General features: G+C 40.9%; 1 protein-coding gene across 4 annotated transcripts; it reads left to right on the top strand.

Annotated features, from left to right (window-relative positions):
- The first annotated feature begins 34,029 nt into the window (after positions 1–34,029).
- Wapl (WAPL cohesin release factor) lies at positions 34,030–96,636 on the top strand. 4 transcript variants are annotated; one of them, XM_051206792.1, is made up of 19 exons: positions 34,030–34,859; positions 37,456–37,976; positions 54,911–55,954; positions 58,996–59,096; positions 70,675–70,770; positions 72,704–72,856; positions 73,125–73,261; positions 73,950–74,061; positions 76,312–76,539; positions 80,639–80,750; positions 81,403–81,500; positions 83,348–83,424; positions 86,244–86,419; positions 86,869–86,984; positions 87,780–87,944; positions 89,431–89,638; positions 91,702–91,790; positions 95,323–95,418; positions 96,044–96,636. In XM_051206792.1, exons 2-19 carry the CDS (start codon positions 37,478–37,480, stop codon positions 96,107–96,109), a joined length of 3,573 nt encoding a protein of 1,190 aa, XP_051062749.1. In that variant the 5' UTR covers positions 34,030–34,859; positions 37,456–37,477; the 3' UTR covers positions 96,110–96,636. The 4 variants fall into 4 exon arrangements, with proteins under 4 accessions (XP_051062749.1, XP_051062746.1, XP_051062750.1 ...); XM_051206789.1 differs by having other exon boundaries at positions 34,031–34,859; positions 58,978–59,096; XM_051206791.1 differs by lacking the exon at positions 34,030–34,859 and adding an exon at positions 34,891–35,292 and having other exon boundaries at positions 58,978–59,096.
- The last annotated feature ends 47,543 nt before the right edge of the window (positions 96,637–144,179 follow it).

The following is a 144,179-nucleotide window of genomic DNA, read 5'->3' as shown; positions in this document are numbered from 1 at the left end:
TTATGAATAATGCTGCTATGAGCTTGTCTGTACAAACATTTGTTTTATGTGAATATCCAAAGGGAGTTTTTTTTTTTTTTTTTTTTTTTTTTTTTTTTTTTTTTTTTTTGGTTTTTCGAGACAGGGTTTCTTAGTGGCTTTGGAGGCTGTCCTAGAACTCGCTCTGTAGACCAGCCTGGCTTCGAACTCACAGAGATCTGCCTGCCTCTGCCTCCCGTGTGCTGGGACTAAAGGTGTGCTCTGTCACCAGCGCCCTGCTCAGAAGGGAGATTTCTAATCATATGGTAAACCTCTGTTTAACATTTTAAGCAACCACTTTCCACAGGAGCTCACCGTTTTATACTCCCACCCTCAGTGTTCAAGGCTCCAATTTCTCCATATCTTCCCCAGAACTTATGATTTTTCACGACAGCTTTTTGAATGGGTATGAAGCAGTATCTCACTGTGGTTTAATCACAAAATGATTTGGAACTTCACGAGGTAAGGGATGACCACACACCCCTCTCACTCTAAGCTTCCTACACCTTGCCCACCCCATTCCCAACAGGCCCCAGCAAATTTAACAAAGGACAATCTTTCTCCAACACTGTAGAGTGAGGTTTGGATAGGTGATCTTTGGTGTTTGAGTGCCACGATTTTTTTTCCTGAGGATTGTCTAATTGTGTTCTCTCCCTCAAGAAATACACATCTCTGAACCACTTCAACAACTGGCAAATAGGACCTCATGAAATTTTAAAGCTCCTGTACACAGGCAGCAATCAACTGAGTGAAAAAATGAACTGTGGAGTGGAAAAATATCTTTGCCAATTTTACATCTGATAGAGCATTAATACCTATAATTCATAAAGAGCTAAAAATTTTAAAACCCAGGCATCAAGAAACTCATATTATTCAATGAATAGATAGGCAAATGAATATGACAAACATTCTCAAAGAAAAAATAGGAACCCAATAAATACATGTAAAAGTGTTCAATAGTGCTAACCATGAGGGAAATAAAAGCAAAAACAACAACAACAAAATACAATTAAGGAGGAGAAAGAGTAGGAGGAGGAGAAGGAGGAGGAGAAGGAGGAGGAGAAGAAACAGTTGTTCTAAGCCAGGCATTTTAGTGCATGCCTTTAATCCCAACACTCAGGAGGCAAAGGCAGGCAGATCTTTGTTGAGTTCTAGGCCAGGCTTGTCCACACAATAAGTTCCAGGACAGTCAGGGCTACACAGAGAAACCCTGTCTCAGAAAAACAAAACAAAACAACAAAAAGAACCAAACACCACCATCACCACCAACAACAACAAAAACAATCTCACCCTAGCCATGTGGCTGTTAAGAAAACAATTGATAACAAATTCAGGTGTAGCCCAGGTATGGTGGCACACACTTTTAGTCCCAGCACTCAGTAGGCAGAGGCAGGCAGATCTCTGTGAGTTTGAGCCCAGCCTGGTCTACAGAGTGAGTTACAGGACAGACAGCATCCAAAGCTACTGTCTGGAAAAGCAAAAACAGAAAAGATATGAATATGTAAAGAGAGCCGTGTGAGGAGAAGGGGCATAAAAGTGGATGGGAGGGATGAACAAGGAAAGATAAGGGGAGAGGGAAAAGGGAAGCAAATGCTGAATGCTCTCACAGGCAGAAGCTAGAGTCCTGTGTGTGTGTTAATAAGACAACACAAACAAAATAGAATAAATATAAAATAGTGACTTTCCTAATAAACGATGGCTGTTTCCTCAATGCGTGTTAGGCAGTGAATAAAGACAGGTAATTCTGCAGTCTTTCTTGAACTGTCATGGTTTAGAAAATGGTTCTCCAAAGTTCGGTCCTTGAGAGCACCCTAAGGAACAAAGTCCTTCTCTCTGACCTTCTGCTGTCCTCCTCTCTTTCATCCCTTATTCTGGCTCTCCCTGAGGCCAGCCACTGAAACTAAAATACTATTTCCTCAAGGCAGGGCATAGAAATCAGAAGTCAAAGCCAACCATGAAACCTAAAAATATTATTTTAACTTCCCCCCAACCTGTCTGTATTAAAGCTTGTCATAAAGACATTGTCTGACCCACTTTGTTTGATAGTAGATCATGAGACAACCCCCCCCCCCCACCTCCAGGCACGCACACACACTCCATTCCTGAAAGGCTCTTGCCCCATAGGCAGAAGAAAGAAGAAAGAGCTGCACAAAAAGGCCAGGAGAATCTGAACAGACAGGCCTTGCTGGATTCCCACTCCTTCCCCAAACTCTATTACAATGAGGGTATATCTTTTGTTGTTGTTGCTCAGTCATATTTCTACTCTGCTGTCCCTACACCACCAAGCCTATGCATAAAAGTGGATAGTTCACCTTGGGTGTTTGCAGTGAGTGCATAAGTAGATACATTTGTGTCATGGTGTCACAGTGTCAGAATTTACTTAATTCACAAACCATAACAATGTCATTAACTCTAACCAAGTTCATTTGCTGGACATGGCCATTGGCAATCACCATTTCTTTTGTTCCACTTTTTCATCACCAGCATTAACTCCAGTTTGCACATTACATGCCATATATTAATAGAGTACATGCCATATACTAATAGATACACATAATGGTGATTGGTGAACAGGTTAAAATGGCAACAAGGTTCAAAGATGCCTTATTGAGGGGAAGAGCAGAAATTAGAAATAGATGCAAAGGGAGTCACCGCAGGTAGATGAGGTGCTGGTGAGCCCTCTCTCAGAACTGTTTTGAGACATAGAACTGGTTTCAAGCCCTAAATGGGTAGAGAGATTCAAACTGGCTGGGCAGGGTCTGGACAAATGGCCAAGCAGGGAGATCTTGCTGAACTGAACCCCACTCTGTGTGTGTGTGTGTGTGTGTGTGTGTGTGTGCTACAGAGTCAGAAGCACAGATCTCAAGATGCAAGCATGAATGGTCAGATGACAGATTGTTGGGGGCTACCGTGCCCCAGTGTGATGTCTCTGTCTCCTCCTACAGTCCAGGTGAGGACTGCATTATTTTATAAGTCCATGGGCTGGTTTTCTGACACAATTTTGATACCACCGTGTGTCCATGTCTTCTTGAGTGAATTTGGTAAGTTCATAGGTCAGAAGATTTTATTTGTGTGGATAAGTTACCTATCAGTTTGTACCATGGTCTGTGCTGTACCACTTACATATGCAAGATGTGAAGTCATTCTGCCTTATCATTTGTGCTTAAAATGAGGCAAATTGCTCTTTTACAAAGTAAAGTCACTCAGGGCAAGGCGCAGCTACTGTTCTACAGGACATGGAGGAACTAAGAGCCAGATCCAGCTTCAAGTACATAGTCTTTGAGTCCTCAATCTGAAGGCTACCTTGTCACATAAAATCATAACCCATAAAACAAACGAAGTATAGTTTTCTCTCGTTAACTCATCTGTTGCTATAGGAATCTAAGCTGCCACCCTGTAAAATGAGCAAACCAGCCAGCAGGCAGTGGTTGCACATGCGTTTAATCTCAGCACTCTGGGAGGCAGAGACAGGGAGAGCTCTGTGAGTTTGAGACCAGCCTGGTCTACAGAGTGAGTTCCAGGACATCCAGGGCTACACAGAGAAACCCTGTCTCAAAAAACAAACAAACAAACAAACAAAATAAATAAATAAATAAATAAATCATAAAACATCCCCCTCCAAAAGTGGCTGTTTTGGGATATAAGATTGTAGATGACTTTCTTCATAAAAAGTCCATTTGTGCCTTTATATTTCTAATACCCAAAGGAAAGGACAAAAGTGAAGCCCACACTTGAGGTTGGCTGATGGGTGACAGTCAAATATCAGTTCTCATTTCTATCAGTCAGAATGTCTTAGTATTTCTGAAATTTCTTCCAATTCCTCAGATGGAGCCAGGCATTGGTGGTGCATAAACCTCAGTACTTGGGAGGCAGAGGCAGGCCGATCTCTACGAGTTCGAGGCCAGCCTAGTCTAAAGAGCTAGTTCCAGCATGGGCTCCAAAGCTACACAGAGAAACTAGGAAGTACCAGGCAGCATTTTGTATGCTAATGAATTTACTCTGGTCCACAGCCCCTAGGAAATCTAGCTTCTGAATGGATATTGGTTACCAGAAACCAAGGCAGGATTAGCAGGTTGGGGTTTTTCAAAGCTCTATGCCAGCAGTCTCCAGAAGGGGAGGGACTGAAGGTTAAATCGATTGCCAGTGGCCAGTGATTTAACAAATGGTGTCTGTGCAATGATGCTTCCATAGCAAATCTAAAGGACGGCTTCAGAGACTTCGGGTGGTGATCCTTGGAGGGTGGGGCACCTGGAGAGGGTTTGCAAGCTTCCCACCCCCACCTCACTCCATGCACAGCTTCATCTGTTTCCTTTGTAACATTCTTTATGATTGACAGTAAATGTGTTTCTCTGCCTTCTGTTACCTGCTCTAGCAAATTAATCAAACCCAAGGAATGGCTCCTGGGAACCCTGTTTTATGGACAATCAGTCAGAAGTTCTGGGGTTAGGACTTGTTCTTGCCTTTTGAAGTTTGAGGACAGGCTTAGAGACTTGACTCACAAGCTATGGCTGAATTAAACTGAATGAGGGACAGAAACTCAGCTGGTGTCCATGGAAGATTTTAAACTGTATCGTGTGTGTGTGTGTGTGTGTGTGTGTGTGTGTGTGTGTGTGTGTGTGTGTGTGCTCGTGCGCATTTATGTATGATGTATGTGTTGGCACAAATGCAGTGTTCTCTGTGTATTTATTTCACTCTTACCTTCCACCTTTACATGGGTGTAACATAAGTAATAAAAAGACCCAGTACAGATACTGGGGCTCAAGCTGAAGATCAGAGAAGCAAAGCAGCCAAGCCAGTAGCTTTTACCTCTACCTCAGGCTGTTGGCTCTCATCAAGCTTCAGACTGCTGCCTCTCCTCAGCATGGCTGTAGAATCTATGCCTTCCTATCCTTAATGTGGCTGGAGAATGAATGCCAGCTCTGAGACCCTGTTCTGGTCTTAAATACCTCTCATGAGTCCTGGGGGTGTGATCCCAAGTACTGAGATCATCTTTGTGTGAGCTGTTTCTCTTTAGGACTGAATATATTCATGTAGCTCGCTGTGGCCTTGAACTAACAGAGATCTGTCTACCTCTGCCTCCCAAGTGTGGGATTAAAGGTATGTACCACCACTACCTAATAGCTAACTAGTATGTCTGGCTTTGCTATTTTGAGCTCCAATGGCTTTAATAAATCAAACAATATATCTATCCTAGCAAAAGCTATTTGGGCTTTTTTTGGCTTGCATACTCCATCAAAGTGGAGAGGTCATGGTGCCTGGAGCTGGAGGTAATGGCTGGTCATGTCACAGCCACAGACAGCAATCAGAAAGTAAGGACTGTTGTGCTTAGCTAGTTTTCTTTTTTGTGCAGTCCAGGACCCAAGACCATGGAATGGTTCCACCTATATTTATGGTGGGAGTTATCACTTTGATTAACCTACTCAAGATTTAGCTGTGTGTTAGATTTCTTAAAGCTCTGGGTTCAGTCCTCAGCTCTGGAAAAAAAAAAAAAAAAAAAAACAACCAAACCAAACCAAAAGTAAGACCAAAAAAGCTGGGCAATTGGTGGGGCACTCCTTTAATCCCAGAATTTTGGAGGAAGAAGCAGGTGGAGTTGGAGGCTAGCCTGGTCTACAAGTTCCAAGACAGCCAAAGGAACTCTGTCTCAAAAAAAAAAAGAAAAAAGAAAAAGAAAAAGAAAAAAAAAAAAAACAAGAAAGAAAGAAAAAACAAACATATCAGCACACATGGGTTGTGTGGAAAGAATTCGGGTCATCATGTTTACAGTGCCTTTACCAGCTGAGACAGCTTACTTGCCCCAGAACTGATTTCTATTTGGTGTGTAGCAAAAATCCCTCATACATTTGATGTTTGTCTTGTGAGAGGGTAACAGAACCAGATTTTAGTTTCTCCTATATTTTCAGAGATGAGTTACAAGAAAGGGTAATTAAAAGCCGGTGTCCTCGGGCAGGAGAGGTGGCTCAGTGGTTAAGAGCATGTACGTTCTTCCAGAGGAGCCAAGTTCAATTCCCAGCACCCATGTCAGGTGTCTCACAACCAACTCAAACTCCATGGCTATTCAACACCTTTGGCCTCTGCAGGCACCTGTACTTATGTAGATATAGTCCTACACAGATACACATAATTTAAAAGATAATACAACCAAATCTTAAAAAAAAAAAAAATCAGTCTTTAAAAGCAGGTGCCTCATAGCTGGGCTATCACTTAGTGGTATAACACCTGTCTCACATGTGCAAGGCCCTGGGTTTGAACCCAGGGCTGGAGAAGACAATGTGCTGTTCGGGGATTCAGTCTCTAGCACCATAAAACTGTCGGTGTTTGACTTTCTTCTTCTCTCCTGTAGGTAGATGACAGGTTCCCTAAAAGGCATTTGCATAAACTCAAGCTATACTGTATGTGGTGGTCCATGCTTTTAATTGTACCACTTGGGAGGCATAGGCCGGCCTGGTCTACCTATCTAATTTCAGGCCAGCCAAGGCTACACAGGAAGACTGTATTTCAAAGACAAAACAAAACAGACAGAACATGTGGATATTTTTTCTCCTCTGCTGCAAATTGAACCCAAGTTTTTGTAGCATTTCTGTTTGTTTTTGTTTGTTTGTTTGTTTTGAGAGAGGGTTTTTCTGGGTAGCCTTGGCTGTCCTGGTACTAGCTCTGTAGACCAGGCTGGCCTCAAACTCACAGAGATCCGTCTGCCTCTGCTTTGCAAGTACTGGGGGGATTAAAGGCATGTGCTACCACTGCCTGGCCTGTATCCTGTTGGTTAAATGATCTGTTTTGGAAGCATTTGTTTTTCCTTCCCTTTGCATCATTTTAAGAAAGGAGTTAGAACTAAGGTTTATTGAGTTTACTAAAGTTTACGAAGGTTTACTCTGAGCCAAGCAGTTTTTTTTTTATGAACCTTACACAAGTGTGTGCACTTGTGTGTAGGTGTGTGTGTGCGAGGATGCACGAAAGCGAGTATATGTGTGTGAGTGTGTGTGTGCTATATAATCTTTTGAGAGTGTCTTCTCTGCTCCTAGATGGATTGGCCTTCATTCCCTGCTACCCTGGAGGCTGAGTTATTGAAACAGCTTCAGAACGCTCCCTCTGTGACCTTCCCTGGAGTCTTGCCAATGAGGGAGCCTTAGAATGAGGTGACAGGTGGAAAACAGTGTGAGCTCCAAAGCTGTCCCTGCAGACTTCCCTCACCCAACTGCTGTGAGCACCACCGGGATGTTCTGTCACCACACGGTGGGTCCTCACACAGCCTCTCTGTCTCCAGGCTCTGAAAGCCACTCTTCTTTTTGGCTCCCATGGGCCCAGGGGAGACGGCAGTGCTTTTGTCCTTAGTTCTGAGATGCACAGCCCTGCGTTCTCCCTGGTGGTTATTCTACACCTTCCCTTCACCTTTGTGAATAGTACCTTTATTACACATTACACTCTCCTCAAATTACCCCATCGAGTGTGTCATCTGTTCTCTGCCAAGTCCCTGACAGATAGGATCCCTCAAGAGATAGGGAGTAACTCATCCAAGCTTAAGTATTGGTAGGTGGTATAACCAGGCTTGGAAACAGCTCTGTCCACATTTAATTCCCTCCCTGCATCTGTTAGGTCAGACAGCACCATCTGAGGAGGAGTCTCCCAAGGCAGCCAGTGAGTTGAGCATTTGGGAGACATCCAGCCTGTGGTTTACGAAATAAGCCTTTCTGTTTCAGGCCTTGGACCACACCATGCCCAGAGGCCATTCTCATGCCTGGCTCTTCAAGAGTTGGTGTGTGTCCTCCTCTTTATGCATATTTCAGATATATGGTGGGTTTGACCCCCACAGCACTGGATTAAAATGAATAAGCCTAGTTACATGGCTCTTTTTGCTTTCCTAATGCTCCTAAAAGTTTTGTTTACATTATACTACAGTGTATTACTTGTGGGGGAAAAAAAATGTCTTAATCACTTGACCTGTTGGGAAAATGGCATCATAGACTTGCTCAATACACAGTTGCCACAATCTTCAATTTGTAAATACCACGATATTTGCCAAGTGCAATAAAACAAAGTCTGCCCGTTTACAGCTGCCATTGCATTTGCCCAGAAGACTTTGCTTGCATAAAACAACCAAATCAACACTACTGTGATGGTAAAAAAAAAAAAAAAACAAAAAACAAAAAAACAATGAAACGTGCCCATATATTCTCGAGGATTCCACCTACAAGGAGTGGCATCCAAGCCTGGTACGGTGATGTACATCTATAATTTTAGCACTTGGGAGACTGACAGAGGAGGATTGCCTGTCCTAGACTAAATTGGAGAGACAGAGACTAGACAGAGAGACCGGGGGGTGGGGGGAGATTTAGCTCCCACTTTCTTGCACACAGGCTGTTCCTTATAATTTGTTCCTAGCCAAATGCAGAGGAGTGTGCTGCAGTGAGATTCCTGAGACTGAGTCCTAAAGTTGGAACTGCTTCTGCTCGATTCTTCCCCTCCTGGGAAACTGATTCATGGAATGTAACTGTCATGTGGTGGCCACATGGGCTCAGCTGAATCTCTGGCTGTGGATCCAGCTGCAGAGTGAGCCTTAGGGGGTTTGACAGCTGCCTAGGAGATTCCAACAAGAACTGCCAAGCAGAGCTCAATCATCTTCAGGAACAAAGAATAACGAGGTTGCTCTTCTCAGAAGTTACCAAGCTTTGCACTGATGTTTGCACAGTATTAAACTTGACGAGTTCTCAACTTTATAGGATTGGCAGAGCCAGTACTTGTATTCAGTGTGTCCAGTGCCTTCTAGGAAACTTTTCTTCTCTGATTCTCTTTTTAAAAAATTTCATCTTTGCCAGGCGTTGGTGGCACACACCTTTGATCCCAGCATTTGGGAGGCAGAGGCAGGCCGATCTCTGTGAGTTTGAGACTAGCCTGGTCTACAAGAGCTAGTTCCAGGACAGCCTCTAAAACCACAGAGAAACCCTGTCTCAAAAAAAAAAAAAAAAATCGTTTTTAAATCTTCAGTTGATTAACACCCTGTTTATGTGGGTGCATGCAGATGATAATTGGGGTGTGTGCATGCATGCGCGCACATGTTTGCATGAGCATGTGAAGGGCAGAGGACAACTTCATGTGTTGTTCCCCAGGAGTCGCCTAGTTCTTGTATGTTTGTTGAGACAAGGTCTCTCTGGCATAGAGCTTGTCAATTAGGCTGGCTGGCCAGCAAGACCAGAATTATCTGCCTATCTCTCTTTCCCCAGCTTGGGATCAAAAATATGCCAATATGCCTAGCTTTTTTGTTTGGTTTAAAACAATCAACCAACCAAATAAACAAAAAACATGGGTTTGGGGATCAAAGTTGGGACCTCATGCTTGCAAGGTAAGTATTTTATTATCTTTGCTGTCTCCCTATCCCTAATGTCCTTTTTTTTTTTTTTTTTTAAAGCCAAGACTTTTTTTTCCAGATTTATCTTATTTATTATGTATACAGTATTCTGCCTGCAAGTATGCTTGCACACCAGAAGAGGGTATCAGATCTCATTATATATGGTTGTGAACCACCATGTGGTTGCTGGGAATTGGACTCAGGGCCTCTGAGAGAGCAGTCAATGCTCTTAACCACTGAGCCATCTCTCTAGCCCCTAATGTCCTTTTTTTTTTTTAAAACCAACTTCATATCAATGTGCTCCAGCATTTAAAGGTTTCTAAAACTGAATATGCTACCAGATAACTGACTAGAGATCTAGTTCATTAATTTATGCATTTATCCACTGGTTCACTCATTCAAAGCATTCATATATATACTTAGTGGCTGTTTTGAGAATGTCAAGAACTTTTAAAGAAGTATTTAGAACTTTCAGGGTGTTTAAGAAATGGTTCAGTGGTTAAAAACATTTACTGTCCTTCCAGAGGGTTTGGTTCCCAGCACCCATGCCAGGCAGCTACAGACTCCTGTAACTTCAGCTTCATCTGACACTATCTACCGGCTTCCTACATACATGTGGTGCACCTACACACACTCATACACACAAATAAAAATAACAAAAACTTTTTTGTTGTTGTTGTTGTTGTTTTGAGACAAGTTTCCTCCATGTATATAGCCCTAGCTGTCCTAGAACTCACTCTGTAGACCAGGATGGTTTCAAACTCACAGAGATCTGCCTGCATCTGTCTCCCGAGTGCTGGGATTAAAGGCTTGTGCCATTACTACCCAGTTACAAAAACAAATCTTAAAAAAGAACTTTTAGAACTCCAAGCCTTATGTTATAGACCATATTGTATTGCATTAACCAGAACTAGTCTTCAATTTTGCAATCAAGAATTTTGAATATAACAGCAGTACTGATGGAGAAATCAGCTTGTCCAGGGAGGGTGGAGAGTAATGTGGTGGGTAGCTTTCGTTGTGTGCTCTTAAGATCTCTGCCTCTTGGTCTTCATGTTCTGTAACGTGGACCTGGTGACTGGCTTCTAACAGCTACTGAATAGGACAGAAGTGACAAAATATCACTTCCAGGTCAGGTTACAAAATACTGTGACTTTTGTCTTCCTCTTTTGCTTTCTATGTTTGTATAATCTTGTTTCTCTCCCCCCCCCCTTTTTGAGATGGGGTCTCATATCGCTCAGGTTGGCCTTGAACTGATTCTACCGCCTCCACTACTCACGTGCTGGGATTATAACCCTGAGCCATCACTCCTGGCTGTTTGTACACATTGACGAAACAAGGTGGCACACGGAAATGTCCCAGATTTCAAGGGACTGGGAGTGATTATGAGTTTTTATTAAAAATAGAGTATTGGGAGGCAGAGGCGGAGGCAGGCAGATCTCTGAGTTCGTGGGCCAACCTGGTCTACAGAGCTAGTTCCAGGACAGGCTCCAAAGCAATACAGAGAAACCCTGTCTCGAAAAACCAAATAAATAAATATTCTTTTCCCATACAACATATCCTGGTTGTAGTTTCCCTCCCTCCACTCCTCTCAGGGCCTCCCTACTTCTCCTCCCCCATCCCCATCCACTCCCTTTCTGTCTCTCATTAGAAAACAACAGCCTTCTAAGAGATAACAGGCAAATATGACAAGAAAAATTTTAGATGGAGCAAAAACTTTCATATCGAAGTTGGGCACAGCAAATCAACAGGAGGAAGAGTCCTAAGAGCAGGCACAAGAGCCAGAGACCCACTCATTCTCGTAGTCAGGAGTCCCATAAAAAATACTAAGATAATAGTGCTAACATACACACAGAGGTCCTCGTGTAGACCCATGTAGACCCTGTGCTTGCCGCTTCAGTCTCTGTGAGTACTTATGTGCCTTGCTTAGCTGATTCAGAGAGCCTGATGTCCTCCATCCTCTCTGGCTCTTACAGGCTTTCTGCTTCCTCTTCCATGGGATTCCCTGAGCTTTGAGGGAAGGGATTTGATGGAGACCTCCAAATTAGACTCTCTGTCCTTATGTCAGGTTGTGGTCTCTGCATCTGTTCCCATCTGCTGCTGGAGGAAGCCTCTCTGATGATGACTGGATAAGGCACTCATGTATGAGTATAGTAGAATATCATTAGGAATCATCTCTTTGTTTTTGTTTTTTGTTGTTGTTGTTGTTGTTTGTTTTATGTTGTTTTTCAAGACAGAGTTTCTCTGTGTAGCCCTGGTTGTCCTGGAACTCACTCTGCAGATCAGACTGGTCTCCAACTCAGAGATCTGCCTCCCAAGTGCTGAAATTAAAGGCGAGTACCACCATAGCCCAGCTGCCCCCATCCCTTGGGCTACCTAATCTCTGGTTCTTAGTTACTCAAGCGGTGTCATGTATGGATTCCTTCTTGTGGAGTGGGCCTTAAGTCAAATTAGACTTAAGTCCCACAAGTTCCTAGCATATTTTGCAAACAGGACAGATTGTAGGTCAAAGGTTTTGTGGCTGGGTTGGTGTCCAAATTTCTCTTTTGATTGTAAAGTATCTTCCTGCAACAAAGACACTACACGTAAGGCATAGGGGTGAAGGCTCCATGTACCATATAAGCACCAGCTCACCTTCTCCTTGTTCCATGAATTGTGTGGGTGTTGTTCTTGGCAATGGGGCCCTGATGTCAATTTGCAGAGAGCAACCCTTTGTTTTAGCATCAGTCCCAGTTGTTTGGGGGATTTTCATGGGGCCTCCTTAGCTAACAATTCAACTGAATGCAACCTAGACATGCCACTGAGGCCTTGCCTGGCTACAAGAGGTGGCTAGTTGAATCTCTATAACTTCCATTACTAGGAGTCCTTGTTACCATCACTTTCATAGATTCCAGAAAATTTCCACTGTACCAGGTTTCCACACCACTCTTCAAATGCCCCCCAATTCCCTGCACTGTCTCCCTTGGTCCCTTCCCCCTAACCTGATCACTCATGCTTCTGTCCCCTGCCACCCGAGTCTCCTCTATTTTATTTTCCCTTCCCAGAGATATCCATGTATTCCCCCTAGATAATATCTCTGGGTCTACCAATCATAGCTAATGTCCACTTGTAGGTGAATACATACCATGCTTGTCATTCAGGGTTTGGGTTACCTCACTCAGGATGATTTCCCCCCCTAATTCCATTCATTTGCTTGTGAATTTCATGATGTCATTTTTTTTTTTAAGAGCTGAGTAATACTGCATTGTGTAAATGTACCACATTTTGTTTATACATTCTTCTGTGGAGGGACATCTAGTTTCTAGGTTGTTTGTACTTTTTGGCTATTATGAATAAAGTTGCAATGAACATGGTTGAGCAAGAGTGTCCTCCTGGTAGGATGGGATGCCCATTGGGTATATGCCCAAGAGCAGTATAACTGGGTCTTGAGGCAGATTGATTCCTAGTTTGCTAAGGGACGGCCATATTCATTTATTTTCTTAGTGGCTGTACAAGTTTGCACTCTCACCATTAATGGAGGAGTGTTGCACTTGCTCCACAGCCCTGACAGTGATTGTTGACCAATACTTCATCAGCAGGTGAATTGTGTCAAGCACCCTGCTTGAATATGGCCAGTCCCCCAGGCAAGTGCTCAGATGCTGCGATTACTGTCACAGTTGATACCCTGACTGTCACCTTCTAAAAGAGCCTGGCATGGATGACACAAACTGTTCTCACATTCGCAAACCACCCATACTGGGAGATAACAAAGTATGTATTCCTCCAAGTCCCCAAGGGGTAGGAAATTTGCTATGCGCCAATATATGACTAACTTGATAATTATTTTGGTATGGAAGCTTGCAAATTTTAGCAAGTGGCAATGAAAGAAGCAACTTTACCATTGCTTGCAACTGCCTTTAATGTGTCGCCTGAGGGAAAGTTCTGGGAGACAAGGTGACTGTCACAAGAAAACAGCTTTAGGGATGAGCAATTCCAGCATGTGGATGATGGCTTTGCTCTGAACTTCCCTGGATGGCTTCAGGGATGAGTGGGATAAGCAAGAGCCGTACATTCTTTTTCTTTTTCTGTTTTCATTTACTGCTGCCATGTGTACCTCTTTCTCTCTTATCTCTTCTTTTTCCATGCAAATCTTGAAGGTAGGTGTCAGCTAGAACAGAGAAAAGAAGGCTTGTGTGACCAGAGGGAGGGGACAGTGAGGCATGGGGTGGAATACTGAAGGCTGGCTGGGCTAAAAGGAGCATTTAGGTTAGTAGGGCATCCTGCCTGGGAGAGCTGAATGAGAAGGGCATCTACATAGATTGTGACCTGGCTTAGGGTGAACAGAGCGGGGAAGGGCTAGATGGGTATTGTTCAAAGAAGTAGGCAAGTGAAGTCTGGCCTAGTCTATTCTGCTGAGGCAGAGGTTAAGTATAGAAATGTGTTTCTCATGTTTCTGAATTCCAGAAAGTACGAGATGAAGGTGATAGCATCGGGAGGGGCCCCTTCCTGAGCCCTCACATGGCATGGAGATAAGGAACCCACTCCCCAAATGCTTTTGTTAAGTTGCCTTAATTCTCTCGAGAGGGAGGAGATGCACAACCTAAACACTTCCCAGAAGCCTCTACTTTCCAACCTGTTTCACTGTGTTAAGTCTCCATATACCAATCTTTGGGAAACACCGAGAAACTAATAAATTGAGTGACAAAGTGAAAGTATGCTCATTATTTCACTTTATTATCTGAAAATGTAACAGGTTCAAACTATAATCTTTTAGTTATCTTTGTTGTTGTTTTGTTTCTTTTTTTCAAGACAGGGTTTCTCTGTGTAACAGCTCTAGCTGTCCTGGAACTTGCTCTGTAGGTCAGGCTCACCTCAAACTCACAGAGATCCTCCTGCCTCTGCCTCCTGAGTGCTGGAATTAAAGGTGTGCATCAGCACTGTCCCACTTACAATAATCTTTTTTTTTCTTTTGAATTTTTGTTAAATATTTTGATATTTATGACTTTTATTATATATTGACTTTTAGTGGCTAGGGTTAACTCCTGCCTCTTTGGAACTACCCCAGCCGTGAAAGCCAGTCAGGAAGGAAATCTTTTTGCTCCATTACTGTGCTGAGCAACCACCAAAGCAAACTCACCCGGTTAGTCTCAAAGTTTACCAATAAGTAATCTTTTAGTATCTCACATGTCTGTGAATCAAAATTCAGAAAAGGGAACTACAGGGATGACACATCAGGTGAGAACATTTCCACATATAGACAGACACACGTATAATCAAAAATTAAATAAATCTTTTAAAAATTATATGTTAAAAAAAGAAAAGAAAATTGAGATGGCCTTGCATGAATGGCTTGTTCTGTTCTACAATGCCTAGGCCTTGAGGACTGCAGTTACCTGAAGTAATGATTCAGGTTGTAGATCAGCTTCCAAGGTGACTCTTTCTTTGTTATTATTATTATTTTTTTCACTCATACCTGGGAATCTGGACCTAGCAAGCTGACTTCTTCTAACATGGACTTCTCCACCCATGGTCTTCAAAAGATAGCTGAGTGTTCTCATAGCACCGTGAGTGGTAACTCCTGGAGTGAGTGATCCCAGAGGGTGAGCCAAGAAGAGGTTATCTCCTTTGCAATCTAGCTAGAAGTTCAGATAGCATCATTTCCATCATATTTTATTCATTGGAAGCGAGTCACTAAATCCAGCCCAGGGTGAATAGGGGGAGCGGGATTAGATTGCATCTTTTGAAGGGAGAACTATCTTTGAATTTGTGAACTATTTCAAGACCAATGCAGAGTGCATCAAGTGGAGAGGTGGCCTACTTATGCGCATTCGGAGCCCAAGGCTAATGAGGAAAGCATCCATGTGGGACAGACAGGCTGACATGGGATCTGGATCTCAACTGTATTTGATGAGGACATCTAAGCTCTCACCAGAGTGACAGCAGTGCTGGATGGTGGATTATATACAGGGGACTGAACTTATGAGTAGACATATTAAGAATAATTTGGGTAGGGTAGTTGGTAAGAGCTTAATTAGTAATGTGCTTGCCTTGAAAGAATGAGGACCTGAATTCAACCTCCAGAATCTACTCTTAAAGCGGGAAAAAGCCAGGCATGGTTAGTAATGTCAGTATTAGAGAAATAGCAACAGGAATGTCTCTGGACTTGCTGCCAGCCAGGCTAGTCTATTTGGCAAATGAGCTTCAGGTCAAGAAGAGACCCTGTCTAAAAAAGGAGATGGAGGCTCCTATGGGATGACAATACCTCCTGTCTTCTACATGCACAGACACAGGCATATGTACACACAAGCACTACCCCCATAGTGGACACACACACATCACAATAAAACAAACAAACTGAGAGCTGGAGACCTAGCTGAGTGGTAGAATGGATGCTTAGCATGGTATGGTAGGAGCCTGGGTTCAATCTCCAGAACACATAAAAAGATATTCAAACAACAACAAGAAGAACTGAAGCCAGGTTTCGAACCATCTCACCAGAAGAGTGAGATGAATATTCAAAAGGAGAAATTTAACAATTCCTGTGATAGGGGTGTAAACTCGTGGTTAATAAGATATGGAAATAGAAAGATTCAGGTGTGTGTGTGTATGTGTGCATGTATGCGCGCACGTTTTCCAGCATACTCTGGGTGTTGTAAGCTATTGACTATTGCAGTTCACTAAGAGGGTCTGAGAAGAGCAGAATCCTAATAACAGTGAGTGCTGGCTTGAGTATACTTATCACCCACAACAACATTTCCCCCCAAAGAACAAAAGCTACTTAGAGGAATGATGGGTTCCTGGGTTGGAGCTGGGAATATATAATAGGAGCCCCCAAATATCTCTTTGCATTAGGAAGGCAAGTGCTTTCTCTAACAATGTAAAGGATGCATCCTAAGGACTTTTTGAGACAGGCACAAAGGTGTGCCTGTAATCCCAGTGACTTGGGTCACTGAAGCTGGAGGACTGCTTAAGTTTGAGTGCTTGGAGCCAGTGTGATGAGACTCTACTTACTGGAAGAAAGGAAAGAAACCCACCTTATGTGCCAGCATGAAGGTACGTACTTCCATTTGCCAAATCTGAGGCAATTTGAGTCAGCCAGAATAAATTGTGAAGGGCTGGCTGGGCATGTGGCTCAGTGGGTAGGGAAATTGTATAGCATTCATAAAGCCCTGGATTTGATCCCCAGCACCAAATAAACCAGGGAAAGTGGTGCACCCCTGCAATCCTAATACTTAGGAAGTAGAGAAAGGAGTATCAGAGGTTCAAGGGCATCCTCAACTATATAGTAAGTTTGAGGTCAGCCCGGGCTATGTGAAACTCTAGTTTCAATACTCCTTCTTGCCTCCATGAGGGAAACCTGCACACTTGGTATACATAAACTCACAAAAGGCATTCATGCATACACATGAAATGAGTAAATAGAGAGTGAGAGATCCAGAGCCAGAGGGGGCCCCATCTCAAGCAAAGTGAAAGGTAAGGCCTGACACCTAACGTTTTCCTCTAAACTCCATACATGCATGCGTGCGCGCGTGCGCGCACGCACGCACGCACGCACACACACACACACACACACACACACACCCTGAAAACTAAATGCAATATGCTATTCTGAGCTAGATCCTCTTTCAATAAAGGGCTCATTGGACATTTGCCAAAAGTTGAATGGTGTTTGAGGATTAGACATTGATGTTCATTTCCTGACTCTGGTATGGGTTGATTCTTCATAGAAAATACAAACAAACTTATGCTTCATGATAGAATTAAGCCCTAATAGCCTAAGACACTCATAGTAATAAAAATGAACTTCCTTCTGTGCATAATGATGCTACTTATGGGATACGAGAATAGTAATCGCTCAAGTTTCTCTCTCCCTTCCTCTTTCCCTCTATCCCTCTCTCTGTGTCTCTCTCTCTGAGGTGGGGTTCTATTATGCAATGCAGACTGTCCTTGAACTCACAACTTTCCTGTCTCAAGTCTCTAGGTGCTGGGATTTCAGGTTCACATTACTACATCCAGCTTTGTTCTTTCTTCATTTGTTATTTACATGAAGAGCACCAGTAAATATCTGGGCTCAGTTAATTTGCTATAAAATGTCCATAGGCACACAGGCCTATCCCAGAGTAGTGTGCATTGGAGAAAGAAGGTCATTTTAGCTGAGATTGTTGGATACTGAGTTCTAAGTAATAAATCTGCTCACTTTTCTTTGATCTATCATTTTCTTTGATCTATCATTAGGAAACAGGCATGGTACTCAGGCAATAAATGATAGTTTAGCTTGATACTGACCCACTTTGTCATGCCTGCTTTAGTGACGTTCATCCAGGACATAGGCCAACAATCAGAAACCAGAAGGCCAATTGGGCTATACTATGTTACTATCCTGTGAAGGGAGGGCTTGTCCCTTCCCTTTAGGAGTTACTTATTTTGGGCAGTGCAATGTATGCATGATCCACATCAATTTGGGGTAGGAATTTTAAGAGTCAAGATACTTTGCCTTGCCTATTTACCCAGCAACATCTAGATAGATTTGCTTAGTCTGCCTGGGTAAACCCTCCCTCTCCCCGAGAAGTTCTGAAATCACCCAGGAGAGATAAAAGAAAGAAACCCTGACTGTTACAAGCCACTGAAATCTGGGGTTATTTGTATAGTTCTACCTAAGCTAAGTGAAACATTACCCAAATTTGTCCTGTAGCTAGTCCCCCTGCTCTTAAAGAGCTATTTTTAGCCACTGGGCAAATTCTCACAATAGCTCCTTGATCCATGGAGTGCAGACATCCAGCTAGCGCTAATTCCCCACCCCAAAGCCCTGAACAAAAATCAGTTTTCCTGTTCCATCACAGCTTTCCTCCCCAGCTCAAAGGCCATCAACTTTTAATTTGTGTTGTGTTCCTAACTGTATTGTCTTTTTCATGTATTCGTATATATTTTAGAGTACCAATTACATATATAAACATGTATTACATAAAACACACACACACACACACATATATATATATATATATATATATATATATATACAGATATATATAAACCAAGATTATCCTGGCCTTGAGTAAATCAGATTAGAATAACTCATTCTAGATATGGCCCAGATATGTATTTTATATAGATATGTATTTTATATAGTAAGCTGCATGTGTAGTGTTTTAGACAGACAGATCAACATTTCAAAGAAGTTAGAATTAGTTGGTAGCACTTTAAAACCAGATGTCACATGAAAATCTAGATGAATTGTTTCTTTGAAATATGGCGAGATGGGAGTCCTGGGTCCTTTCTCCCCATGGCTATAGTCAGCTGAACAAGATCATCTGCTCTCTCTCTCTCTCTCTCTCTCTCTCTCTCTCTCTCACACACACACACACAATGATGATACAGTGTCAGTACTTCAGAGTTCCTTAATTTTTACTTACTCTCTTTTTTCTGTTGCAGGATCCCATCCAGGATATCATCTCTCTGCCTCCTTCCTTCCTTCCTTCCTTCCTTCCTTCCTTCCTTCCTTCCTTCCTCCTTCCTTTCTTTCTTTTTTGTTGTGGTTTGATTAGGTTTGGATTTTTCATTTCAGCCGTGGTTTCACTATGTAACCAAGGCTGGCCTAAACTCACTACATGGCCCAGGTTGACTTTAAATTCAAACTTGGAATATCTCTGCCTCAAAGCCTCTTATGGGCTGAGATTATAGGTGTGCCCCATCCATCTCCAGGATAGCATTTTACACTAGTCACTACACCTCCTGTGATCATTAATCTTCCTCCTCATATCGACTGGGTTAAATTACCTGGAAGACACACCTTTGGGTATTGTCTGTGCAGGTGTTTCTTGAGGAATGTTAACTGAGTTAGGAAGCCCTACTTTGAATGGGAGTGAACCATTTTGTGGACTGAGGATCTGGAGTCAATAGGAAGGAAAGAGGGGAGAATGAGCTGACTGCCAGCAGACAGCCTTCTTTGATCTCTTACTGCAAACACAGTGGCACCAACTACCTGTGTTCCTGCCACCACGCCTTCTCTGCTGCAGCGGGCTGTACCCTCAGATGGCAACCCCAAATAAACAAACCTTGTTTTTTTTTTGTTTTTGTCAATGTCTGCCCATGGTAGTGAGAGAAGAAGTCCTATATCACTTTAGGCTCCTCTTAGTTTCTCTGACTTGCCTTGTTTTGATGACCACAGCAATCTTAAGGAGTACTTAAAATTGCTGTGGTCATCAAAAAGGGTAGGTATTCTGCTGAATGCTCCTCTGTTGAAATTCACTTTTTTCCATGGGTAGGAAGGGCCTGTGGATTCTTAGGAAAAGGATCACTGAGATAAGCCCCCTTTTTCATCACATGACATCAAGGGTATATAGCTCTCAGTGTGACTTTCATCCTGTCATCACCTGGCCTGAGTGTGAGCACAGGGTTTCATTGCTGTGCTTACTATGTGTAGTCTCAGAAGGATGTCGTCACTAAGGACACTCTATTGGGTGGCGGGGGGGGGGGGGGATTTTCTATGTCAATTATTTGGAATTCTTCAGCATGGGAAATTTGTCTTTAATTTCCCATTTATTGTTCAGTCATTTCTTGATATCAGTATGTACTCTTGGGTGTTAACTTTTAGTCAATAGTGCTTTATTGTGTTGTTCAGACTGACCTAGCTCTGACTCTTGGGAGATCTTTTATGGTGGATTTCTGTGTCTTTTTTTTTTTTTTTTTTTTTTTTTTTTTTGACATGCCTCCATTGCTGTTGTTTCTCTTTTGTTTTGTCTAAATGGTGCCTTGTTTTCTAGTACCTTCAGATGCTTCAGGTTTATTTAATCTATTTCATGCCAGGCCTGCCATCAATGTCCTAGTAATAGTTTGCCCATTTACTGCACACTGTGCTTTGAAACTGAAACATCCCCCAAAGATTCATGTTTTGTTTTGTTTGCTTTTTTTGGGACAGGATTATTATTGCTCTGCATATCCCTAGTTGTCCTGGAATTTGCTCTGTAGACCAGGCTGGCCTCTAACTCACATCGATCCACCTGCTTCTGCCTCGATAGTGCTGGGGTTAAAGGTATGCACCACCACCACCTGGCCCAAGGTTTATATATTTTAACTACTGGTTCCGGGTTAGTAGAAATGTTTAGGTAGGTTGTAGGCCTTTTGAGAGGTGGCACCTGGTTGGCAGGGATGGATTACTGGGGCTGGATGGTAAAGGGTTATAACCCTGTCTGTTTCTGGTGTAGCTTCCTGGTCCTGATAACTATTCCCACCCATGGAACTATTCTACCTGAGCTTCCCTGTCATGATCTGTGCCCTCTGAAACTTTGACTCAGAATAAACTCTTCGTTCTTCAAATGGCTTTTGTCAGGAGTTTTGTTACAACCAGGAGAAGAGTTAGCAATACCCTTAGTATGAAAAACTAAGATCCAGAGCTGAATAAAACATTTAAACTTTGGTAAAATTAATGGGGACTGGACATGTTGCTCAATGGTAGAGTGATGCCAGGCATGTGTAAAGCCCTGGATTTGATTCCCAGCACCAGAGACAATTATACAAACCCATAATCAGGCTATGGAGGCTCACACCTGTAATGTCTGCATTTGGCTCAGGAGGCTGAGCAGGAAGATTGCCAAGCTCAAGGCAAACCTGAGCTACATTGCAAGACTCCATCACCAGAACACCTGGCAAACCCTCTCGTCCTTTTCTTCCTGTTCTTTGGAGGTGGTCACACTGACTACCAGACTGACTAGCAGGTTGGGTCAGGTAGAAACTGATGAAACAATAGGTTAAATGCTCAAATACACACACCCTTGCAGCCAGCTGAGAGTGTCACTCAGTTGCTGTGGAGCAGCTATGAACTGAAGATTCTGGGCATGGGGGAGATGAGGGGAAGCCATGCTTTTGTTAACAATACTTCAAGACTGACTGATTAGGACTTCCAAGATCATGGAGAGTTGGAATGTTGGAGATCTGGAATTGAGTTTTTTTGGGCTTTCTTTGCTTACCCTGGTGTGTGACCAAACATCCCTGTGACTCTCAAGTTGAAACTCTGGGGAATGTCTTAACAGACTATTAGCTTCCAATAACCCTCAGATTAAGAATATTATCAGATAACTTCGAAAACTGATGCAGAGATTTCTCGAGTTTGTTGTTACCTGTCTACTTGATGTACCCACCAACATATTTGAAAAGTACCCCGGTTTATGACTTAAATTTTTCAAATTTGTTTGGAGCAAAGGGTGCCTACCTGGGAGTATTTTGTAAGTTAATTCTTTCTTTCCATCAAAGATAAAGTAAAGGATCACTCCTGTGCACAAGCTCACTTCTACTGTAAAATGCATCCGGACAGCCTAGGTAGTGCTTGCTAAGGGACAGCCAAGAGGCCAACTTCACAGTAGCAAGAAGAATAGGCCAGGAAGTCGTCCGTTCCGTGAGCCAGCCCCTTTTAAACTGGGCCTGGATAGAGTTCTTGGTGGAGTCTAAAACAGTGTAGAATTGGAAGGCTCTGAACATTTTTCCAGACACAGAGAGTTAATAGAGCCACGCATGTTTGCTTAAGGTTGGGATTGTCAGAGAACCACTTTGGCTTCTGGCTGCCCTAGATAATACAGAGAGGTGCCTGGGTTCAGACCTTGTAGTTTATCAACTCTGCCATAAGTCAGGCCCTTAACTCATTTGTGCTCCAAAAGCCCTTGTGGAGAGATCTGTTATAATTGTCTTTACCACCTAGCATGACACCCCACTTTTTTTTTTTTTTTTTTTTTTTTTGCACACTATCCAGGGCTTTGTGGAAGAAACTAAATACAAACAAATAAAGGGGTGCATAGCCTGAGTTCGGCTGGGGGAAGGCCCTGAATGAAAATGTTCATCCATTCAATTAAATTATCTTGGGCTCTGGAGCCAACCGGAAGCACTGGATATTGCCCCCAAGAAAATGCAAACTCGGAGAAGCCCGGGTCCTACTATGTAACAGCGATTACCATAACTTTGCACTTGAGTGTTTTCCGGGATCATTGAAAGAGAGGAGGTAGAGACCACTGGCTCAAGGGCAAGGGGCCAGCTGGGTGGGTCAGCTTCATTGGGAGCACAGAGGCCACCACCTACCGCTCGCCGCAGGGCTGAGCTGACGCCCATTTCCCCCCAAGTGGAGCGATTCCCACCTCTGCTAAGCCCTCAAAGGTCTCAGATCAGGCGATCAAAGTCCAGGTGGGGCTGGAGGGGCTAATCTTGCCACAGCTTGCTGGACTCTGGCGGCTCAGGACCCTAACTGGTTGGCAAAGACGGAATACTAGATCGACGCGCCTGCCTTTGCTCACGACTCTCCACTTTCGCAGCTCTGGCCAGGGCCAGGACAGCCCAGCAAAGCAGCTAGGCCTCTGATCTGACCAGGAAGTGTCCTTGAGGTCATCGGCACTACAAAGGAAGCCCTTCCTGACATATTTCTCTTGTAAATTCTAGGTTAGTCGTCCCCTTGTGCAAAGCTGATTCCCCGGAGAGAAGCAACCAAGCACCCGGCTCCCACCCCGCCCACCCTGGCATCCTGGTGTGCATTCATTTGAAATGCTAATATTTTTAATCATCTCTCTTCTCCCGGACCGGGTGCTTCTTCTAGAAGGCAGGCTAAAGCCTTGGTGAGATTAAAGAACACACCGCCTTTGCCTTGGACAGGAAGCGGTAAACATTTGTTGACCTAAAGAAGCTAGGCAGGTGTTGCAGACAAACGAGGTTAAATTATTGCAGAGCCCATAACCTAGGCCACTCACTTTAATGTCTCCTTTGTGCACTGATTTAAAAGTTGAAGTTTTCCGAGTCCACTGACCCTTATTTGCACCAGTCTCTGCCACCGCCCCGACCGAGACAGGCGGCCGTTTGGTCTCCCGCCTATGCGCAGCAGGATAGAAAGCAGGTCGCCGGCCTAGGGTGGATGGGGTGATCCAAATTCAAGTCCCGCCCAGGTAGCCGGTCTATTCTAGGTGCTGATAGGCGGGGTCCCGCCTCCCAGCCCTGAGCTGGGTTGAAGCCACAGTGCCTTGGAGAACAGAAAAGTGACACAGAGGCATCCTCTCTCTCTCTCTCTCTCTCTCTCTCTCTCTCTCTCTGTCTGTCTGTCTCTCTCTCTCTTCCCTCCCCTCCTCTCTCTCTTTCCAGTTTTGGCATGTGTTTCTTTGTCCACATTCGATAGTTTGTCGAGTTATTGCCAAAAATTATCAAGTCGGATTCCTTTGCCCAGCCCAGCTGTTAGTGATGGTAACAGTATCCGCGAACACCTTGGCGGCGCTGACACTCTGCCAGGCCCTGTCCCAAGCCTTTCAAAGAGATTAACTCTGTAGGAGAAGACTAAAGCCGTGTCTGGTTCTTTCTATAAGCGGCCTAACACTTGTTCCTCACTTGCCTCATGGGATGAGAGTAAATTGGGGCAGACTTCCTGGTTGGGTATGGGATGGGAATTTCGCAGATGGATTGCCAAGGGACCTGAATCTCTGGGTGCTGGAGAGGGCTGCATAGGACCAGGCTTCACCCTGGCTCTTGAGCGTTTCCAGGTTCCCCACAATCCCCCGACTTCTGTGTTTTCTAATTCACTCAGTTCTCCAAGCAAAAGCACACCATAATCTTCCAAAAGTTTTTGCCTCAAGCTGGAAAAACCCAACAGAGGTGTGATCATTTTTCACCTTGGGCAGCCAACCCCCATACACGATGAAGTAAGTAATAGAAAGGGTGGAATTCTTTTCCACTCTCCCGGGAGCGGCGCTGAGGCCCAGGAACTTCATAGGGCAGCTTGAGCTGGGGGGGGGGGGTACACACAGTGGAATGGGGACCTATAGAGGTTTTTTTTTTTTTTTTTTTTTTTTTTTGTACTCAAAGCCTGGAGTTGCTCACTGGAAGAAACCCGAAACTGGGATATTCATAAGCCTGTAAGAACTGGCAAGGGTGGGAAGCCAGTGGCACTCATTTGTCTGGGCGCTGTTGGGGGTCTCAATAAGACAGGTGGGGCGGCTGTATTCACTTCTGACGAAGACAAAGGGCTATGGCCTCTAACTCAAAAGCCTGGCTTTGTAGGGCAGTGGTTCTCAACCTTCCTAATGTTTCTGCCCTTTAATACAGTTCCTCATGCTGCTGTGACCCCCCCCAACATATAATTACTTTCATTGCTACTTCAGAACTGCAACTTTTGCCACTGTTATGATCATAATGTAAATAACTGATATGCTGTATGTCTGATATGTGACACACTTGAAGAGAGGTTGTTTGTTCACCAAAGGGTCGTGACCCACGGGTTGAGAAACATGCTGTAGATTGTTTCCCTATCCTTGTTACAGATAAGCTGACCTCCAAGGCAGACTGAACTTGACCTCTTCAATCTTTACTGTGTGTGTGTGTGTGGAGGTCAGAGGACAACTTGTGCTAGTTGGTTATCTCCTTCCACCACGTGGATCCAGGGTTTGGCCAGGCTCTGACCTCTTTGTTTAAACAAACAGGTAAAGTCTCAATCCTGATCTTTGTTTCTCTGTGCAAACCCAAGCCTGCAGCTTGGAACGGGTAAACAGAAGGATGGGTTCCTTCTCCTGGCTTAAACTACAGGGCTTGGGACAACAGACTTCGTGCTTCTGACCTCTGGAGACAGATATGGTTTAAAACTTGGGCTCTATTGCCTAGTTGTTAGCTTGCTGGGTGGCCTTGGGAAAGTCAGTTACCCTGTGCAGTGTTCTTTAGGTCTCTCCTTAGTGAAATGGGATGATGATGAGATGCTGGGATTGAACTGTGATTGGTACAGAGAACTCAACAAGCAGGGGTCTTCTCTGTCAGAACAATGCAAGAAAAGTGGCTGGCCTCCTCACAGGCTCTCAAGTTCCACTGTGGCTTGGGGGAAACTGTGATGTCTCTGCCACTGCCAAACTGTCAGGTCCTGGCCTCCTAGCTTAGGTGGGCAGCAGGCAGAGGCAGATTTGCTTCCTGAGTGGGTGGAACCCCAGAGGCCTCTGTCTGGAGTCAGCAAATGCACCCTCACTGCTGGAATCTTGCCCCAGGCCATTAGCAGCTGTGGGGAACCCAACCAGAGCTTGGATGGAGGTATTCAGTTGCCTTGTGCTGTTTCTGATACTGTTACCTCGTTTATTAATCCCTTCTTCAACATTTCCAAGATTTATGTGTATACATAATCTATCATATCCATTTTCCCAGGCTCTTTCTAGAAAGAGCCATACGTGACTGTAATGCCATGTGCTTGGGTTTTAAAATAGAGACCATATGGGAGCAAGACTCCAGGATGATTGATTCCCATACAGTAGGCTCTGTGATTTAGGAAAAGGCATCGTCGTAAATGCAGAGGGAGAATGATGTTCCAGGCAGGGAGGACTGTAGGAATCCAAGCATGAAGTCTTGATACCTGAGTTCTACTTACAGTCTGGAGGCTGGTGCGGGGAAATGAAGGTGTTTACGGTAACAAGCAACCATATGGAGTTCTTCCTGGGCACAGCCAAAAGTCATTAAAGTTTTGGAAGCAGAGGGAAGTGATTTATCAAATGTATGACTTTCAAGTATCATTCTGGGGGCTAAGGAAGGGTGAATTTTTTTTTTTTAAACTAAGCTATTTTTAGTCCTGCTGGAGGCACACACCTGTAATCCCAGCAGAATCAGAAGGATTAGTGCAAAATTGAAGGCAGTCAGGGCTATATAGCAGGACCCTCTTGAGGCAAAAGGAAAAAAAAAAAAAAGGCTTTTTTTCAGAAGAGTTTGTTTTACTTTATTATTATTTTTTCCATTCACAATTTTTCCATTCTTTTTGGGTCAATGATCATCAATAACATGAGAAGATAGGAAGGTTATATATTTATTCACAGATTTGTTTTACCTTTTGACACAATAATCTGACAAATTTATAGAGCACAGGGTGATAATTTGATACATGTATGAAATATCTAATGATCAAACCAAAGTAACTAATGCCAACACTCCTCAAATATTTAACATTTACCTATGCTGGGAAATTTCAATCTTCTCTCTTCTAGTTCTTTCTATAAAAAATTACTGTAAGCAATGGCTACCCATTGTTTTTCACAGCACAAGGCTAATTTTTGTTGTTGTTGTTGTTGCTATTTTTTGAGACAGGGTTTCTCTATGCAGTCTTGACTGTTCTAGAACTCATTCTGTAGACCAGGCTGGCCTTTAACTTGAAGAGATCAACCTTCCTCTGCCTCCCAAGTACTGGGACTAGAGGTGTATACCACCAATGTGTGACTACAAGGCTTATTTTATCTAATTAAGTATCAACTGGGATCCAATCTTCTTTTACCCCATTACCCCCAGCTAGGATGACCACTTTTCTAGGAAATCAATGGGATTTCAAGAAATGTTTATGCTTATTATTTTTTAAGTGTGTGTGTGTGTGTGTGTGTGTGTGTGTGTGTGTGTGTGTACATGAGTGCATGTCTGAGTGCAGGTGCCAGCAAAGGTCAGATACCTTGGATTCCCAGGAGCTGGAGTTACAGATGCTTGTGAGCCACCCAACATGGATGCTGGGAACTGAACTTCGCAAGTGCAATATGAAGTGCAATCTGTGCTCTTACTATTGAGCCTGGTCTCTGGCCCCATGAAAACAACTTTTATTATTATTACTATTATTACATTGATTTATTTATGTACCAGGACACATGTGGAGGTTGGAGGACAACTGTGAGGGATCCAGGTATTGAACTCAGGCGGAAAGACTTGGCAGCAGGCACTTTTACCTGCTCAGCCACCTCAGTAACACTGATGTGCTTTACTAATTAAAGATCTTTGACTAGATTTTATCTATAGAGCTTATCATTTGGGGTCATTTCTCTGAATCTCTGATGTCCCCAATGACAGCAGTTTTAGACTCACAGAAAAATTAAGCACATAGTATGGAGTCCCCAGAAACCTCCCTCTCCGAATCCCATCCCAAACACTCCTATTATTAATATACCAGTGTGGGATGCTTGTTTTTAATGAAGCAATATTAACTAAATATATAGCGAACACTAGAGTCACTCTGTGTGGCACAGAGTCCTTCAGTTTTGATACCTTATACCTGTTACAGCACTATAGAAAAATGTTACCCTCCTCAGTCTCCTAGGTAACATACACTCACCTGCCTCTGCTCTAACTTCCAGCTCCTGACTTTTGAAAAATTCTGTCTCTGTAGTTTTGCCTTTTCCACACATCATACTGATAGATTCATAAACCACTCAGCCTTTAGACTGGTTCTTACACTTAGCTGGTTGCATTTGTGATTCTGCTCTATCTTTTCATAGATTTCCTATATAGCCAGAGCTTTTCTATATAGCCCAGGCTGCCTCAGATTGATGACAGCATACCTCAAAAAACCCAAATAAATGAATAAATATGAAATTAACTTTAACAACATACTCTATTTTTCCCAATGCATAAAGTATCTCATTTTGCTTTTTGAGACTGGGTTTTTCTGTGTAGCTCGGGCTGTTCTGGAACTCACTCTGTAGACCAGGCTGGCCTCCAACTCACAGAGATCTACCCGTGTCTGCCTCCTGAATGATGATGGGATTAAAGGCGTGCACCACCACTGCCCACCTTAAAATATCATTTTAACATTTAATCTGGGAGCAAATTTACACAATTATATGTCATTTTTCAACCAAGCCCTTGAAATCTAACAAACCTCAGGGTAGACTAGATTAGACATATGTCTCATACTCAGTAGATATAGTTTGTGGCTGCCACAGTGGACAATGAGGATGCAGCTTTGTGCTGGGTGCTAAGGTCATGGCAGAGATCAAAATGGACAGGAATCTCTACTCATATAGTGATATTCTAGTGTGGGAGATGGGGAAGAAAAAAGCAAGCAAATACTTTTGGAAAGCTTTATTAAGAAAAGAATATGGCAGGCTAGAGAGAAGGCTCAGCAATTAAGAGAACTGGCTGCTCTTCCAGAAGACCAGGGTTCAATTTCCAGCACCTACATGGCAGCTCATGTTACCTGTCTGTAACCACAGTTTTAGAGCCTTTGACACCTTCACACAGGCTGGCAAAACACCAATGAACATAAAAATAAATTAAAAAAGAAAAGAACATGTGAATACTACCACAGAGATCTGAAGGCTGCTTGAGACTGCTGAGTAATCCAGAAAGCCCTGTGGATGCAGAGACTTCAAATTAAATATAGGGAAATTACTGCTGGATCGCAATAATGCTAGGTAACAAGCCACTCCAAGATTCAGCTTAGCACAAATAGTCATTATTGCTCCTGAGAGTACAGGTCAGTGGGGCAGCTCCTGGTCCCAGGTGGGCTCCCGCATGTACTGGGATAGCTGCAGGTCAGACCAGTGGCTCTGTAGGTCAGCTCTGGGGCCTGCTGTCTGTTGATTGGAAGAAGATGACATCAGCTCTTTTCCATGTGGCTTCTCACCATCTAACAAGCAAGCCTGGACCTGTTCTCTGGGCAGAGGCAGCAGATCCACAGTGTGAAAGCTTTAGGTTTCTGAAGCCTCCAGTGTGAAATGCGTCCCTTCTGCCCCTTTCTTTTGACTAAGGGAACTTACAGGGCCCACCTCAACTCTCAGAGGAACTGTAGAGTCACACTGCGACAAATGGGACGATATTTGTTATTGTTTCAATTATATAAAAACCTTACAACTCCCTTAGCTGTGCCAATCCTAAACCAGGGCTGGGTATGTCAGCTCAGTGGTGGAGTGCTTGCCTGGCATACAAAAGGCTGGAGCTCTAGTACCTCACACACAAGAAAATGCCAAACTTCTATGTGTCCAACAAGATAACCTCAGAAAATAAAAGCAAAACTGGAATTAACAGAATGGTTTGAAAAAAATTCTAAGCCAAAGATTTTAACGTGTCCTTTGCAATTATTGATTGCCCAGATGGGCAAAACAAAACACAAACAAACAAAAAATTAGTCAAGCTATAGAAGCCTAACAGAATTTAAAGTGATTAGATGCTAGCATCTAATATTTACAGCCCATTTTCTGTGTGTGTGGCACTGTGTGTGTCCCTTCATACGGTTTATGTTGTAGTGGGAGAAAACATACTAAGTTAATATGTAAGAAAAACACAATGACAACTATGGAGAAAAACAACAGGAAAGGAATTACAGAATGTTGGTGGAAGGTGGGGGGGGGGGCTAGAAGAGTTGAAGGAGCGAGTCTTATACACGTCTGGAAGAGCTACACAGGTTCCAGCCAGCACAAAGGCCTGAGGCAAGAGCTGGTGTCACAGCACACAGAAGGTAGGCTTGGCAGTAGTCAGGGGCCCATCATGCAGGGGCTTTGGGCAATGATAGGGAGGGTTTCATCTTAGTGATGGGGAAGCATCTAGACTTTTTGACAAGGTATCATGCAGCTTTAGTGGTGAGGAGCCCAGGGAAAGACTTTCCAGAGACAAAAGCCAGAAATCAAAACCTCTTAGAGGGTGCCAGGTACCAACCCTTGTTAGACAACACAGCCCAGGCAACTCCCCTTGCTTTGTCTCCTAACTACCTAGAGGGGAGTTTACTCCCCACGGGACATCACTGTCTCCAGAGAACCTCTTCCAATTATCTTGGAAAACAAGGTAATTGGAATTATGACAGTATTCATCTTCTCAGTCCTCAGTGAAAAACCACAAGGACAAAGGTAACTCCAGACAGCCCAGTCTCCTGTCCATGGAGGAGCCTTAACAATTTATGGAGCCACTAGGAAATCTGAAACTACTGTTAGTGTCTGGTCACTTTCCTTTCAAGGTACACTCCTACACGAAGGAAGGAAACATGGAGTAGCTTTAGTCACCCGCTATTTAAGGAGTATCTATTATGTGTATGCACTCTTCTACAGGGATAGAGCAGAAACAAGATTTGCAAAACAAGAGCCAAACTAAGATTTCCTGCCCTCTCTTCCTAAAGAAGAAAAATATGCAAGATAAATATTTCAAAAATAGGATATGTTAGATGGGGAGAGATACATCCTTGAAAAATAAAATAAAATGGGGCAGTGAGTATTTGAGAGTGGAAGTAAACAACAGCTTAAAACAGGCTAGTCAGGGTTGGGGATCCAAGCTCAATGATAGAGAACATGCCTAGCATTTGTTGGACCTTGAATCAATCCCAAGCAACTCTCTCACCTCTCTCTGGGAGACAGTCATTGAACAGCTAAAGGAAACAGATGGAAACAGCCAGGCATCTGCGAGGAGCCAGAAGTAGGGGGCGGGAGGGAGAAGGAGGAACAGCAGAGTGGGATGGAGGCTGGAAAGAGGAGCTGTTTGGTCAACAGGTAAGGGCAGGGTAAAGCATCTTGTAGTGCGTTGTAACCTAACCACTACAATATGCAAATGCACAATCTATAATTTGTTCCCCATATCCTACTACAAAGGAAAAAATGCTGCTCATGTGGCTGCTTCTGGTTTCAAGGTACTATACTCTTTTGTTTGGTTTTGTTTGGTTTTGGTTTTCAAAACAGGGTTTCTCTAATGTATCAGCTCTTGTTGCACTGGAACTCTATTTGTTGACCAGGCTGGCCTCGAACTCACAGAGATCTACCTGCCTGTGCCTCCCGACTGTTTGAACTGGACTCTTTAAGTTATGTTTTATGACACTTTTTCCAGAAAAAGAACTGAGGGACTATTTTGTAAACCTAGTTCTGCTACTCCCATGCCTGGGCTAGAACAGTACAAGAAATGTGGCCTGCTAGTTTTCTTTACAGGAGAGAATATAAGCCCATTCCAGGTAGTGGGGTCTTGCCTTCCCTAGAGAGCACAAAGAAGGGCAGCCTGTAGCATCAGAGGGCACAGACTAGGTTTGAACCCAGGGTTCTGCTTTGTTACATAACTATAACAGTGGTGGGAAACCCTTACATGAGGGGAGACTGAGCATTAGATGCTACTTTTTTGGTCAGGTGAGTACCACATGGCATCAGGGGTGAGGACTGAGGGGGTGAAAATGTCTGTCTCTGAGACAAACATTAGTAGGATATAGCAGTACACATCTGCAATTCCAGAACTTGGGAGTGGAGGCAGAAGATCCAAGAGTTCAGGGCCGTACTGAATTCTGTGTGACCCTGTCTCAAAAGCAACCAGCCAAAGGAATCAAGAAGTATGTCAGCAACCAAGCAAATTCAATGAAAGCTTCTGGCCTGTATTATCCCTGGTATGGCAGGACCATGGCAAGGGCCCCTGTAAAGCACCTGCCTTCCACAGAATTAAAGAGGTAAAGGGTTAAGGTTGTGGTGGTACAGTCTTCAGGCCAGAAGAGTCTCAACTCTCAAGAAAGCCCTGGAGGTGGCACAATCTGTAATCGTCATGAAGCAGGATCTAGTAAGGTAAGTGAGCCCTAGCACATTACAGCTGTGTATTAGCGTGTCTAACCTCCACAGAGCCAGGCTCACTATTTCATCTTACAAATCATTTACAACTGCTGGGCACATGCTTTTAACCCCAGCACTCGGGAGGCAGAGGCAAACAGATCTCTGAGTTTGAGTCCAGCCTGGTCTACAAAGTGAGTTCCAGGACAGTTTTTCTACTCTTTTGTGCTGAGAATAGAACCCAGGGCTTGCAATATGAAAGGAAGTGCTCTATCACCAAGCTATATACCAATCCCCATTTTCCCTTCAGTGTCTCTGTCCGGACTGGCCTGGGCCTCAGGATTGGAATTATAGGTACACAACCTTGCTCTTTCCTTCCTCACCCAAACTCCGTGGATTATATTGTCAAATGTTGTGGCTATATTATAAACCAGTGCTTGTCAAACTTTGATGTGTGAACCAACTGCCTGGGGGAATCCCACTAAGAGGCAGATTCTGATGCCTGGAATGGGTTAGGACAGGCGTTATCCCTTCCTAACAAGGTCAAGGGTTATGCCTAGATATTATGGATCACTCTTTCAATTGCAGGAATTCACAATTACGTTCCATCATTTAATTCAAGGACACACAAAACCCCATGAAAGAGTGCCAAAGACTATTTCTTTAAATAACTAACCTTCCCACTTTAGCTCCAGTTAGCATCAAAGCCTGCCAAATGCCCAATACCAGCAGGGCTAGGCTAGGGTATTCCCTTGGTCTCAGAAACTCCTCCAGGAAGATCTTACAATTGCCTCTTGCTACCTCTTTTGGCTTTTTGATCTTACCTTTTGCCTCTGATGATAATTACCCTTTAATTAGCACCCACCACCATGTCATCTAAATAATTAAACTAAATGCAGTCTGCACTACTGCCAGTCATCTTCAAACAAATGATAAAACAAGATCCCAAGCTGCTGATTAAAAAAAAAAATGAAATTGACCCAAAAAAGTTATTCGAGCGCGCGCGCGCACACACACACACACACACACACACACACACACACACACACACACACAGTGAAAGACTCTCTACTCTCTAACAGGTTCCTTAGGGCAAGTTAAGGAACAGGTGGCTTACTTTGAAACCATTATGAGAAAAGAAATAAATACACAGTATTAAGGCAATTGTAAACACAAGAATGTAAATTACAAGACTTTGCATCAAAAGGGAAACAATTTAAGTGTGTTTAAAACCCACCTTAAATTCCTCCTGGGGAGGGGTTAAGTTTGTTTTGTCCCCCCCCCCCACTCCAGGGGTGGCAGAAGAGAGTGCTAGGAGTTTATTCAAGGCCATGTTGGAGAAGCACTCTACTGTTTATACCCACAGTCTGAAACTTTTTCTCTTTAGAATTTTCCTTCCGTGGGGGGGGGGGCAAAAACAAAAGCAAGGGGGCTGGAGAGATGATTCAGTGGTTAAGAGCAATGACTGGTCTTCCAGCAGAGGACCCAGGTTCAAATTCCAGAAATCCCAGCACCCATAGGGGATCTGACGCCTTCACACCAATGCACAGAAAACGAAGTTAAATAAATTGGAGAGAAAAAAAAAAAAAAAAAAAAGGATTTTCCTGACTGTACTGGACTGGGGGCTTGAAACGTGAGGGTACTTTAAAGTAAATCTGGCAGAAGAGGTGGTCTTCTCATTAAAAGCATTGAGTAGTTTTCTAATTTCTCAGGTGAGTCTCCATTAACTGACCACCAAACACTCTGAAGACTCATGCACACACCTGTCCTGACTGTGCTTGTCTTTAGAAAGCTATTTTTCCCATTGAAGGCTTAAAGTAAAACCTCTCCAAATTTCTCAGTTAGGTAATACACTGACACGGAAAAACGTCTCTGTAGAAAGGAAAATTTCAAATACTACTTCCGTCCATCATCCACTACCTTCCTGCTCCAACTGGTTAGTTAAAAACAACAAATGACCCCCCCGCCAAAAGAAAAAACCCAACCAAACAAAAGAACAACTTTATTATGAACACTGGAGTTCCAACAACGAAGAATATCCTCAGTTTATTTATTCCCCTCTTTTCCAGTTTTCACAGGTGTGGTCTAAACCAAAATAAATACAGCGGATCATTTTACCTGTCAACACGTCAGCATGCCATTTTATTTAAAGCACATTCAATAAAGATGACGATAATTCCTTAGTAACATACAATACTCTGGAGGGGGCAGGTCACTGCTAACAGGTGGGGGACAGGAGCCAGTCCCCGGAGTGGGGACTGACGGGGGTGAGGGTGGGGGTGGGGGATGAAGGGCCGGGCTGAAGCGGATCGCGGCCGTGAGGAGACCGGCACCGGAGTCCTCCTGGTTTCGGTCCTCGTTACCTGCGTTGGCCCGCTCGCTCCGTCAGACCAGGCCAAGGGCGGCCCCAACCAAGCTCCCCGCCTCCAAGGTCCGGGCGGTGGCCCAGCAGGCTCGGCGCAGCTGCACAAGCCACTGTCCCCAGACACCCGAGGGTCCCTGGAGGGGAAGCGATTGACACAGCTGCCTGCACTGTGCCCCGTGCCTTTCCGCGTCGCACCTGCGTCCCGTCGCGTGGCCAGGAACTAGAACTGGCTCCCGAGACGGTGTGGTCCAGCAGGCCCGCAGCCAGAACTCAGGCCGTCCGTTCCTCGTCTCCGGAACCCGGCTTTAGACACCCGGACCTCGCAGAAGAGAACTACAACTCCCGTCGGGCTTCGCGGCCCGACCAATGGTGGTAGCCGGCGCGTGCGGGGCGCGGCGCCTGCGCGGCGATTTGAGTAAGCGCCCGTCCGATTGGCTGCGGGGTCAGGCGGCCGCGCGGGGCCTGTGGGAAGCGGAGTGACGGAGCGAGCGGCTGTTGGAGGAAGGAGGTGGGGGCCGGGAGCGCAAATGGCGTTGAGATGGTTCAGGGCCCTGTTCAAACTCCAGCGCTGACCATTCACCGGCGGAGGCGGCGGCGCAGAAGGCGGCGGCGGCCCAGTGGGGGCACGTAGCAGGCTCGGCACCGGCGGCGGCCGCCAGGGAGGCCTAGGCACTGCCCGGCCGGCGCGCCCGAGGTGGGGAGGGAAGTTGCGGAGCCGCCGCTCCTCCCCCCCCCCTCTCGACCGGGCTTCCTATTTACCGAAGCGGAGCGGCGGGCTGTGACGGCAGCAGAGCCCCTCGCCTCTCTCGGAGCACCGGGCGGCACTGTTCTCCCGCGCGGGGCTCCCGCGCCCGCCCGTGGGCCGTTGGGAGCGGGAGAGGCGGAGGCGGCCCGAGGCCAGAGCACCCGCCAGGCGCCGAGGGTAAGTGAGGTCTCGGGCGGCTGCCTAGGCCCGGAGCGAGCCGGGGTGGGTGGAGGAGGCAGGGGCGGTGCGAGTCTGGTTGCTCACCTGGCTTCTGAGGAAGTTAGGCACCGAGAGATCTGAAGGGCTCCTTCCCTCCCCACCTCTTTATTTTCCTGTTTTGAGTTCTTCTGCGGGCGGCTTAGCTGATTGACTTCTCTCTTCCAAACCCGGTCCGGTTGGTTTCAGCCCTGAATTCTCTGCCCCGGAGTTTCCCTCCGCCTTTAGCCGTCACCGAGGCCTTGCTTCGGGGACTCGGTGGCCAGAAGCTTCCGGGGCTTCCGAAGCGACATCCCTTTCCTGGGCGGTGGGGGTTGGGAGCAGAAAAGTTGCCTGAGCGTCCAGCCCGAAGGGTGTCTCTGCTCCAGCCTCCAGGCGCTACTCGCAGCCCCAGGTGAGAATTTCTGCTTGCGCCCGTTTGCCCCTTCCACGTTCCTCTCTTAATTGAAGCCCCTAATGTACCTTGGGGGCTTGGAAGAGGCTAAGTTTCTGTGCAGTGTAAGCGTGAGGACTCCCCTTCCCTAATTTAAATCCCCGTGCACTTCCCTCAAAAGTCGGCTGGGCTTTGGGTTGAGCCAAAGGCCCAAAGATCGACAACCACTTAGTTGTGAACCCTCCTTTCCTTTTTAGTTAGGACTGGTGGTGAAGTTTGAAGCCTGAACCAAGGCAGTGTGCCTGAAATGTATGTAAAATGTCATGTCAAATATATATGTCTACTTTTGAATTTGTACGTAGGCTGTGCTTAGAAAGTGCCATTGCAGTAGTCCTGACTTTTTTTTTTTTAAACGGACGTTATGGAAAACAATAAAAACAGCCATACAATGAACTCTCTTGTATTCATATCTACTGGATTCAGTAGATGATAACTCGACAACATTTGTTTCATCTGCAATTTTCCCATTAATATTTAAAGTCACTTATGTTATTTCATCAGTATTTAGTGATGTTATTGATACATCAGTTGTGCACTTATGAGACACAATCTCTTAAAAAAATAGAATTGTCTTATCACTTGACTCAATATCAAGTATTCATTTGAACTTTTTTACGGATAATTTTTCAGATGTTGGCATAAAGGAGATTAAGTCTAGATTTTTGGTTTGGCCTTTAGTCAGCATTTTTAGGTGATTGCCCTTTATGTGTGTCCAAAACATTCTGGCTTTGTTGGAATATATAGAAATGTAGGTCTGCAGATCACAACTTAAAAGACTTTATTTTCTTGTCTTTGGTAGCTGTCCAATTATTACACTTTGTTTTGTTTAATAGGCTTACTTAACAAGAAAGACAATAAAGCTTATCAGCGTTCAAAACTACAAAATGGAAACTCTGAGGAAAGCTAAATTTCCTCTTAGCACAGATATGAATGATGATTAAATTATTATTTTGTCCAATCAGAATTGGTTTCCTTTCAAATATTAGTTGGGGAATGAGTCCTCTACTGAATATTTGCTGAATTGGATAGTGATGCATTAAGTTTGTATGAAATGGATAAGGATTGATTGCTATAAAAGTACTGTAACTTGTAGTTTTTAAATATTTGAATATTTAACTTCCCTTGGAAATGTTTTTCCAGTATATTTTTAGGTGAATTAGGTAGATTGGGTTGTTTGTAAATTGAAGAGGAAAATAAAGGCTATGTATTTCTATTTTTATTTTTACTCATTTTGTTTATTTATTTTGGCTTTTTTGAGACAGGATCCCTCTGTGTAGCCCTGGCTAACTTGTAACTCACATTGTAGATCAGGCTAGTCTCAAATTTAGAGATTTGCCTGCCTCCCAAGAGCTGGGATTAAAGGGATGTGCCACCACGTGGCTTATTTCTATTTTTATAATAATAAATCACGTACCTTTGTAAAATGGAGTTCTTCGACTTCAGAAAAAAACATCACTTAATAAATGAGCATTGCTCAATTGAGATGAGGAAGATTAGAGGAATGATTTCTTGAATTTAGGGAGATGACCACTGCAGGAATGTTTTTTAAAGTCAATTCAAATTACTTTAGTTCAAAAATCACAATCTTTCAGGTTATGTAGAAGCTACAAGTTGTAGTATATGAGAAAATAACAGTTTTCCTGACACTTTGTATACTTTATATAAAGAACAGTAAAATTTCAAAGAACTAAATTTAGTCAACTGACATCGTTTAGATCATGGAAAATTTAATATAGTCTGGTTAAGATTTTGCATTTGGGTATTTACTCTTTTTTTTTCTGGTTAAATTGTAAATGAGAATAGTTCATTTGGAACTGAGAAATGTCTTAAGCTATATTTATTTGTGGGTACTGCATTGTAAGTTGGTTAGTAGTAAGTTTCATATGAGTATGCAGTTATTGTAAAACAAACCAAAACACCACCAAACCTGATGTTAGGAAGTATAGGATGGAGAACAAGGCTCTTCAACTCATTTATTTAAACTAGTCTAAAAGTGTGTATGCTGAATGTTGACAACTATATAAGAAGTCCTAGGGTTAAAAAAAAAAAAAGTCCTATTTTTATAGAATGCCCAAAACTTGTTACAAGATTGGTGATTATATTTTCTTAAATTTCTTTCCACAGGGAATATGAAACAGGTGTCAAAATGACATCCAGATTTGGAAAAACTTACAGTAGGAAAGGAGGAAATGGCAGTTCAAAATTTGATGAAGTTTTTTCCAACAAACGGACTACTCTTAGTACAAAATGGGGAGAGACCACGTTTATGGCTAAATTAGGGCAGAAGAGGCCTAATTTCAAACCAGATATCCAAGAAATTCCGAAGAAACCTAAAGTAGAAGAAGAAGATACTGGAGATCCTTTTGGTTTTGATAGTGATGATGAGTCTTTACCTGTTTCTTCAAAAAATTTAGCTCAGGGTAAGGGTTCATCTTACTCAGAATCTAGTGAAGCTGCTCAGCTGGAAGAAGTCACTTCTGTACTTGAAGCTAATAGCAAATTTAGTCATGTGGTGGGTGAAGACAGTTTTGCTTCTGATAGATGCTTACTTACGGAGGATACTTTGATTGGGAAAGAAAAGAACACAAATCGAATCTCAGAAGACAATACAAATAAAAGTAGTTGTGCAAAATTAATAACTTCAGGTAAGTTTTGATGTTCTTTATAATAAGCTATGAGAGCTTTTTGTAAAACCATTTATGTGATGTGAAATTTTCATTTATTATTTGTGTGTGTATGTATGTGTTTGGAAATTAGAGGACAACTTTGTATAGTTGTGTCTTTCTTTGCACATTTACATGGGATCCAGAGATCCCACCCCTGCTGGAACATCTCACTGGCACCTTAAAAGGTGTATGTGTGTCCATGTTAGTGTGTAACTTGTTTTTCCCCTCCATTTATGATTAGTAGGTGGCTGTTGATAAGTTTTTTTTTAATATATTTACTTTTATATGTATGGATGTTTTGCCTGAATGTATGTATGTACTGTGCATGCCTGGTGTCCTCAGAGGTTAGAAGAGGAGCAGTTGGTGCTGGGAATTGAATCCGAGTCTGGAAGAGCAGCCAGTGCTCTTAGCTACTGAACCATCTCTCCAGCCCCCTTATAAAGATTTTAAAACTTCAATCCAGTTGAATTTTTAATTCAGACAACTTCTTGTTACTTGGTATATTTTGGGAACAGTTTTCATAACTTGTATTTGTTAGGCAGTATTTTATATTACTGTAGATTGGTTGGCTACTGATAACGACAAGATGGGTAATTTACATTGAGTATTAACTAGAGTTTTCTCTAAAAATAGTTCAGAAAATACTGAGTAGAGATATGGAGTGTTATGTAAACTGAGATTAGCTTAAGGTATTTGGGCCAATGTTACATCAGTTGTATGTGAGATGTTGGAGACTCAGTGATATAGATGGAGTTAACAGAATGAGTAAGATCTGGAGAAAGTTTGGATATGGTTTGAATTGTGCAGGCATCCTGTCAACAATAGGTGAAGGATGGCTATTACAGTTAAAAATTGTCTTCAGGTCTCTACTGTTTTGACAAATTTTAGACATGGCCACATAGATCTCATATTTTGAAAGGAAATGAATAGAAAGCCTAGTACTGTGATCTACAAGGAATTTGTTGTAGACTTATGTAAGGCACATCAAGTGGTATAATGGAGGGTGGCTTGCATAGTTATGCTAGAAATGCTTACCAGTTTTTCCACATTTTCTCACCTTTGGTGAGCCAGATGTTGTCATTTCCTTGATCTCTGGGTTAATACTCATTTGGTTGTTGCTTTGTTCTTATTTCTCCTGAAGCATTGTTCTTAAGCTTAGATTTTCTTTTAAAAAAATTACAAAAGCAGCCTAAAACTGTTTCCAGGTCAGCCTCTAAATTTTTTCTAAGATAAGCTAGTTGCAAAATTGGAATGAGAGTTTTAAAAAAATTATTTTTTTTAAATTTAGTGTTTTATATAGTTTTGCCTGCATGTATGTATGCATATCACATGCATTTGTGTTGCTCACCAATGTCAGAAGGAGGGCATCTGATCCCCTCCATAGGCCTGGAGTTCAGAAGTTGGGAGCCACCATGTGGGTGCTAGAAATTGAAGCCAAGTCCTCTTCAAGAGCAGCCAGTGCTCTTAACCATTGAATGAGACTTGATTGTTCAGAGGTTGTTGAGCTTACTATTTGTTCAGCTTTGGCCTGGGCTCTGCCATACTGTTCACATTGAATTTCATAGTATTCTTACTGTCATTTCTAGGAGATTTCTGATAGTTGTTTTACATATGAGGCAGGTTGTGTGGAGAAGGAAGAGTAGAGATGGCAAGTTGTTAAAGATGTCATGGAGAACCAAGGATAGTGGCTTGGAACACCATTGGGACACCATTGGCAGGAAGAGGCCTTGGTGGCAGAGGGTTGAGAAAAAGATAAGTGTTTAGTAAGGGGGATAGAATCATTTATTTGTAGGAGGTAATTAATTGCTTATGTCCCTTTGATGATGTGTCTTTACATGTGTCCAAGTTGCTGTTGCAAGTTGCTAGAAAATAAAGAGTACAATTTTTTATGGATTGAGATAGTTTCCTGCTCTAATGTAGCTATGATGTAGTTCTGGTGCCAGTATTTGGATTGACCCTGAATTCACATTCCATTAAAGTGAATTTTGAGGAGAAAATACATACTAAAATACAGGTAAACAGGTATCCAAGAAAAAAAAAAACATTGTTTCTTTTGTTATAAAGGCATACTTAGTGGGAAGTGAATATAACATTGAATTTTCTCTTTTTCATTGACTTTTTAAAGCTGCATCCTCTTGACAATAACTATTGGGTAGGAAGCAAACTTTGAGGAAGTGTTTTTAGTTTTTGTAGTATTCTTAATCTATCCTACATGTGTAAATCAGTTTTTTTTTCAAACCACATAGCAGTCATATATTTATAAGTTGGTTTTGAGCTTTATATATTTTCTTTTCATTGTCTCTTTGTCTAAACTTTTAGGATTTCCTGGTTTTTGCATCTACTTGTCATTTGTCAGTGCCTTTTCACTCAGAAAACTAGTAAACATTTTGTCAATAACTTGTTCAAAGTGTGAAGATTTAAGCTCCATAGTATTTTCCACAGAGATTGCTGTTCAGTCACACTTAATTTCTGCTGTGGAATTATTTCACACCAATGAGAAAGAAAAGCTTATCCACACTTACAGTTTTAGTATTTTTTTCTAATAGAATATGTTAAGTACATCTTTTTGTAGAAAACTAAAAAACTATGTGATTAAGGTTTTTATGATATTCTTTGTCTTAAATGCTTTTTCATGAGTAGTACTTTTGAAAATAATGGTTAATTTGGAGAGGAAATTCAAGATGAAGTCATGATAAAACAGAATGGTTGGTCTAGTGAGATAGCTTAGTGGGTGAAGCCTAAAAACCTGAGTTTGATCTCTGGGAGCCACATAGAAGGAGAGGAGAGGAACCGAATCCTGCAAGATGTCTTCTGGCCTCTATACACCATGGCTTGTGTGCCCCCACACATGTGCACATTCTCATACACATAAATAAAAATGAGTAAATATGTATATAGGTTTTTTCGAGACAGGATGTTTCTGTAGTTTTAGAGGCTGTCCTGGAACTTGCTCTGTAGACCAGGCTGGCCTCGAAATCACAGAGATTGGCCTGCCTGTGCCTCCTCAGTGCTGGAATTAAAGGCTTGAAGCACTACTGTCTGGCTAATTAATAATTTTTAAAAACATAAATGGTTGCCATTGGGTAAACAGATACCCAATAGATAAGGAAAAGAGCAGAAAGAATTACAGACTGTGCCTAAGAACTCAGTTATCCTATCTTTAATTGAAAAGAAGACATCACAAAATTTCCAGTTACAGGTTAGTGAAAGAACTTTGGATATTCAATAGTTGGTATATGGCAAGGCATCTTTTCACCCCCGTGAACCTAGGGCAAAGCTAGGCAGCCATCTACCACTAAACACACCTTACATCAATGTATGGGAAATTGGGGGTCATTTTACCTACATACTATTCTTCCTGCCTTCCATTGTGTGTGTATTTTCAAATAAATTCAGTAGTTCTGTTTTCATTTACAAATTTTATAAACAAAACATTCTGGTTTTATTTGGCTTTTAAAACTAGTCAATTCTGAGACAGGTGTGACACTAAAATGACTTTGAGCAGGAGCTAAGAGTTCATCTTTTTATAGTAGTCTATTAATATTTTACTTGACCTTTGACTCAATATGTAGCATTAGCTGTCCTAGAACTCACTGTCTAGACCAAGGATGGCCCCTGCCTTCTGGATGTTGGACTTAAAGGCATGCACCTCCATGTCCAGTTTAAGATTTATCTTTAAGCTGGGCAGTGGTGGCACTTTCCTTTAATCTCAGGCAGGAGGATCTCAGATATTGAGGCCAGCCTGGTTTATCTACAGAGTGAGTTTTAGGACAGTCAGGGCTACGCAGTGAAACCTTTTCTCAAGAGAAAAAGATTTCTCTTTAATATGTGTGTATATGTGTGTTTGTTACGTGCATATGAGTGCAGGTGCCCGAGGCATTGGTTCCATTGGAGCTTGAGTTACAGAGTTATCTGACATGGATACTGGGAATTGAAGTCAGGTCCTCTGGGGGAGTAGTATTCACTCTTAACCAATGAGCCACCTCTCCAGACCCCTCTCCCTTTTTTTAATTAAAGAAACTTATTGTGTATATTTGTGTGCATATACATGCTTGGAATGTGAAGATCAGACAATATTTTGGTTGTTCTGTTTTCTTAACCATGGGTTCCAGCAAATGAAGTCACTGTCAGGCTTGTATAACAAGCATTTTTACCAGCTAACCCATCTCACCTCACCCGGTGGGGCTTTTGTTGAGACTTCATCTTGTGTATCCTAGGCTGGTTGTGAGCTCACTATGTGGACAAAGATGACCTTGAACATCGAATCCCCCAGCCTCCACTTCCTGAGTGCAAGGATTCTAGGCATTTGATATTATACCTGGTTTATTTGGTGTTGGAGATTGAATCCATGGCCTTTTACAGGCTGGGCAAGCTCTCTACCAATACCTGTCCAGTAGTCTTCAAAGTTTGAAATCCATGACTGTGCATTAAAAGAGGTGGCTCACGTCTTTAGACTGGAGGCAGTCAGGCAGATCTCTGATTTTGAGGCTAGCCTGGCCTACAGAGCCAGGACATCGAGGGCTATACAAAGAAACCCTGTTTCAAGACAAACAAAAACAACAAAAAAACTTCAAAACAAAGAAAAAAATGTTTTTTGTATGTGTAGGTGTTTGACCTGTATGTGTGCAACCTATGTTCCATGTGGCGCAGTATCTGTAGGTGCCAGAATAGGGTGTTGGATCCCCTGGGACTAGAGTTGGTCAGTTGGGTCCTGTGGACCCCATCTCTCTAATCTCAGGACTTTTTCCCATTCCTCCCTCCCCTTCCTCCTCCCTCCCTCCTGTGTGTGCATCACATGATATGGTGTACTTGTAGAAATCAGAAGACAACTCTGTGGAGTGGGTTCTCTCCTTCCACTTTAAATCTGTATGTATGTCTGTGTGAGAGTGTTGGATCTCCTAGAACTGGAATTATAGACAGTTGTAAATTGCCATGTAGATCCTGGGGATTTAACCCGGATCCTTTGGAAGAGAAGCTAGTGCTCTTAACCACTGAGCCATCTCTCCAGTCCCCTTTCCTGCCCCACCTCCAACTTTTAAAAATGGTTGCTTTTGCTTTTCATGTGGGGTTACTTCCATCTTCCCTCTTTGTTAGTCTGGACTCTTGAAAAAAAAAAAAAAAAGTATGCAGAGACTTAATTTCTGTTTGGCACATTTTCCATGCCAGCCAGCTGGGATAGTCTACATATTCTGCCAAATATTGAGATAACTATAGCATAGGCTCTTAATTTGCATGGCTGGTTTCATAGCCAATAAATTTTTCCCATTTGTTTAAAGCTGTATTGAGTGTGTGAGCTTGTTAAGGGGTATTATTAGGACATTATGAGCTTTGATTTTAGAACCAAAGGTGATTTTCAGAAAGGGAAATGCGTAGTTCTACTCTTGTCAGTTTAAAGTGGGCTACAAACCGGGTGGGGAGGGTGAGGGGTGGTGGTGGAGAGGTGGCTCATTGGTTAAGAATGCCTATGGCTCTTGGAGAAGACCTGAGTAGTTCCCATCACCCACCAGTGACTACAGTTCTAGGGAGTCTAAAATTGACCACTAAGACCACTTGCTCTTGTGCATATATGGACACACAGGCATCTACACACATGAACATATTTAAAAATAAAATAGCTCTTTAAAAAAGTAGGCTAGAAACTTAATCTGAGATGATATTGTTGTATATTTATTGGATAAAGAATAAATTATGAGGATTGTTAGACAATTCTAACTTAATCAGTATTGGGAAGTTATTTGCCTTTATATAGTGAATGTGTTTTTTTTTTTTTATTTTATTTTTTTATCTCAAGTTCCAAGAAAAGTAGATAAGAAATTATTTTTTTTTCAGTTCCAGTTTTGAGCTAAGCCTTTTACATATCAGCTATAACCTTTTAAAACTGACTGAATTCCCATTATATAAAGGATAAAGCACCATTCAGAAGTTAGATAACAGCTGGGTGATGGCACACACCTTTAACCCCAGCACTCTGGAGGCAAAGGTAGGTATATCTCTTGAGTTTGAGGCCAGCCTGGTCTACAGAACAAGTTCTTGGATAACTTGAGTTAAGTGGAATAGCGGTTAAACGTTCAAAGTTTTCTTTTCATATGATATTGTTGTATTCTGGAAGGAATGAACTTAATAATGATTAATATGGTCTTAGAATTACAACAGCTGTCACAAGATTAGTTTTATTTTGATGTTGAAGCAAGTTGCAAATTCCCTTTTGTTTCTGTTTAAATAATTTTCTGACAAAAATATGGCAAGAGTATTTAATATTATTGAGTAAAGTGGACCTTAGTGTAGGTAGTAAATATCTATATTTTTTTGTGTTGTGTACAAAAACTCAATGTACAAAAACTCAACAATATATAAATTTTGAGACACAGATTTTTAAAATTTATTTTTATTTTATACACATTGGCATTTTGCCATGGGTCTTGGGTCCCCTGGAACTGGAGTTATAGATAGTTGTGAGCTACCATAGGGGTACTGGGGATTGAACCTGGGATCCTGTAGAAGAGCAGCCAGTGCTCTTAATCCCTCTGAGTGAGCCATCTCTCCAGACCCAAGATATATTTTTATAGTACTTCACAGAACATTTTTCCCCACATACATTCTCTACCCTTAGAACTTAGTTAGAGTCATTTTAAAGGCATAAGTCACCATACCTGGTTATATTGGGTTTTGAGAGGTAGATACAGGATTGAATAAGTAACCTTTAGAGATAGTAAATGTGTGATTAAGTATGTAAATATTTGGATATGCAGAATTACATGAAGTCATTAAGTATTTGAATTGAACTGTGAAGAAATTCCTATACCTAAAGGGTGGAGAGAAAAAGGAAGAAACTAAAAAAGAAAGAAAGCTAATATGAAACAGCCAGAGCTACTGAAGGGAATGTAGCAAATAATGTGCTGCAGAAGGTTGCATGAAAGACTCAGTTGATTGAATTGGATTGCTGATAAAAAAGTTAACTAAATGAGGGTTTCACAGAGTGGTTGTAGTGGCCTGAGGATTGAGAAAATTCACATGTTTTCAAGAGAAGAACTAGGACAGCTGGAAACAGATGCCATGCTCAAATTAGGTAATGTGAAGAGGGGTTATTTTAAAACTATAGGAGGGATGTATGAAAATCGTAGGGGTGGGGCCCCAACCTTGGTTCTTGACAGTGAAGCTATCCTCACCTTGACCCAAATGGATTAGGAGTTACCTGAGCCACGTAGAAGAGGCCTACTTTAAGAGGAACTGTATCCTTCTGTTTAGGGTATGTACACATGAAGAAGCTCAGCTTTAATGTAATTCCGTTGTCTTCCTGGGGGCAGCAGCTCCTTAGGGATGGAATCCCATGTAAACTTAAGGATAAGGGCTGTTTTGATGATGGGGGGAATGATAGAGAGTTGATTTAACTTTTGCTGTCTTGTGTAGTGGGCCTAAGTAGTAGCAGTGATGCTGGTGCTGGTGTTTCTTTTGCTTCTCATTGTTACACAAGCTCTTGCTGATCAGCCTAAGTGCTGTGATATTAGATATGCCACAGTGCTCTCTTGACATTGAAAAAGTTGCTTTCCTTCACTGAATTAGATTCCAGGGATACTTTTTGGGTGCTAGAACCCAAGACTTTGAGTGTGTGAACATGCATTCTATCATTGAGCAGTAACCCAATTTGCCTTTCCCCTAACCAGTTTATATACTGTATGTGACCCTAAAAACTCAAACATACTTGCTGAGTGTAGTAGCATGATTATAATCCCAGTATTTAGGACAGCAAGGCAGGGTAATCTCTTATTTGAAAGTAGTCCAGGTTACATAGTTCCAGCCTTGGTTACACTGAGCTTTTGTTTCAAAACAGCAAATACATGGAATGTGAGATATGAAATATTGGGGTATATGTGCATGTACTATGCCTCTAGTACATTTAAGGGGCAACTTTTTTTTTTAAGATTTATTTATCATATACACAGTATTCTGTCTGCATGTATGCCCTCAGGCCAGAAGAGCGCACCAGATCTCATTATAGATGGTTGTGAGCCACCATGTGGTTGCTGGGAATTGAACTCAGGACCTCTGGAAGAGCAGCCAGTGCTCTTAACCTCTGAGCCATCTCTCCAGCCCTAAGGGGTAACTTTTTTAAAGATTTATATTGATCGGTGTTTGTAGGAATCATCTTGTTCTTTTAGTAGCCTCACACCTCCCCATTATGTATGTGTACTTAAGCTGCCTTTTCAGCTTCTGGTTTTTTGTTGTAAGTAAATGTTAAGTTGAACATCTTTCTGTGTAAGACTTTGAGCACCACCTTACCTGTTAGTATAGTTGTGGGAACTGTTTTTAAAAGTTTTGAAAGGGCACATGCATTGTAAAGATTTATTATTGTTTTAAACTATGTGTAGGTATGTGTGCCTATATTTGGGTATGTGCATGCTAGTGCAGGTGCTGAGGACGCAAAAAGCATTGATCCCCTAGAGCTGAAGTTACAGGTGCTTGTGAGCCACCTGAGTGCTCTTAATACTGCACCATTTCTCTAGCCCTGGGTATATATACACTAAATGTAAATTGATGCCAGATTCCCTCCTAATAGTATATACCCTCCCTCTCCCAAACTGGTGTCATCCTCCTACTGTGTCAAACTTTGTACCTAGGTGAAAGGAGTGAAATAGCTGCTTATTTTTTATGTTGAGATTGAAATCTGTAGTATCTTTTGTACATTTTTACTTGCACTTGGTTTATAATGGTATTGGTAGAATCTTGCTTAGTCCCTTACTTGGCCAGCTACCACAGTTCTCCCTAGAGTGACAGTTAATTGTAGCTTTTTAGGTATATACACTGCACTTAAATTCTGAAGTATGTATTTAACTAGTGTCATCTTGTAATGAGCTCATGGTTGACAGTTTTAAGGGAGCTTTTGGATGAATAGTGTTTGTTCACTAGGTAGATGAAACCGGACTTAGAGGTTTGAAACTTAAAGAGGTACCACTACCCAAAACCTCTTAAGGAGGGTGAGGGAGGCCAAAGGTTGATTACTTGTAGCAAAAGAGTCATCATTAAAATCTTCCAGATAACTGACCACTCCCTCGAAGGTGTTGTATATTTTCCCCCTCATGCCTTGTTCATCTTTTTATCTGATTCTGTTTAATCTATTTACTTAACTTATTTTATGGTTTAAGGGACAGGGTCTCATGTAGCCAAGAATGCTTTGGAGTTCAATATGTAGCCAGGGATGACCATAAACTCCCAATCTTCCTGCCTTTACCTTTTCAACTGTTTGAGTGCCACTGTGCCCAGCAACTATTTTCTTCTGATGTATGATTTGTTTAGAGACAGGGTCTCCTGTAGCTTAAGCTAACATTAAGTTTTATGTAGTTAATTTGAAGAAATCTTCTGCCTCCACCTTTCAAGTGCTGGGATTCCATACAGGTGGGTCGTTCCTTGCCAGACTTCTTTTCCTTTGGTGTTTGGCAGTGCTCGAATTTGAACCAAGGATTCAATAAGCAAAGCTCTATTATTGAGCTGTGTTCCCAGCCCAGATAAAGTCTTGATAAATGTAAATTTGTTTTTCTTACAGGTAGTGCTTTTTGTATTTTTAAGAAATCCTCCTCAGGTGTGTAGAGTGGCATATGTCTGTAATTCCCAGTGCTGGGGAAGCTGAGGTGAGAGGAGCAGAGTTGGAAGCCATTCTAGAGCCCTTAATGAACTCTAGGCCAGTTGTGGTTGTGAAAGCAAGATCTCATCTCAATGGCAATAACAAAAAGCAACAAAAATGAAATTCTTCACTGTTTGAAGCATACAGATTGCTATACTTTAATAGTTGTACACTTTGCATCTTCATCTCCTTTGAATGTTCTTTTTTGCTTGTCTGTTTTGACTTTATTTTTTGAGATAAGGTCTGATTTTGTTGTTCAGCCAGTCCTCCTACCTAAGTATTTAGAGAGCTGGACATGTCCCTCCATGCCCTACACAAGCTCTTTTCAAATGCAGAAAATTAGCCTTTTTCTCTATAACGGACTTTTCACCTTTCATTAATTCTTTATACTTTATACAATAACATTGTCATACTTAATCTCTATTTTATGTAGATGACTATGGATAGTGAATTTTAAATCTGAGCAAAGTCATGTCCATTCTGGAATGAAATGTTTTTTAAAATTCTGCTTTATATTACGTATCTCTTCTGTATTTAGTTCTTTAAAAGAAAACCCACTTATTTATGTGTGTAGATACATGTGCCATAACAGTTGTGTATAAAGTCAGAACAACTTAGTGGGAGTTGATTTTCTTTTGCTGCCACATGGTTTTTGGGGGCCAAACTCAGGTTGTCAGGCTTGGCAACACATGATTTTACCTGCTGGGTCATTTTGCAGGCCCCGTATACAGAGTATATTCTTGATTTTCCCCTCCCCCTACAACACACCCTTGTGTTTTAGTACGCATTATGGGATTAATTACCTGGGGGAAAAATTGAAGTCCCAGTTTGTATATACATTGGTGTGTGTGTGTGTGTAGTTTATTCCCTTATTCTTTTTTCACCTTTTTTTGGGGGGGGAGGGGTTAGTTTGATGCAAGGCTTCTCTGTGTATCCCTGGCTGTCCTGGAACTCACAGATTCTCCAGACTGCTGGGATCAAAGGCATGCTAATTTTTTTTTTTTTAAAGTTTTTGGCAACTTCCTAGAATCACCTCCTACCTCCTGTATATGTACATGTTTTAAATTATAATTTTATAAAATTTACATAACCATGAAACCCCTCTGCTAATTTTTAAATTTTATTGAGGAATTTTACTTTACTTAAACATTAAATCACTTACATTTACAATCTGTTCTTTTATAGAGCTACAGGTTAATGAATACTGATACTCTTATTTTTACGCTATTTTTTTTCCAAGACACAGTTTCTCTGGCTATCCTGGAATTTGCTTTAGACCAGGTTGGCCTCGAACTCACAGATATCTGTCTGTTCTGTCTGCCTTATGAGTGCTGGGATAAAGTTGTAGGCTACTACAGCCAGTTTCTTACTTCAATTTTTAAGAATTTCATCTCCCCCCCCCCAACATTAAGAATTCTTCAAGAAAATGTTATCATTTAGTCTTTCTTGAGGATGTGAGTTGATGCAGTCTATGTAACATGCTGGCTTTGAATTCACAATCCTGGTATTAGTAGGCTTGTGCCCTCACACGTGATGTCATTTAACTGACCTTTTGAAAAGGCAAAAGGATTTAAAAGTTGTGTGTGTACTTGTGTATCTGTGTATACTTGTTCATACGTGGAGGTCAAAGGATAACTTGTGGCAAGTTCTCTTTCTACCATGTAGGTCCAAGGGATCAAACTTAAGTCTTCAGGCTTGGCAACAAGTTCTCTTAACCACTGAGCTATCTTGCTGGCCTGTGTCTTCTATTTAAGGCTGCTTGCTGCTTTATTTGTGGGACAGGTCTGGGAATTGAACCCAGGTTCTTATGAATACTAAGCATTACTTTATCATTCTAGTGGCAATCTGAGATGCTGAAAAATGAAAAGACATTAAATACAATATCTGATGTAGATGATTGGGGCCTATGTGGGTTTTTTGTTGTTGCTGTTATGGTGCTATTTGTTTCCTTGCATTTGATTTTGACTAATTTTACTATGCTAGGTTTTGGGAACTTATTTTAAATAACTTCCCATAGATTAAAAAAGAGTTATGTTAAAGGGAGAAACTACTTGAAAAAAGATGTCAGAAATGGACTCTCTACACTAAATTAACTGCCCCTAAAACTAATGACTTTAGCAAAAATTATCTCAGCTAAAAATTCTGCTTTCTTTAGGTTTTTCTGTTTTTTACGTAATTATAAAAGGGCACAAGCCCTAAAATGTTATATTTTACTGAATACTAATTTTCCTCTAAACTTGCTGGCCAGTGGAACTTTTTATGCAATATGATTGGTTAAATGAAAGGCTTGGAGTTGAAAAAGTAAAAGATAATCTGGGCTGGGGAACTGTAATTCTCTTACTTTTGGGCAAGACCTTCAGGAGCTAAAGGCCAATCTGAGCTACATGGAATCTTATCTCAAAATATAAAATAAGGGTATTGATAATGCTCAGAGCAAACAATGATGTCAAAATGGTTCCAGTCACTGGTTATACATTACTCCAGAGCTGCCATATACTGGAAGAATTCTACACACACAGTCTTCATTCTTCAGCTTCCAAGAATAGCAGATCCTAGATTGTGGTTTTGTATTCCTTGCATGAAACTCTGCTATATAGGATAGAGAGAGAATTGATGAACTTACAGTTTAATATTCTGCTAAGAATTTTATTAAAAGGTAAAAGAGGGATGTAGTTCACTGATAGAACATCTGCTCAGTATTCACAAGGCCCTAGGTTTACTCCTTGGGATCATACTTGTATATGAAAGGTAATTACCGAGGACATAGTTTTTAATAGCTGTAGTAATTTGTGATGTATACATTATCCTTAAGATATGACTGCCTCCAGAGGTCCTGAGTTCAATTCCCATTAACCATGTGGTAACTCACAACCATCTATAATGAGTCTGGTGTCCTTTTCTGGCATGCAGGTGTATATGCAAACAGAACACTATATGTAATAAAAATAAATAAGCTTAAAAAAAAATACTGTCTTGCTGTAAAGGCGGCACATGGCCTTTAATCCCACCACTTAGGAGGTAGAGGCAGACAGATCTCTGAGTTTGAGGCCAGTCTGATCTATAGAGAAGAGTAGAGCGGAGTTCTAGGACAGCCAGGAATAGAAAAACACTGTTTTGAGAAACAAAAAAAAAACAAAAACAAAAAAAAAAAAAAAAAAAAATCTTTTATCCATTTATCTTCACTTTGAGGCAGGTTTAATTCATTTTCTTAGGAGAAATTGTCCTTAAGGTGATTTGCTTAAAGGCATTTATTCAATAAGTGACTGTTGCTGTGTTTGTTATATATTTAAATTATTTATAAAAACAGTAGTACCTAGCCTTTCTGTGAAAATTCATCTTTATTTCTTTCTTTTTATCTTACCAGTTCAAACTGGCCTAAAATTTTCTGTCTTCCAGCTTCAGTGTCTGGGGTGCTGTGTTTATAAGTGGGCACATCTTTCTTGTTTCAGTTTTCATGCTATGTTGAAACATCATGACCTTGAGCAACTTGGGAAGGAAAGGATTTGTTTCAATTATACTTTCAATCTCAGTTCATCAGGAAGTTAGGGCAAGAACCTGGAGATAGAGGCCATAGAGAAATGCTGCTTATTAGCTAATAAGCTCCTTAGGCTTGCTCAGCCTGCTTTCTTATAGAACCCAGGACTATCAGGCTGGACTCTCCCATATCAGTCACCAATTAAGAAATGTTCGGTCTTACAGCCCAATCTTAGGGAATTATTTTCTCAATTAAGGTTCCTTCCTTTCAGATGACTTTAGCTTGTATCAAGTTGACATAAAAGTAGTCAACCAGAGAGAAAACCCAGGTTGGAGATCTCCATTGGGTTCCTCCCCTTGGAGTTCAGGGAACCCTATGGAAGAAGGTGGAGGAGGTATTGGGGAGCCAGAGAGGTTGAGGATACTGGGAGGGCACAACACATGGATTCAACTAATTAGGACTCATGGGGGCTCACAGAGTGAAGCTGGAATTGTGGAGCTTGCATGTGTTTGTGTTAGTCCCTTTGCCTTTATGTTACAGCTGTTGGCTTAGTGTTTTGGGGGTACCCCTGACATTGGGATTTGGGTGTCTCTGATTCTCTTGCCTGCTTTTGGGATCCCTTCTTTAGGGTTTGTGCTTGGTCTTATTGTATCTTATTGTGCTATGTTCAGTTGATGTCCCTGGGAGGCCTTCTTTTTTCTGGGGGGGTGGCTGGGAGGAATAGGGGAAGGGAGCTACTGTGGAGATGTATTATATGAGAGAATTAAAAAAAAAAAACCAAACAAAACAGCAACTAGCCAGCATCTCTTCCCCCCCCCCCCCATTTGGTACTTGGTAGTCTACAAATGAGTTTATCTGTTAGGAAGCTGGTTTTGACATGGGAGGCCAGTTGCAATCTGCAGGTTTGGATACGATGGTTGGTAACCTTTCAAAAACAAGTTAAGATTTTGTTGTTGAGAAGTTAAATGATGGGACACATTTTATGTGCTAAAATACTGCTGTGGAGAACTTGGCAGGTTTTTTTTTTTTTTTTAAATGTAGAACTCTGGTTAAATTAGCTTTTGCCTACTATATAATGTTTTAGAAGTTAAAATCATGTACTAGAATAATACTTCACTGTTGCTTTTGCTATAGTATGTGGATTGTTTGCTGCTAACTGGTACTAAATACTAGTTCCTTTTTGAATACTGAAACTATTTCCTTACAGAACTCCTTATCACTCTTCCTTCTTACAAATTTACAAGGATAGGCTAGCAGTAGTTACTTTTTAAATCAACATAAAAGGCACACAACACAGTCTTGAGTATAGGAAAAATGAAGGCAATAAACTTAAAATAGTAATCTTTTAAAAACTAATAAAACACACCAGGGCAATGGTGGAGAACACCATTAATCCCAGCACTTGGGAAGCAGAGACCTATGTATCTCTGAGTTCAAGGTCCAAAGCTATAGAGAAACCCTGCCTCAGAAAACAAAACAAACAAACAAACAAACAAACCCTTTATTTTTTTTATATTTTCTTATCTGTCTTTAAGTCAAAGGACGCTTACACCTAAAGCAGAAAGTCTTCATTTTTAAGATAATAAGATAGTAGAAGCCAGGTAGTGCATGCTAGATCACTAGTTTGAGGCCATCTTGGGATTCAAAGGGGAGAGCCTTTTTCAAAAACAAAAACAAACTGAGTGTGGTAGTACATGTCTTTAATCCTAGCAGAGGCAGGTGGATCTGTGTGATTTTTGAGGCCAGTCTGATCTGACCTACATAGTAGCAAGTTCTAGGCCAGCCAGTGCTACGTGGTAAGAGCCTGTCTCAAAATCAAAACCAAAACATAATACAGCACCCTTAAACACCCCCACAAAGTGTTTGTGGTTGAATACTATACAGTTATAAAAATGAGATGAGGGCTGGAGAGATGGTTCACTGAATCATGGCACGTGTGTACCCACACATACACAAATCAATTAAAAGAGGTATTTTAACTTAGTTACATCTTAGAGATTTACTAACAGAAACATCCTATTACTACTAATTATTTGGATATTCTGAAGTAAATAAGCCAAGTGGTTCTCTGCTGAACACAGGAGGAAGTTGAAGCTCTCAGGATACTCTAGAAGATAGGACTCTTGTAGGAGATCTAAAGAACCAGCTTGACCTTGGTGTTATTCCTAGACTCAGTTACCAGTGCTCTTTTTATTTATAGAAACAGGTTTACTTTTAGACTTGATTTCATTTACAACTACCCTCCCAAAGTCTTAGGTATCAACTTTTGGTTTTTAACTTGTTTTTTAGAATTACTGGTGGTATTTCTGGCACTTAAGAAAACTAATTCATTGCCCCTAGTGAGGAAAGTATGTAAAAATAAAACAGGTACCTTTTTTTATATATTAGATGTCTCCTAAAGGTAAACAAATGCAAATCTTAGCTAAGTGATTGATTGTTGGCCTCATGGATGTTAGGCAGGTACTCTATCACTGAGTCAAATCAGTACACTTCCTCTTTTTACTTACAGTGTCGTAAGTTTCCCAGGTGTGACATGAACTTGGAATTCTTGCTGGGATTACAGGCCTGTGACAGTTAAATTATGTTTAATCTCATTATGTGGATCAAAATTATATAGTGACTTCATCCATATAAAGCATTCCTTTTGACTTTTTGAAAGTGTGTTTATTAAGATTTGTAAATAAGCGGGTGCATGCCTGTAATCCCAGCACTTGTTTGGGAGGCAGAGGCAGGTAGATTTCTGTGAGTTTGAGGACAGCCTGGCTTATGTCCTGAGTTCCAGGACAGCCATAGTTACCACACATTAAGACCCTGTTGAAGCAAAACAAAACAAAACAAAAGATTGTAAATAGCTTTTCTTAAATGTAGATTTATTTTTCCTGAGGCAATTTTATTGTTTGGCATAAAGTAATATTTGCTAGCATTTACCCATGAATAAGTGCTCAGGGAAGCATGATAATTAGTTTGGGTAATATTGCCATCTCTTAACTGGAAGGTGAAATTATTTGCTTCTGATGATTAAAAATTTAAGGCAACAAAAATTAATTCCCCATACATAAAATAGTCATATTAAGGGCTGGAGAGATGGTTCAGTGGTTAAGAGCACTGGCTACTCTTCCAGAAGTCCTGAGTTCAATTCCCAGCAAGCATATGGTGACTGAACCATCTATAGTGGGATCTGATACCCTCTTCTGGCATGTAGGCATACATGCTGATAAAGCACTCATACACAAAATAAGTAAATCTTTAAAAAAAAATCATGTTAAGCTTGCAATGCTGGTTGATATGAATAGTTAATATAACCACATAGATACCAGAGCCATTGTTAAAAATTACATGATGTTGTGTGGCTTTTTAGGATTAGAAGAAATATAGAAATGTAGAGATGCTTCCTGCAATCAGGTTTCTAAGCAAAACTAATATACCATATATTCAGTCCTGTTGCGGGTAAGTACAAATGTCTCTGAAAGGCTTTCATTCATTGTTACTGAGTTTAGTTCTACTAAATATTTTTTAAGTTAAACATAGTTACTTGAAAGCTTAAATGTCATCCTCACTTGGTTCAGTTTCTTAATGCCTAATTTCTTCTGAGTTCAGCACAGCAGTTTTAAGAGCCTTGGATGTTCAGGGACAGGTTACTGGAAGACATGCAGCTGTACATACTGAGTAGGAGAGCAAGTATCAAATGTGTAAACTTTTTTTTTTATAAATTTGAAATTATTGCAGCTATTCACAAGATTATTCAGAGAGCCCTGTTATTTGTTAATTTGCATACTGATGACATTTCATGTTTTTGACCTGACATGTTTTTTATTTTTATAGATAAAGTGGAGAATTTCAGTGAAGAACATGAAAAAAATAGTCACCATTTTCACAAAAATGCTGAAGATAGTACTAAGAAACCCAACACAGAAACCACAGTAGCTTCTGAATATAAAGCTGATGAAATTAAGGAAACAAATGATACTTGGAACTCCCAGTCTGGGAAGAGATCAGAGTCTCCATCTGAAAGTTGTCCAGTCAAAGGACCTGTAAGAACTGGTTTATATGAGTGGGATAATGATTTTGAAGATATCAGATCAGAAGACTGTATTCTGAGTTTGGATAGTGATTCTCTTTTGGAGATGAAGGATGAGGATTTAAAAAACCGATTGGAAAATCTAAATGAAGCCATTGAAGAAGATATTATACAAAGTGTTCTTAGGCCAAGCAACTGTAGGACGTACTGTAGGGCCAATAAAGCGAAATCCTCACAGGGAGCATTAAATTTCGATAAGCTAATGGATGGCACCAGTCAGGCCTTAGCCAAAGCAAACAGTGACTCAAGTAAAGATGGCCTGAATCAGGCAAAGAAAGGTGGTGCAACTTGTGGGACCAGTTTTAGAGGAACAGTTGGACGGACTAGAGATTACACTGTTTTACATCCATCCTGCTTGTCAGTTTGTAATGTGACCATCCAGGATACAATGGAACGGAGTATGGATGAGTTCACGGCATCCACTCCTGCAGATTTAGGAGAGGCTGGCCGGCTCAGGAAAAAGGCAGATATTGCAACCTCCAAGACCACTACTAGATTTCGACCTAGTAATACTAAATCCAAAAAGGATGTTAAACTTGAATTTTTTGGTTTTGAAGATCATGATGAGACAGGAGGTGATGAAGGGGGTTCTGGAAGTTCTAATTACAAAATTAAATATTTTGGCTTTGACGATCTCAGTGAAAGTGAAGATGATGATGATGATGACTGTCAAGTGGAAAGAAAGACAAACAAAAAGAGAACTAAAACAGCTCCATCACCTTCCCTGCAGCCTCCCCCTGAAAGCAGCAATAATTCCCAGGATAGTCAGCCTAGTACTAATAATGCAGGTAAGAATTACAAGAAGTATATATAAAATATAATATACTTAATATATGACTTGTTTTTCAGGTTTTGATTAATCAAAGGCGAGACTCTTTCCTAGATACTTTGTTTTATATATATGAGATTTATTTTTAGTAATATGTAGGTATGTGTGCCTGTATGTGAGTATGTGTGTGTGAATGCAGGTACCCTCTGAGGCCAGAGACAGTAGGTCCCCTAGAGCTGGAATTATAGTTGTAAGCTATCTGACCTGGGTGCTGAAAACAGCTCAGATCCTTTGGGAGAGCAGCAAACCACTGAGACATCTCTTAGTTTGTTATAATATTAGTAGAAGCATCTATTTAGAACCCATCTATTGCCTTATACAAAGGTGTAGTATTTTACATGTAAATTTTTTAGGTCTTAAATTATGAAAGACTTACATGCTTTAACTCTGTGACTAGCATTTAAGGTATTTGGTTTCAGATTGGATTCCAAACCCAGGCCTCACACATAATAAGCAAGTTTTCCTACTGAAATACAACCTTAGGCCAGCACCTATGAATTTATGTGAGAATTTTAAACTATTGAGTCTTTGGGACAGAGATACCAAACATCCTATTTTAGCTTTGAAAATCCAAATGCAATGGAGACATAAGGATTTTGGACATTTAGAACTGTACTGATAACAGATGGTTTTAATGAGGGAAATACTAAAATTAATTAAACATTTTGAAAGTAGCACAAATTTAAAAAAAAATTGTTTTTTGAATATTCTCAAACCCTTTTAAATTGTGGTTTCGTAAGATCAAAAAGTATGCTGGGTAGGTGGATCTCTGAGTTTGAGGCCAGCCTGGTCTACATAGTAAGTTTCAGGACAACCAGGACTACACAGAAAAATCCTGTTTGGGAAAAACAAAACAAAACAAAAGACTGAAAAATACTAGGTAAGTATTTTCTTTTAATAATGAAAAATTGTTCTTAAGATTGTAGGCTCAATGATAAGATTGTGTTAGGAGTTAGATACAAATAAAATAGGTAGCTCAGCTATAATTAAGCCTTACCTTGACAAGGGCGATGTGTAGAAGATTCACTGTTATATGAGGAAGAATTTGTGAAAGCTACTGGAATAAAGGGTCTTTTCAACCAGATACAGCTTTTCTATATTGGTTTAATTGTCTAAAAAGTTTTTGTCCTGCTATAGTTGTAAACATTTGTAATTGTGGTGAATTAGAATTTTCATAGTATTTGTGAATTTAGATTCTCAAATAGAGTATATCATACTTGACACTACCTACTGCTTAGCTTTTTTGGACCTAAAAATAGTTTGCATGATTAGAATGAACTATTTTTGGTTTTGGGGTTGATTTGTACAGAAACATGTTCTGTGACTGAGTTACACTCTTAGCCCTGATGAGATTCATCCTTGGTTTTAAACTGGAATTAAAGCAGGAACTTAGAGAGCCTCTTCATGCCCCTAAAAGAGTATAGTTAACATTTATCCAGTGTTGTCATCTGTCTCTTCTGTAAGATTGCAGTTTGCAGCAGCCTCTGTAGATAGACACTTGAGATCTGGCCATAATGCTGTGCAGTACCTGCACCCTTGTCCTGTTGCAGTTTATTTGACTTTTAGGCTCATTTGTATAGTAAGTTGTTCTTCTCATCTGTGATTTAAAATGTGTTTTTACATATTGTTGTAATAGAGTTTTAATGCTGAAATATGAAAAATAGACTCACTTTGAGAAACGAAGTGGGCATTGAACATTTGAAAGCTAGAGACCCTTTGGATGAGAAACACCAAGTTGCAATTGAGTCTTGATAATGTGTGAACTAGTGATTATTTTTAAAAGTCGAGGTAAGAAAATGTCTTTCCTTCTATGTTAGAAGAAAATGTTTATAACCATTTAGGAAGTAATGTAATCCCTTAGTAATTTTATGTCATTGAATTGCATTGGACTGCCAAAGAACTTTGTTGTTTTCTTCCTGACTCAGCCTCCCAAGTCCTGAGATTATAGGCCCATGCTATCATACTCTAGAGATTTTGCATTTTTTAGTTCTTTATGGGGCTGGAGAGATGGCTCAACAGTTAAGTGTGCTTGTTCTTGTAGAGGGCTTGGTTTCAATTCCCAGCACCCGTGTTGTGGTTTACAACCATTCCTATTCATAATTTTAGTTCCAGGGGATCTGATGCCTTTTTATTTCTGTAGGCTCCGAGGCAGGGATGTGGCTCACATAAACATATGCAGGCAAAATACTCATATGCATAATATTAATCTAAAATTTTTAAAATAGTGATTATCTTTGTAGAAGCCAGCAGCTTCTTACATAGTTACAGTGTTTTTGACTTTTGAGAGCCACACCAAGTTACTTGTCTTGTATCAAAGGACTCTATATCCCCAGCTAGCACAAATGCATGCAGTGGGTACTGGAAGTATGCAGCGTTGACACCAGACCACCTGGGTTTGGATTCTGGCTCTGCGATATCAGCTCTGCCTAGCTGGCTTCCAACAAGTATTCTTTCAAGGCAACATGATTTCATGAATTTAAAATCTAGAAAAATGCAAAACTTGGATATCATTTGATATTTATATGAGTTTGATATAAATTCTATTTGTAGCATTTGTATGTATCTGGTAGTTACATGATCTATGACGTTCAAATTTTATTTTTTGGAAAAAAAAATTTAAGCCGGAGATAGTGATACATGACTAATTTTAGTATTTGGGTGGCTGAAACAGAGGGACTGCCATGAGTTTGAGCCAATTAGGGATATTTAGTGAATTCCAGGCCACCCTGGGTACTAGCTACAAAGACCCATTCTCAGTAAAAGCGAAAAAAAATTTTTTTTTTCTGTTAACAAGATAAAACTAGAACATTTGTGTAACAGCCAGGTTTTGAAGTAGAGGGGTGAGGTTTAGAGTATTAAGTCAGCCATTGCTGCTCTTAATCTTTCATTTCCCACCCTATCCCCAAATACTATGTTTAAAAAGTGGTCTTTTCTGATAATTTGAATTACTGGAAAGCTAGCTAGTTTTGATTACCGTTTCAGAAAACTTGGATTTTACAGAGGACTTGCCTGGTGTGCCTGAGAGCGTGAAGAAGCCCATAAATAAACAAGGAGATAAATCCAAGGAAAATACCAGAAAGATTTTTAGTGGCCCCAAACGGGTAAGTAAAGCACTATTATTAGTGATTATTTTATTATGTATTTATCATTAGAGGGCTCAAGTCTTATTTGGGGTTTCTATTGCTGTGAAGAGACACCATGACAGCATTTAATTGGTGCTAGCTTACAGTTCAGAGGTTCAGTTCATTATTATCATGGTGGGTCATGGCATTGTACAGGCAGAAAATGGTGCTGGAGAGGTAGCTGAGAGTTCCACATCTTGCACAGGAGACAGGAAGTGATCTGAGACACTTCGTAGTTTGAACATGTATGAGACTTCAAAGCCCACCCACACAGTGACACTTCCTCCAGCCAGGCCATACTTACTCCAATAAAGCCATACCACCTAAAGCCAGGTAGTGGTGGTGCAGGCCTTTAATCCGAGCACTCAGGAGGCACAGGCAGAGGCAGTTGGATCTCTTGAAGTCAATGCTCTAGCATAAGAGGAGTTACAAGACAGACAGTGTTACACACAAAAACTCTGTAAGGGGTGGCACCTCCTAATAGTGCCACTGTTTTGGGGGTCCATTTTCCTTCAAACCACCATGGCTCAGCCCTTAATTTTTTATTGGGAAGTTATCAAAAGACATCGTGGCAATGTTTCTGGTGTATCTGTAAAAAAAATTTTTTTTTAAAATTTTTAAGAAAAGTTAATGTATATCTATATAGATATATATAGCATTAAAAATCACTTCCGTGCTATAGAATATTGGTTGTTCAAACTTATAATCGAGAAGCTGGTTCTGAGCTGAGGCTTCTTATTAATTTCTCTCATATCCTTGCCAACATTTACTATTAGACAAAAGCTACTGTAGGCTAGGTGTGCTGCTGCTTGCCTTTAACCCTAGCCTGAGAGGTAGGGGCTGGCAAATTTCTGAGTTGAAGGCCAGCCAAGGATAGTGAGAGCCTGGTTTTTTGTTTTTTGTTTTTTGTTTTTTTTTTTTAATAAAGCTACCATAATAGGTATGGAGTAGTTACGCTTTGATATTTGTTTGTATAATGACTACTGAATTTTCATATACTTACTAGTCATTTGTATGTGTACATATTGTGTATGTGTGTGTTTTCATATCCGTCTGTCTGCAGGTACCTGTGGATGCCAGAAGGTCATATTAGTTATCTTCTCTGTTGTTCCTTACCTTATTTTTTTTGAGACAGTATCTCACTCAACCTGGAGCTCACAGATTCAGCTAGACTTCTACTGGCCAGCAAGGCCCAGGAATCCTCCTTTCTCTACCTTTCCAGTGTGGGGTTACAGCTGGAACTGAGCTGAATTGGCCATTCTTGTATGGCGAGTGCCTTACTGACTGAGCTTTCTCCCTAGCTCCATTATGTGTACTTTGTGAAATATCTAATTGAGTCTTTTGACCTTTTTAAAAATTAATTGTTTATTGTTTTAAAATTATTGTTTATTGTTGGAGTTAGTAGATTTCTCAAAAAATTATAAAGAAAAATTTAACAAAAGTTTGCAGGAAAATGGACTTTGATTAGAATGTGTAATATTAGCTGAGGTCATGTAATCTTGACCTTATATTTGAAGTCTAGCTAAATATATATATTTAACTAACACACACACACACACACAAATGTACATGTGAGCACAGTATACTATGTAAGAAAGAACAATTGCTATGGGGTGAAGAAGGACTGAATTTTTAATCTATTCTATAAAGAAGAGAAGTTCATTGAGTTAATCTTTGAGCCTGTGTTAGGTGTTTGCTTTTTTTTTTTAATTTACAATTTTTGAAAATAAAGTTATAAAATTTAATTAAAAAGGAATCCCATGTAAGATATATAATTTGCAAATATTTTTTCAGTTCATGTTGTCCCCCTTCTTGCCAATTTTTAAATTTTTTGAGGGAATTTACCTTTTGGTGTCTGTGGTTTTAATGAATTCATTGCCAAATTCAGTGTAGGTTTAAAAAGCTGTTTTTCGCTTAAGGTTTTGTAGTTTCATGTAGGTTTTGATTTATTTTGAGTGACATTTTCTGTATACTGTAAGGTGGTGATTGTGGCCTGCCTTCACTTTTAGGCATTGCAGCATGTAGTTTAATACAACCCTGCACAGGTATTGAGAATATTTCTTACCTTTAAAAAGGCTGCTGTGTGTTGTTCTTGTAAATTGCAGATAAAAGTTGTCAGCACCTTTTGTTCTTGCCAGTTGAATTAATTTTTTTAGCTAGATTATAAATAGATTTTTTTATGGTTCTATTTTTTTTCTACTTTTTGTAAAAGCCCACTGACTTTCTTCACAGTAGTTGTAGATGCACTTAAATTGTTTATGGATGTGTTTGTGAAGTATGTTAGTTTTCAGAGCAATATTTACCAATAGGCAAGGGAGATCCCAATCACTTTTTATAGATTTTTTTTTTTATAAATCTTTCATTTATTTTGGGGGAGAGGATTCCATATATAAATAAGTACTGTGTTGACATTATTTCTACCTCCCCCTTTCCCTCTCCTCCTTTTCAACATTTTGACTTCCTTACCTACTATTGTTAACACATACATGCATGCACAGAAACGTATGTAAAAATCTTGCTAGTCCCTTTAATTTTGCTCATATGTATGTGTGTAGTTTCAGGCCAGTGTGGGTCACATAGCAAGACCTGTCTCAAATACAAATGGTTTAAAAATACAAATGGGTTAAAAAAAAAAAAAAAAAAAAGTCAGGTTAGAAATAAAAAACAAATTCCAGCCAGGAGTTGGTGGCACACACCTTTAATCCCAGCACTCAGGAGGCGAGGCAGGCAGATCTCTGTGAGTTCGAGGCCAGCCTGGTCTACAGAGCGAGTTCCAGGACAGCCTCCAAAACTACACAGAGAAACACTGCCTCGAAACAAACCCAAAAACAAAAAAACAAAACAAAACAAAACAAAACAAAACAAAAAAAAACAAAAAAACATCCAAATGTATAATTGTGCTAAAATAGTAAACCAATTATTTAAAACCAAAAATATCGAAGAAAGAATAACATTGTTTTATCTTTATTTTTGTAAATCTCTGCAAAGGCAAGCTTTTGAATACTTCGTTCTATGGCTCATGACTTTAATTACAGCACTGGGGGAATTTAACATAAACATACTATATGATTGTATTTTAGATAGCCTTTTCAAATGACTTTTTAAAAATATATTTGGTGTGCTATACCAGAAACTTAAATGTGAGGTTCTTGATGATTAACCCACATCTGTAAGCATTTCATACCATTAAATTAGAACTTTTTGTTTCCCCTCAACATTTTGAACAGGTGTTTTAACCACGTGTGCTTTATAACCTTATACATGGGCTATTTGAAAAATACTAGTCACCTGAATTATGCAAATCTTTCTAAGATGACATATTTCATTATGCTCAATCAAAAATTCATGTTAGCATTTTATTGAGGGTGACTGGTCAGAGGCTGGGCATGGTGACACACACCTGTAATAACTAGCACTCAGGAGGCTGAGATAGGAAACTGTCTAATTTTTTTAAAAAGCTAGGCAAGGTGCCACAGGCCTTTAATTGTAGCAGAGGCAGGCAGATGGATTTCTGTTAGCTTAAGGCCAGCTGGTCTGCAAAGAGGTATAGGCCAGTCAGAGTTATATAATTAAAACTCTCAGAAAAAAGAAAACAATTCCTTGATAATTTTTTCTTTGCTTATTTGTTTTTAATATTTGTCAGTGTTTTGATTTTTGCAATGTTAGTGATCTAACCCAAGGCCTTATACATCCTAGGCAAGTACTCTACCACTGAGCTATACCTGAAGCCCTGTGTTCAGTGTTTTAATTTAGTTTTAAACTTAATATTGAGAGATTTTGCTTTGCTGTTCACACAATTTAAAAAGTTAATAGTGTACATGCACTTGACCTGATTTTGGGATCTGGCCCAAAGTAAATCAGGTCATGGAAAACAACTCGACAGCAGACCTATTTGCTGCTGTATTGATGGGCATGATACTACAGAGTTAGGAAAATTAAGGAAATTAATGCTGTTTTTTTTTTTTTTTTTTTTTTAAATTAAAAAGCTATGGGATTGAACACACTTGAAAGATGTAATGTGAACCAGGCTGTGGTGGCACACACCTTTATCTCAGCACTCTAGAGGCAGAGGCAGGTCTACAAAGCAAGTGCCAGGGTAGCCAGGGTTGTTACACAGAGTAACCTGTCTTGGGGGCAAAAAAAAAGTAATGTGGGTAAAGCTTTGTAACATTAATAGTTCTAGCATTTTATTTTATGAAGAGACTTAAGTAAATACTTCTTTCTTTTGTATGATTTATATAAACTGAATTTTAGGATTCATAGAAAACTAAATGCTCCAAGCAATTTTTACTTAGATTATCTTCCAGATACCATAAAAGAGAAGAGGATGTGAGTGACTTAGGAAATGGTCTCAGCAGTTGCAGAATAGTCTCAAATTGCATTGTCTAGTGTTTCCTCTGATTCAATTTAGTTGCCTTGTTTTTGGTTAGAGCACTAGAGGAGATACTGTGTTCTCATTGCTTCAAAGCCCCGTTAAATACACAGAGCATGACACATGTAAAAAATATACACTCTTTTTGTTGATAAGACTGTGCACTTAAACCCAATACCTCATACATAGGGCCTTGCACATGCCAGGCGTACTACTATATACACAACACACACACACCTCATGCTATATTTTTACATATGATTACATACCTAGTTTTGTAGAACCTAGAGCACCCTGATACTCTCACTTCTGATCCAATACCAGGTTTATTTTGCCCTTTATGCTTTTGTATTTTACTTCTTTTTGTCTATAGTGAGAAATCTGGTTGGCATTATCTTTAGTACGCTTTATTTGGTCCTAATATTTGTCAACAGTTTCTTGATCACGTAAGTCATCTTTTCACCTTAGTAACACAGACACAGGGTAGCCAAGACTTTGCTTTTCTCTACCTTCTTATATTAGAAACATTAATTAAGAAAAAAAAAAAGAAATATATTTAGGTGTTTATTTTATGTTTGAAAGTATGCCTGCATGTATGTATATGCACCTGTTTTTGTGTCTGGTTGTCCAAGGTCAGAAGAGTATGTTAGATTCCCTGGTATTGTAGTTACAGATGGCTGTCAGCCACCATATGATTGTTGGGAACCAAGCCCAAGTCCTTTGCAAGTATTCTCAACTGCTAACCCACCTTCTTCAGCCCTGTATTAGCTTTATCAAGTATGTTATCTGTACAGTTTTTGCCTTACCAGGAGTGTAGCAGGAGTTGTTACTAGGATTGAGGGCTGGCTGGCAGATTACATGCAACAGAAAAATGAGGAGGGTGAAGAAAATAATGGCTTTAAAAAGTCATTTACTGGGCTTGAGAATTGGCTTTGTGGTTAAGAGCATTCTTGCTCTTCCAGAGGACCTAGGTTTGATCCCCAGCACCCATATGGTGGTTTACACCATTATTCCAGCATCTGACATCCTCTTCTGACTCTCTGCAGGCTCCAGACATGCATGTGGTACAGATACATACATGGATGCAAAACAGTCATACACATGCTAAATAAAAACAAAACAAACTAAGAAGAGTTATTTGTTAGTTAGGAAAATAAAGGGTCTTTAGCAATTGGACTTGAACATAAACTGTATTTAAGTAGTCGTGATTAGATCTTAGTGGTTGATCATTTGGAAATTCTGGTACTTTTTGTTCATGAAATGTTAACCAGTTTCTGGTTTCTGGCTAGTATTTCCCTATCTCCCTGATTTACAGAGGTAATTTCTTCCCTTGCTCTGCCTATTTTAAATCCAACTCCTATTTACTCCTGTCTTCTACAGTGGTTTTATTATCAGCCAGAATCACCTTCAGAGCTTGGAAGGTTGCATTTTTCTTAAGAATGTTGGCCATGTTCATTTTACAATTAAGACTGCTTCTGGATCTTTGAAATTAGTGTAAGATCTGTGTGGTTTCAATTTTAAAATATTTCTACGACTACTAGTCACTGTCTCTGTAGTTTAATACTGGGCCCATCTGGCCCTATCTTTTGTCTGACTTTCTAAGGAACATTTTGGACTTAAAATTTTTTTTTTCCTTCTGTTATTCAATATGACACTAGATAATAAGCTTCTGGGCAATTGGATTAAAATTACTTTTCATTATAAACCATCATTACATACATAGTAATTTGTATTAGAAAATTGCAGTTTTATGAGCCTGCCATTTTAGTCATATAGCTTTATATTTTATAAATTCTTTTTTGTTTCCTGAATTAGTTTACATAAGTTCTCAATTTAAAAAACAGAGTCTTGTAACTGAAGAGATTTTAAAGGACAAGTACTCCCACATCTCACCCAGGAACAAATGTTCCTCTACATAGTGCTTGTTTTAGCAGTTACAACTCACTTTCCCAGAAGTGTTGCTTTTGTCCTGTATTTAAGGATTTACCTACCATTTTAGGATTTAGACATCTAGATGGCGATGTTTTCTAAAAACTAGAAACCTGAGATGTTAATGCAAATGAAGTCTGAAGGAAAGACATTCTGAATTAGTATGATGATTGGGAATGCTAGAAGAATATGAAGTTAAAAGCCATCCAGGTGTGATGGTATATGTCTTTAATCCCAGCACTCAGGAGGCAGAGTTATAAGTCCAAGGCCAGCCAGTCTACAGGGTGACTTTCAGGACAGCCAGCGCTACACAGAGAAACCCTGTCTCAAAAAACAAAACAGAAAACAAAAGCTAAAAGTCATGGCTGTCTGTTTACAGTTGGTAGATTGAGAGTGTAGAGTAGTTTAATAAGAGTTATCAAGTGGGTTCTGGTTGACTCTGGGTGTGGAAGAAAAGCCAGTTCAATTGCCTTCCTTGTCTCTTTATTCAGTGTATGATCTTCAGTGCTTGCTGATTGGGGATTCCAGAGGATATAAAGATTCTCTTTTTAACACTTGCTACAGTGTTTTTCCAAGCTGGAATTTTAAATGTTTTTTAAAGCATTTTCTTTCTTTTGTAGAAATAGTATTGAATATCAAAGTGGGTTTTCTTAATTGTTGATCTGTATAAGTAATGAAATAAAAATACTTAGGAAAAGTTAAAATATTTTGTCTATATAATCCCCTTTTTTAAAAATGTTTTATTTAAAATGCTACTAAAATACTATTACTCTTAGTTTTCTTTTGTCAAGGGGCTTTTTTTTAAGAACACTGGCTACTCTTTCAGAAGACCTGGGTTTGTTTTGCAGCACCCATATAGAAGCTCAAAGCCACCTGTGACTCTAGTTCAATGGCCCTCTTACTGCTTCTAGGTACCAGATACTGACTATTTGGTCCCCACTACATGTCTCTGTTATTCTGGAGAAATTCCTCACTTTCTGAATAACACAGGTTCATCTTGTACTATCTGCTAAGCTCTGGTATTGGAAATTAGTTTGCGATGCCCCTAGAGACTGTAAGTTTTGTGCAACTAGTATGCTCTCATTAACTTTGGCCCCTTTAACAGAAATAGGAAACATGCTTGTATACAGTCACATATATAACAGGCATGCATGTAGATTTATAAATGTCTTGAGTTCACACAGATAATCTTAAGTATCAATCCATCACCACAATTTTTTTATTCCTTTCGTTGTCAGTGAGCATTAGCATCTTGTAAAGCAAAGCATCTAGCATGAGCAATCTTCTAACAGTTCTAAAAAATGTATTTACTTATTTCATCAAATTAAAGCTATTAAGATACTCGGGATTTGGAACTGAGGTGATAGCTCAATGGTTAAGTACTTTCCGGGCAACTATAAGGATCAAGCTTTGACCCATGTTAAAAAACAAAAACCATGCATGGTAGTGCCTGTAACCCTAGCACTGTGGAGTTAGGAGTTGGGTGGATCCCTGGAATTCAGTTGCCATCCAGTCCTAGTCAGTTGGTGAGCTTCAGGTTCAATGAAAGATCCTGTCTCAAAAGTAACATGGAGCAGTTGAAGAAGACACCTGACATTGGTTTGTGATCTCTACAGGCTTGTACACCCAGGCATGTGCACTGTACACAGACACAAGTTATTTAGAATTTTTTTTTTAAAAAAAGGCATACACTTAGCTTTGCCCAATCAGAGCAAAGGTATAAAGTCAAATGCTATTTTCACATATTACTTGAGGTTCTGTCTGGTCAGTTGGTATATTTTTCCTCTTTTATTTGAAATATGAGTAGGTTTCTAGATTCTGGTTTGCTTTAAGTTTTAGTTTTTTTCACACTCCATTTTTAGTGAATGCTGTGCACAACATTATTATTTTTCCAAAAGTAAAATCTATTAAAAAAGAAAAAAAGTAAATTCAGTTAAGGGTTACTCCATTTGAGATCTATTCTACTTTTTAACACTTGTAGGGACCTCACTTTATTTCCTATTTTCCTTTTTATAAAAATAGCCAGATGCTTTCTTACTAAGCTTCTTAATGAAAAGTAAATTTCTTTTAATTTTTTTTTAAAGAAAGGGTCTTACTCACTGTCTCCTAGACGGACTTAACTTCTCAGTCTCAGTCTCTTGAGAGCTAACATTATAGACCCTTGTCACCACACCCTACTCATAAGTGCTTTTTGTTGGTGGTATTTTGGTTAAGGTCTTACTAGGTGGCCATGGTTGCCCTGGAGCTTGCTATCCAGGTGATACTCATTTGTAACTTCTAGAGATCTGCCTGTCTCTGCCTTAGAGTGCTAGAATTAAAGAGGGTATCACCATGCCTGCCTTATAAGAGATTTGTTTGTACTTTGCTTATCTTGGTTAGTAATATCTCTTGGAAGTCACTTAGTATAGGCTCATAATTCTTCAGAGTAGTAATAATGTAAGAACTTGGCTTTATTTAGATTGCCCTTTTTTACTTTAGTTGCATTCTTTCATATGCTGAGTGAGTGCTTATATTTAAATTACTTCCTTTAAACCTTTTTTGTTGTTGTTGTTTTTTGAGACAGGGTTCCTCTGAATTGTTTTGGAGCCTGTCCTAGAACCAGCTCTGTAGACTAGACTGACCTGGAACTCAAAAGAGATTTGCCTGCCTCTGCCTCCTGAGTGCTTGGACTAAAGGCATGCGCCACCAATGCCCTGCTTAAAACTAGTTTTAAAAAATTTCCATTTTATGTTTATGGTGGTTTTGCTTGCATGTATATCTATCTGTGTGCTGTGTGCATGCCTAGTTCCCATTGAGGCTGTAAGAAGGTATTGGATCTCTTCGAATTGGAGGTACAGACTGTTCTGGCATGCACCACCACAGCCCAGTTTCTCGTAACTCTTATTAGAGAATATCTCAATGCCAGCTTTTCTTTTGATGATCTAAGTCCCTATCTGTTAGATGAACCTTTCCCTCCCTCCCTCCCTCCCTCCCATCCTCCCATCCTCCCTCCCTCCATCCTTCCCTCCCTTCCTCTCTCTAATAGCATTGAATAGCTATCAGGAATATTTAGTACTTAACTTAGTAATTTGTGTTTTGCCTACTCTTACAGTGTTTTAGTTAAGAATCTTTCATTGCCCTGTATTGTTCTTTGGGGAATTAGCCTTTTTCTTACCTGTAAGATTATTTATTACCTTGAGTCAGTTCATTCTTAAAAGAAATAGAATGGGGGCCTGGTTAAGAATACTGACTGATCCTCATAGGACCTGGGTTCAATTCCTAGCACCCACATGGAGGCTCACAACTGATTACAACTCAAAATTGTGGTACCCGACCAATACTCATAAAATATGTTTACAAATGTTTGCATTTTGTGTAGTTACCCTGGTTTTGGAGGGCTTTAGTCAGATCCACCTGACTTTCCCAGTTTGTACCCTAGAGGGAAAGTGTGAATTGAGAAAATAGTCAGGAGGGCATGCCAGTAAATACTGAACTCCTCAAGTTATTCTTCCAACATTTTAATATACCCAAACCAAAAAGGGGAGAAAGACAAAAGACTTCTTTACACACAAAGAACACACACAAAGAACAAACAAGCATAATTACCTTCTCAATACCCAGAATATCAAGTAACCATGCTCTAAACCAAGTATCCAGTTGCCACATCAAGATTGACAATAGCCATACCTTAGGCTAAATAAATATCCTGTTGTTTAACCTTGACAGATTAGTAGTGGCTTTGAACTCTCTGACCTTAAGTCAAGATGAAGCAGAACCATTGTTATGAGTCCTGGCACTTTTGAAACATGTTTTTCTGGCTCTGACTTTATTACAATGATGGAGTTAGAATGAGGGGCCTTGTGCATGCTAGGCCAGCTACACTTCTAAATCAGGACACAGATTATACCAAAAGCTTGTAATCATAACCTGGGCCTTGAGTGTACTTGAGGTACCAAAGGTTGTTCAAATCAAGTATTTAATAATTAACAGGCACACAGCTTGTATAGTCATTATCTAAGATGAACATGAACAGAGAGCTAGCTTTTAGAATTTATGTTAAATTCACTCTGAAAATGTGATCAAGTCATTGCATGAGTTTATAATTTAGATATAACAATGAATCATTAATTAATGCAAGTCAAGTTCATAAGAGTAATGAGAACAGGAATATTTGGCCATTCTTGAAGTAGGTTTTGTACAAATACTCTTTATTTTGTGTGTAGCACTAAGGTAGTTTGCAGCCATAAATGGAATCATGAGTCAGATCAGAGATTTGAGGTTTAAAATTACAATATTCAGTTTTCTTTGAAGGTAAAATGGAATGTTCTATCTTTCATTCTTTGTTTAACCAGTTTCCTTTGAAAATAAAAATTTTATTCCTTTTATGAAAATTTAATGTTAGGTTCTGAAATTCAGAATGTTAAAACTGAGAGATTTTTCTCATTTTAAATAAATTTAGCAGCACAGTAGCCTGTATTCAAGACAGTTTATATCTGTCTTTATGAACATTCATTATGTTTATATATTTTTGCTACAGAATTCATAGTTAGTACATTGAACAGACTTACACTGAATAGACTATTATGTTTTGTGAAGTAATATACAGCTACTTTTATAAAACTTAGACAATTTTCATTGTTATGGTATATATTTTGCTCCAGTGGTTTCACTTAAATGAGTATGGAATTTCTTTCTGTCTGTCTCAAACTGCTTGATTCCTATTGTAGAAAATTATGAATCACGACTAGTATGAAAAATAAAATTTTGCTAATGAGCATGTTGAATTAAATGTATTAAATACTAAACTTTAAAACATTTACTTACCTATCTTTTCTGTGTGTGAATATGTGAGAATGTAGGCACATACATAGGAAGGTGTGTATGAGGAGGTCATGGACAACTTTTAGGAAAGAGGTTAGCATTAAGTGATTCATTATATCTAAATAATTTATGAACTCAAATCGGGTTTTCTGGGTCACACATGCCCAGAGTAGACGAAACATAAGCTAGCTCCCTGTTCTTTATGTTCCTCTTAGACAGCCACTATATAAATCATATATGTGCTTGCTAACAGTTTAAAGTGCTTTCTTTTTCTGGTTAGCACAGAAGAGCAGTTGCCAATTCTGTGCTAAATACCAAAGTGATTATGTCTGACATAGACTGGCTTTTTGCTCTAAGATGTAAGTTTATGCATTTCAGTTATACCTTATAAATGACACCTTTTTGTAAGGGATATGAAGTGAGATGGAAGCAGTTATCTTTTTCTCATTTCACTAGTCACCTACAAAAGCTGTATATAATGCCAGGCATTGGAACCATCCAGACTCAGAAGAACTGCCTGGACCACCAGTAGTAAAACCTCAGAATGTCACAGTAAGTAAACCTTTTTATTTTTCTCTCTTAAAATAATTTACAAGTTAATCTAGATAGATAGTCACTGTCTTAAGTTTTGTTCTCTCAAGGTTATAATTGAAAAGCCTTACAAATTAAAACTTTGTTTGAGTTCAAGGCCAACTTGGGCTTCATACTGAGATCCTATTTCAAAACAAAACACCAAAAAAGCCAAACCAAAGCATTCAACAATGATTCATGTTTTATGAATTTATAGTGTTTAGGGTTTAAGAAAAATTATTTCTTACATGAAGTATTAGTATTGATTCTTTGTGTGTGTGGTATTACGTATGTATTTGTGTAGGAATGTGTATAGGTTTGTGAGCACTCAATAATAGTTGACAACTTTTAGAAGTACTTTCTTGTTTTCTGTCATGTGGGTTCTGGGACTCAAGCAGGTTGTTCATGCTTGCTTGGCAAGCACTCTTACCTGCTAAACAATCTCACTGGCCCTCTCTGCCCTTTTGTTTTGTTTTTTGTTTTAGTTTTTCGAGACATGGTTTCTCTGTGTAGCCCTGGCTGTCCTGGAACCCTCTCTGTAGACCAGGCTGGCCTCAAACTCACAGAGATCTATTTGCCTCTACCTCCCAAGTGCAAAAGGTGGGTGCTGCCACTGTCTGGCCTAATTTTTTGAGAAAGGGCCTCATTGAATTTGGCTAGTTTAGCTAAACTAGTAAGCTTCAAGGATCAATTGATCTTTACCCCAAACTGTTATTTTGCTTCTCTGCTCAGTTATTTTTATATTTATTAAGTATATACATGGTCTTCATACTTGCATGGCAGGCACCTTACCAGCTGAGCATTCTCTCCATCCTGTTGATCCTCAGAACTTAAAATAAGCTAGGCGTGACAGTCCATACATGTGATCCCAGCCCTTGGAAGGCTGAGGTAGAAGAATCACCACCAGTTTATTGCCAGTGAGGGCTACATAGTAAAACACAGGCTCACTCCTTCCCCAAAGTTATATTCTACAATACGTGAATTTTTAAAAATAATTATGTGTTAGAGTGTTTTGTCTGAATATTTATTTACCTTTGTATATCTTTATAAGTGACTTTTTGTAGAGATGAAGCTGCATTCCATTAATATTTTTGAAAACAAATTTTTGTTAAAATATTTTTGCCTAGGCATGGTGACATACCCACAAGGCAACCAGGGGACTCATCTCAAATGAGCCTACATGCTCATGCTACATATTGAGGACCCCCTCACTCCTTAAAAGATGTATTTTCAACAAAAGGATTCCTATCTTAATAGCGAAGCCTCAGTCATCTGGAGCTACCAAAGAAATGAGTTCTTATAACATTAACAAAATTTGGGTATAGAATTTGAAGTCAGAGCCTCATGCATAGACAAATGTTCATCCTCAGTTCCAAAAATAGTACTGTTTCTAAAGCATGGTATAGGTATAGGATTTTTTCCCTTAATTATTAGGATGTTGCTACTGATTTCTTGTGATGCTGATACATGCTTTCTTTGTTCTTGTTACAACTTAGTACATTTGTTCTATATTGCTTTTAGTTTCCTATGCTTTTATGATTCTTTTGCTGTAGTTTTTCTGAAACCCTGTCTAACTGCTTATCAATGCTACTTATGCATGCAATTGTGGTTCTTTATTTTCTTCCAACAGTCCTGGAAGCAAACAAATGATATGAAATTAGAAGTTTAAAAAAGCTAGAAGTATTTCTCAAGTGGTTCTTTTGTGTGTAAAACATTTAAGTCTTAGTAGTGCATGGAATTTAAATTATCTCTTAGGACTTTCAACAGCCTCCCTCTTCTCCCTTAAAAAACAACAACAAAAAACAACAACAACAAAACTTGATTTACTTTTTAAAAGCTAAATTTGTCACATAGACAAGATGTTACCTTTTAAAATATTTACTTAGAACAACTAATTTAATACCTTTATTAATAGGTGAGGCTGTCTTCAAAGGAACCAAATCAAAAAGATGATGGAGTTTTTAAGGCTCCTGCACCACCACTCAAAGTGATAAAAACTGTGACAATACCTACTCAGCCCTACCAAGATATAGTTACTGCACTGAAATGCAGAAAAGAAGACAAAGAAGTAAGCGGCCATATACAGTTTTACTGCACGTGGATAGATTTCTATGTGTAACATTTAGCCTTTTGTCTTAAACAAATATCACTACACTGATAGCCACAGTTTTGAACCACAAACGTATCTTGTCCTATTAGTACTGGTGATTTAAAAACATTTTTTGTTTTCCATCTAATGAATGATTGTATAGGCTTTTTATTAAATACAAAACCTATAGATTTAGATGTGCTAGTTCATAGTTATAAAAGAGGCGGGCTTATTTTTTTCTTGGCAGTTATATACTGTTGTTCAGCATGTGAAGCACTTCAATGATGTGGTGGAATTTGGTGAAAATCAAGAGTTCACTGATGACATTGAATACTTGTTAAGTGGCTTAAAGAGTACTCAGCCTCTAAACACACGTTGCCTTAGGTAAGACCTTAATTTTATACTCTTTATAATGTGTGCATGCTAATATTTTCAACTAAATGCCTTTAAACTTATTAATAAAGCTAGACATTTAAAATTTTATGTATTGATAATCAGTGATGTGTCAAGTGTTCCCCTTTTTTAATAGTATAGGACTCAGTTTCCAGCTGCTAAATAAATAAATAAATAAATAAATAAATAAATAAATAAATAATATGCTAAGACTCTGAGTTTTTTTTTTTTAAACCTCAATTTTAGCATCAAGTGATAGATTTGAGTAGAGACATGGGTCATCTTTTATATACAGTAATAAGTAATAGATTGATTACCTTGACTTGGTTGCATTGTCTATGGTCTGTTGTATATCCAATCAAATATAACCACTTCTAATTTTCATAAATAGCAGTATTATGATAGATAGCTGGAATTTAAATAACTTTAATGGTTGTAATGATTTGAGGAATACACTACGGATATCATGCTATTCGTTTTTATAAATGTAGTGTGTCCAGTCACACTCTAAGCCTTGGTACATGTTTTAAAATGTTGATTTGTCCATAGTTTTTATATTCTGTGTTGCCTGTACTTTGAGTCTTCTGCTTCCTTCTCATTTGCTTGTTTGGAATTATGCAAACTGTAGCCAATGCCCTAGAAATTTTTAGCCGTTCTAACATAGTCTTTTTCCTTCTAGTGTTATTAGCTTGGCTACTAAATGTGCCATGCCCAGTTTTCGAATGCACCTGAGAGCACATGGGATGGTTGCAATGGTCTTTAAAACCTTGGATGATTCCCAGCACCATCAGGTATTTTTAAGTTTCTGTAGTTGAGAAGTATTACTGAAAAATTATAGCCTTAGACCATATCAGAGAATACTTTCATTAATAAGTAGAGATGGTAGCCATATGTTTTTGCTTCATAAATTGCGTTTTTTGGAAACAAGAAAAGTTATCTTACTCGTTTCTCAGTTAACATACTATACTGAATACTTTGTACTATAAAAAAAATCTCCATTATTCAGAAGAACCTTTTAATATTGTTTGATATTAATGGTATAAAAAAGGGTTTTAAAATATGGCCATTGGTTTAAAATATTTGATTTATTGTTGATTTGAAAATTAACTGCATTGTGAAAAGAAATAAATAGTAAAAGTTATCTAACCAAATTAGCTCCAATGTTATTAGGAAAAATCAGTGATTACCAAACTTAGCAGAGATATGTGGAGGTGGCCTTGTATGAAAGGAAATTACTTTATAAATACAAATTAAGTGACACAAAATTAATACTGATTCTATTAAAATGAAAAGTAATATATTTAAAGTGTGTGAGCATTCCTTTATACCCAGTTTGTACTAGACATAGAATAACAAGGACAGAAAGAGAAATACATAATTTACTTCAGTCCCCCGTTAGTTATAGACTTAAGACATTGTTTTCTTATTAAGTCCCTCAGGTCTTTATTGTGGCATCTAATTTCCAAAAATGCTTTCTAAACATTTAATCAAGGGGACTGAAGAGATGGTTCAGCAGTAAAGGATCTGAGTTTGGTTTCCATCCATTCTTAGGGCATTTGTCTACCAAACGCTGATTGTGCTAGCATTAATCTAAAACATACCACCTTGAGTATTTTAAGAACACGTTTTGTTAATACTTTATTAAAAAGTTACTAGGGACCAGGAATGTAGCTCAGTTGCTAGTGTGGTGCTTAGCAGCACAGTGTCTGACCCCTATCACTGGCTAAACCAGGTATTATGCAGGTCTGTAATCTTGGCATCTAAGGAAGGAAAGACAAGACAGGAGGACCAAAAGTTCAAGGTTATCCTCAACTCTATGAGTTCAGGGCCAGCCTGAGTTATGCGAGATACTATCAAAATAAAACAAGACTGGTGCATGCCTTTAATCCTAGCACTTGGGAGGCAGAATCAGGCTTTAACCCTATGTGTTCAAGGCTACCCTGATCTACCTGGTCTACATAGTGAGTTCCAGGGCTACTTAGGGAGATCGTGTCTCAAGAAACAAAACCAAAAGCCCAACAAACTGACAAAAGAATTGTCAGGCCCAGCGGTGCCAGAGTTTGTCCCCTGCACTCAGGAGGCAAAGGCAAGTGAATCTCCAGGCTAGCAGGGTCTCTCTCCATAGTGAGTTCCAGGTCCACTAGGACTACATAATAAAACTGTCTTTAAAAAAAAAATGCTCAAGTAAAACATTTTAAAAAGGAACTAATACAGTTAGATTTGTTTCCTTTAAAAATATTTTATTAGTTTGTAAATGTTTTCCTTGCTTGTATGTCTATGCACCAGGTGTATGCCTGGTGCTTGCAGAGGCTAGAAGATGGCGTTGGATCCCCTAGAACTAGAGTTACAGACAGTAGTGAGCTACCATATGGGTCCTGGGAAAAGAGCTCCAGTACCCTGGGAGAGTGACTGGTGCATGCTCTTAACTGCTGAATCATCTCTTTAGCCCCCTAGTTAAATATATTTCAGTCTCCTGTATGCTAATGTAAACTCAGTTGTCTGTATTCAACAGAGGAAAATAATGTGTGTTGATACAAATTATAACACATTTGTTTTTTGAACCAAAAATTGGCATATCCTTATGTTGCAAACAACATTAAAAGTAAATTGTTGAACATTCTTTAGAGAGGAAAAAAACATTCCCCCCCTTTTCCCAGATAGGGATTCTCTGTGTCATAGTCATCCTAGTTATCCTAGATCTTGATCTGTAGGCCATGCTGGCCTTGACCTCACAGAGATCCATTTGCCTCTTCCTCCCGAGTACTGGCTGAGATTAAAGATGTACATCACTGCTTGGCTAGAGGAAAACAAAACAACAATTTATCAATTGATTTATCTATTTATCTATATCTATTTATCAAATAGATATATTTTCTTGGGATATTTTGGAAGAACAGTGAATCAAGCATTTTTAGGGTCTCCAACAAAACCAGCAATAGAGATTTTAGGCATTTTAATTTAGAAATGTCAGTAATGTCTTTGTTTTCTAAAGTTGTTAGTAATTGCTTTCATGAATGTTTCTCTTTTGGGATCTGTTGAAGAATCTGTCCCTCTGTACAGCTGCTCTCATGTACATATTGAGTAGAGATCGTTTGAACATGGATCTTGATAGGGCCAGCCTAGATCTCATGATTCGACTCTTGGAATTGGAACAAGATGCTTCTTCAGCTAAGCTACTGAATGAAAAAGACATGAACAAGATCAAAGAAAAAATTCGAAGACTGTGTGAAACTGTGCACAATAAGCATCTTGATCTAGAAAATATAACGGTGGGTTGTTTTCTTCTATGACAAATGAAGAATATGCTCAAAAAGTCCGATTAGTAGTCACAGAGGCTATGTGGCTTTTGACAAATCATTTAACTTTTATTAGCCTTGTTCACAGTCTTTGTTGACAAAGTTTTCTATTAAGGTTTATCTCTGAACATCACTTCCTGTTTTAATTTGGGTTACTATTGCTGAGATGAAACATCATGACCAAAGCAACTTGGGGAGGAAAGCGTTTATTTCAGCTTATACTCCAAGGTCACAGTCTATCACTGAGGCAAGTCAGAGAAGGAACCTGGAAGCAGGATCTGATGCAGAGGCCATGGAGGGGTGCTGTTTATTGGCTTACTCCTAATGGCTTCCTCAGCCTGCTTTCTTACAGAGCCAAGGACCACCACAATGGGCTGGCCCCTCCCCCACCAGTCACTAATTAAGAAAATGCTCTACAGCCAGAACTTAAGACGGCATTTTCTCAATTGAGGTTGTGTCAAGTTGAGATAACATTAGCAAACATAGTTCCGAAATCACTAAAATGGCTCATCTGTATTTGAACCTTTCTAGGTTTTGGTTTTGCTAGTAAGTAACTGTTTTTTCTTGTTAGATTTTGTTTAATCTTTTTCTTTCTCTTCCTTCCTCTGCAGTTAAGCTGTTAATTAGCATCTGGGATTTTTATTTTCTCTATTTTAGAAATCAGAATTTGGAGGCTTTGTAAAGGATTTTTAATCAAGTATTTGCTTGACTATCTTGGTTGGGAAGCTAAAAAGGGAAATTCCTAGTCACTACCCTTTTGGAGCAATGTTCTTATTCATTGTAGGATTATGATCAGTGTTTAACTTTATTCTGAGCATAATTCCCCAATGGATGATGATAGTTTAATGGTTATAAACCGTAAGATAATTGTCCCATGGTTTTGAGGAGAAAATACTACTATTGTATAACTTGATTTTGTAAGATAAAACTTTTTTTTTTTTCCCTATTGCCTGCTTAGTTGAGAGGACTGCAACATTTGCCACAAAATTTATAATCACAGTAACTAAAGGCTGTCACTGTGTTTAATTATATTAGACTTACTAAGGGATTCATGGGCCCTGAAAAAGATAGCAAATGGGAGGAAAGCCAGCCAGCTTCAAATACAGGTCAGGTTCAAAATGCAAATGTGGTCTGTACTTTGTAGAACTGGAAAATCACCAATCTGTGTTTTAGAAGTGGAGCAGTGTAATACTACATTTAAAACTAATAATTGTCATTCACTCAACATTTTTACATCTAATTTTTAAAAATAATTATTAAATTTACATTCAAAGTATAGATTTCATTATGGGATTTTCTCTCATCCTTTGGTTTTATTGGGATACCTTTTCCAATATTCTCCTGGTCCATAACTCAGTTACCACTCTCAGCCAACCACAGAAATACTTGCATGTCTGTGTATTGCTGTACTGTTGATGATAGCTAAGAAATAAACCTAGTCTAGATCTCCAGGAAAGGTGAATGAATAAAAATGCAGTCTGTATGTATATAAATGTGGGGTTTTATTCATAAAGAAAAATGTAATTTTTAATGCCATACAAATTGAACTTATAATTTTTATTTGCTGAATAATTAAATAAATGTATCTCTTTTGTTACTTATATTCAACATTTTAGTTTGAAATAATTTGCTATTAAATGATTTTTTTTGGTTCATGAAGTTTACTTGTTTTGTTAAATTTGTTAGGATAAGTAAATGTCAGCATGGGAAATGCTGACAGTGTGTTAAGTAATTTACTTACACAGTTGAAACCAGAGCACAGGACCATGTTAGGTTGCCTTTGTTTTCTCTTTCAGCTCAGAGTCAGCTGTTCTTTAATATGGTTTTTCAGTTGTACAGTAGACTAAAAGTTGCTTTGTTTAAGTAATAGTTGCACACATTGCTTTTGTTTGTTATATTAATTGTTTGGGTCTGGTTTAATTTTTTTGTGTGATGTTTTTGTGTATGTTAAAGTTGTTTATTTTGTTTTGAGAGATGGTTTCTATGTGTAACTGCAGCCCTGGCTAGTCTGGAAATCCCTCTGTAGAGCAGGTTGACCTCAGACTCACAGAGATTCATCTCTCTTTGCCTCCTAAGTGCTGGGATTAAAGGCGTGCACCACCACTGCCTGACTGTTTTAAGTTTTTTGATTTTGTTTTTTTAATAATAAAATTTATAGCCAGGTATGGTAGTTTGCACTTTTAACCCTAGCACTCTGGTGGCAGAGGCAGGTAGATCTCTTGAGTTCAAAGTCAGTGTTGCTTACAAAGCAGGTTCCAGGGCAGCTAGGAGTACACAGAGAAACCCTGTCTCAATAAAATATAATAAAAATTAAAAACTATTTTAACTTCTTTTAAATATATTTGTTCTGTTGATAATAACATGAAAATAACAGTAGTAATAGTTTTAAACAATGGATGCTAACAGTTAACAGAATAGTCTTATTAGTAAGTTTGCTTTAGAGGATTATTTGGATTATTTTAGTTTTCAAATAAAATGCTTAAAATAATAGGCTATTTTTGAATGGTAGCTTATGATATAAATATAGCCTAAAGTATAGAGTTTTTACTAACACAAAGTTTTTAAACTCTTCTTCAAGATTGTAGCATTAGGCCTCAGTTTACTATTAAGACTCTTGTAATTTGGTCATTAAATTACTCCTTGTAGGACCTAGAATGAGAAATGAACCCAATTCAATGGTTTTGTTGTATTGGGTTCTAATTCTGTATTTGCTCTGGCAAAAATTTTGTTTCCAAAGAACTTAGATCCTTCTAAATTGGTAATACTAAGATTCTCTTTGGTAAAATACTGTAATTTTGTAGCCAGGCCTTGGTGGCTCACGCCTGCCTTTAATCCTAGCACTCGGGAGGCAGAGGCTGACAGATGTGTGGTAAAAAGTTTCCTTTTGTATGTTCAGGTTGGGGTTGCGGGTGGGACAGAAAAGTCTTCTAGTCTTTGCTAATTATTCTCCCCACTCTTTTTTTTTTAAAATTCATTGTTACTGTGCAAGGGGTTAGCCTAAACAATAGCTCTATCACTGCCTCCAGCCCTGCTGATTATTTCTTCTCTTAGGAACAAGAACTAGATTAGATTACTCTGTTGGGAAGTGGCTTTAGGCTTAAAAAAAAAAAAAAAAGATTCATAAAGAAAAATGCTAACCTAGTTGAAAATGTGGTTCTTATTTGTGTACCATTAGTGGTGGTTTTGGATATATGTTGTGACTACAAAAATTTTTTATAATTTTTTTTTATTTAAATTTGAAACAAGCTTGTTTTACATGTCAATCATCCTCTCCTGTCCCCCTCCCAATCCCCATGTCATCCCCTTTCTGTTCCCCAGACAGGGTGAGGCGTTCTATGAGGGATCTTCAAAATCGACTACAAGTAATTTTCTAGCTGCTAAATAATCCTGTTTTATAAAGTTTAACTCATAGTATAAGACAACTTTGTAGGAAAATTAGCAGAAAACTTGAAGGGGGAAAAAAAAAAAAACATGGTTCACTGATGAATATACGGGAAAATGTTTATGTTTACTATATTCAGAAAAAAAAATAAACCAAAGCTGTTGTTACCACTTTGTACCTTCAGGTTGTTTAAATTAATGCCCATTGAATTGGAACACTTAGGGCCACTGACATTCCCACACTTGACTCCTTGAAATGTATCTTTGGTAGGTTAATCCAATGTATTTATGTATAGTAAAGAATATGTGATTTGATTCAGTAATGCCACATGTGAGCCTCTATGCTGCCATTATAATAAATGTTTTTCCATAAAAGCAGGTCATATAGTTGTGGCACAGTTTCTTCAGTATAGACTATTCTGATAAAATTTGAAGTTAATTCACCTATGCATTTACTGTTCTTTTTTTTTGACTTACTACATTTTAATAAAAAAAATTTCCTAAAATTAATGCTTCAGAATTATTCTAGCCAGGCAGTGATGGCAGATGCCTTTAATCCCAGCACTTGGATGGCAGAGGCAGGCAAATCTCTGTGAGTTCTAGGACACCCAGGGTTACACAGAGAAGAAACCCTGTTTTTTGAAAAAAATTCTACACCTCAGTATTCATTAATGGTGTTTCTGACTTTTAGACTGGTCATTTAGCTATGGAGACATTGCTGTCCCTCACTTCCAAACGAGCAGGAGATTGGTTTAAAGAAGAGCTTCGGCTTCTGGGTGGTCTGGATCATATTGTAGATAAAGGTCTGTATATAACACACACACACAAACACACACATTTAGTCCCAAAACTTGGGAGGCAGAGGCAGGTGGATCTCTGAGTTTAAGACTAACTTGGTCTACAGAGCCAGTTCTAGGACAGCCAGGGCTGCATTAGAGAAACCCAGTCTTGTGAAACAACAAAATGGAGACACCGTGACCAGGCAATTTACAGAAGAAGGGGGGCAGTTATTGAGGACTTACAGTTTCAGAGGGTGAGTTCATGACCGTCGTGACAGGGTTGAACATAGAGGCAGGCAGACATGGTGCAGGAGCAGTAGCAGTAGCTAGAATTTACTTCTTGACACATAACCACTGAATAATAGAGAAGAGGAGGGAGAGTGGAATTAACTGGGATGGCCTGAGTTGTTTGAAACCTCAAAGCCCAGTCCTAGTACAGGCCTGTTTTGACAAGCCCAAACCCTCTAATCCTTGCTAAACCATTATTGAAGAAGCATCCAAATATTTGAGTGAATGGGAGTTATTCTCATTTAAACCAGTGCACTTAATATCAAGTAAAAAATGATGTTCACATTCCAGTATATTTGTAGCATATGTGTGTGTGACTTTTGATATTAGCTAAGGAATAATTATTGAAGTTTTATATACTAACTTTTGTCTATTTCTTTTTGCCTAGTAAAAGAGTGTGTGGATCATTTAAGTAGAGATGAGGATGAAGAGAAACTAGTAGCCTCTTTATGGGGAGCAGAGAGATGTTTGCGAGTTTTAGAGAGTGTAAGTATGGAATTATTTCTAATTGTGATTATATATGCTTATAACCACATCATGTTTTATATATCTTGGGAGTTTTACCTTTGTTGCTCTGAATTAAAAGTTTGCAAGGGTTCATTTCACGACCAATTGTCAGTAAGTGAGCGTCTTACCATTTTAAGAATGTGTTGTGTTACTAGACATGGTAATATACACTGTGATCCTAAAAATTGGGAGACTAAGGAGGAAAGACTATAAATTAAAGGACAGTATGAGCTACATAATAAAAATCTGTCTCAAAACAAAAAAGCCTCTATTTGTGTATTACTGCTTCAAATGAAGGGAGCATACAGATTTGTTTATATGTACCCCTACTTTATAGTTTTCTTAATGCAGAATTCTATTTCTGGTAAAAATACTAATTTGTTCATAGAAAATAGCAGACACAGCCATTTTTTTTTTTTTTTTTTTTTTTTTTGTTAATATGCTTTGCTTATTTAGCTTTTGAGTCAGATAATAAGCACAGCCTAAAACTCTTTGACTTCAGAAAATAATACTATTAGGCAGCAGTAAGTATATTTTGTTCTTTGATGGTTGTGAATGACTTAACCTAATTTAGTGTAGTGTAGTGAGTTTTAGGATGTTTAATTGCTGATTAAGTGGATTGGCTAGATACTTTTAAAAACATAGAATCTTTTGGCATACATAAATTGAAATTGTTCCTTTTCTAGGGTGCTGTAGTTTTTAGTTTGGATCTCATTATGTAACTTTAGCTGACCTGGATGGTTACTGTGTAGATCAGGATGGCCATGAACTCACAGATAAGCCTCCTGAGTGCTGAAATTAATGATGTGTGCAACATTCTGGGTGGTCATTTTATTTTAAATATTGCCCTTGTAGTTTGCTCTTAAGGTTGTAGAGGTAGTTCCTGAATTGTGATTTCAAAATTTTGCCACTCAGCGCCTGTTTTTGCCTAGTAAATTTTAATGTGACCCTCAATACATTAACAGTATAGGTACATAGTGCAAAAGGTTTTAAAATTAATGCCAAGGCAGAATCTTAAACAGCATTTTGGTGGTTTTTGTTGTTGGTGGTGTTTTTTTTTTTTTTGGGAGACAGGGTCTCTATGTAATCCTGAGTGCCCTAGAACTTGCTTTGTTTTAGGCTGGCTTCAGACTCACAGAGATCCTCCTCCTGCCTCTGCCTCCTGAGTTCTGGGATTAAAGTTGTGTATTACCATGCCCAGCTATTAAATAGCAAGGTTTAAAGTCAGTTATTGTAAGAAATATACAATTCAGAGGTATACTAATTTGATAACACTTTTAAACCATTAAAATTTTTTGTTATATTTAAGCAAATTACTATATCAAAGACCAGAAACATTTGTGTATATTGTAATTTGTAGCATATAACAGAAAACAGACTTGTTTCTTAGCTGTTTGAGAAACATTTGTTGGTGTGTGTCATAACAACAGGCATGATGCAAAATGCGCATGTTGTATTAGAACCAAGTGAATTAATGAAATGAGCTATGGGTGAGCATTTCTAGAAACTCTTTGGATTCATTCTGCATTTGACTTTTCATTAATTTTTGGCTGTTGGTACATTGTAAAATTTTATATGCTGCCAATTTTGTAGCCCCACGCTTAGTTACATCTCTGTGGGTTACAATTTATGAAGTTGTATTCTTAGATGGCAAGATCTATTTTAACTTTGTGTATTTAAGGCATCAGATATTTATATTTATATATTATTTATATTTTATATTTATAAATGTATATTATATAAATAATATATTTATATATTTATATATTATTTATATAAATGAAAATTATGGATTGTCACAGTCATTTTATATCCTTTCCTTTTAGGTAACAGTGCATAATCCAGAGAATCAAAGCTACTTAATAGCCTATAAGGATTCACAACTCATTATTTCATCAGCTAAGTAAGTTTTTGTAAACTCTCTCATTATTTAAACAAAGGAAATAAAATTGAATTCTGTTCCTTCTTAAAATTAGTTGTTTGTGAGTTTTGTGAATAAGTACTTTGTAGAGCAAACGTTAGGAGGTTTTGTTAGAATTGCAGTTTCTTCATGTTAGCTATAGCCCTGGACAAGTCATTTTGCTATTGCAAGTTCTTTATGCGAATGGTAAGAATTGTGCCTAGCTGCTAGGGTAGTTTTCACAATTGGGTAAATATATCTTAACCTATATCATGGAAACATTTTTACAATGTATATAATACATGTATGGATAACAAGTATTTGTTAACATATTTTAAGGTGTATGTACAATATATATAATGAGTTGAGTTGAGTTCTTCTATTTGTAAGGCCTAGTAGAACATTGCTTAGCATATATTGAATGGTAAATACATTCATTAGTTCCTTTGTTCGAAGTGGATTCTTTTTTTTTTTTTTTTTAGGCCGAATAGATGTTTATTCAGGGAGAAATAACTTTTTTTTATGCATATAGAGTATTTTTTATTTAATTTTATATAACAAAGTCCAATTAAATGAAAACAAACATTTATACACAATATTTGGGAATTTGGGCGTCGTTCTTTCCAAACTACTTCCTGCTGGTAAGGGGCGCTGTCTTGGGGGATGTTCGAAGTGGATTCTGCCCATTACTCAGATCTCCTTTTCCCAGGTCTTCTCTCCTTGTCTAGCCTTCATAACAATTAGGCTAATGCTATCACCTCAGTGCTCTTGTGTCTCCATTCTGGTTCTGTCTTATTACAGTGATGACTTCTTGGTATCACTGTCCTGGTTTTTGCTATCTCTGCCCTAGTTCTCTGACCTTTATCTTACTAGCATTATGCCACTGGGATTTAACTCTGGTTCTTTGCTTTGCAAAACTAATCTTTTTTTTTTTTTTTTTTTTTTTTTTTTTAATAACCAAATCCATTTAGAAAAACTAATCTTAAACTGCAATTCTATATGACCCTTTATTGTCTTTGTACATTTCCTTATGAAGGGAGCAAATGTTTCAGTGTGATTGGTCCAGCTTATCTGTGTTTTAACCTCATATTTGGAGAATTTCAAACTTAGAGAAATGTAGACAGAAAGGTGTGATAAACTAATATTACTTAGCTTGAATACCATCTGGGAAAATCTTTTTTTTTTCCCCTCTGTCTATAATCTCATCCTTTTTTGTATGCTATTTTGAAGCAAATCCAAATGTTGTATCATCTCCATTTCCTGTTTTGTGTTGCTTTTATGAATTTTATAGGACATTGTTAGCCTTAATGCATGCAATCTTCCTTACCAAGGAGTTTTCTTGAAAGGCAAATCTGTTTCTGGTTCCATTTTATTTGATGGGTGGTAGTTGTGCTTGTGATAGCAGTAGGGATTGAACCTATGCTTTCTCATATACCAGGCAAGTACACTATGAGTCCTAGTCCCTGTATTTTAAATTAACACAAAGTATATTATTCTGATTTTAGAAGTTCGTTCTTTTTTATATTTCTTAATCCCTATCTCTTGCATAGGATTTTCTGATTGAAATGTTTTTAGAAGTGATAATAAAAATCAGAATTGAATATTTGGGAAATAGTACTCACCTGGAGCTTTTCAAGAAAACCATCATAGATACTTAGTTATATTTAGGACAGATAGTTTAGTTACTAATAAAACAGGGAAATTCTGTCAACCAAAGAATTATAGAATATTAAGAATCTTACTAGAATTTCCTCTATGCATTAAAAAGAAGCTAGGAATAGATTAAATATGCTACATTTTTCTTTAAGGGTTTTGTGTTATAGGCAATTCATGAAAAATAAATTGACAAAGTCAGCTTTCTCGGGTCAGACTTGGGGGGCCATCAAACCATTAAGATTTGATGGTTTAAAGATGCCTTGGGGGCTGAAGCGATGACTCAGCAGGTAAAGGTATTTGGCAGCATTAATTTGACTTTTGTTTAATGCCTAGAATCCATGTAAAGATGGAAGGAGCACATCAACTCCACAAACTTATGTTCCGACCCCCACATGGGTGATGTGGTACCTTTGTTTCCCCACACATAGTAATAACAAGTAAAAAAAAAAAAAAAAAAAAAAAAAAATAGCTAGGCTTCAGAAATAGACCTGTATACATATTCTATGACCTTGTTAATGTGTGTCAAGTCTTGGGAAATGATTGGGTATAATTGCTAGAAAACTTGTTAATTTGAATGATCTATATTTTAAAATAATGATTCTCCTTATTGTCAAGTAAAACTGAAACAGGCCTGTCACTTGTGTTTTAAATAAAGGCTTGTGTGTGTGTATGTGGGTGGGTGGGTGGGGGAGAGTTGAGGGTTGTGTTGTGATATGTTTTCTGTTTGAGAGTAACAGTAACAGTTGCTTGTTTTGTGAGATTTATTTGGTTGTTTTGGTAGTTGTTTGATTTGAGATGGGATCTTGCGTTTTTTTTTTTTTTGTTTTTTTTTTGTCCCAACTAGTGAACTCCTGGGCTAAAGGAATCCTTCTGCCTCAGCCTCCTATGTAGTGGGGAATATAGAATTGAACCACCACGCTCAGCGTGGAATGGACTTAGAAATTCCTTTAGGGAGAAAATTTAATGATGATCATGCTTATCAAAATTTAACAACTAGTGAGATTATTGCACACATGTGGTATATTATTAGACATTAAACATTGTAACTTCCAAAATAGGGAAACCATAAAGCAAAAAACCCTGACTGTTTTTAAGCCATGGTAAATAGAAACTTACTGAATAACTTTTATTATACCATAATAGTATACATTTTATTTTCTCTTAAGAGCATTACAGCATTGTGAAGAACTGATTCAGCAGTATAACCGCGCTGAGAACAGCATATGCATAGCAGACAGTAAACCTCAGCCTTACCAGAATGTAACTAACCATGTGGGCAAAGCAGTTGAGGACTGCATGAGGGCTATCATTGGGGTATTGCTCAATTTAACTAATGATAATGGTAAGTAATGTTTTCTTATTGAAAAATATACACATGGGAATAAGCTATTCTGTTTTTGATGTAATGATTTATAATATTCTATTATGTAATTGACTTATAGTCATAAGCTGCTTTTAGGAATTGACTCTTTTAGAACTGCTTAGCAAATAAGCCTTAAAATATCAAAACCACATATTTTAGTAAAGGAATAGTTAGGCAATTTAAAATGAAAATTTACTTTAGTATGTGGGTATGGTGGGCATACCTATAATCCTAGCACTTGGGGAGGCTGAGGCAAGAGGAGTTGCCATGAAGTTGAGGCCAGCTTGGGCTACATAGCAGCTACTAGGTCAGGCAGGGTTACATAGTGAAAACAGGACTTGGGGAAAGAAAACAAAAGCAACAAAAGAAAATAATTTTAAATGTGCTTATTAGTGTCATTGGGAATATTTTTGTTTCCATTCTTTTAGAGTGGGGCAGTACAAAGACAGGAGAACAAGATGGACTCATAGGCACAGCGATGAATTGTGTCCTTCAGGTTCCAAAGTACCTACCTCAGGAGCAGAGGTTTGATATTCGAGTGCTGGTGAGTCCAAGTGGCCATTTGGTATTTATCTTATCTTTAGATGATCAAACTTTGTTTTAGTTTTGATTTAAGAGTCAGTTGTTTAGTATACTCTGGGTTGAGCTGGAGAGGTGGTTCAAAGGTTAAGAGCACTGGCTGCTCTTCCATAGGTTGAGTTCAATTTCCAGCACCATATGATAACTCACAACCATCCACTTATGATGAGATATGGTGCCCTCTTCTTCATAGTGTATGCATAATAAATATCCTGGGTTGTTTTAATGGATATTTTTCTGTCTTAACACAACTTCCTTCATAAAAGTAGAGGTAAAATCTGAAAGTGATGGTTAATAACTGAGTTGTGTGTCTTGTATTCATAATCCTAGCACTTTATATTGTAGAGTAAGAGTTAAGGCCAGCTTGGACTGTAGAAAGCAACAAAACAGTCCCTTTGCTGCCCACCTAGAAGTCTTTCTTTGGAAAGAGTGGTGTGTCCTGCACAGTAACTTTTAACAGGTTTGCAGATGGAAAAAAATTGCTACTTAACATTTTACTTGATAATAAAAGTTACCTATATTAAGTTCTAATTTGTGGCTGGCTGGCAGTGACACACGCCTTTAATCCCAGCATTTGGGATGCAGAGGCAGGTGGATCTCTATGGGTTCAAGTCCAGCCTGGTCTACAGAGTGAGTCCCAGGAAAGGCTCCAAAGCTATACAGAGAAACCCTGTCTCAAAAAGCCAAAAAAAAAAAAAAAAAAAAAAAAAAAAAAAAAAAAAAAAGATTCTTGTTTCTGATAATTGTCTTTTTTATATAGGGATTGGGTCTACTGATAAATCTGGTGGAATATAGTGCCCGGAATCGGCACTGCCTTGTCAACATGGAAACATCCTGTTCTTTTGATTCCTCCTTCTCTAGTGGAGAAGGAGGTCAGAATTTAAGGATGACTGGACAAGTTCATGCTGTTCAGGCATTAGTACAGGTGAGAAGCAGTCACATAATTGCATATTATGTAAATTCTGCAGGGGCTGCTGTTCATTTAGAAAATAAGAGTCAGCTTACTCCTTCAGTCTTCACCTTCCAGATTCCCTGGCATGATCCCTAGGACCTCTGAGATTCTTAGCCTGGTTTTGAGAACTGTTCTTTTGTTTTTTTCTAGGTTATTATCTTATACACAATAAAAGGCAAGGAATTTGGTGGGGTCCCTTGGCTGTGTGGAATACATAATAAATAGGAATCTCTATTAATAGTCTTCCTGATGTACTTCCAATGATAAAAATGCAAATAATGTTAAGACCTAGTTCCTCCTGGGACCTTTTATATTTATAAATTGTTTATATCTTTAATTTCTTTTAAAGAAGTCTGTTGCGTGTAGGTTTTTCCTGTTGGCCTGGAACCACAGCAGCGCCAGCCCCCAATAACATACTGAGACATTGTATTTGATATAATGCTGTTGGCCTGTTACTAGTTTCTTATCTGCTAGCTCTGTCTTAAGTATTAACCCATTTCTATTAATCTAAGTATTTCCACCTGGTCTCATCTTAACAGAGAGTGGCCCGGACCACTGTTCTCTGCAGTCTTCACATGCTCACTCCTCCCTACAACTTCCTCGAATCCTTGTCTCCTAGTCCCGCCTCTTGCTTTCCTATTGGCCAACAGTGCTTTATTCATTAACCAGTAAGAGAAACATATTTACAGAATGACATCTCCCATCAGAAGTCATGTTGCTTTTACCTACTATATTTTAGTAGCTATTATTTAACCAATATGTATAGTTTGTTGATTTTTTTTGTTGTTGGTGTTTTTTGTTTTTGTTTTTTTTTTAATTTTATTAAAAATGGTTGCGCCCCCCCCCCCATTAATTTTGTTGGTAGTATTATATGGAGTAAGGACAGTTTATGGAGACTTTCATACAGTACATAGACTGTTACTTAAATCTCAGCAGCATTGGTAAAATGTAGGACAAGCTTTTTTAAAAAAACCCAATATTTTTTGGTTTATTTTATTTATTTATTTTTTTAATTTTGTTTTGTTGTGGTTTTCGAGACAGGGTTTCTTTGTGGCTTTGGAGGCTGTCCTGGAACTAGCTCTTGTAGACCAGGCTGGCCTCGAACTCACAGAGAGCCACCTGACTTTTTCTTCTGAGTACTGGGATTCAAGGTGTGTGCCAACATGGCCCAGCTAAAAATATCCAATATTCTTATTTAAAGCAAAATATTAGAATATTCATATTGGTACTTGATCAAAATATTTTTATTTATTTTTCTTTTAGAATTTCTGTTCTCTCCTTCCTCTAATGCCTTCTGTGTCCCTCCTACTTCTTTTATTACAATTGGTGTGTGTGGTGTGATTATAAATAAGGTCATTTGAAATTACTTAGTGTTGCTCATATGTGTTTAGTGCTTGACCTTAGGATTCACTAACTTGTTGATGTCTTTTTAACAATTTTCAAAAACAATTTTTATCAGCTATTTCTTGAACGAGAGCGAGCAGCTCAGTTGGCAGAAAGTAAAACAGATGAGTTAATCAAAGATGCTCCCACCACTCAGCATGATAAGAGTGGAGAGTGGCAAGAAACAAGTGGAGAAATACAATGGGTGTCAACTGAAAAGACGGATGGTACAGAGGAGAAGCATAAGAAGGAGGAGGAGGATGAAGAACTTGACCTCAATAAAGGCATGTTTATCTTGAGTAGTAGCATATTCACAGTAGGAATATATTTTTTCTTCAAAACATTTTGATTCATGTATTGTTATAATTTAACAATGTCTTTATAGTTTATCTAGTTAAGCTTTGTTCCTATCAGTGAGCATGGTGTGTCTTTGGGAGGTCTCTTTCTTTCTTGGTTATTCCCTTCCTTTGCTTTGTAAAGAGTAGCAGCTGTTCTGGGCATGATAGTGCACATCTATAATTCCAGCACTTGATAGGCCAAGGCCAAAGGAACGTGAATTGGAAAACATGAGGGGATGAATTTCTCAGATTTCTTTTTTAGCCACACCTTAAACTGGAGTATTTTGTTTTTACAGTAGTAATTCTCAGGTTTACTAGGTAAAGAAGAGGAATACATACCTAGCTAGAGGCATTATTTTTACTAATGATTTATTTATTTACTATTTACTATTTCTAAAAATTATGATATTTGTTTTATATACAAATTCTGCAAAATAGCTATTTGTAACTATATCCCTAAGGTGTTTTTTGTTTTTTTTTTTTTTTTTTTTTTTTTTTCATTTTGTTTTTCCAGACAGGGTTTCTCTGTGTAACCCTGACTGTCCTTGAACTCACTGTGTAGGTCAGGACGGCCTCACAGATCCACCTGCCTCTGCCTTCTGAGTGCCAGGGTTAAAAGCATGTACCACCACCACCCAGCTAAGGTTTTGAAATTATTATGGTCAACATTTTCCACTTAGGAGTCTGATGCTGAGTCTCTTCTCTTTCTGTTAGGTCACTCCTCCCCTAAATTCTGATACTCTTAAGAAAATTTTACTCCTAAGAAACTTAGCTACGAAGGTTTGTCAGTCTTATTTGGAGGCCTGTGGTTTAATCCAGAGAAGCTTTGATAGTATAGTGTATATTATAATTAATCATAGTTATTTTAAAAAAAATAATTGCTTATTGAGATATAATTCATACACTGTAAATTACTCTTTTAAACTGAGTAATGCAGTGAATTAGTATATTCACAGAAGTATATGTTTCTGTGAACATGTTTTCTAAAGACAGAGAAGCCCTGTCTCGAAAAACCAAAAAAAAATAAATAAATAAAACAACTACAAAACTGGCAGTCAGCCAGTCAGCTTCTCCATTTCCTCCTCCCCCAACTACTGGCAACAGTTGATCTACTTACTCTTCTGAATGATTTACCTGTTTCAGGCATTTCATATAAAAAAAAAATTTTTTTTAAGGACTTATTTTAATTAGATGCATTTTGGGGGCATTTGTTAGAACAGTTTTTCATTGCATGGTCTTACTACTTTTTAACTACTATCCGTCTATTGATGAGAATTCAGGCTCTTTCTACTTTATAATTAGTACAGTAATATTGTTTTCTAGTAGGGTATCACCAATCATCAGCAACATGATGGTTCCAGGTTATTCATACCTTCAAGGTGTTTTTTTTTTTTTTTTTTTTTTTTTTTTTTTGCTTAGTCATTTTGGTTGATGGAAAGTTTTTCTTTCATTTGCAGGTCTCTAAAAAAAAAAATACGGAACATCTTTTTGTCTTTTTCTTTGTTGTTTTTGCTTTTTTTTTTTTTTTTTGGTTTTTCGAGACAGGGTTTCTCTGTGGTTTTTGGAGGCTGTCCTGGAACTAGCTCTTGTAGACCCGGCTGGTTTCAAACTCACAGTGATCTGCCTTCCTCTGCCTCTTGAGTGCTGGGATTAAAGGTGTGCACTCAGCCTTTTTTGTGTTTGAAGAAATAATGTATTCCAGGTCTCTTGCTAATTTTTTAATCTGGTTATTTGTTTTGTCATTAAATTCAAAGAATTCTTTATGTATTCTGAATATCTTACCAAATAAATGACTGTACTTGCATTTTGTTAGTAGTGTTCTTTTAAAACCAATCTTTAAGTATGTCACAGTTTAGCTCTTATATTCATTTTGAGTTAGTTTTTACAGTTTGGAATACCGAGTTGTTTGTGCATTCATTTAGTAGCTTTTAAGGTGATAACAGAACTATTGAAATTACAGTTTGTATCAGTTGGAACACTATTAAAACTCGTTGTTTAACTGTTCTTAGCCCTTCAACATGCTGGCAAACACATGGAGGATTGCATCGTGGCCTCCTACACAGCCCTGCTTCTTGGATGTCTCTGCCAGGAAAGTCCCGTAAGTAAATAGTTCAGATATGTTTTATGTATCTTTGAAAGATTATTGTACAACAGCTTTATACCATTACCTTCAGGAGGCAGAGGCAGCCGCATCTCTGTGAGTTTGGGTCCATCCTGGTCTACAGAGCAAGTTGCAAAGACAGCCTCCAAAGCTACAAAGAAACCCTGTTTTGAAAAATAAAAAGTTGAACTTGTCAAGATGCATTTTAAATTAAGAATAATAAGGAAGTTCTTGGTGTGGATGAGTGAGGCCCTGTTGATACTTGTAGTTGAAGTAAAAGAGCTAGTACAAAACCTGTGCTCAGTTGGTCAAGTCAAAATTGCCCTATTTTAGTGACTCAGGAGGGGTAACTTTTCCTGCACATGTTTTTTTGTCCTTTCCTTGGTTAAAAACATTCATCATGGGCTGGAGAGATGGCTCAGTTGTTAAGATTGTAGAGGACTAGAAGTTTAGATCCTGGTACCCATGTCAGGTCTCTTTTCTTTTTTGTTTTTTTTTTTTTTGTTTTTTTTTTTTTTTTTTTACAAGACAGGGTTTCTCTGTGGCTTTGGAGCCTGCCCTGAAACTCCCTCTGTAGACCAGGCTGGCCTCAAACTCACAGAGATCTCCTGCCACTGCCTCCCAAGTGCTGGGATTTAAAGGTGTGTGCCACCACCACCCAGCTGTCTCATTCTCTCAATTATCTGTAAGTCCAGCTCCAAGATATCCAGTGCCTCTGTCCTCCTCAAGTACCTGCACTCCATGCACAAACCCACATGTACACATACATTCCTACACGTAATTAAAAATGATCAAAATAAAATATTTTTAAGTGTATAAAAAGCACTTGTCATGGCTATAAGGTGAGCTTGCCTAGGGTCAAATAATGCCTAACAGGATCTCCTCTTCATTTTCTTTTTAAGACAGCATTCTTGGGTTTCTTATCTGGCTGAGCAGTGGGCCATGTGCTTCCCTCTGAACCAATTTCAGGCTAGGAAAATGGAATTACTATTAGTGGACTAAATTAATCAGGAACCACTTATGAGAAATACAATATCTGTACAATTATGCTGTCACACAGAAGTGGAAGTTATAGTTATTGGTCTGTTGCCTTGGAAAAATAAACAGTAAAAGTACCATGTGAAGGTGATCTTGGAATCACAGTGAGTGTTCCCTTTGAAATATGTGGCACATAAAGTGAAAGCTCAGTAGTGACTTCAATTTCCTTTCCAATTGCCATGATAATACATTAGGACAGATTTGTATAACTGTATTGAGTAATAGATCTTGAAGGTCTGTTAGTCTGATATGCCACCATCATTATGGATGTCAGTAGCTTTCTTGTCCCTAAATCAGAAGATTCTGAATTTGTGAACAACATTGTGGATTCTTAGAACTACACATGTGGTGAATATGTTGTCTTGGTGATCCTTATAAGAAAACTAGATGCTACCACAAATATAAAGTAAATTGGTTTTTTTCCATTGTGGAGATAGAAGAGATGAAGCAAACATGTAGTCATGTGCAATAAGAACTGTACATGTATCTGTAGCCCCCATGTTTAGGAAGCTCAACAAAGTCTGGTCTCATTTTCTGTTGCCCACTCTACCAGTTTGCACTGGTCCTTTGCGGTGGTCGATTCCCACTGCTCTTGTAGGTCCTTGCCCCTTTCCATTCTTTGACTCTTGCACAGTGCCACAAGATGTAGATTCGGAGCTCTTACTAATCCTATAACTTTTCTGTCTTTGACTTGTCAACAGCAATGGAATGATAGATTCACTTACTACTTTAAAAACCCACTGTTGGTAGACATTAATGGAGCATGCCTTTAATCCCAGCACTTGAGGCAGAGGCAGGCGGATCTCTGAGTTCCAAGACCAGCCTGGTTTACAAGAGCTAGTTCAGGATAGGTTCTAAAGCCACAGACAGAGAAATCCTATCTTGAAAAAAACCCTCCCAAAACAAAACAAACAAACAAACAAAACCCTACTGTTATACCTGTTTCTTTAGTTACCAAACCCAGCATCCCCTCTTGGGATACCTATTAAGTTTCTCAAATAGTCTGGGCTATATTATTCCTTATATTATAAATGTTATAACTGTCCTTAACACAGCCACTATAAATGTTTAGTTCTATTGTGTGTGTGGTAAAGAAAGATTTGAACTAAGGAAGGACTTTCATCCACATTATGGGAGCTATTTATTCTTTATTATAGAGGTGTATTTTTTATTGAGCAGTCCTTCAGTCTTACCACAGCCATTATTTTATCCACCATTATGGAGGCTTTTTTTTTTTTAAGCACATGACTATTTTAGCAGGCTTTTTTATTTAAAAAAAAAATGTATGTGGATGGATGTTTCTCCTGTAGTATACTTTTCTTTGTATTGTAAAAAACACCATGACCAAAAGAGCTTGGGGATGAAAGAGTTTATTTCATCTTACAGCTTATAGTCCTCTTTGAAGGGAAGTCAGCAGAAGCCATAAAGAAATTCTGCTTACTGGCTTTTTCAGTTTCCTTTCTTATGTAACTCAAGACCACCTCACCTGCCTAGGGGTGGTATTGCCCATGCTGGGTTTGGTCCTGCCCCATCAGGTATCTGTCAAGAAAAGACCTCATAGACTTGTCTACGGTCAGCCTGATGGAAGCAGCTCCTCAGTGTCTGTTCTCTTCCAAAATGATTCTAATTTGTTGAAAGCTGACAGAAAACTAACTAGCACAGTCCACATGTATGTTTATGTGTAGATAACAGTTTCTGTTCTTCCCAGTCCTGCAGCTCTTCAGTCCCAAATAAACACACAGAGGCTTATATTGATTATAAACTATTTACTATTTGGCCTAGTGTTCAAACTTTTTGGTTTTTCGAGACAGGATTTCTCTGTATGTTTGGAGACTGTCCTGGAACTTTCTTTGAAGACTAGGCTGGCCGGCCTGGAACTCAGGGAACTGCCTGTCTCTGCCTCCAGAGTGCTGGGAGTAAAGGCATGCACCACCACTGTGCAGTGAAATTAAGCATTTTAGCTGTAGCGGAGCTAGAGAGGTGGCTCAGAGGTTAAGAGCATTGACTACTGTTCCAGAGGTCCTGAGTTCAATTCCCAGCAACCACATGGTGGCTCACAACCATCTGTAATAAGATCTGCTCCCCTCTTCTGACCTATAGGGATACATTCAGATAGAATACTGTATACATAATAAATAAATAAATAAATATAAAAAAAAGATTTAGCTGTAGCATTGAGAATTTTCTTTAATCTTTCTGTTTTATAAGCAGCTGTGTGAGTATAGTCTGTCTACAAATTTAACAAGTTTATTTCAGACCCTTCTCATTTCATTTCCAAATATTCACAGATACTTCTTTGTAACTTTTGCTAGCTTTGCCTTTTACCCTTTCTTTCTGTGGGTAGGGTGGTAAAGATTGGGGAATGGACCTGAATGTGCCTGAACATCGTTAAGTGACTGTGGAATGCGAGTAACCCAGGAGTTCTGGTCAACAACTTTAGGTAAGTTATAATATCCTTTTCTTACTGACTGTTTTTAATCTGTTTCTTCAGATCAATGTAACTACAGTGAGGGAATACCTTCCAGAAGGAGATTTCTCCATAATGACCGAGATGCTTAAAAAATTCTTAAGCTTCATGAATCTTACCGTAAGTAACTTTTATTGCATATTGCAGTTTGTGTATTTTTTTTATTATTATTTTCCAGACAAAATCTTAAGCTGCAGCCCAGACCAGCAGCTGCTGTTTCAGCCTTTCAAGTGCTGTAATTAATGGATGTATATCATGGGGCCTCGCTGATGTATGTGTTATTAATTTTAAATGTAGTACACTGATCATGAAACAAAAAATGGCCAGTGTTAGACTCTTCCTCAGTGTGGCAAAATACCTAATATAAGCAGCTTATAAAAAGATGCATTCTGATTTATATAGTTCCACAAGTTTTAATCCATTGTGGCAAGGATAGTGGGGTGGAGTGGAAGAATCACCCCATGGTAGCCAGAAAATAGAGAATACCTCACCCCGTGGTAGCCAGAAAATAGAGAATACCTATGCATCTGCGTTTTCCTTTTATTTTAACTGAGCTTCTAGCCTGTAAGATGGTATTACTCACAAACAAAATTATTGTGGTGAAATGCTGTTTTATAAAGGCAGTGATAAAATATCAGTGTACTCTGTGTCTTTAAGTATCATTTTTAGAAGGTAAACTTTGATTTTAATATATTTCTTTAAACTTTTTGTTAACTGTTAACCATTTCATTCCTTCCCCTTTCAGTGTGCTGTTGGAACAACAGGCCAGAAGTCTATCTCTAGAGTGATTGAATATTTGGAACATTGCTAGCTGCTTTACCTTTGCTTCAGGTGCTTGGTAATGCTGGAGCTATCTTTAGACAAAGAAAAGTCATGAAAGAAGTCCTTGAAGATATACCAAGAACTTTCATCAGTATCATTCGTGTTTGGATTTTTATGACCACCTGATTTCTTCATCATGCATTCTGCATTTGCTAAATGACAGTTACTACATCAATCTGCAGCTATCAAAAATGAGGGAAAAGGTTCAGGCTGTTAACAATCCCATGCAGTATTTAAATACACTTACTTGGCAGAGTCTATACCCTCTCCTTGTTTCCTTGCTTTATTTTAGGCAAGGTTTAAAGGGGGAAAATTTATGCTGCTGTTAGTGCAACTGCTGTGTATGTTGAGCCACTGTTGTCATGCCAGTCAGGTGCAAAGGCAGCTTAGCTACTGAGGTATTGAATGTTCTGAGGACATTCTAGACAACAGCTTAGTTCCTTTTTCAGGCTCATTTGCTTTTGCTTTTTGTTGAATGATTCCAATCGTAAATAAAGCTTTTAATAATTTTGTGAATTTTTTTTTGTTGTTGTTCCCTGAACTACTGTCTATATTTAAAATTAGATGGAATCCAAAGACACAAGGGATTAATAGTATATTTTTTTATCTTGATTAGGTTTGGGTGTCGAACTATTTTTCACTTCTGAGACCATGACCATATTCAATATCATACCATAACGTGTCATAGCTATAGGCACAAGAAAACAAATAGCAGTTTGAGGGAATATTATATTATATAAGATAATGTGCCCTGCTAAAGGATTAAGCAAAAATAGACAAACCCAGGGTAGTTTACACTTAATGCTAGAGAGGCTCTTGAAACATTGTTACGTTTTGAGGGAAGTTCTCTAGATATATTTTCTAATGTTCAGTACAGTAAATATAAGGAAGCTAAAACACCAATGTGGAATTCATTTTTTCCAGATAGCGTGTATATTCTTCTATAGAGTGACAGGATCAATTGCATAAGCGCAAAGCCTTAAAATTGCTGGTGTAGAGAAGACCCTTTTTTTATTCAGATTCTTTGTTCATAGAGCAGTTGTTTAGAAAACAGTTGTGGAACACACAGATCATGGTTTATAGCTTTCATTTCATAGGTTATGTTTTGTTTCTTTTGTTCAGACCACTGGTTATTTTTTTTCCCCTTTTTTTTATTGATTGGCCTGAGGACAGGCTTTCCAGAGATGTTTCATTAAACTTTTAATTACCTTTCAGATAGTTACATCATGTTTCTTCATTGGATTTGTAAAACTTGAAGCCATAAAAATATTAGTTTGGTGTGTATTGGGGAAAATAGCTAAAAGTCTAATTTTGACTCATTTTAGACTTTGTTATTTCCTTGTATAAAGTAACAAACCGGGGCTCTTGTATCAGTGCCAGCTGTAATGTTTTTTAAATGCAGTGGCTGCCTTCTATTGTCTTCCTATTTTTGATAATGCAGATTGTTGGGAAATCTATAAGGAAGTAACTGACTCTAGGCAAATTGTTTTCTTCCTTCTACCCACCTAAATCCCTACCCATCACCTTCTAAGAACACAGTATGCCAGTGTAATGTCGGAAAGATTGAGATTGTATTTGCCCTGAGTACCAAACTAATTTAGCAAACTTTTTTAAAAGCATACTGGTAAATGATGTCCACAAATTTACTTAGATATATTTTAATTATGTTAAAGTACATTGATATTTATTAATCATTGGGTTTGGGGAGCAGATTTTTGATTGTGGCAGATGGTAAGGAACAGTAAACAGTTGGATGAGATCAATCAGGGCGAATTACATTTTTTCTGTTACACTGGTAATCATTTGATAATTGATTTACCTCAGTGTTTAACAGTTTTTTGTTTTGTTTTGTTTTAAAAATAATAACTAATTGTCAAGCACTGATAGACATGCAGGTTCCTGGTGGGGTGGGTTGTGAGGAGGATACCACCTGACCACCTGCAGTGCATTTGTGTGTCTTTCTTTAACCCTCCCTCGGAGAACTCTCATTTTAGGGTACTTGAGGCTGACTTGCAAATTAACTAAAGTTTTAAAGTAACCTTTTTTCCATTGTAAATATTTCTGTAAATACTACCAATTGGATATTAGAACAGTAGGATACTTTTCTGAATCCAATCCTATTTTTATTTTATACAGTATTTCTCAGCTGTGATCTTTGGAGCAAAAGCCAACGGCAGGAAAAAAATAGTTTGTACCAGTTTCATGAAGTATGTCTTTGGGTTTTTGTAAATAATTTTAACTCAAATAAAATTGCTACTTTAAATACACATGTTGTCTTTAACATAAGTCTATTAACCTGTTTTGGAGAAAGAAGTCACAGAAACTTGATAAGGCCAACACTGTTGAGCATAAGTGCTGGGCTTTTCTTAGATACTTATTTTGTACTTCTCATGCTGGTCTGAATGGATGTAAATACTTGGTACTTTTGGGTTGGTTAGGGTGGGTGGGTTTTGAGCTTATAGTTAAATCCTTAGCATACTCACTATATGTTGATTTAAATCTTTTTGCTTTTTGTACATGACTGCAAATTTCTTTCCCTTTGAGATTTTATAACCATTCTTTAGCTTTTTAAATTTTCCTTGTCAGCCTTTAAGATTTTCACAAGTAGATTCTTCAACTTTTCCCCTTTTGTTTTAGTCACAAAAGATTTCAGGATTTCCCATCTGTTCTCCCCCATAAAATTGGTCTACGAAGGTTCTGGACTTGGAAAGACCTAAATCAACACATGGGATTATTCCCAGTTCTGATCCTTGCTGTTGACTTTGAGCAATTTCTTGAAACTATTCATTTATTCGGTTTCCTTAATTGAAAAGTGGGAGATAGTACCTACCTCATGGTTGTGAAGGTTAATTGTATGTGAAACATTACTATAATGTTCTAAATTTAATACTTAGGAAGTGGCTTTTTTTTTTTAAACTATTTTCACTGTCAGTAAAAATGTTCTGAAAATGAAATTGAGTGAGTACTGTGTCTATTAAGGACACCTGTGATGCTGGTGCCTCACATCACTGGAGTAGGTGGTTTGGGCTTTTAATACCAGGTTCTCCAAATTATTATTTCTACACTTTTTTTTTTTTTTTTTTTTTTTTTTTTTTTTGTTAATCTCTTCTCAGTGACATAAAACAGAGGGAAATCAAACACATTTTAGGGCTCCCAAAAATGTTTGAGGTTTTTTTGTTTTTTTAATTAGGATGATCCAAAGAGGTTTGAACAACTCACTGTTGGTGGGCTTTGTGATGGATATATAGCTAAGTAACTTCATGTAGATTGTCTTTGAATGTAGAATTTGAATAAATTCTCTTGAGTGTTTTGGTCAAACCTCTTATTTCTCTGTCTTGAAACTGTATGTCCAGTTTGAATACTCAAAATGCCACCTGCTGCTTTAAGGAAACTACACCCTGCAGAATTTGCCTGCTGAATAAATCATATTACAAAGATGTTCACAACATCCAGTGGGACTGATAATTGCATTAAATATAGACAGACTAAACACCCAGATAAAAGCAGAGATTGTGAGATTGAACAAAGAGATACTAAATGAAGCTTTACTGTTGAAGGATTTGTTGACTTGGAATACTAAGTAGGCTGTGGTGAAGCTGCATGTCTTAATCCTTAGAGAATCCAGCACAAAACCCTGCAGATACAATTGGATTTTCTAGTGTAATCAACATGGAACATGGAAAGCAGAGAAGGAAAAACAGTAACAAACAACTAGCAAGAAATATTAAACAGGACCATGAGATGACAATGGTGAAGGTGCTTGTCTCCATGCCTACAACACAAGTTCAATCTCCAGGACACACTTGATGGAAGAAGTGAATTGGCTCATGGAAGTTCTCTAGTTCACAAGTAAATGAAAAACAAGAAATACAAGAACAAAGAAAAAGAAAACAGTTCTCTGCAAGAGGAATATGCCAATGATATCCACTAAATGTAGTATTATTGTTAATTGTAGGCAGACCAAAAGCTCTACTTAAAGGTAGAGCTGGTGAAAATGAACAACCGAGAGATTGAATTTAAATACAGCATGGATTAAAAAAAAAAAAAAAAGATACACCATGCAAATGTTAATGCAATATTGATGTAAGATACTTTACGGCTATTTCTCCAAGAGCATATTTTAATAGGCATGGTACCTAACGAGAAAAAAATGTACTTCTGATATTATGTAACTTTTATAAGTATATGTTAATGAAAACATTTATTTAGATAAAGTCACAAGCATAGTTTCAAATTTTAATGCAACTTTCAGCAACTAATGCAGATATGCCTACACTCCAGAAGAGGATATCAAAGTGGTTGCTGAGAATTGAACTCAGGACCTCAGAACGAGCAGGCGGAGCTCTTAACCTCTGAGCCATCTCTTCAGCCAGATTTTCGGAGTTTTGTTTGCTTGTTTGTTTTTAAATGTAAACTGGTTGCCATGAGACACACCTATATTCCTAGCTACTCAGGCTAGGTCAGGAAAGTCATCTAAGCCTGGAAGTTAAAAGACCTGCTTGGATAATAACATGTCTCAATAAGTATGTAATTAAATACAAGCTACAGAAAGTCTGAGCAGATAAATTACCTTAGTGTAATATTCATGCAACAATACATGATATTCTATTGCACATGAAAATTTCACCAAGGTAATCAGAGAGCTCATAAAACAGGTTGTGATGTATTCCAGATGACTGAAATCTTAAGGAGGATGTACCTATAAATCAGAAGTCAAAAAACTTGTAACCAGTATTCAGATATTAAATATTAGGACTCTGAAAAACCATAGTAAGAAAATGTCTTGCGAATAAAAATTGTAATACAAACCTGAAATGAAAAAGATACAAGAATTAAAACCCAAAGTAAGTTTTAAGAAAGAATATTCAGAGGATGGTTATTGGTGATGTAATCCCAGCATTTGGCAGGTAGATCTCTGAGTTTGATCGAGGTCAGCCTTGTCTACAGAGTGAGTTCCAGGACAGGGTCCAAAGCAACAGAGAAACCCTGTCTCAAAAAACTGAATGAACAGGTAAATAAAAGTAGAAAATAAAAAGATAAAATTGAAAATCCAAAAGTGTGGTGATATTTTATTTATGATCTAACAAATCTTGCTTAAAGATCGGAATGCAGAGCTAGCCACACTAGTTAGCCTTAGAAGCCAGACAGTGGTGATACCTTTAATCCTACCACTTGGGAGACAGAGGCAGACAGATCTCTCTGAGTTCAAGGCTACCCTGAGCTACATGGAATTGATCCAGTCTAAAAGAGAAGCAGCTCACGCAAAGGTGATCCCAGCACTTGGGATCACATACCTTTAATCCTATGTAGCACTAGGTAGGTGGAAACCAGAATGATATGGCTTGGTAGAGAGAGGAATATAAGGCGGGAGGAGACAGGAGTTAAATGCTGTCTGGACAGTCAGTCCAAGGAGGCAGTCTGAGGACAGGATTGCCCATTTGGTCTGAGCATTGGGAGAGGTAATAACTATAGTGGCTGGCCACTGCTTTTCTGAATCTTCAGCTTTAACCCACTGACAGCAGACTCTGAGTTTTTTTTTTTTTTATTTAAGTTAAGCCCTTAGGACTAAGCAAGAAAAACTACCAATATCAGGAATGAAAGATGAAACATTACAGAGCCTATGGATATTCAAAAGAATAGAATGTTACAAAGATACCAATTAGCTTTAAATTTCAAAATTAATTGAGAAATTTAGAAAACTGACAGGGTGAGGCCAGGATTCATGATAAGCGTATGTAATCACAACACTTGGGATGTGGAGGCAGAAGAGTCAGGTGTAGTAAGATGGTTGCATGAGACCCTGTCAAAAAATAAAGAGTGTGTGGATGTATAAAGGCAAAAGCAAACATGAAAAACCAAGACATCATGACCCAAAAGTTACTAGGCTGTGGAAATAGCATCCAGTGAGAGAAGAAATCCTAGACAAAGAATTATAAGTATATCCAATGAAGTCAAAAGAAGGTACACAAATAATTGAGAAGACAGTTGGCTGACTGATAAATTGATAGGAGTTATGAAAGATGTCAATGTAGAGCTGGAAAGATGAAAAATTACTGGAAATGGAAATCACTTAAGTCTGAGAAAGTCACCTGAGTGCTGGGAACAGAAGTCATGTTATATGGTGCACTATAGAAAGACTAATTCTAAACATCCTGTACTGAGAAAAATGAGAATATTGTGCCGAAGGCATGGAAAACATTTTCAATAATATAATTTAATTGAAGGTTTTTTTTTTCCCCCCAAGTCAAAAAAAGATGCCCATCCAGGTACTGGAAGCATTTATAAAACGGTCCTCTCATATCATTAAATACCCAAAGTTTTGAAAGCTTAAGGGTAGCTTCAAGTCAAATGTAAAGATAGGTCCATGAGAATAACACCTAATCTCACAACAGAAATTTTGAAAGCCTTGGAATGGTCTTGGAATGATAGACTTCAAGCTCTAGAGCACGTAACTGTCAACCCACACTGCCATACCCAGCAAAACTATCATAACTGAAGAAGAAAAGAGCTTTTCATGATAAAAGTAAGCTAAAGGAATTCGTGACTACTAAGCCAACACTACAGAAGATACTTGAAGTAATCCTTCAGACAGATAAACTGAGGCTACAGGAAAACAAACTGGTCATTGGTGGCACACACCTTTAATCCCAGCACTCATGAGGCACAGGTAGGCGGATCTCTGTGATTTTGAGGCTAGCCTGCTCTATAGAGCAAGTTCCCAGGAAAGACTCCAAAGCAATACAGAGAAACCCTGTCATGAAAAACCAAAAGAAAAAATAAAATAAACTTTAAAAAGTAAAAAAAAAAAAAAAAAAAAAAAAAAAAATGCAAAACCAATAGTTAAGCAAATGAGGTATAAAATACTAAACAGTAAAGAGTTAATATCAAAAGATAGACTGCTAGATTGGATTAAATAGGATTCATCTATTTGTTAACCCCAAGAAATGCACCTGACCATCAGGGGACAGTTGTAATTACATATACGTGTGTGTGTGTGTGTGTGTGTGTGTGTGTGTGTGTGTGTGTATACATATATATAAAGATATTGTAAGAAAATGCTCTAATATCTAACAAAAATTGACTTCAAAATTAGAACATAAGGCCACTTCATCTTGTCTCTTTCCAGTTGTTTTTCTATACTGGGCTTTTGACCTGATGGCCTAGGATTCCTCTGTTTCTGCCTCCCATCTCACAGGAGCAAAGGGCTACAGATGAGTATCACTACATGTGACTTCTTTATGTTGGGTCAGGGGATCAAATGTCAGTTGCAAGGTTTAAGCAGCAAGCACCTTTACTCCCTGAGCCATCTTGTTGGCTCTCAATACATGTTAAAATATTTCGGTGGAAACATCAGGGAGGCAGGTACAGCAAGATGGAGGAAGTCTTTGCTACAGGTCTCAGGTGATATGACATTCTTACCATTTGGGCTTGTGGAAGCCAGGGTCTTCCATTGCACAAGAATTTACCTAGATAATTTGGCTCCAACCTATAACACTGTAATTCTCCACAATCATGGACAGTCTGATCAGTCAATCAGCCCGGTAGAATGTTTGACACATTGAAATTTCAGTTCAGCTCTCATACTAGAAGAAACAATGTAAACTTACATACCTAAATATCCCAGAGAATAAATGCCCGACTTGAACTCAACTGTTAAATCCAACACCAAGTGCCTGACAATATGCCTGGTGCTCTTTCTGCCATAATAAACACCCAGGAAGGATGAATAGGGCATGTTGCTTGAGATTGCTAGTTGCCAGCAGGACCTCGGGGTTGAATTCTGGTGTTTATGGAGGAAGAAGCTATGCCCTTTAAAAGACTGCTAACATCCCTTAAGGGGGTTCTTAGAAGTTTAGGTTGGGAGTGGAGCTGATCAGGATCAGAACTGGGTGGGTTTTTACCAGTGATGGTTTGTTATATAGCTTTCAATGATCTGCTCCAGTTTTTGTTATACAATTCCATAATTTTAAGCATATGTATGCCTATCTATCATGCACACACAGAAGGGAATAAATAGGGGATTTCCCCTGACAGGTTGTCACATTCCTCACTGTGCTTATACCATAGCCTTCCCATCTCTTCTACTAGGACCAAACATTAGAGAGAGGTAGGGTGTTGTCCTACCAGGAAGGGGAGGACATGTTCTTCCAAGGGCAGTTTTCCCTGGGTTACTGGCTCCTGCTAATTACTGCCATCCTATGTCAAAGTCAGGTGTTTCTGACTAGCCAGTGTCTCTTCCTATCTGTAGACTTTTCTGCAGTCTTGGTTCTGAATATAAAACATTTATACTTTGCATAGGCCATGCTTCATGCATGCAATGCCAAAAACAAACAAACAAACAAAAAAAACCCCAAAACAACCCCACAAACAAAACAAAACTTGTGTGAAACACCTCAGCTCATATTGGAGTCTATTGTAAGATATGAATTGCAGGGGCCATGGTGGCATACACCTTTAGTCCCAGCACGGGAAGTAGAGGCAGACAGATCTCTGTAAGTCTGTGAGTTCGAGGACAACCTGGTCTACAAAGCTACACAGAGAAACCCTGTTTTGGGGGTGAGGGTGGGGGTGGCAGATATGAATTGCAGTGTGTGTTTTATATAATGTTCTCTGCTCCTACTGAAACAATAATTTAAACACATAAAAATATACTTTTACTGTTTTCCATCATTTTCAGCACATCATTATAAATTAGGATAAATTAGACTGTAATATGTTAGAATGCTTGCATTTTGAGTACTGGGGTGTGTGGCTGAGTTGGGAGAGTGTTTGCCTAGTAAGAATGGCCTGGGTTCAATCCCAGCACCACATAGAACTGGGTATGGTAATATACACCTATAATTCTAGCTAGCTAGCACTTGGGAGGTAAAAGTAGGAGAATCAGAAGCTCACAGGCATTGTTGGTCTGGGTTATAGGAGATCCTGTCTCAAACAAACAACAAAACAACTCCTTAGTGCTTGAGTGGCTGATTTGAGTTTCATTAATTTTTTTCCCAATGGGAGACTAGCTAGATGGCTAGTTTAATAACCCAAGTTTGATTTTTGGAACCCAAGTAAAGATGGAAGCAGAAAATTGACTAGTAAAAGGTGTTTTCTGACCCTCCACACAAATTATTCAGTGAAGTTTGGTTTGTGATTAGGATAGAATTTCCAATAATTTATGAAATGGCTGTGGACACACTTCTGCCATTTTAACTATGTATTTATCTAAAGTGACATCAGCACAGATTATTGTTAAAAAGAATTGGAGTCTATAGATGCTCTGCATCCTCCAGTGTTAGTTCTTTATGAAAAGATAAATCAGCATATGCACATCATTCGCATACACATTTTCCCTTTTGTCTTTACTAAGTGGTAGAATTATACATGTACCATGGAATTAAAAGAAAAGCTATGAGCTATTACCAGCAAATGATTTGTATATCTACTTTTAGATCATTGTGCATCCAAGATCAAATAAGACTAAGTCTCAAGTGTGTAGGGCTAGTGAGATGGCTCAGTGGATAAAGTGCCTGTGGCAAAGCTTGATGACCTGAGTTCTGTCCCTGACCCATAAGATGGGGGCAGAGAACTGATACCCTCAAGTTGTTATCAGATCTCCACATGCATGCCATGCTACCTACTCACACATGCACATATACAATACATACATACATACATGTAATAAAAAATAACTTCTCAGGTTTAAAGAGCTCAAGAGCAGAGAAAGTTTAAGAAGCCCTGAGCAATTTAGATCATTCTAATACCATTAGAGTGTGAATTCTCCATTCCACACTGGTCCTGTGCACCATGTGTTGGGGGAGATGCTTACTTGGAAGTGAGTCCTGTGTGCTCCTCAGATGCTGCAAGAGAGTCTCCTCTTCTGGTTGCTCTTACCAGCTTTGCATTCATGATTGGGCAAGCCCATCATGTCCAGTAAGAGTCACACAGGGGCAGAAAAAAAACCGGGATTAAATCTAACTGTCTGCTGCCCAAGCCATCACGGTTCCAGCACCCCAAGCCATCCTCTTCTGACAGTATTATTTCTTCTTCTTGTGCCATGGGTTGCCCCATCCAGAGTTTGCTCAAGGCAGGAAACTGGTGGTGTTCATGTTCAATACTCAACATCCTACAAGAGTAGATTAAAATAGCCTTTTCTTTATTTGAGCAGATGCTAAAACAAATTTCAATTAGTCTTGGCAAGGAAAAAAACCATTGAAAGTTCTAGGGAACTGGGTGTGATGATATAGGCCTAGAATCTCAGATCTTGGAAGAATGATTCTGGAGGATCAAGAATTCAGGGTCAGACCGGGCAAACTGATGAAACACTGCCATGCATGCATGCATGCATGCATACATACATAAAACATATGCATACATACATACATACATACATAATGCATACAGAAGGGCATGCATACGTACATACATATGTATATGCATAGTACATACACATACGTAAAATGAAGCCCCAAGGAAGCTTTGAAGCATTAACACTCTAGGAATTTTGTAGTCAAGAAAAATGAAATCTGAGAGTATACTCCTGACTGATAAGCAATTTGCAAGTCAAGCTGACCTTCATGAGAGTTAGAGATTGTTAGAAAATTAAGCCAATTATTAACTTACAGGTAAAAAGAATTGCACAAGAAAATCGATATGACTTACTGGGTAATATTTACACAGCTGAAAATGTGAACACTGAACAATGGTTTCACTAAAATAATCTTCTAAGGTGGAGAGAGTCAGTGGAAAAACCTAGAAAAATCAGAGTAAGCATAATGTTTAGAAACATGAGAAGAAATAGCTGGAAGACCTGGGTAGATTCTGCCGAGGGCCTTTTCTTTTCAGTAAAAATCTTTTTCTTTTCTTCCTTCTTTCTTTTCTTGACAGAGAGTCTCAGGTAGCTGAGACTGGCTTCCAACTTGCTATATAGCAGAGGTTGATCTTGAACTTTTGATTCTCCTTCCTCTACTCCCCAAGTGCTGGGATTACAAATGTGCACCCTCATGCCTGTCTTTCCATTGTAAAGCTTTTTGGCTTTTTGAAGCTTTTTGAAGAAGAGTCTTGCTATTTAGTCCAGGCTAGCCTAAAACTCTTGATCTTCCCACCTTAGTCTCTTGGTGCTGGGGTCCATTATAGGCTTGTGCCACCATTCCAGACACATATGTTGCTTTGACACACATAAAACTGAAGTTTATAACCATGTCTGGTGACATGAAGCTGTAATCCCAGCTACCCAATAGGCTGAGGCAAGTTCAGAGCCTGTTTGTACTATAGAGTGATTTTTCAAGGCCAACCTAGGCAAGTTATTAAGACTCTGTCTCAAAACTAAAAAGAAGTAAAAGGATAGAAAGTTTGCCTAACATGCATGAGAGAGACCCTGGGGTCCATCCTAGGATTGTACCATCATCATCTAAATGAACAACGAGAGAGAAATTAAAAAAACTCTCTGAAACTTAGTTTAGACATTTACTATCATCAGCGATGGCTGGCCTTGGTATGGAACCCACATCCTAAGTTGAACCTTTAGACCATGAACAGGTTTCTGAATTATTTGAGCATGAACTTTTGCATGACTGGTCATGTGAGGCTTCCGATGATATTCAGTGACTAAACTGTGATAAAAGATAAACTTGTGAGGTTACAGTTGTCAGTATTGAAGACAGTTACATGGCATCCTGCAAAAATGCTACAGCCTAAACTGAATTCTGCAGGGGTGCACCCTACTTCTCCAGCCTCTTCCCATTTTACACTGTTGTCATCTGGGATGAAAACTTAAGCAGTTTTCATAAAAATAGCTCACTTGCCCTGATCATTTGCTATATATACACAACTTGGCCAAACCACATCCTGCATGTAGTCTTTGGCTCACTGAACGGTGCTGGAATGGCAAGCATGAGCTGATGCATGTCCAGACAGAAATAGCATACCCAGATTCATAGTAAAGACATTTATTTTTGGCTGTTATGAATGACACAATGAAACTATGCAGGAGAAAAACTAGAATGGAGACAAACAAAGCACACAACAGAAGTCCCGCTATTTTCCAATGACACTACTACATGATACTACCTCTCATCCCTGGACCACGTTTCAAGGGGACCACATTTCAAGGGGTAGTTTCAGGTGGATTGCTAATATTACATAAGCTTGTCATGTTCCTGGCACAGCCTTCAATACCAGGTGGTATTGAACTCATTTGAACTCATTATGGAGACCAGCAGACTTTAAAGTCATGCTCCTTCAGCCTGAATATCCCAAGTGCTGGAATTACAGATACGCAACACCTCCTGTCTCAGGGCTTGATTTTTAGGTTCTTCTAGAAGAGCTGGAGTATCAGCTCTAGGGATCCAGGTCTACAGTTGAGGGTCCATAACATGTGAATAAGCTACATCTTAGGGGAATTTGCAAGGCAACATGGAGGGAAAGCACACACAGGTTTGCTACGGGCCTTTGTGGACTTTGGAGCTCTTTGTAATGTAGCCCATTGGATTTTCTGACACAATAGGTTAATATGATGTCATTTATGCTGATGCTATTTGTGCCCCTGGCAAAAATGGATAGTCAGTGATGTAACTGGCTTGAGGTGAGCGACAGGTGTGCTGAGTCTCCCATGGGCAACCCCAGGAGAGGGCAGGCCCCAGGAGCTCGGTTCAGCTGAAGAGGGGGATGGCATTGCCTAACGGTAGAGCCATGCCACTCCCATACTGCCCAATATTGAAAGTGTGTCCCTCTTTGGCAGCTGTGGCAGTGGAAGCTTGGAGAGGTCAAGGGTCACAGCTAGCAGACACTAGCTAATGAAGGCTTTGCTCCCTTCCCTAGTTCTCCAAGCCCAGGCTGTAACCAAGCTTGCTCCTTGTGTCTGGCAGTTGCCAACTCTAAGACACACAGGATTGCCCCTCCAAGCACTGTGGATATTTCCAAAATAATCTGCCAATGCAGGGACTGATGTGGGCTACGTGTGCAGTCTTTGGCCTTTGTTTCTGTTTGGCTTCATCTATGTTTGCATGGGATTCTTAGACTGGTGAAGGATAAACAGAAAATCCAGGAAGAAGCTAGCATAGGGGGAGGAATGAGTCAAGGAAAGCAACTGATTTACTTGTCTTGGTTTTCCCAAGGTAAAGTACACCTCCCCTCTCCTTACCTCTCTGCCCCTCCTCTAACCTATCTTCCCCTACCCTTCTGTCCCATCTTCTACCCTCCCTTCCTTTCAGGGATGGAACCCTGGACCTCACAGTGCTAAGAATACAGTACTTCTGAGCTACACTCCCTGCTTTTTTTCTTACTACAAAGAAAATAAACTATTTTTTTTTAAATATCAGCTCAGCCCCCTGAACAAAGAATGGACAAAATACCCATGCACTTCCTTAAGGATGACTTTTTGCAGACAGAGAGGACCCTGATGTTGATGCAAAGCCCTGCAGCTTGTTAGCAAATGAGTTGCTTGAAGGGCCTAGGCAGCCACTATCTGAAAAAGCACTCAGTGAAAAAAGAAAGAATGTACTAAACCAACCCTAATGACCCGGCACTGTTCAAATGAGGGCCCTGGCTGCAGATATAACTCAGTGAGTGCCAGAGCATGTGCATGGCAGGCTCAAACTCTGGGTTTTATCTCCAGTGAAAATACATGCAGATACGTACACACATGCACACACACATACATGTACACACAATACACATATACACACACAGGCAGGCACATATACATGTACACATATGCACATATGCGTACACATGTATACCCACATCTAACACACACACACACACACACACGGTTAGAATCACCTTTTCTTGTTCACCTGAAAGCTGAGGTGTAGTTGGTATACAACAGGCATTTACGGGGCCCACACAGGGAGTGAGGTCTGTTGGATCCAGCAGGCCTTGTTGAGCCAATCTAGACAATCTCACATGAAGGACAGACTGCTGACCCACAGAATCATGAGTGACAAAAGGATAATCGTTTGTAAGCCACCAAGTTTTGATGTGCTTTGTTTCACAGCTGTAACTGAGCCAAGCAGATGCCAAGCTAGAAGGATTTACAGACAACATGATTGATTGAATCTACATGTCTGAGTCCATAGAGGTCCACCTAGGAGAGGAGGAGGGGTTGAGGCAAATGCAGTAGGAAACTGAGTCAATATAAAAAGGGGGGGTCAGTGTGTGGTTGTAGGGTCATTTGCACATGGCACAAATTCAAAAAGCATTCGTCATATAAACAAAACAAACTCAAGAGGCAGCCGGGTTTTCTGTTTTACTTATCTCCAGCCCATCCACTAAATCCATTCTTCCCGACTCTGCCAGCTGCTTTCTTGTTTATTGTGTGAGTCATTTCAAGCTGTGTTTGTTCACTGTGATTCGAGAGACTTTCCCAGGGTGAGAATGCAAAGGTGAGGCTGATAAGCTGTGGGCCCACCTCTGTGTGCTAAGCATCCTTAAAGCACTGTGAAAAACCTACCCAAATCACACGCCAATGGTCATTTCCTCACGTTTATTTTTTAAGCATTCCTGATGTTTATTTTCCTGTAAATAAGCAAAGAAAGACATTGGAGAATGGGTTAACTTAGCTCCCTGATTGGCAGCTGTTGGGTTCTTCTCTCTTGTTACCTTGACTGTCCCAGAGCAAAAGAACTGTCACACAGCATGCTGAGTTACCCTAAAGCTGATGGTCCTTTTTTCTTTTCTTTTCTTCCTTTCTTTCTTTCTTTCTCTTCCTTTCTCCCTTCCTCCTTTCTTCCTTTCTTTCTTTTTGAGACAGAGTTTCTCTGTGTAACAGTCCTGGCTGCCCTGGAACTCACTTTGTAGATGAAGCTGGCCTGAAACTCACTGAGATCCACCTGCCTCTACCTCCCAATTGCTGGGACTAAAGGCCTGGGCTACCACTGACTGATCCTTAATTCTCCACAGATCCCTTGAAAAAATATACAACAGTTGCAGCTGATTGCTTTGACCCCTGAAGATGCTGCCCCAGCCACTACTGATCCACTTTATACCAACTTTTTGTGGCTGCACAACCATCCCCAACCTACTGGAGCGGTGAAACACTTCCCCTAGTAGACCAGCAGAGGCGCTGCTGAGACTGGTACTCAAGGAAGGTAACCTTCATTTGCTTGTGAAGTTTGTTGTGATTGGTGAAAAACAACCTCTTCTCTTGACTGTATAAATAAACAGGTGATTATCTTAGCAATTTAGGCCTAATACAGGGCTTCTATTGAGTGGTCCTTTCTTACCCACTTGTAGAAGTGTGGGCTGAGCCAGTAACAGGAAATAAGCCAGCAGTGTCAGTGAGACAGACAGAGAAGCAGAAAACTGTTTAGGATTTGTCAGGTTAAGCAAGGCAGCCGACTGCTTCATAGCTGAACAGTTTAAGAGACTGGCTAGGGCAGGAACACCAGGGCTGCAGAGAGAGAATTCAGAACAGAGGCTGAATAAAGGTAGATGGAAAAGAGAAACTGTAGGCCCTGGCCACTGGAGTATCAGAGAACTCTCAAACCTTTAGGGCAGTGTTGGGAGGCCCTGCTGGTAAGAGGTTGCAGTCTACCAAGGCCTGACAGCTTCTCAAAGCTCAGCAACAAGAAATACTCCCTCCCTGCTCTCTACCTGCCCTTATCTGGAGAATGTCCCTAGGCCCCTGAGGACTGACCTTATCTTAAAGCTGTCTCCAGGCCTGAATGCCTGCTTTATCTCCAGTATGACCCTCGACATAGTTCCCTGCTAGAAGCTCTGCCCTGCTGACCAAATGGTAACCAAGGCTTGTGCTAGGAGCTTTGCTATAGGACTCTGCTGCTGCATATGAAGTTTTATGATAGGAATGTAGTGTTTAATGCAAAGTAGGTGACTCCCCGGCTACCCTACCATTCCCAAACCTATATATTCCATAGTCTCTAGAATAAAGTTGGGTTGTCTCACTGAAGTCATACCCCAGAGGGTTATCTCTGTTGTATCCACAGCCATCCAGACCCTGTTCCTTGCCCTGTTTCGTTCACCAAGGATCCTAGGAAGAAGGAGACCCACAGGGCAAAGGGCCTCAGCCTTTCCAGGACCAGGAGCTGTAACAGTGGCCAGTCAAAGGCCAAGGAACCCTGCAATGCTTGCTTTTGCCAAGGGCTAAGGAATCCCATTCCAGTCTTTCAAACTTGAGCAGTAACAGATGTAGGGATCCCACCAGTGAGGCCTGCTTGGCAACTGTAGAGGGCACTGCTTGCTGCTACTTTTCCTACTGCTGGTGCTGGCTTCCTACTGTCAAACCCAGAGGGATATGACAGATGTCAGAGACCAACACTTGAAGACTTTCTTGCCTACGCACAGTCTGGGTATAGGAAAAGGGTCCCACTAAGCTGGTAGATAATAAAGGACTTTGGAATTCTTATTCAAGGCATGCTGGGAAGGGAAACCTGGTTGAAAGAGAATATTAGGGCTTTTCAATTTTAAAAAAAAATCACTTTTATAGTTTTCAGTATGTACATACATGCATATGCACGTGAGTGTGCGTGTATGCGTGTGTGTGTGTGTTGTGTGTGTGTGTGTGTGTAAAACACAAGAAGCAAAAGACCCAGAGGCTGATATTGCGGTTCAGACTTCAAGCTGAAGATTTAGAAAAGCAAATTAGCTGGTCACTAGCTCTTACCACTACCTCAAGCTGATCCTGCTGCCTCTCCTCAGTGTGGCTGGAGAATACTGAGGCTGAATCTCTTCCTACCCTCAATGTCACTGGAGAATGAATGCCTGGTACTGAGACGTTGCTCCTGTCTTACATATTTCTCTAATGCTGGGATTAAAGGTATGTGATTCCAGGTGCTGAGATCATCTTTGTGTGAGCCGTTTCTCTTAAGGACTGGATCAATCTTGTGTAGATCTGGGTGGCCTTGAACTCACAGAGATCCATCTACCTCTTAATCCTGAATCCTAGGATTAAAGGTGTGTACCACCACTTCTTAGCTTCTGGCTGCTGGGATTAAAGTTGTGTGTGCCTGGCTTCTGTGGCTTGTGGCTGACTTTGCTTTCTGAATCCTCAGGCAAGCTTTAATAAATCATAAATAATATATTGTCATATGTATGTGTGTATGTATGTATGTATGTATGTTCATGCACATGCTTGCAAGTGCCCCTGGAGTCCAGAAAAGGGAGTTGGATCCCTGGCTCTCCCCTGACAGATACTGGGAACCGAATTCCGGCCCTCTGCAAAAGCAATATGCACTCTCAACTGTTGAGCCACTTTTCCAGCCCCAGCTCTTCATTTTTGTATACTCGAGGCTGGAGAGATAGTTCACCAGTTAAAAGCGTTTGTTACTCTTGTAGAGGACTGGGTTTCAGCTGCCAGCACCCACGTGGCAACTTATAACTTTAACTCCAGTCCAGAGAGCTGAACCATCTTCTGGTCTCAGTGGGTACAAGGCATGCCAACAGTCAGATTGTTGTTCTTTCGTTACAGCTATAAGAATAAAAGCTGGAGAAGGAGTCAGGGAGGTCCCGAGCAAGAGTCCCAAGTGAGTGGGGTCCCAAGGTAAGGGACCACCTGGGAGAGCACAGCAGGTTCCATAGCAGGTGAGGGTGACAGAGGCGGCGAGTTGGAGGGAGATAGAGCTTAAATGAGGAGTTTATTTAGAAAGGGGAGTGAGGGAGAAGGGAAGAGATATAGAGGCAGCAGGAACAGAAGAGGAGAGAGGGGGAGAGAAAACGAGGGGGGAAGCTGGTGGCCACCGGAAAGCAGGAGAGGGAGAGAGGAAGAGAGCATAAGTGGGCCGGGGTCTGACTTTTAAAGGGGTCCTTTACACCTGCCTGCAGACTAGTACTCTTGGAACCCTGGGCTGACCAGGGTACCGCCTGAGTGCATTCTGCCAGGTGACAGGGGCAGGCCAGTGTAATGCATGAATCCTTACACAGATGCAGAATTGCCTGAGCATATTTAGCAGAATGTCTTTTTTATTTTAAATTTTTTATTTGTTTTACATACCGACCACAGTTTTCCCTCCCTCCTCTCCTCCTGTTCCCTCCCCACTCCCTCCTTTCTGCCCCTCTCTCCACTCACTCCTCTGAAAGGGTAAGGCCTCCCATGGGGAGTCACCCTGCATCAATATTGAGCAAGGCATCCCACCATAGGGTTCCAAAAAACCAGCTCATGTGCCAGGGACAGATCTTGGTCCCATTGCTAAGGGCCACACAAACAGACCAAGCTACACAACTGTCACCCATGCAGAGGGTCCCATGCAGGCTCCCTAACTGTCATTCTAGAGTCCACGAGCTCCCATGAGCTTGGGTCAGCTGTTTCTGAGGGTTTCCCTATCATGATACTGATCCTCCTTGCCCATATAATCCCTCCTGCCTCTCTTTGATTGGACTCCCTGAGTTTGGCCCAGTACTTGGCTATGGATCTCTGCATCTGCTTCCATCAGTTACTGGATGAAGGCTCTAGGATGACAATCAGGATAGTCACCAATCTGATTACAGGAGAGGGCCAGTTCAGGCACCCTCTCCACTATTGCGAGGAGTCTTAGCTGGGGTCATCCTTGTGGATTCCTGGGGGTTTCTCTGGCACAGAATGTCTTAAATGTAGCAGAATACAGATTTTAAGTTTACCATTCAAATTTTCCAGCTACTGTTCAGACCAAATCCCAGAACATTTATACTACTCTCCAAGGCTCTCTCTCCTGTGTTGTCTCAGGAAGATATTTCCTTCCTGTTCTGACTTCCGTTACCCAACAGATTAACTTGCTCATGCCCATGTGACGCTACAGAGTCACATAACATGTATGCATCTCACTTCCTTTGCTAAACATGCTGGAGATGTATCCCCATTGTATCAAGATTTTGTTCTTTATAATTGTATAGTCACATCACAATTTATTCATCTGGTTGGTGATATTTAGGTGGATTCCAGCTTGAATTTATTATGCATAAGCGTGTCACTGACATTCTTTCTACCCATCTTTTCTGAACATAAGCACTTATTTCTCCTGGGTAAATAGGAGTTAGATTGTAGTTCACAGAATTGAGCCTATGTTTAAATATATGTTTTCCAGAATGAATAAACCAACTCTCTCTTTTTCTCTCTCAATTCACAATAATGTTGGGGGTGCCACATCATTGTCAGAACTTAATACTTTTTAATATGTTTATATTTTATGATAATATTTATTTTTGTCTTTTTTTATATGCTTTTTATATTTTTTCCATTCTTTCTGGAATGAAGTAGCATTTTGCTGAGCTTTGGGGGTATTCTCAGATTTTATTTTATGTGTTTGAATGTTTGCCTGTATGTATCTATATGCATCAGGTATTTGCCTGGTGTTGGAGGATCTCAGAAGAGAGCTTCAGATTTCCTGGAACTGGAGTTATGGATGGTGACCATCATGTGGGTACTGAACTGAACTCAGGCAGGTCCTCTGCAGGAGCAGCCCTGCTCTTACCTGCCGAGCCATGTTCTCCATCCTTGGTATTTTAGTGTACATCTTGGCCCATGAGTGATGCTCTCTCTGAGAAGGCTGCACGCTCTAGCAGGTGCTTGCAATTCTCAGCAATTTCCATCCAGGATCTTTTTCCTGCCTCTCTCAGTTCAGTTCCCCTACTGCATATTAATACACACACACACACACACACACAAACACACACACACAGAGTAAGTATTCTAATCTGAACTCCATCCTCAGTCCTACAATTTTTCTTCTCTCTCTCTCTGTCTGTCTCTCTCTCTCTCTCTCTCTGTCTGTCTGTCTCTCTCTCTCTCTCTCTCTCGACAGGGTTTCTTTGTGTAGCCTTGGGTATCCTGGAACTCACTCTGTAGATCAGGCTGGCCTCTATGGCCTTGAACTCAGAGATCCGCCTGCCTCTGCCTCCCAAGTGCTGGGATTAAAGGTGTGCACCACCACTACCCAGCTCTGGTTTCTTTCATATTTATCTCCCCCAGGACTCTCTTGTGTCCCCATCCCATTCCTGATCCTCCTCCTCTTCCCAACTAGTTTCTCTTCTACTTCAGGACTTCCCCACTCCCCATTTTTTGTTTTTGTTTTTGTTTACTCAGTTTAACTTGGATTGTTTACATGAATGTGGGTAGAGGCTTATTTACAGGCAGGTGGGGGCTTCATTTACAGCCGCATGGGCATCTTATTAATGGCTTCACCACTAAAAAAATGCCTTCTTCCTCCAATAACCATTAACTGCCTATAAATCCTCGGGTGGGGGTGAGGGAGGCGGGGGAGAGGCTTCATGAGCCCTGCCCACCCCATCTGAGATGGACCGCAGCCAGGCCCTATCTTACGCAAATCTTTGTGCGTGTACACCCAGCTTTAGTAAGTTCCCTTGTGCAATGACCCTGTCATCTTGGCGAAAGAGTGCTCCACACTAGGAATGAGTGCCCTCGACTGTCAACTCTGCCAAACTCCCTGAGTGGAAGTCTTATCAATTTTATTTTGTGACAGGGTACCGAACACATCAGCTCTTACAAAATGTTTCATGACTTACGTTACTCCTACCGCATGATTAATGCCTGCTTATTTGGGAATACTTTTTTGTTCAAAATATCATTTTCAATCGGAAGATACAATCACGATACTCAAGGTAAAAAAAAAAAGGGTAAACAATGAAAAACCTTTAGTTTCCTCCTGTGACTGATGCTTTTGGGATATGTCACCCTGCCCGTCCCTCAAGTGTTCTCTAGAGCCCTTGCCAAGTGCTAGTTTCTATTAAGACCTTTTTTTTTTTTTTTTTTTAAGTGGGGGTGGGGTGGGGGCTATGTTCGCACACAGCGCCTCCTCTCTGCGGTGAGAGTTATCTTAGAACAGAAGGACCCAGGAGGGACCGAGGTCTTGAAGGAGGGGAGGCGTTGGCGCTGCGGATTTCCTGGGGCTCTGAGCTCACCTGGATGCTGCATCCACTGGACTCCGGGTCCCGCGCATCTTCCACGACTGGGTGGCGGGACCCACGCGGATCCAGCCCTTAGGCGCGGGACTCGGAGCCTCCTCCCTCCTCCAGGCGCTTAAGGGATGGCTCCCACGTCTTCACCTCTCCTGCTCCTCCAGGTGGATGGCAGGGCCTAGACAGGCAGTGTCCTCGGATGGAGTAGGTGTCTAGGTGATCCGCGGGACTGGGGCTGAGTGTTCCAAGGTGCCCTGTGACTCTGGTGGCCTCAGTACCCTTGTGAGTGGGCAGCAAAGGGGAGAGGGGTTGAACATCCACCATGCTCCGTGTGGGCCCAGGGAAGTGCATCCACCCTAGTTTCACCTCCCACTGTCTCCAACCTGACCCTGCTTCTCAGCCCTCCCCACAGTCAGAAGCTGCAGGCAGCCTCCTCCCAGGTTATTGCCCCTGGGTCTTCCTGCTTCAGTTTGCTTTGGGTCTAGGAGTTATTTTTTATTTTATTCTTCAAGTCTCTCTCTCTCTCTCTCTCTCTCTCTCTCTCTCTCTCTCTCTCTCTCTCTCTCTGTGTGGTGTGTGGTGTGTGTGTGTGTGTGTGTGTGTGTGTAGTTGTCCTGGAACTAGCTTTGTAGACCAGGTTTGGCTTCACACTCCAGGAGATTCACTTGTCTCTCCTGAGTGCTGCGATCAAAGGCATGCATCACCACCATCCGTCTGAGTTAGATGTTCTAGGCTTAAATTCAATTTCCACAATGTAAGGATCTGCGAGATGGTGCAATGGATGTAGGCGGCTTTCACCAAGTCTGACCACCTGAGTTCTTTCTCTAGAAGGAGAATACCAACTACTAGAAGCTGTGCGCTGTGGTGCACGCCCCTCCCCTGGAACTTTTTGTCTAAAAAGTAAAATAAATTTAAATCTCCAATATCCCCGAAACCACATGTATAGAAGTTGCTGAATTACAAACTGAGCACTCTGGTAAGCACCGGGAAACTGTACGTCTCTTGCTCCTCCTAATAAATTGCCTTGTCCCCTGTGTCCTTTAGTTTTGTTACCAAATGTGCCTTTATAGACGTTACAAGGCCAGTCTTGTCACTGTCTTAGCGATGTCTGTGGGCTCCTTCTCCACCTCTCTCTTAGCATGTGTCAGCAAAAGGAGGTGACCTGTAGAGATTTCCAGTCTGGATTTCATTGACTGCATTTTTACAGTGCAGTCCGACTATGCCTTTGCTCTGGGTTTCCTGCACGCTGACCCTGGATCTGGCTTGATCAGACTTTTAAGTTCAGGGTTTTCAGTGACACTCTAGCATGCTCATTTGTCTGCTTTTCTTTCTTCCTTCCTTTTTTCTTTTCTTTTCTTTTTTTTTTGAGAGACTTAGCTTTGTGTTACTGTAATAAAATACCTAAGATGATCAACCTAAGATGAAAAGAGAAAAGGTTTACTTTGAGAGGTTTCTGTCTGTGATCAGCTGGTCCCATTGTTTTTGGCTCTGGGGTGAGATAGTATAAGAGGATGGTGTGCACGATGGAGGAAACTGCCCACCTCATGGTCCCAGAGAAATAAGGAGAGAGAGAGAGGGAGTCAGAGAGAGAGGGAGGGAGAGAGAGACAGAGAGAGAGAGAAAGAGAGAGGGAGGGAAGGAGAGAGGGAGGGAAGGCCCAAGATTCCCTTCTAGGCACACCACCTTACACCTCAATGTTTCTTAAAGCTCCCACCATTGTTCAGGGTGTCACAGCCTAGCCACCACTCATCATCACTCAGCAGAGAAATTAGCAGAGCCGATGCTCAGTGCTTACATTCAAACATTCCTCTGGTAATGAAGGTGGGCTGTTCTAGAGATTTCCTTTCAACCAGCCAGATGAAGTTCATACATCAACACTTCTCACCTATGATGGGCCGGCTTGCTGGAGCAGTTCAGAGAGGAAAGGCAGGGCACACATTGTTTCAAGAGAGTCAAATGCTGCCCTGTTGCCTTTCACAGACAATGAGTCAGGGGCTGGAGAGATGGGTGGGTGGTTAAGAGCACTGGATGTTCTTGCAGAGGACCAGGATTCAGTTCCCAGCTCATAGTCACCCATCACTCCAGTTCCAGGGGGTCCTACTCCCTTTTCTGACCTCTGCAGGCAGCAGGCACTTATGCGTGCGCACGCACGCGCATGTGAGCGCACGCATGCACACACACACACACACACACACACACACACGCACACACAATTGGGTGTCTAGGTGGATTGTGTCTCAGTATAAAGTAGATCACAAGGGACTAGAGTTGTTGCCTGGTATAGACAGTCTACCTGTACCTAGCCTGAGCAATCCAGTATCTCTCCCCCCCCCCCACCCAGTGATATTATTGTTTACTATCAGAGAAGTTTCATTGTTTGTGCTTTGAGGGGAGGGGTGAGCCTGGGGTGAAGGACTGGCTTCTAAGACAGTTGAGAGGAGTATAGCCAGTCTTTCTAGGATCATGAGGTGGGCAGTTTCCTTCAGCACGTGCATCCAGCTTTCTCCATCATGCACACCCATCCTCTTATACTATCTCACCCCACCCTGGCACTGCACCCTGGAGACAAAAACAATGGGACCAGCTGGCCACAGGCAGAAACCTCTCAAAATAAACCTTTCCTCTTTTCATGTTGATCGTCTCGGGTGTTTTATTACAGTAACAGAAAGGCCTATATTTCTGTTAAGGCGGTGCTCCTGCAGCAGCCCGCAGCAGAAGCAAATCGCATGCTGACGTAATGGTGTCACCTGGGTAGACCAAGTCCCACAGACAATGCTCCATGCCAGGGGCAGTGCCGGCTCCCATAAAGCTGTGGAGTATTCTTGGCTTCTGGAGGATCAAGATTAACCCTCCTCAGTCTCACAATCTCTTAAGATCAGCAAGAGAAGAAAAACACACAGTCTGCTCTTAACTCAATGAGGAAGGAGGTAACACTCGGAACACCAGAACTTGGTGGGGAATTGGCAAAGGAAGTGAGCATGTGGCGAGAAAAAGAATGCACACAGGGTACTGGCAAAGCCACACTCTCCACTGAGTGTGGAACCCAATTCTTTCAGTAAAGTTGGAATAAAGAAAGCACGCAGGAGCTGGGCAGTGATGGTGCACGCCCTTAGTTCCAGCACTCGAGAGGCAGGGGAATGTCTGTGAGTTCGAGGCCAGCCTGGTCTACAAAGTGAGTTCTGGGTTAGCTACAAGAAACCCTGTCTCAAAGAAACAAAAACAAACAAACAACACCCCCACAAAGCAAAACAATAAAAAACACAAATCCAGATGCCTCCTGACCTCCTGAAATGTTTCTGAAAGGAGAGAATTCAAGTGAACGAAGAACTATACAGAACAAACAAACAATGCCCCCTCAAACAAGCAAACAAAAAAAATAAACAACTACATGGAGAGACACCATCCTGCAGAGAGAGGAGGAAGACTTTTGGTCTCCTCTGAAACGGTTTCCTACTGAAGTCTGTTTCCTCTTTGAGGAATGGGTGAGTGTCTTAGTTTCTTTTCTTGTTACTATGATCTGATGCCTTAACAAGGGGCTGGAGGGATGGATCAGCGCTTAAGAGTACACGATGCTCCTTCAGGGTGCCCAGATCCTGCCCCAGCACCCACATGGTGGTTGGCAATCATCTGTAACACTTGTTCTAAGGACCAGATGCCCTCTTCTGGCTTCTGCAGGTACTGCACCCACATGGTGTACAGACACGAAACTACAATAGCATATACACAAACAAATTAAAAAACTTAAAAAAAAAAAATGCCTAACACAAGCGAGTTGAGGGAGACAGGATCTGTTGGACTTCCAGTTTCAGGTTATAGTTTATCACAGAGGGGAAGTCATAGTGGCATCAGCTTGAGGGAGCTGGTCATAGGGTGTCCAGGAACAGAGTACAACAAAGGCTTACATATTGCTTAGCTCCCTCTCTCTACTGTAGAGATCCAGCCAGAACACGTTTCCACCCACAGTGGATGGGTGTTCTCACCCCAATTAAGGCAAACAACACAGTCCCCTACAGTCATTCCCAGAGGTCCGTCTCCCAGAAGACTCTAGATTCTGTCGTTGACAGTTAACACTCACCCTCACAGGGAAAAAAAAGCTGAAATAATTTGCAAGCAGAGCTCTGGGTTTTAGAGATCATGTTCTGTCCATGATCACGGCCTTTTTCCTTCCACTATTCTAGGCTCCTAAGAAGAGTTGTTGCAACAAGGACAGTAGGCCAATCTCCTGTGGGAAGGGTGCAAAAGAAATCTAAATAAAATATAAGGGGATGCGTTTGTCACCAAGGACACAGTAGTTAAAAACAAACAAACAAGCAAACAAAAAAACCTAAACAAACCTTAAGAATTCTCATTAGTGTCAGACGGTGATAATTGTAATGATGATAATAAAATAGAGGAAGTGTGGTGGGGACCAGGGCACTTTATTTTAATTAAGGTGATAATTGAAGTCTTTGTACCTTGGGGGAAATGAAGGAAATTATATTTAAGAGAGTTTGGTATGATTATCTCTATGGGGCCTGTCTGAAAATGCATGTGATAAAAACTTAATGTTCTTTTCTGATTAAAATCAAGGCAGACAGCCAGCCGGAGGCCACAGGCCTGGCCCGACACTGGGTGCCACTATGATGAGCAGGACTAGAGAGTATGGAGAGGTAAAAAGAAGTTCAGATACTGTGGAGGGAAGCAAAGCTGGAGATAGGTGGCGGTGAGGAACAGGCTGATGGGAGTGGCCTGCGCTACAACCTGAGGTCATGTGATGCAGCGTCTGGGTCAGCGTCTGTACTGCAGCCAGGGTCTGTGTTGATGTCCGTGGCCGTGTTACCACTTAAGGCCATACAGAGATGTCTGTGGTGTGGGCTGCCAGCCGGGATCATGTTGGTGTCTGAGGGCCGCGCTGTCACTGGGGCCATACCGATCTGAGTAGCCCGTGCTGCTACCTAGCCAAGGCCATGGTGACAGATGAAAAGTCACTGGATCCCTGGTTTAAGCCTGTGTAGTGGCTACCTCTGGTTGTGTTTGTTGTTGCCTGTCTGTGCATCTCTCTGTATGTTTTTCTGTCAAGTTCTGTTTGTTGGAGGAAAAAGAATATTAATCCCAAAGGTTTGTGGAGAAAGACCATAGACCCAAATCATCGTGGCCAAATTAAAGTGAGCTTTTTTTTTATTCATGTATGTGGACTGCCTCCTTTAAGACAAGGTTCAAGGGGTCAGCATTGGATGTGGATAAGGTTTTTATAGCTCAGGGACAAGGGTTTCCAAATGGGAGGTTAAAGAAACAGAGTATAAATATAACACGCTGGTCATAACGACCTTTTGTGAAACAAAGACAAAGTTGCTAGGTGGTCATAATAAGGCATTCATAACAACAGGTGGTTTCCAAACTAAGGCACAGGCCGTACAGATCTATTTGTACTTAAGGTTACAGATGGGCAGAGCCCAATTCTTGAGAATCAGACCTAATCATAAACAGGAAGGAAACTAATTCGTCTTTCTTATAAGATGACTTTCAAGCCATGATGGCGGCGGGCTGGTGCATCAGGAGCTGCCATGGGCGAGGGAGTGAGCAGTCCCAAGAAACCGTAGAAGTGTATGTTAAAAAACTTCAAGGAAGGCCAGGCGTCCGGTGGCACACGCCTTTAATCCAGCACTCGGGAGGCAGAGGCAGGTGGATCTCTGTGAGTTTGGGTCCAGCCTGGTCTACAGAACTAGTTCCAGGACCAGCTCTAAAGCAATACAGAGAAACCCTGTCTTGGAAAAAACAAAACTAAAACTCCAAGGAAGATTTTGTGCAGGAGGACTGGTATGGTCCCCACCTCTCTGGAGAAACTCTAGACCTCCTGCCAATTGGATTGGTCTCCTTTGGGGTTGGGTGGCCCAGGGACAGATTCCCAGGCATCTGTGGTGTGGTGACTGGAGACAGTGGCCACCCTGACCAGTTTCCTCACATTGATCAGTGGTTTTCTCTGATGCAAGACCCACCCCCTTGACTTAAGACCCATGTCCTCTCACTGGGACCAAATCCATTGGATTGGCCAGTTCACCTAGAGAAATCCCATTCTCTGCCCATTCCCTCTGTCCTGCTGGAGGAAGCTGACATTTTCCTTCATGTCCCAGCACAGCTGGGGAGGGGGACATAGTTCCCACTGCTGTGCCGGTGTGTGTGTGTGTGTGTGTGTGTGTGTGTGTGTGTGTGTGTGTGTGTGTGTGGTTTCTTCTACTTCAGGCCCCAAGACTCAGCCACTGGGTTCCTGGAGTGCCTCTGTGATGCTTACTGGGTCCTCTCACAGCCCTATAGACCCAAACACACCATAAAACCAGCAAGCAACTAAAGCTTTTGTTATGCACTTAGCCCTAGATATTAGAAAAAAGAAAACGTCAAAAGTTAAAATAATTTGGGGGTGTGAATAATTATTGGAGACTTCTCAAACATTTATAATAATTGTGACTATGTAAAGAACAAAATAAAAGATTGGCCCGGGCATTAGCAGCAGTGCTCAGGGGAGACTTCTAAGAGAGATCTCAGAGGGCGAAGCCAGGGATGCTGGGAAAGAAGGACCAGAGAAGGGCTGGTGCACCTATTCCAAGCATAAAGGACACTGGAAAAATGAATTGCCTAAACTGGAAGCAGGACAAGGGGTACCCACCCTTCATTTAGATGAGAAATGTCAGGGTCAAGGCTCCATTCCACCAAACCCCCAGGAGCCCAGGGGGTCCATTAAAAGTAGAGAGAAAATTTGTTAAACCATTGATCTAAGTGAGAGTAGTCCACTGAGTCATGACAGAGCCCCTCAGACCAGTGCATCTCACCAGATTGCCGTCCATGGGGCTCCTGGATGGTTTCCTTGGATGGTGGACTTGGGACAAGGTACTGTGATCCCCCTCCTTCTTAATCTGCCAGACTGCTTCTGTCCCCCTAACTGGGAGAGTCCTATTACAAAAACTATAGGCAACCATTTCCTATGAGAGGACACTGTCCATCTTCAAATCCTACTCAGCCTTTACCCAGAATTCCTGTGGCTTTCCCCCTGTGGAGGAATACCTTCTCCAACCAAGTCCGGTACCGAAAAATGACATCCAAGCGTCAGGATACCTGCAGGATTGGCTGAGAATAACCCACTAGGATTGGCCACTCCCTGAGCGATTGCTGTCACCCAGTTACTAAGTGGGTCAAACAGCATCCTGTGAGCCAAAGCCAAGCAGGGATTGCTTAGCACATTAACAGGCTGGCGGAAGCAGGGATCCTCATCCTTTGCCATTCCCCACGGAGAGGTGGATGTTCAACACTCAGATAACCCATTATCAAACATTTCTAGCCCAGCCCCATATCTGATTTTGTAAAACTTCAGTCATGCACCTACCTACCTTCCTGTCAGACATAACCCAATAGAGCTTCTCCATGATTGCCTGAGGTGACTGCTGAGGTCCAACCCATCAGACCCGATCTAACAGATGTCTAGCTACAAGAAGCAGAAGAGGTCCTGTACGCTGATGAAAATGGAGTTGGGTATATTGGGGGGCCATAGTTGTTACCTTGGACAGGACAAGGTAATTAATTCCCAGTCCCTCAGCCTAGGAGTGTCAGCATGAAGGGTTGAGCTCCTGGTGTTAAGTCAGGGGTGCTTTGTTGGGGGAAGGGCAAAGCTAACACTGTGCATTTACCACAATCCATGCCCATGGGGACATCTACAGGGAGAGGGGGCTCCTCACCTCAGCTGAAAAGAAAATTAAAAGCAAAACATAAATCCTGGCCCTACAGGGGCCATATGGCTGCCAAAAGAGGTAACCATTTCCCATTGCTAAGGGCATCAAAGGGGGATTCCCCAGAGGTTCAAGAGAAGAGGGCAACTGACTTGGCCAACAAGAAGACAGCTTTGGGGCCATGGGGCTCCTCCAGATCTTGGTTACCCTGGCCAAAACCACACACAGAAATAAACCAATGGACAAAAAGGAAGATGTCAAGCAGGACACAAAGGGGCAGTTCTTACCAGATGGGAGATTTATACTCGTTGCTACACTCGGAAGATGAATGGTCCCCAAACTCTACCAGACAACCCACCTGAGGACAGATAAAATGGCTGAGTTACTCAGGCCCAGATATCACATCCCCCAGTCTTGTCAAAGACATTGTGTCCAGATGCATCACTTGTACATATGTAAATCCCAAAGGGGGAAAAGGCCCCCAAAGGAATCTGCACCCTAGAAAACACCCCAGGGCATCCTGAAAAGTAGACTTTACAGGCATAAAAACCATAGTTCTCCGGTATAGGTATTTGTTCGTTTTCATAGACACCATCTCTGGAGGGATGGAAGCCTTGCCCATCATAACAGAGGCAGCTTCAGGAGTCATCAAGAAAGTCCTCCAAGAATTAATTCCCAGGTTTGAGTGACTCCTCTCCCAGAGGGCTGGCAATGGCCCAGGCCCTGGCCAATTTCTCCAAATCTGACAAAGGTCCTAAATACTGGTTGAAAACTATATAATTCTTGTAGATTGCAGAGCTCAGAACAGATAAAAAAAACATATATGAGATCTTAAAAATTTCACTAAATGTATCCTTAAGACCAGCAAACACTGGGCCAACCTCCTACCATTTACCCATTTAAGGGCCAGTTACACCCCACGTTGAGAGGGTTACACCCCATTTGAAATTATGTTTGGGAGCCCGCACCCCCAAGCTAAAAGATGTTCATGAGGCGGAAATTGCTAGCCATTCTCTCAAGTCTTTACAGGCCCTGCAACAAGCCCAGAGGGCTATTCATTGGATGATTCAGGAGACTGCGCCCTTACCAATGTCTGAGCTTGCCCACAAGTGCCAGCCTGGCAACCTTGTGTGGTTAAAGAGAATCCTGACCTGGATCTTGGAGCCAACGTGGAAAGGCTCATACCCTGTGTCCTCAGCTCCCCCACAGCAGGGTCATCCCATGGACCTACCATGATCAGTTAAAGGAGCTACAAAGGACAAACACAGATGATGACCCGGCCTTCTGATCCTTTAAGGATGAGAACAACATGATTCCTATGACTGTGGTTGTCCTATTTTGCCTTCTTTGTCTCCTGGTAGAAAAGACCCATAAACCTCATAGCCGAGACCCTGGGTATAACAAAAGCAACAGAAACTGGGAAACTTACAGCTAATCTATCCACTGAGACTCAACCCACCTTCCAGGTGGGCTCTATAAAATATTGCACCCAGAGTCTACACATAAAAGAGGACACAAAGGAGAATGCTCCTGGGAGGATTGTGGGTTCGCTGTTGAAGAAACTCTTCTCTACCTAATACTCTATCTACTGTGTTGACAGCTCCTCCCTCCCCCCCCCTCGCCAAACTGCCAAGAGCTGGGACAATACCATTGTGCTCAGTGAGGTTGCAAAAAATGATCCCTCCTGGAGGCACACTGACCCCTTCATAGTCCTAGAGAGAAAACCAACCATCACAATATATTTGTAACTTTGCTAGTCTCAGGCAATGCAATCCCATATCTATAAAGTTTAGGGCCCAGCAGGGAAGGTCATCATTGGGAAATTGACAAAACTTGGAGAGTCAAGTTACACGTGTATGGTCCAGACCCAGACAGTGTATTTATTACCACCCCCACCCTGTTATCAGGCCCATATGTTCAAACTTGTCCATTTTGAGCCCCTTAAAAGTAGAAAGCTCCTAAACTCCAATTTTTCCAAGAATTCTTTTGACAACTAAGGGGATAAAAGTCAAGGAGGCAGCAGAAGCCAACCCGTCGGTGTTCAGGATGCTGGAAGGAGCATATCAGTTCCTGAACCATTCTTGGCCTAACATGGCTATGCCTGGACCCTAAACACCCAGATCATGATGGGACTGGAGCTAATCAATCAACAAGCTTCACTTCCAACTCTAACAGCTATAAATGAGACCAACCGAAGCTCACCGTAGGGGACCTCCAAGGGAAGGGCGTCTGCTTAATGTCACCCAGATGTTATCTAGAGAGTCTCCCTGTGCAGATTCCTGTAGCCATTCAGAGCAGGTTAACCCCAGGAACGACATTCAGGTGTTTTTCCAGGTCCCAGAGACGGGCTGGTTTGCTTGCATTATTGGCTTATCCAAATGTCCATCTTCTGAACTATTCACAATAAAGGAGACCCTACTAGTTGCATCCCCATGCAAGCTATACTCTATAATAGAAAAAAAGGGCAGGGTACACCTAAATCTAGACTCTGTGTTTCCGGAGCCATCTCTAGTCTCATCCCCCATGTTGGTGGGGGCAGGCATTGTGGGCTCTGCTACAGTTGTGACTTCAGCCCTAATTGTGGGAGATTAAAAGCTTCAAAAACCTCTGTGCTCAAGTAAACGTAAATCTAGGCCATCTCAAACATTCTATTTCCATCTGGAAGCCCAGGTGTACTCCTTAGAGGTTGTTGAAGAGCTCTGGACCTCTTCATGAAGCAAGGTCCTGTATGACACTGGGAGAAACTTGCTGCTTCTGTGACACACCAGTCAGGGATAGTTAGATAAGGCTTAGCCAAAAATAATCTTGAGGGGACACATAAAAATCTGTTAACTGGTGTCAATCCTCGTTCTGGTCTCCCTGCTTAACTACTCCACTTAAAGCCATGGTTGGGCCATTAATCCTTTTGCTCCTAGCCCTCACTGTAGGACCCTGATTTCTCAATTGTGTATTTACTTATATAAAACAAAAAACAAATTCTGTTAAATTATTAGCATCGAGGGAACAATACAGTCCCTGGCTCCAAAATGAGTTCATCCACTTAAAGCCATGGTTGGGCCATTAATCCTTTTGCTCCTAGCCCTCACTGTAGGACCCTGATTTCTCAATTGTGTATTTACTTATATAAAACAAAAAACAAATTCTGTTAAATTATTAGCATTGAGGGAACAATACAGTCCCTGGCTCCAAAATGAGTTCATCACTCATGCCCCTTGAACCAGTGGGGAACGCAATTGGACCTGAGACCTTAGCATAACTGACACCATGTTAGAGGTAGACCCCAGCGTCAGCCAAGTGGAAACAGACCCAACCCATCAAAGACCTAGTCCATAGCTTCAGGATCTGGGAACCCTGATTTTTGGCTTCGGTAGTTTTGCATCTCATTAACTGTTCTGAGTGAAGTATGCCAACCAGGATACAATTTCTGCATATGAAAGACAAAAAATAGTGGGGCTTGAGGCAACTACTACAATTGCTAGCTGGCAACACAGACTTCCTACTTGGCTTTAAAAGTGTCTGCGTTTCTCTGGTGGAATTACATCGAAATAGCACCAAATAAACCCAACAGAGTGGCCCATGCCTGTAATCTTAGCACCCAGGAGGTGGAGGCAGATGGATCAGGAGTAGAAGGTCCTTTTGGTTATATATCAAGTTTGAGGCCAGCCTTGGGTATGTAAGACCCTCTCAAAAACAAAAACAAAACCAGGAATATTAGAAAACAAACCAAAAGGATAAAAATAGTGAAACTAAAATATCACGCCATTGAAATTAGGACTTCCACATCTGATTAAATAGTTGACTAACATAGTATTTTTAAAGCTGGGGTGGTAGCTCAAACCTGTAATCCTAGCACATGGGAGGGAGCTCTGTGTGTTCAGGCCAGCTTGTTCAAAACAGCAAGTTCTAGGACAACTAAGGTTACAGAGAGAGACCCTATCTCGAGCCCCACTCTGCCCTCCTCAAAACAAAGAAGAGAACATTTGTAAAATAAGAACTTGAATAAAATCAACAAAAGCAAGATAGAAAAAAATCTAATAGGTATTGAAATTTTAATATGAGAAAGTGGAAGTAATAGTCAAAAGGCAATCTTTGTTTTGTTTTGTTTGTTTGTTTTGTTTTGTTTGTTTTTTCAAGACAGGATTTCTCTGTGTAGCTTTGGAGACTGTCCTGGGGACTCACTCTATAGACCAAGCTGGCCTCGAATTCACAGACTCTGGCTGCCTCTACCTCCTGAGTGCTGGGCTTAAAGGTAGGTGCCATCACCCCCTGGCTAGAGGTGATCTTTAAAAGTGGTTCATATGCGGATATTCCCTGGTACAGGGATTACAAAGATAAACTCAGTTCTGGACTTAGCCCATTTTGTGTAACTATAACAAAATACCCAAAGCTGAGTGATATGTGAAGAGAAGGAATTTGATTAGTTCACTGTTCTGGAGGCTCAAGAGATAGCAGTTACATTCTGCTAGGTTCTGGAGAAGGCCTCCTGGCAGACAGTGTCACAGTGGTGGCCATGCATGAATGAGACAGGAAGCAGGGGGAACTTAGCACTTAGCCTTCATTTCTGACCACTCACTGTCTATGGCACACCAAGTCATGTGACCATCAGGAGCCTCTCAGGACAGTACCTCTGTGGTGGCCTAATGGCTTTCCACAGGCCCTGGACCACAAAGCTTGTAGACTTCACACGTGGACCTGTGGTAAACACACCAAACCGTACCCAAACCATGGTGCTGAGCATGGGGACGAACTTCACAATGTTAAAGACAAATGGAAATATGACCAGAATGGGAGGGGGTGGGGGTAAGTGGGGGTGAGTGGGGGTGAGGGGGGCTAGAGAGGGTGAGGGTAGGGCCATACACAGAGGGCGCCAACTTGATTGGAGCAGAGAGAAGACTACATTCCAAGGAGGTGGTGCACATTGGTCGTCTTAGCACCTGAGCTGAGGCAGGAGAATCGTAAGCTGGAGGCCAGACGGGGTGTGATAGTGCACACCTGTAATCCCAGCCCCTGGAAGGCAAGAGGATCAGGAGTTCAAGGTCAAGAAGTTTGAGGTTAGCCTGGTTACTTGGGGTCCTATCACAAACAAACAAACAAACAAACAGAGTTAGAGGCCATCCTGGGCTACACAGTGAGGAGGCAGAGATAGAAAAGAGCGGTGTCTTCAGGGTGCCTACGTTTTAACCTGGAAACAATCCAGACTAATTTCATCCTAATCCACCTCTCAGGGGTAAGGATAAAATGAAAATATTGTCCCAAAAGGAACGCTGACCAAGAGTTTGCTCCAAGGTTCTCCCTGAGAACACAGAAGTGTAGAGTTAAGAAAGAAGCCAGGTAAGTCCAGAAGGGAAAAGTGAGTTGGAAGAAAAGGAGATGGGAGGAAATGAGTAATCGTGCCGATGAGTCCAAACAATAAGAGCAGTGATACAAATGTCAACGATGGACGGGGAAATGTAAAGTGAAGGGGACATGCTAGCATCTAAGTGTGGGAGATGGCGGAGGGGGCTGAGGTCAAGTTTCTCTGAAGTCTTTGTAGTGTGGCAGGAACAAATTTTAAAATTTAATTTTGCTAAGTGAGCATATTAAAAATTTAAGTACGATTTACAAAATAGAAATATGATTTATGGCTCACATGAAACCCCCAAATTCATCATATATACTAGTCAACCAAGGGTCAACAAATCCCACCAGAAGAGTTGGTAGCAAGGCACCACGTAACTGTTAATGAAAACTGAAATGCACGTTTCAAATTAACACAGTCATCAAAAGAAACTGCCATGGGCATCAGAGAGTACATAAAACTAAACTTGAGGGTAACGCTGTGACTCAAAGCCTTTATCGTGTGGCCGAAGCTGTGGCTCTGAGGACATTTTCAGAAGGATTAAAGAGTGATTTCTAGATGGGAAGCAAAGCTGTAAAGTATTTAATAGGAAAATATCAGGAACTGTGTAGAAATGACTTCTGGTAAATGCCTCTTGTAACTCACCTTTACACATTGAACTTTTACCTGAGCTTGTAACCAAGTTAATTATATGCTTTGAGATCATTTAAAGCTATGTACTCAGTCTGTTTACATACTGTGTTCTCAGCTTGTTTAAATTTAACTTGCCTTTCAGAAAACAAAGTAATCAATCTTGTTATGCTTTGGATTCCCCATGTAGTCAACTTTTTTTACAAGCTAAAAAGAGTTATAGTTATGATTTTAAACAGTTCTCCTACTACTCCACCATGACCCTTTCACGTCCCTAACCCTGTCAGGTGTGTGTGCATGTATGTGTGGTGTGTGTTCCTGTATGTGTGCATATGGCATGTGTGTGTGGTGTATATGTGGGGTATATACACATGTGTGGTGTTTGTGCATGTGAGATGTCCATGTATGTGGGGAATGCATGTATGTGGGTTCTATATGCATGTGGGATGTGTGTTCGTGTGGTGTATGTGTAGCGTGTGTGTGCTGAAAACAGCTAAGTTGAAAGTCACTTATGACAAATGTTGAAAGCAACATCTAGTAAGGGCAACAACAGCAGTTTATGGACACAGGTGCTAAGTAAAGGTCAGTTAGCAGCCAGCCTCTTCTCTTGTAAAACTCGAATAAAGACTCTGTTTTTTCTTGCTATGTGTATTTCTATTTGACGGTGTTTTGCCTTCATGTATGTCTGTGTACCATGTGTGAGCAATGTCCATGGAGGCCAGAAGAGGGCGTCAGATCCCCTGGAACTGGCGTTAGAGCCAGTTGTGAGCTGCCATGTGGGTGCTAGGAATTGAATCTGCGTCTGCTGGAAGAGCGTGCACTTGCTTTTAACTGCAAACCCATCTCTCCAGCCCCAGGTAAAGATGCTTTAAGACAAAAATCTAGCGTTCCTTTCCCACACCAGGTTTGATATGCTGTTCCATGAGTGTCTGTTGGAGAGAGAAGTAAGAGATGTGGGTCGGGCTCATTCACTCCCTGCCGATTCACTAGCGTGGGTCTTGTCCCCTTCTGTAGCCCTCTCCGTGCCATTTCCCCTGCCCCCAACCTGGGTCCACGGACACTGGAGTCTGTCCCTTTGATGCATTTATTTTTCCTCTCTCATGTGATGCCCATCTTTGAGGATCTGACTCACTGACTCCTGCACTCCACAACAGTATAAGGAGGGCACAAGGCCACTGGGAGCCTCTTCTCTTTCCTGCTCAGGGTATCCTCTGGTCCTCAGGGACCTGTTCCCAGGACTCTCCTCCCCTCTCTTCTAAGCTTCCCCAGAATCCCAACACGTTCATGAAGCTCAGTCCCTGCAAAAGGATGAAACTGAACCTCCGTCCACTTTAAACTGCCTCTTGCCTAAGGCACCTGTTGCAATTGTCTACACTCGCTCACCTCCCAATTTCGCTGGCCGCCTCTGCAGTGTGGATTTGGTGTTCTCCACCTGGTGTCCAGCGTGCCGAGGCCAGCAGGGATCCGAATAGGCACCCCAGGCCCTGACTTGGCCGTTTCATCCGACCTCACCCTTTCTCCGACAGCTTGGGATCCGCTTAGCATTTTGCTCTAATAGCAAGGCGATCGCTTCTTCCTCTTCCTGAGCCTGGCCTCTAAAACAGCGTCCCCTTTATTCTTCCCATGACTTAGCTCTTGCCGGTCTCTCTCCTGACTTCCCTGGTCCAAAAAGTCTAAACGCTTGCAGCTGGAACCGCTAGGGAAGCAGGAAATGCTGATGCAGGCTCAAAGTTCCGGGAATTTTAGTTGACTTCACCTGTCAGAAAGGAGCATCTCCCTCTCACAGGGTTGCGTCTCTGCGGCCAGTGCGACAGCGCCACCTGGCGGGAGAAAAGGGAGCTACTCTAAAAGAGAACAGGGCGTCTAAGGGGGCAGGAGGAGACTGACCAGGGTTACAAGGCAGTCTCAAAAATCTGAGAGCTGGCTCGGTAGCTCAGCGGTAGAGCGTTTTTCCTAGCACACCCAAGCTCCAGTGCCTAGCACCTAAAAAAGTAAACAACAAACAAAAACTACTTTATGAAACAAATCGCGGCTGAGGGCTTGCAGCTTTTCCTTATCAGTTCCTGAATTGCTGAAGATGGGCGAGGGTCCTATCCTTATGGCATATGGCTCTTTAGTATTTCCATTTTACAGAAGAGGAAGTGTGTACAAAGTGGCCGTATCTAGCGGTGGAGCTAAGAGGGCAACCTGAACTGTGGAGATTCAACGACAATGCCAGCTGCAGGGACAGCAACAGGCAGGGGTGTCCCCTTGGAGTGTGTATACAGCAAACGGGAACAGGAAACAGACACATTTGACAGACTTATCTGCAGCTGAGATAAGGTCTCCCTGTGTAGTCTTGGCTGGCCTGGAACTCATGTGTAAATCAGACTGACCTCAAACTCAGAGAGATCCGCTTGTCTCTGCCTCCCCTGTGTGTGTGCACCAGCATCACACCCACTGCAGCTGCCTTTAATATCTGCGGGCAGGATGGAGGCTGGCAGGGACATTTTATCCAGGTCCAGCACCAGCAGAGAGGGTCATCTGTCACCAGGCCACAGCATTCAGTCATTGGAGTAAGATCTGTCATTGGTAACTTCCCTTGACAATTCCCCTGAGGGCAGCCCCCTGCCCCCGACTTACCCATGAAATCAAATCAGGTTGCATCTCCTCTCACAGGTATCTGAGAATAGGTTGGACCCCCACCCAATCTTTCCATGGTAGCACCCTGCCTCCCTCAGGGCAGCCGATGAATTAATGCTACCAAGTCTAACCCCTAAAAATACTCACTCATTGCCACCCTGCCCTCTTCTAGAATACACCACCTTCGGGCTGTCCCAGGTTCAAGCTCTTTGCTTAAGAGGAAGGTGTTTAAAAGACAAATGGGATCTTGCTGCTTTGTTGACAAGAGAAAAAAAAACAAAAAAACAAAAAACAAATCAGCACTTTAGAGAAAGGTTCACACCTTCAGTTTAGCCCCCAACACTTGAGGCCAGGAATCTTTTCACCGCCCCCCCCCCCAGTCTGTTTCAAGAGCAGGCCTCCAAGAGATGGTACAAAACAAGGTACAATTAGACAACGAGAAAGTCCTGGACAAGGCAACCCAGTCAGAGGAAAAAATTCCCAAGAGCAAGAAAAAGAGTCAGAGACGCACCGCTCCGCTCCCACTGTTAGGAATCCCACAAAAACACCAAGCTAACAGCCATAACGTATTTTCAGAGGACTTGGCACAGACCCATGTAGGCCTTGAGCTTGCTGCTTGAGTCTCTGTGAGCCCATATGACCTGCTTAGTTGGTCCAGTAGATCATGTCCTTCTGGTGCCCTCCATCCCTTCTGACTCTTACAATCTTTCCTCCTCGTCTGCTGCCAGGCTTCCTGAACTTTGAGGGGAGGGACCCAAAGGAGATCTCCAATTTAGACTCTTTCTCTGTATAATGTCTCTGTATAATGGTTTCTGCACCTGCTCCCATCTGCTGCCTGCTGCCTCAGGAAGCCTCTCTGATGACAACTGGGTAGAGCACTGAGCACTGATCTATGAGTATAGCAGAATATCACTAGGAATAATTTTATTGATTTTTTTTTTTTGCCAGTCATGTTTGGTTGTATCCTAGGTCTCTGGGCTATCCAGATTCTGGTTCCTGGCCATCCAGCCAGTGTAGGGTAGGGGATCCCTCTTGTGGAGTGGGCTTCAATTTAAGCCAGTCATTGGTTGGCCACTTGCCATTTTTTTTTTTTAAACAGCTGAGTAATACCCCAGTGTGTAAATTTTCTTTATCCATTTTTCTGTTGAGGGACATCTAGGTTGTTTCTGGTTTCTGGCTATTGTGAATAAAGCTGCAATAAACATAGCTGAGCAAGTGTCCTTATGGTATGGTGGAGTATCTTTGGGTATATGCCCAAGAATGGTATAGATGGGTCATGAGGTCGATCATTTCCTAGTTTGCACTCCCACCAGCAGTGGAGGAGTGTTCCCCTTGCTCTACACCATCACTGGCATCAGTTGTCACTTGTGTTGTTGACCTTTGTCATTCTGACAGAGATAAGATGGACTCTCAGAGTTGTTTAGATTTGCATTTCCCTGATGGCTAAGGATGTTGAGCACTTTCTTCAAGTGCTTCTCAGTCATTTGAGATTCCTCTGTTGAGTGTTCTCTACTTAGATCTGTATTCCATTTTAAAATCAGTTTTTTTTCTTTGTTTGTTTTTGACATCTGGTTTCTTGAGTTCTTTATATATTTTGGATATTAATCCTCTATCAGATGTGGCGTTGGTGAAGACCTTTTCCCTTTCTGTGGGCTGTCATTTTGCCCTCTTGACAGTGTCCTTTGCCTTACAGAAGCTTGTCAGTTTCACGAGGTCCCATTTATTAACTGTCAGTTTGGTGCCTGCTCTATGTGTGCTCTGTTTAGAAAGTCATCTCCTGGGCCAATGTGTTCAAGGCTATTCCCCACTTCTCTTCTCTCAGACTTTGTGTATCTGGCTTTATATTGAGGTCTTTGATCCACTTGGACTTGAGTTTTGTAAACACATCACTTTAAAAACATAACATTCCATGGTCTCCTTAAACCCTCAAGTGTCTAAGCAAACTGCATATTCTCATGCCTTTCTGTTTCCTCTTATTGTAAGTCTGGGTAAATACAGTAAACAATAACCACATCACAGCATGATTGTTATTCTGTTTTGAAAGTTTTTCAACAAATGAGTCCATTGCTTTAGAATTTGGGGCTAGGGAGATGGATTCTGCAGTTAAGAGTATGGACTGCTCTTGCAGAGGACCCATGTTAGGTGGCTAATTTCAGCTTCAGAGGACCAGATGTCTGGCCTGTGCAGGCATGGACACACACTCAGATGTGAATACATACACATAATTAAAAATATTCAGCTCAGGTCCTCAGGGCATGTGCAGAATGCAGCTAGATTAGCACGGATGGACCCAGTCTGTTCCCGATAAAGTCTTGCCCCCCCCCCCCATCATGATCTTTGCTTGTGTAGTTTTTTTCAGCGTTCTTGTCTTCCAAGCTCCCACCAAACAGCCCATCTTACTTCTGGTGTCTTAAGGAGTTTTCTAACCTGAAACTTCCGATTCTTGTACATTCCTGGTGTGAGTCACCTTTAAGGGTCATGGGCCACATAGCCAGGACATCAGAAGGACACTGCTTCTCAGTACCCATCCTCTGTTTTAGTGACTTACCTTGTCTTTGGGAACAAAACTTCACAAGGAGCCCCAGATGGAAAGAAGTATTTATAGGTTGGGCTTGAGGGGATCATAGTCTATCATGGTGGCGGAGGCTTGGCAGTGGGGGTCTGAGGTGGCCTGCAGTCAGGAAGCAGAAAGGGCCCCTTGATCAAGTCACTCTCCATCTTTATCTTAGAGATTTTGTCTTTGCAAGCAGCATGTAGTTGTCTTAAGAAATCATAGTATTCACTGTTGCTTGTCACTTAACAAAAAATTTACTTCTCTCATATTTCATATGATCGCTCATTCCGTGGTGTTTTAAAATCTTTTTAGATTTATTGATTTTAAATAAATGTGTGTGCTATATGTATATGTGTGTATGCATCTGAGTGTGTGCATATGTACCATGTGTGTGCAGAAGCCTGTGAAGATCAGAAGAGGGCATCAGACATCTTGAAATTGGAGTTGGAGGCAGTTGTGAGCCACCATGTGAGTCCTGGGATCTAAACCTAGGTCTTCTGTAAGATTAGTAAGTACTTTTAACCACTGAGCCATCTCTCCAGGCCTAATCACACACTGGTGTTTAACAAAAATACTAATTTTGTTTGTCTACTTGCCAGTCTGGCCTAGGTTTTTATCTCAACTCCTTGGACGTAACTATACAGTATATTTTTTTTTATCATACTATCCCTCTCAGAAGTTATTCTGCCATTCTCTGCATCTGTCTTGAGTTCCCTTCAAGTTAGAATCTGAATACTAGCCAGACAAGGTGGTCTATGCCCATACTCAACAGACAGGGATAGGATGGTCTCAACTTTGAGGCCAGCTTGGGCTACACATATCAAGAGCCTATTTTAATTTCTCTCCCCAACAAACCTTTGCATGCCCAATTTCCCAACCTCTACAGCTGATCAGTATTCTCCGCATATTGCTAGCCAAAGTATCACCTTGCTTTTCAATTCTGAGCTTTTTCTCTCTGCACAGATGGTACTGTTGTGCTTTGGTCCCTTCATCTGGGATCACATTCTTTCTGCTTGAAATATCCCCTTTAGCATTTCCTTTAGTGAATATTTACTTCTAAATGAACTCTCCAAGCTTTTGTTTACCTGAAAAAAATCTTTATTTCTGCTTCACTCTTGGAAGATATTTTCCCTCCATCTGGAGCTCTTTGGGTTCACTGAAGCTGGTACCCTACTGTCTCCTGCCTCTGTGTGTGTTGGTGTTGCAGACATCAGCTGTCTGTCCGTGGCTGAGGCTGTCTTCTTCATCTGCTTTCATGCTATTCCTTCAGGTCTTTGGTTTTCATCTGTTTCACGATGGTGAGTTCAGTTGCGAATTTCCCACCAACCTGGAGTTCCAGGGCCACAGTTGTTGGGTTGGGGGGAGGGTGCAAAGGTATGAAAGCCTTTGAGCACATGCCAAGGTCTCTGACTTCTAGTCTGCAGCACAGATGCCAAACACAACACAGTTTTTTAAATTTTTTTCTTATTTTACATACTAATCCCAGTTCCCTCTCCCTCTCAGCCCCTCAACCCCCATCCCATTCCCCATACACTCCCCAGGGAGGGTGATGCCTTCCTAGAGGGATCATCAAAATCTGTCAAGTCATTTGGGGTGGGGCCCCTCCTGTCTCTAGGCTAAGGGAGTATCCCTCCATGGGGAATGGGGTCCAGAAGTCCTTTCATGCATGAGTGATAGATACATCCTGGTTCCACTGTCAGAGGTCCCATAGACTTCCCAGGTCCTCTAACTGAGACTCATGTTCAGGGAGTCTGAATCGGTCCTATGCTGGTTTCCTAGCTATCAGCCTGGGCTCCATGAGCTCCCCCTTGTTCAGGTCAGCTGTCTCTGGGTTTCTGCAGCCTGGTCTTGACCCCTTTGCTCATCACTCCTCCCTCTCTGCAACTGGATTCCAGGAGTTCAACTGAGTGTTTAGCTGTGGGTGTCTGCTTCTGTTTCCATCAGATACTGGATGAGGGCTCCAAGCTGACATATAAGGTAGTCATCAGTCTCATTATCAGGGAAGGGCATTTAAGGTAGCCTCTCCACTATTGCTCAGATTGTTAACAACACAGTTTTAGTTTGTGGGCTGTCCTTGAACTCATGATCCTTCTGCCTCAGCCTCCTGAGTACTTGGGTTACAGACATCTGCCAACGTGCCCAGCTCATCTTAGGTAATTCACAGTGACGAATGGTACCCTAGCCACACAAATGGTACAAGTGTACTCCACCATTGCTTGTTCTCTGCCGTTTGACTAGTTGTGGATCTCTATACTAGCCCCCATCTGCTGAAAAAGATGTTACACTTACCCGTGGGTGTAAGGATAGATATTTAGAACACAGTTAAACGCTATATTGATTTAGGGAAAAGGCAGTAGTAGATTCTCCTTTAAGGGCTATGACTTCTCCACCCGTGGATTACTTGGCAACGTTCACAGTACCAGACATGAGTTCCTTCCTGTCGAATGAACCTTAAGTTCAACTACAGTCGATGGCTATAATTGCCACTATTTCATCAGTGGGAATATCGTGGCTGCCCATCACTGTTGTAGTTCTCAGGATTTATAGCTTAGTGAAGTTATTTTCATTAACACCAAGGTTCCAGTGTACCCAGGATGAGTCTTTTCTTCTTCACGAACCTCAAAGCCCTGTATTTCCAGCAGTGGACAGCAGAGAGCAGCATTGCATCACGGCTGCCTCTGGGCGGCCCCATTGGTTCAGCTTGCGGACCTCGGCTGAGCATGCGACTGCTTGGGTAGGTTCCCTGTAATTGTCCACTGTGGTTATAGAGATAGGTCCTGGCGGGGGCGGGGGAGGGGGTTCGGGAGCCGGAAGCATGTCTCCATTCTGGCTGGGGCTTTTTCTATGCCTGGTGTCCACGGATGGCCTCCTTCACCGGCTACTGAGTCTCCCGCTAAGGCTCTCCTCTGAGGATGCTCATTTCCATTTGAGGTCAAGTCTGGCTCACCTGAGCAGGGCACATCTTATGTTTGTGCGGTCTTTCTTCTGGAAGTCTCTCCTGATCTTTTTTGTTCGTCCCCGCTGGGGCATCCCAGAAATCTGTCTTAGTCTTCTAGACCTCTTGGAGCTTGGCATTAACTCCCTTCCACCCTGCCTGCTTCCAACGGGTGGTCCTCTTTGTGTCTGTACCTACTCAAGGTCACACCCGCCCCTAAGCTCTGGATCTAACTTCAGGACTTGCGGCTGTCCGCCCAATATGACTATTACAGGTGACCAGGGGAGTGGTGCAGCTTCATTGAAGGATGTCTTCAGCAGGGATTAAAGTCTTTTGGAGTCTTTTGGACTCTCAGTGTTCCTGTCCTAGGCAGCCCATCACTCCTGACCCACTTCCTGAGGGGTCAAGGGACACCACCATTGTTACCTGTGGAAGACCCCTATTTGCAACAGATGACAGGTGCCTGGAACTTCCTGAAGGGGACCCACCAAAGACCCACAAACTGGTAGAGAGTCCTTAGTGTTCCAACCAAGTAGGAGGCTGCTTCACCACAGTTCTGAGATGTGTGTTCACTAACCAGAATGAAAAAAAAAAAAAAAAAAAAAAAAAAGGAAACGAATAATGCCTAGGTTTGGGGATGGTGTAGAGATGATGCTTTCATTAATTGTGCCAGAAGTGTATATTGGCTTAAAAAACAGCTTTGGAGGGCACTTTGGGAAGAATTATATGTTAAAAACTTAAATATTTCATAATGAATAGTTCATAATTATACATATGGCATATATATAAACACTTCAAAGTCCAATTCTGGGCATTTATCTTAAGAAAACAATGGCATAAGAGCAGAAAATGAATATATACACATCTTACAGTAGCATTGTTTATAATGCTGAAAACTGTGAAAAAATGTTCAATGACAAGTAACCACTTGTTCAATGACAAGTATGCTCCATCCATCAGACATAACGTGATCAACTATTAAAAATCATGTTTTCAGGAACATTTATTAAAATGCTAATTGATTGATTAACTCCTATCAAGGCCTCCTGGATGTGGTAGCTATTGTTTCAGGTACTAGAAAAAAAAGGATAAGTAAACCGCTTTCTCTACTGGGTTTAATGTCTATTGTGGCGCTGGATCTTGTTCATGCTAGTGTGAATTGGGAGTCGGGGCCACCAAAAAGTGAAAGAAAATTAAACAGCCTGAAGTTCAGGAAGTGACACTTCAATTTGTCTCTCTCTGTGAACACAAGGGAGGACAAGTCACTCACCATGGCAGTATAATCCTATAAACCCAGGGTGTGGGAGGCTGAAACAGGAGGGCCCTGAGTTTGAAGCCAATTTGGCCTACATAATAAAACTAAAATAACCCAGAAGACAAAAATCAAAAAACAAAAACAAACAACAAAAAACTCAAAACCAAAAAAAAAAAAAAAAAAAAAAAAAAAAAAACAAAAACAAAAAAACCCAAAAAACAAAAAACAAAAAAACCAAATCAACCCTCAAACCCTCAATGAAACAAGAACAATAAGAACAGCAAATACAACCACAAAATCGAGATGGAAGAGTCATGTCATTACTGGTTGGTGGCATCAGTGGAGGTCAGGGGGCTCTTAGAACTGAAATGCTGGTGTGATAACTAATGCATGAGGAGTTCAGCTGGCTTTGGAGCTGGGACTCATGGAGCAGCAAGTGGATGGGCTAGCTCAGGGTCATCCATGTGGTGCTTAAGATCCTGACATGGCCAATGCTGTCTAAGGTCAGGGTACACACATTCATCCCTCAAGTGCCCATCTTTATTCTTCATGGGTGGAGCGCTAACCAACATGTCATGGCTCAGAAAGGCCCTCAGGGCCACCCCTGGATGAAAGAAGATCATGGCTACAGTGTTATGGGCTATAGGGATGTTCTTTTCTACATATTCTAAACCAAAGCTGACGTAGAAACAGGCTTTTCCGAATAGAAAACAAAAAAGGGTTTTATGTCCTGAGAGGAATAGGGTAGGGTGGCTTGCTATGTGGCTGTGGGAGGCAGGGCAGATGTCTACAGCTGGCCTCAGACATATCTGTCACCTGGGGGCTAGGCCCAGATGTTGCTCCTGCTGTCCCCCAGGCTAAGGGGAAGTGATATAGGTCCCATGGGGGTTCCCCACTGAGAGATGCTCCCTGCCTTGAGATCTATTTCCTGGTCTCCTTAACAGGGCTTGTGAGGCTGATGGATGCTTGGGCATCTGCAGCTTGGACTGATGTGGGGTTGAGCCTTCCAGGGAGCTAGAGGGCTTGGGCCCTGTGGGCCACACTAAGCCACTCATGGCTTGGGCTTTGCTGCTTCATTTTGTTAATTTACTGTAGCTTTGTGGTTAAATATCCAAACTTGACACATTTTCCCCCTCTGATGGTTGGGAAGCTGGGTGAAGTGCGCAGGGCCACCTCTACTCCGCAGAGGCTCTGGGCAATCAGTTCCTGCTCTTCTTGCTCTGGCGGCTACTAGAATTCTTTGGCTTGTGGGTGCATGATTCCAGTCTCTGTCTCTGTTATGACACTGACTTCTGTCTGTACAGCCTCCCTCTCTTTTAAGAAGACACTTATGATTGTGTGTAGGGAACATTTGGACAATCCAGGACAATCTCCTTAGGTCAAGATACTTAAACCTGCAAATGTCCCCTGGAAAATCAGGCTTTAGACATTCGTCTCATGGGTTAAGGTGTGGCAGATATCAGATTGCTGTATCTGGGAACTTTGCCGGTGTAAGCCACAGTGAGCTCATCTGTAGAGTGGGCATAGCTCCCTGTTCTGACAGGGTCTCATGTGGATCCCTGGAAGGGATCCATCTGTATCTGTGCTGTGGTTCAGCCCCGCTGCCAACCTCTGAGGGATACTTTTCCTTGTTCCTCTTTATCTTTTATCTCTTCTGACCCTGACGCTGTTTAAGAGGCCCTGGGCCTGTGGTATACACCACAATCCCAACACTCAGGAGGTTTGGGTCAGCTAGGACCACAAACCTGTCTCCAAAAGTAAACAAGCACACAAAACAAGAGGACAGTCACCATGTGTGCAGTTCAAGGGCCTCTGGCTCCACCCTCTCCATCCTGCCCTGAGAGGGTTACAAGGTTAGGCTCATGGCAGATTCTCTGCCTTCACCCAGACTCCCTTTATTCCTTCTCCCGTGTCCCCATCCCCAAACCCCAGGACTGTCTCTATGTTCTGTTTTCTGGATAAATCTCTGGACAGTTAGGACTTTGCCTGAGGTTGCCCAGGATGTCAGTGGTGGATCAAGGCAGGTGCTATCTTCGTGCTTCATCTGAAGGAGCCCTAGGGAGCACTTGTTTCAGTATGAGCCTCCAGGAGTGATCCTTGGAGGCTGCATCCCTCTCCTCAGGGTTATAGGGTGCTAAATACACCTTGACAATCAAGACAGAGATGATCAACCACAATTCCCAGTTTGGTATGTCCATTACTATTGGCTCAGATTTGTTGAGGGCTGTGTCCAGTTGGAGGGCCTGGCAATATGCAGGGTGAGCCAGGGATCTGTGTGAATTCAGCCCCCCTCAGAAGTGTTGGGGCACAGATCTGAGGAGCTGCAGGCTTGGGCTGGGGGCCGTTGCTGGGCAAAATTTGACAGGTTGTGGGAGGGGGATGCACTCCTGTAATTATTAGCTGTATCTGGGATTTGCACTGTGAAGGCTGGCATTCAGGAGCCCCATCATAGACCAGGAATAGACCAGACTCAGGTCATCTGATCCCCAAGGTTGGACTTCATGTGTGGATCCCTGCAGCCCATCTCTGGGGACAACCGAGGACATAAGATTGGTAGAGAGCATCCTGTACAGAGTCAAGGTGGGACAATTTCTCATGAGTTTTCTGGTAGCCAGGGCGACAAAGGCCCCCCTCCCCACTGTTAGGACTCTTTGAAAAAATATTTGTATTTTACTTAAGGTGTGCATACTATGTATATGAAAATGCACATGAAGGCCAGAAGAGGGCACCAGATGCCTTAGACCAGAGTTTAGCCAGATGTAAGAGGCGGGGCATGCACTTGGCTCTTTTGGAAGAACAGTGAGTGTTTTTGCCACTGAGCCATCTCTTTTGACCCTGTTTGGACTCTGCCTGTCCTAGGGCCACTGAAGATACCATGGCTGACATGTCTTTGCAGCCACAAGACCACCCGGGTGCCTGTTCTGTACACAGGTATCTGGAAGGAGTGTGTCTGGCTTCTACATCTCCCTTCAGCACCATTCTGACAACTTCCTTCCTAGTGCCCTCCAATCCTTACTTCATATCTAGCTCTTTATTTCTCAACTCTTCTCTTCCCTTCCCTTCTTGTCTAGAATACACATTGACATTCTGAACTCCAGTCATGGCCTCAGCTAGAATGTGCAGATCCTTTAGATAGCCACAAGAGGAGAGCTGGGCAGCTGTAAGAAGGGCTGAGTCTGGGGCGTTCTTTGTCTTCTATTGGCTGGGCCATGCCTGCTGAAGCCTGATTTGGACTCTCAAGTAGACAGACAGGCTAGGGTTCAGGTCCCTGTCATGCAATTCTGCCCACCACAGGGGCCAGGGAGGCCCCCAAAGTTAGAAAGGGTAGAGTGGCAGGTTTAGGACTTGTGGAAGAGTGAGGAGCTCTAGGCATCGTGGCTGGGAAGCTGGGGAGCCAGCAAGTAACTGGGAGGGGATGGGACAGTCTTTAGGCTTAGACTGCCTCTCAGGGCTGTGGCCTCGAAGGTCTGAATGGCAGCAGGAGGCTCCAGGAGCTTGAGCATGCTTGTCAGATAGCCCTAGCTTATAGACTGCCGAGCCTTTGGAAAGGCCTCAGGCTGAGATGATAGCTCAGAAGTGTGTGTGTGTGTGTGTGTGTGTGTGTGTGTGTGTGTGTGTGTGAACCTTAACTTCCCTGTGATTGGTCATTCCCTGTGATTGGTCCTTTCCCTATGATTGGTCCTTTCCTGTGATTGGTTCTTTCAGCTTGAGACACCATTGTGCAAAACCCACTTTTCTTCATCTGACTTTCGGAAGGTCTCAAGGGAGGGATGGATTTCCCTGGGGTCCGAGGGATGAGAAGGTCCCAGAGTGTTTGTGTGGAAGCCCCAGACAGCCTGAGTGGTGGTGTGACTCTGCCACCCTGTGCCCAGTGCACCCCTCCTGATCAGAGATCTGGGGCTTTTTGGAAGCCTGCTTTTTGGAAGGAGGCATTCCCCCGCCCCCACCCCAGGTAACTGGATTGGTTGGTTCTAGCCACAGTCTCCAGTCCTGTGCTTCAGGTGGCCTGGCTGTATAATGGGACAGGGGGAGGTGTTTTCCTTACAAAGACGCTTCTGTCTGGGTATGCTCACACATAGTATGACCTTCTTTCTCCTCATTGGCCCATGGCATGTGGTTCCAACAAGACAACGCCTTGCCCACCCTGGGCTGCCAGCTGTGGTGAGGCCTGTATTATTGACAGTGCCTTCTAAAGGGTGTCAGAG

The sequence above is a fragment of the Phodopus roborovskii genome, unplaced genomic scaffold (assembly GCF_943737965.1).
Source record: "Phodopus roborovskii unplaced genomic scaffold, PHOROB, whole genome shotgun sequence".
Classification (NCBI taxonomy): domain Eukaryota; kingdom Metazoa; phylum Chordata; class Mammalia; order Rodentia; family Cricetidae; genus Phodopus; species Phodopus roborovskii.
This window is presented reverse-complemented; position numbering and strand designations above follow the sequence as displayed.

Excerpts from the sequence above, each read along its gene's own strand:
- Wapl (XM_051206789.1), top strand. The coding sequence starts at position 37,478 with ATGACATCCAGATTTGGAAAAACTTACAGTAGGAAAGGAGGAAATGGC. Across the intron at positions 59,097-70,674 it reads TTTTTAGTGGCCCCAAACGG|TCACCTACAAAAGCTGTATA; the intron begins GTAAGTAAAGCA and ends TCATTTCACTAG. Across the intron at positions 87,945-89,430 it reads CTGTTCAGGCATTAGTACAG|CTATTTCTTGAACGAGAGCG; the intron begins GTGAGAAGCAGT and ends AATTTTTATCAG.